Consider the following 105627-nt stretch of genomic DNA (forward strand, 5'->3'; position numbering starts at 1 on the left):
GATTTTGGCCAAAAAAAACCACCTCACCCCAAGAAGTCTACGTGATTACTGAATGGCCCCTTTGAACTCGTGTAAACTTACCCTTAATCATTTATCTGATTCTCATTCTGGGTTTGTGTTAGATAATAAAGATCTTAATTTTTGGGTTTGAAACAAAGAAAAAGTATGAAAATTCAAAAGGTCAAAAGGTTCACTCTCCTTATCGGGACGAGATACCGATTCTTACTACAATAATGTGTAGAACAATTTGTATTTTTCAATCCCTGCCAGCAGCGAAAAAAAATAGATTGAATGGCGATATTGCGACATTTGTACCCATTTAGACACGGCCCGAATTCATTAGTTCAACAGTAAAATTTCGCACGCGACTTCGCAAGGCCGTCAGATGCATAACAAGTAAACGGAATAAGTTTGATTAGTTTGAAATGTCGCTGGGTAATGATAATTCGATAAATTTTCAAATTATCACAGTAGTCCAAACATTAATGAGAATCCCAGTAATTTGTTTCGCCCATAATGTCATAATGTTTGATTTTTAAGCCGAATTATTAGAGTTTTAGGCGTTTAAAGAGTTCAATGAATACAATCTCATGTTGTAAATTCAAAACAATAGATACACAAGCAGCGATTGTAAGCAGATTTTGGTAGCTTGATAAAGGGCATTTCTCATATTTTCATATTTATAGATCTTGGTGGAGCAACTTCATATAAAAATGTTTCGCATTACAGGGCATAATAACGATTAATACCTGTTGTGGCACCTTTTTTTAAAATGCTAGCTGTGCTAACAAGAACATGTTGAAAGTGTCTAGGTTCAAATTTTTCTTCTTCCGTGATTTTTTTGTTACGGAAATTTCCTGAATTTCCTTAGGCATAGCTTATTGTCGTTCCTCTACGTGATATATGTATGAATTCCTCAAATTAGAAAATTGCTTGGAAAATTGGCAAAGAAAGTTATCACAGGGAGTGCTCATAGAACACTATGCTGAGAAGCATGGCACTGTTCTACTTAGGAAGTCACGACAAATAAAAATGCTCGTAACAAAACAAGTCGTGCATACTCATCCGATTTAAAAAGTATACCGATATCAATGCGTATTCCAGTTTTTATGTACCCACCAAAAATACAGACATATTTCTGGGTGCCATTACCAACAGATACACTATCAAGGAAAACGTTTTACAGTAATTAAGTTGTGCCAACAAATTCGGCTGGTAAATTTCTATCGAATAACGGTTTTGAACGGACTACAGCTCTCCAAAAAACTTAGTCACATCAAAACACAAATTGTTCACCACTAATCACGACTTGAATGATTGAATTTTCAAAAGGAATTTCGGATATGTAACGATAACATTGCATTGTTGCTGAGTACCTAAGCTTTGTGAATTTATCATACACTCATACACGAAACGAAACCAACAGCCTACTGTAGATCTTTCGTGTATTTTTTCAAGATAGCTTTTAAGATTCCCCGCGTGTTTTGGACTGATTATTATAAATCTCCACAAAAGAAAAAAAACTGCGCCCACTACGTTAATTTATTTAATTTATATTGTATTAAAAGTTCCACCACTTTATTTAAATAAATATTTAATAATTTATTTCCACAGACAAAAAAGAAAACACATTTCCATGTAGCATCGCTTATAGATAAGAATTAAATAAACCGTACTTCTTAAAAGTTATGTACAACGATGTCGAAACAAAAATAAATAAATAAAATTCACAACACCATCGTTTTGCTTAACGTTTGTTTTACTTTATTTCAACTGTGTGCTTTCTTTCTTTTCCTCTTTCACTGGGAACGGTGGTCGATTACTGGGGAGTTTATAAAAAAAAATTGGTGCAAATTTGTGAAAGTCCGTCTTAAAAATAAGCCTTCGGCAGCCCTACAGCTCCCGCACCTCCCCCACACACAGCAAACCGGTGCTGGGTCACGAGGTCAGCGCAACGCAGGCAGTAGTAGGCTTGGCCTGAAGGCTCGACACGCAGTTCAACTCGCTGGTGCCTGCTTCGATTCGAATCGGATTCGATACGAGATCAGGAGAAAATTCTCATTAGCCAAACTCTAAGATTTTTTTTTTGTTTTTGGTTAGATTTTGGTTTGATCGTTCAGTCAAATGAATGAAGACAGTAATGATTATAAACAAAGGGAATGTTTCTCAATGGGGTTTTCTTTATGATGACGATGAGTTCGCACTCTGATAGACGAGAATTCAATCCTCGAGCTCGTACCCGCAAGTTGAACGCTTTTCTGACAAAGAATCAATCTCTCTCAATAACGAAGAGTGTACTGGGTGAGTCTTAAATAGCATAAACTAAAAATCGATCAGATGGGTTCAAAGAGATTCGATCACTGCTGCACCACGCTGCTGGTGTGATTGAAGTGCTCTTCGACGCGGTGCTGAACTCCGCTCAGATATCTTTGAAACATGCTGGTCACGTCCTGCAGCAGGTTGATACCGACGACCAGCTTCATCTCAACGGTGTTACGGATCAGCTCGGACCAACTGATTGGGCGCTCGCCTGCTGGGACAGGAGGATTCGCGTCTCCCTTTTCGCCCTCGGTCGTTGGATCGAACGTGTCAATGCCTACTGCGCTCGTCGTCACTGTTGCTGGAGCGCCAGTGCTGGTTGTCATGGCTTCCGGCTTTTTGTCACCGCTCCCGGAGATTTCGTTATCGATCTCGTTATCGATTTCGTTTTCTGCGCTGGCGATGTCACGCTTTCGGCGGCGAGGTCCATGTTCCGGAACCGGAGCCGAAGTGATGATATCGATCATGCTGTTATCCTGGTGGTAAACGCTTCCCACTACGTACTGAGCGTGATGTTCCGGACTGTGCTCGGCAGTGTAAGCCGCTGGGTTTGGTAGCAACTCTTGGTCTTGCTCGGAGTCTGTCATTTCGTCGGAAGCGGACGAAGCACTTGTCAACGGCATGTGAGTGGTTGTGGTAGTGGTTGTTGAAAGGGTTGTACTCTCTGGAGCGACGTAGACCGGGGAGCTGGATTTTGTGTAGAAGCTGGGTGGAGTGTTGTAGTAGAACTCGTTATGAGACTTGGCCTGCACTTGCCGATTGTTGTAATTGGTGTACATTTCTGGAGTTCCCGCGTAGGCTGGACGCGGTTGATTGCGGTAGTTGATGTGCGGATACTTGTTAACGGAATAGCTCTGTACGTGGTAGTTTCCGTATTGATGGCCAGTTCGGGCAGGCTGACTTACTCGGCGTCGTAGAGTGTTTCGATAGTATGAGCGATCAGGCATTCCAGCGATCAGTTTTCCGAAAACCTCTTCTTCGTTTTGGCCGTCTGAGGTAGCGTAGTCTTCGTAGTTGGAATAGTAGATGTCGTCTTTTCGATTGGTTTCGTCAGATCGTCGCAGCGCCGCTGTTAGTGGACTACCGAGGAAGTACGATGCCAGGCCTGCTGTGATTACCAATCCGACCAGGCCTACTCCGACGGTGGGAACGACTTCACGGGACAGATAGTTCATGATCTGCGTTGAAATTGGTTTGCTCTTAGCTGGCGGTTTCTTCTCGCTTGGTCGAAGGGCTTCTTTCTCTTCGGGCTTCTTCTTCTTGGTGACTGGCTTCTTTTTGGTAGCAGTTGCAGGCGTAGTTGGCTTACGAGTAACTTTCTTCTTCGCAACTTTAGCTGGTGAGCGATCTTCAGGCAAATCAAATTGAGCATCCTTCGGCTCCAAGATAAGGAAGGTAGATGTCTCCACAGCGTTGTCATCTGCATTGTCGTAAGATGTTGTAGGCCCAAAGGCAGACTCAGTTACAGTCAGTTCAGTAGTTGTCGTAGTCGGTGCTGCTGTTGTTGTCGTTGTAGTGGTAGTCTTTGCACTCGTTGGTGTGAAAGGTTTCTTCGTTTTCTTGACGATAATCTCCGGCTTGGGAGAACTGTCCTCCAATTTAGGTTTCGGTCCATCAGTTACCTTAATTCGAGTCATGAATTTGTTGACTTTCTCTTTCTTCTCTTCAGACACAGTGGTCGCCCGTGTACTAGTGGTTGGTCGTCGTCGAGCTGTAGTCGATGGTTTCCTCGCGATAGTCGTAGCTGGTCGTCTTGTCGTAGTGGTGGGTGGCCTGGTCGTAGTGACAATTTCCTTTTTCGATTCCGTGGACGTCGGTGAGTTACTTTCACTGAGAAGGACCCAAGTAGAAAGTCCCTCCTTAGGGGTAGTGGTCGTCGGTTGAAGCCTAATGCGTACTCTGTCGTTCGCCTTGCTGAGTTCCTTGTGATATTCCTCCTCGGACAACGGTTCGGCAACTCCAGCATGACTGGCAAAGTTATCATATGTGACAATCTGATCGTTAGCCTTGGCTTCTCCTACGGTTCCCTTTGACGAGTGATGCAATCCTGCACTGGTCAAGATTTTTGTACTGGTAGATACCACGTATCCCGAGGTTCCGATCTTCGTCTTCAGTGGATTTTCCGGGCGTCTGAACAGAGGGCTGCAATGAAACAAACATGATGCAATTCTTGATTCCGTATCAATTCAGCGATCTCCGAAGATTATTTATTCCAGCGCAAACGCATGCAGTAGGAGGCACATCAATAAGTCACCTTCATGCGACAGAGATCTCAGAGAACAGATCGAAGCTATATTGCACAGATCTTATGAAGCTTGAATCAGCAATACTCTGGATACGTCGTATTTTCCGTGTCCAGATTACTGCAGATACAGGCTTTAGACCAAAAGGAGTTAAAGACAGAATTAAGCATACATGCAGTTGACTGATAGAAGCAAGATTAAAACGCTGATTTGTTTTTCTAAGCACATTCAGAAAGTATGTTTTATTGGTGAAAATGTTAGTTGTTTATGGATACTGGTATTCCACTCTCTCGGTGAATGTTGATTTGTTAAAATGAGTTTACAATCTAATGCTACTCGAGGTATTAACACTAATAATACTAATTCCAGGCTTTCGAACAGCATTGTTATTATGATCTACTCTAATGACATTTATCGCTACACTACGATAGATAGGAGACACTTTTACAATGCACGCATCACAGTAACCTAGTTGTGATCGAAAAATGAAATCCAATGAATTATGGTTACTTCGATGAGCCTGCTACGATTCTACATGCTACATATGATATTATGGATAGAGAAGAGAGCACTATAGTTTGCGAGTATGTATGCTTGATGACTGGTTGATAAAATCCACGATCCCTATCTTCAGTTCACCTACAAGAACAGTAGGCGGCACCTACCACAAAAAAAAACAACCTACTTTCACGCTAAACCATTCAGTCTGTCACTGTCCTCGGAAGTGATTTTTTCCCATTTTAGCCTCTTTATGATGGGAATAACCTACACACCTCAACGCGATTCGAAGTCAGTCAGTCAGTCGATCTTCCGGTAATTCTCAACAAATTGCAAATTAAGGCACCACGGTGAGGTAAAAAGTGTAACATTCGCGCAATCTCGCAACAATTATTAGGAAGGTGTACGATTACTGGGCGCACTGCGAGCCGTGGCGGTAAGCGGCCCTCAAACGGCGAAATTGAATTAATATTGTTGCAAGCGTTGGGCTGCTTGGATGGGAAAATTTCTCCTCAACAAACGGTGCCAGATCTCACGGCTTGCTTTTCTTTTAATGGCCTTTTATCTCCTTCCTTATAATGTGGTTTCATTGTGTTCACAAATTGATGATTTTTTTTTTTCGTTGTTGAATTTGTTCAGTTCATAGGGAAATGGATGATTCATTCGGATGGTCCATAATGAGAAACTGATGCAACCTGACAAAATGTTAGCCTCTAGGTCTATCGAACGGTGTGGTAAGTGATGTATGTATGGAAGTATGTTGTGTTGTACATATGTTTTGTATGGATTTGTTTTCGGAGTGATTTTCCAAGTGGTCAAACAACAATAATGGAAGAAAATGAAAGGTGAGCGAGTTAATTATACGCATGCACAAGATGATACAATAAGAGACTTATCAGCGCATCCACCCCGCCTCCAATTTGATTCGAGTGGGGCTGATCGGTGTGATAAGTACGGTCTGAGCGATATCCTCGTTTGGTTCCGTCGACGGAGTGGGAAAATGCGAAGGCCAACTGACACTTGTGTTAGCTACTTTTTCGGGGTTAATTGTTCCACTTATTGGATACTCTACTGATTCTACCAATGCTACAACTACTAATACTACTATTTCACTATCTACTTGATAAGGTTTGTTTTTTCTTGGTCGTCAATTTGAGTTCGCATTTTCCTCTAATTATTATGCTTTGTTTTCATCATGTTTCCGCCGGTCGTTTTTTTTTCTATTAGTTCAGCACTGACGGAAAGTGAAATGCGCGCTATTAAAAAAGCGTTTGTGCTCTACGTCTAGTAGTCATTTCCTGTCTGTTTTGTGTCATTTTTTTGCGTAATTGTCAATTGGCACTTAAAGTGATTTTTGTTTGTATTTTTGGCGAAAGCTTTCCTTCCCTTACCGGAACGCGTACGCATCGCGCCGCCAATCTTCCATAGAAACGACACGTGCGTCGAAGCTTACTGCGATTAGCGCTCGTTCACCGCCCTTTCGTCTTTTCATAACCTCGGTATGGATTAGGTATTCTTTTAACTTTTTTCATACTTCTCCGATCGTCCGCGAATCCAAGCTGCGTCCAGAAGTTTCCGAAATCGAACATCCCTGATCGGGTTGGTATCGACACTGGCCGCTGCCACCGGTGAACCCGATGGATCGGTGCAACAGGAAGTGGTTTCTTGACCACTATCGTGCTGAAATTTTTGATGGGTGGCGTTAGTTTCGAGTACATGTACATGCCGACGCCCACACTGGCCACCACCATAGCAATAACGGGCAGTGCTGCCATTGTCATGATGATGATATTCATTGGCGTCATCGCAGACATTGCAGCCATCATGCCCATCAGAGCGTGCGATGTGTCCGGGATGATGGAGCTGATCCCACTGTCACCAGAATCATGAGGCTTCTTGTTCTTATTAGGGCCACCACCGGAAGAAGTTCCAGAGCCCGTTCCAACGCGCGTGGGAGGCATGATATTACTCATCAGATTCCCAATTGGAGTGGACAAGAAAGATGCCAACGGAGCTGGTGGAACCAATGGAGGTAATATGGGAACGGCTGATAGGGGTTCAGCTGGAGCAGCAAACAATGCAGCGTCACTTGCCAAGGAAGCCCCGGCTGCAGCTGGGGGATCAGCGGATAGCGAAGAACCAGCTATGGCAGCGGCTGCTACTGGAGCTGCAGCTGCTGCCGCCGGAGCTAATGGAGTTCCATATTTGGTGATCTCGTCACGCTGCGGTTCGTTGATGGAAATCTCGATATCATTACAAGCTTCTTTCCCGTTAACCGTTATCCGAATTCCATTACAAGGTTGCTCTTCATTGTCTACGACTTCTTCGCCTTTGAGAGCACCCTGATCATCGTAGGGATCTTTTGGAGCTTCATCTCCATACGGATCAGCCTGCTGTTGCCATCCTGTAGGCTCAATCTGCTCGACATCATTCCAGTAGTTCGCATCTGGTCGGTCCGGATCCGGATCCGTTTGCTGCTTCTCTGGCTTCTTCTTTTTGTTCTTATTCTTCTTCTTTTTCTTCTTCTTTGGAGGTTCAGGGTAAACATCATCAACGGGATCCTCCTGATTCTGATAAACGTTATCTAACGGAAATTCATCTCGTAACGGTTCAGGTCTGTACTCGTCATCTGAAAATTCCATTTGATCTTCAACAACTTCCGGAGTAAAGACCGGTTTAGCTTGGACTATGATGACAGGGCCTGGCGTCGAAGTCGGAAATGTGTAGAATCCACTGGTAGTTCCAAAATTGTTCAACAAATGGATCGGAGTAACGACTCCATGCTGTCCATTAAAGTCCACATTGAAGGCATCCTGAGTCGTATCTGACCACTTGGTAATAATTTTGTGGATCACCGGTTTCTTCCGAATGTTCATGTACTGGAAATCTGGTGGATCCCAGTTGGGACTCGTCTCCATCAACGGCGCCAATGAAACTGATCGCCATGTGTTCGGTTCTTCGGTAAGGGAGGAAATTGGTGCAAAATTACTTACGCCTACTTTGTCTTGTTGGAAGTTTGCCAAGTTTTTAATGATAAAGTCTTTGATAATGCTTTCGCTAGAAAGAACATCGTCTGAATATTTGGTATACCTGCTAATGTGATCCTGGGCCAGCGTGGATGGAGCTGGGCTTGTCGTCGTTGTGGAAACTGCACTCAGAGTAGTTCCGGGAGCCACCGTTGGTGTCGCCTGGGTCGCTGGATTGCTGTTACTGTTGCCGCCACTACTAGCACCGGTCGATGTCTGATGATCTGACTCACCACCGGACGCGACCAATGGTAGTGCGTTCGTCGTCGGAATCAGCTCCTCCGTCACCTCCAGCGGATTGCTATTGGAACGGTAGTAGATGGGTTCCATATTCGGCCTGGCCAGTGCGGGGCCCACCAGCAGGCACAGTAGCAATATGGATTTGTGCTTCATCGCGCTGGAATTTGAAATTAAGGGAAACGAACGATCAAGAGACTCATTAGTAATCATTCGATGATTTGATGAGATGGGCGAGGTGATTGTTTCTCTTTCGGGATGGATAATAAGTTTGCGGTTTGTGCATGTAAGATAATTGACGTAAATATCCCAAAATTAGAAATCAAATTTTGCATAGTATTACGGCATGCCAAATTTTGGCGATCAAAATAGGTGAACGCAAATAATACAATCAACCTGAGCTGAAACTTTAAGAAACCACCAGTTATTCAATTGAAACCAATCAATAAAAAAATTTAATTTGCGTCTATCAAGAGAATATGTTGAAATTTCGATGTATAACAATGTAACTTTGGCAATTTTGAAACTTCAGCATCTCTCCAGAAGTGAACGAATCTCACGGTATACAATCTCTACAATCAACAAATAATGTAGTTATGGCTTTATGTTAGTTCCATATCTCTTTGGATTGGCTTAAACTGTGATTAAACTGTCAATACTTTAAAGGGTTATTGTGAAAGTGTGATTAAATTCAAATCGAATTAAGAAAATTACGGTGAAAACCGTGATGACGTTCATTGATGTGCGTGATGGGCCTTGAACGGTTGGAAAAAGCCAGTAATGGCCTGCCAGATCTTCAGGGGACTATTAGAGTACTGCTGACAGAATTCTGGGCACATACCTTTCTCTAGGCGTTTATCTAGAGTGCATGCAATTATAGAAATGTATTTGATTTCTGCGGAAGGAAATGGGAAGAAACAGCTGGGTTGTTGAAGATGTTCTTTTTTTATACTCCATATCATCCATGGAGTGCCATCAACTTTCTTAGCAACGTCACTCCCATCCATGTCCCCAACGTGGCGAGCTGTCACAATTCTATGCTTTTATTTTAATTAATTATGGTCAATCAGGGTAACTACCAACAGATAAGATTGAGAAGGCCCTCGAAGAGTTGAAAAATCGTGATACTGTTACGTTACATGAGATTTCAGTCGAATTTCTCAAACGAGAAAGCTTAATGAATCAATTCACCAGATTTTTTTTTTTAATTTGAAAAGATTAAAACTGGTATTAGTTCTAACAGAGATTTCTGTTAGAGTTTTATCCGGGGTTTCTTCAGGATTTCCATCTCGGGCTCAACCAGAAATTCCTCCCGGAGTTCCACATGAGATTTCTCCAGTAGTTCCACTTGGAGTTTCACAAGGGATTTCTGCGGGAGCTCCATCTGGAATTCCTCCAGAAGGTCCATTTGTAAATCTCGTAAGGATTATTATATTTTTTCTCTAAGTTAACTCATCAATTTGAAAGAGAAACATCTTGAAAGCAGTTCAACCGAAAATTTAACCGCGAATTCCATCTAGGATTTACCCTACAACTTATCTAGTAGTTCCACCTGGAAATCCACCGGGAGTTTTACCAGGGATGTCTTAAGGGATTGTATCTGAGATTCCTGTAGGATTTACACGTGCGATTTCCTGAGGAGCTTTGTCTTTCTTTATTTCGCCAATTCTATTCTATACCTCTTTTGTCCACTAGGGCACTACATGAGCGGGAACATTTTTGACTGCTGTACAGGGATGTTCCATCTAGGATGTTTCCAGGAGTTCCATACATGATTCCACCCAGAGTTCTATTTGAAATTGCTTGAAGTGTTTTACAATGAATTTCTACAGGAATTCCATCTGGGATTTCTCCAGGAGTTCCACTTCTGATTTCTTTAGGATGTGATTTCGCTAATAGTTCCACCTGGGATTTTTCTCAGGATGTTTCATTTGGGATTCCTATTTCACATGGAATTCGCCCGGGAATTCCACCTGGAATTTCTCCAGGAGATCCACCTAAGGTTTTGCAAGAAATTAAATCTAAGACTATTACAAAAAAATAATAGAGCACTACAAATGCATATTAAAATATACCATAATGTAGTGGAACCTTTCAAATGCGTAATAAACTAGGACAATACATATGGACATATACAACACAGAACATATATTTTGCCCTGTTACCCTATTGAATAACAATTTCCGATGACAGGATGACGAGGTTTCACTAATGTTGTTGGTCCATCAGTTAATCCTGTAATCGTATTTTCTCTGGCAGGTTGCCTTTAGTTCGTAGCATTAGTTGCTTTCATAGCATGAGTTTGGTCTAGGAATTTTTAATCCTAAGGGGGCATCTCGATTCGGGCTTCATCATTAGAGTTCTTTAACTTGAAGTCTGTACCAGGGAAAGGTTTACATCTCTAGTACTTAATCATGGCCCGAAATGGCTTGAATGTTGGCATTCGAAATAGGATTGCGGGCCTCTATTCTGTCAGAGCCCTATAAATGTGCATTAATCCTAGGGAAATATTTACAAGTTAAAATAGCACATTTAACACAAAAAAAAACCCTAATTAATCCACCTTGCGGTGATGGTGCCTTTCTCGTGCCTTCGAAAACACATTTCAACACAACTCAAGTGACATGTTGATGAATATCGCACTTTCATACGTTTAACAGAAATCCATTTCATGGCATCAGAGATCATATAATTTATCTGGTTTTTGATTTTTGAACCTTGAACTCTTAAAAAACAGCCGCAATCTTGATTTTTGAGCCGCCATTTAGGATTTACGTCCAGCAGCTTGGAAACTCTGGTCGCTATTTCTGGACTCCAGACATCTTCTCCATATCAGATACACCCATATTTAATAGTTTTAGAGCCCAAAACTCCATCAGCCGCCATTTTGAATGTTGAGACGCCTTCTTGGATATTCTGGTAGCTATTTTTGAACTCCGGTTGTCTTTCCCATACCAAATATACCCAAATAGTAAGCAAGCAGCGGCCTTTTTGCTAAAGTGCCGATAGAGGCGCTTTTCTGATAAATGCGGTAAACATGATAACAGTGTAAATCATGAGGGATAGTTCCGCTACGGAATCGTAGATGGCGCTAGTGTTCCACGTGTTTTTCACATATACAGCGGCGCCGCCTGGCACCTATCCACTCAAAACATCACGCGCAACACGGGTGGAAAATGCCAGTCAGGAAAAAAGAAGTAAACAACTTGAAATTTGTATGGTGATGTAATCAATTCTCTGTTACTGCAATGAATCCAGAAGAAACGCGTAGGGATGATGATTTTGTTTCTAATTTGCAACTTTTTGCCCCAAGGCACAAATCGCTGCGATGCGGAACAAGTGAAAGCCAGCGATTTGTCCATACAAGAAAAATGATTTTACTTTTAATGTGGTGGCGCCATCTCTGAGAAAAACGAGCTTTGATTTCTTACTATTGAACGGTTATAGAGCGTAAACCTCCAATAAACAGCTGCCATCTTGAAGTTCATGCCGCCATCTTGAATTTTGAGACGCCATTTGGCCATATACTGAACATATAGCCTTTCAGTACACTTCGGTGTACGAGAAAGGCAAAACAATATTTTCGAGCTTAAATGCTGTAGAAAACTAAGTTATTTAACCCGGGAGCGGTCGCGTCGTGTATTGAGTACACGCAGCATGAAAAATGCACGCTTTTGATACATAGCGTGAGCGTGGCCTCGTTGCTGGTAGTCAAAGACGCGACTGCTCGAGGGTTAACTGAACCAATAGATTGAAAGATCTGTTTTTGATACACACTTAAAATTTATGAAATTTGCTCGAGACAGAAACATCAATGAACGTAAACATTTTCAAGACTGAATCACAAATTGGACTCAATTTCACGCACATCATGTAAGTCCTGGTTGGTTGCGTTAGATGTCAATAAATCCACTTCACCAGAAACGTAGAATCAGTATCACATTCATCTGCCACCTTCCAAGAGATGTGGCTCACAATCAGCAGATCCTGAGTTGGAATCCAGGCATGTTAATATTATACTTTTATATGTTTTATTTATCAGATCGGTTCTAGAGATTGCTAGACGCTAAGAAAATATAAGTCCTAGGAGACGTAAATTTACATGTTTTGACCTCAAAATATGTGTCTTTGAAAACGCTCGTATATGTCAGGTTCAGGACACCTAAAATTACATGATTTTTTCAATTCAAGTTCAATTACTATGTAACGGTTGAGATTTGACCATATGCGTACACATTTTTTTTCACTATTGATGATCCTCTATCACTCCTTTGGGACCCCCCGGAACCGGTTCCGGAACATTACCGGTTTAGATATGGTCTCATACTGTTTTCCTGCTAACCGTTCATCAGGTTATCGAAAATGCCGCTGTTTGTTGTGTCGCATGAATGAGTTATGTTCAATTTTATGTTTGGGCACTTCCGGCGGAACACCCAGAACCGGTTCCGGAACACTACCAGTTCGTATATGATCTGATACTGTTTTCATGCTAACCGTGCATCACGTTATCGAAAATGCCGCTGTTTGATGTGTCGTATGCATGGGTTTGATTCTCTTTTATATTTGGCCACTTCCGGCGGGACATCCGGAACCGGTTCCGGAACACTACCGGTTCTGATATGGTCTGAGACTATTTTCCTGCTTACCGTTCATCAGGTTATCAAAAATGCCACGGATTGATGTATCGCATGCGTGGGTTTGGTTCTCTTTTATATTTGGCTACTTCTGGCGGGATATCTGGAACCGGTTTCGGAACACTACCGGTTCAGATATGATCTGATACTATTTTCCTGCTAACTGTTCATCAGGTTACCGAAAATGCCGCTGTTTGATGTGTCGCATGAATGAGTTATGTTCAATTTTATATTTGGCCACTTCCGGCGGGATACCCAGAACCGGTTCCGGAACTTTATCAGTTCATATATGGTCTTATACTGTTTTCCTACTAACCGTTCATCAGGTTATCGGAAATGCCGCTGTTTGATGTGTCGCATGCATGGGTTTGGTTCTCTTGTATATTTGGCCACTTCCGGCGGGACATCCGGAACCGGTTCCGGAACACTACCGGTTCAGATATGGTCTGAGACTATTTTCCTGCTTTCCATTTATCAGATGATCGAAAATGCCGTGGTTTGATATGTCGCATGCATGGGTTTGTTGCATTTTCATGTCTGGCCCCTCCCAGAGCTACCGATCCGGAACACCTAAATGGCCCTAACTCCGGAACGGCTTTACCGATCCGAATCATTTTCAATAGGAAACAATGGGACTGTATGCCGCGTCGAATGAACCGTCGGTCATTGAAATCGGTTGAGGTTTACTGTCAAAAAGTGATGTGAGTTTTTTGTACACACACATACACACATACACACACACGCACACACATACACACACACACACACACATACACACACACACAGACATCACCTTAATTCGTCGAGTTGAGTCGATTGGTATATGTGACTCGACCCTCCGGGCCTTCTATCGAAAAGTTCCATCTGTGATTTCTCCAGAAAATCCGTCTTGTTTCTTTTAGAAATTCCATCACAGATTTTTCTGGGGGGTCCCCATGAGATTTCTCCAAGAGTTCCTTTTGAGTTTTCTATAAGTTTGCTTGTAATTCAAAAAAAAAAACGAAGGATAGTTCTCAACAGCATCTTATCTAAAATTTATTGAAAATATTTTAATAACATTCGCCATGAATTCTAAAAAAAAATATCACTATAATTTTACAAAAAAAAATATTCGCATGAAAATTGCTTATTTTTTGTAAAATTAGTGATATTTTGAACGACTTCTTTAACTACTCCCTGGAGAAAGCCTTACATGGATGTCAGTAACGAATCTATCAATTCAAAGAACTTTTAATTCCTGGAACAAATCCGGAAATAATTTCCTGACTAATTCTAGAAAATAGAAACACCTGAAGGAATTCTCTGCGGAACAGCCCGGATAAGCTACCAAAAAAGAGCTTTGTTGAGGAACTTTTTGATGCGATATTGGTCTTCAAGTTACTTTGGAATAAAGTGTTTCGATGTACGTGGGTGAAACCTGTTGTAATTTTGGCAGCCATTCTCAAATCCTTGTTTCAAAACAACTTGACATAGAAATAACTGTTTGGTTTTGCCCTAAGGGCGAATGAATGAACATTCGAAACGTTGGCTTATTACCTACCGGTTGGTTTTAAAGAATCCCAAATACTGATATAGCGCATAAATTCAATAAATTTTCAAAACCATCAACCAATACCGAAAAGAGCTTCCGGAGGATAAACTCCGGAACTCCACTGAAGATTTACTTATATTTCCAGTGGAACCCGGAAAGAAATCCCTGAAGGAGTTTCGGAACGAATTCTTACAGAAACATTCAAGAATTCACGGATAAACTCTAGAGGAGATTCCCAGAGGAACCCCAGAAGGACATTCTCAGGAACACCGGAATGGGTTCTTGAAGGAGTTCCGAAACGAACTCTCGAAAGAACTTCGGAAGGAATTTTTATAGAAACTTCAAAACGAATGACGGAGAAACTCCAATAGGGGTTGCTGGATGAACCCCGGAAAAACACCGGTAGAAATTCCTGGAGGAATTCCGGAATAAATGCTTGAAAGAACTCTGGAAGGAAATCTTTGAGAAGCACTAGCAAATATTCCCGGAGGAACCCCAGAGGAGGAGTTTCCGATTGAGCTCCGAATAGAAATTCTGGGATAAATTTCCGGAAAACTTTGGAATTAATTTCTGAAGGATTGCTTCACGACATTCCCAAAGATTGTTCGGAAAAAGTATTCAAAGGAATTCTAGAATCAACTATGTTGGGAGTTTCCGTAAAGCAGAAAACTTTCTTGAAAAACTCCGGAAGAAATTTTGTGAGGGTCACCGGAAGGGATTCCCATAGAGGCAACTAAAAAAAAATCGGATGATCACTCGGTACATTTCCAAAGTTAGTCAATCCAAAAGATTTCCCGGGCAATCACCTAATGAAATTCAGGAATTACTAGAAAAACTCTGGAACTCTCGCTGGAACCTCAGAAAGTTTTCCATAAAAACTCCGGAAGGAGTTTCTACTGGAACTACGGAAATATTTATTGAAAGAGGTTTGGAAGACAGGATTTCCCGACCATTAACTCCCAGCGGATGTTCCCTGGTTAATTCTTAGTGAATTCTATGAGAATCGCTGAAAGAAATTTTTTGGAGAAACCCTATAAAGAAACAGCTGGTAGAACTTCAATAAGATATCATGGAAGAAGTTTACGCGAACTTGGAAGAACTTGAGTTACCAGAGGTACTCTGGAAAGAAACTCCAAGATATCTTTAGAAGGAACTTCCGGAGGAACTCAGATAAAGTTTTTCGGAAAGAATCTCCGGAAAAAGAACTCCGGGAGAAAATTGCATAGCCTCAGACGACCGTCTATAAAAATACTGGAACGAATTACCACTGGAATTCCGGAAGACAGGATTCCCGGAGGAAGTTTGAGAGGAATTTCCAGGTGAGAATTTCCGGTGGAGCATTAAATGGCATTCCTGGAGAAGCATCTGAAAGAGTGTTATGAAGAAATTTGACAGGAACACCTCAGAGGGCCATACAAAATTTTCGCTAAAACTTCGGGAATGAATTCTGGAGTAACTTTGGAAGACAGTCCCGGCAAAACTCGAAGGAATTTCATAGGGATCGCATGTTTGGATCATGACTATTTAAATCAGATCTTTGGAAAGATTTTTTGGAGGAATTCTGTAATGAATTTGCGAACGATCTCCGAAAAATTGTCGGAAGGAATTTTAGTAGAAATTGTTTGAGGTTTTGATTGAGCTCCAGAAAAGAATTTCCGGAAAAGGAACTCTGGTAGACATTCTTGTGGGAAACCCAGAAAGACTTCAAAATAAGCTCCGAAAATAATACACCTTGGAACTTCGAATGAAATTTCTGGATTATCTTTGAAAGGAATCATCTGTATAATTGCAGAAGGGACTAATGAAAAAAATCCCGCACGAATTTTGAAACCAGTTTCTAGACGAGCTGAGGTCGGAATTTTCGAAAAACCTGAATAAGTTTCCGAAGAAACTGTGGGAAAAAATCCAAGAACTCAAAAAAAATCCGTACATCGTAACCCGAGAAGGAGTTTCAACAGTTATCTCCGAAGGAATATCTGGCGAAATTCCTTAGTCCCAACTGGAACAAATCCTACACATCAGCTTAGTGTTCTATAAGCTTTTCCACAGTTTAAGCTTCCTCTTCCAATGACCATTTTGCATGTGTATATCGTGTGGCAGGCACGAGGATATTCTATGCCCAAGGAAGTCAAGGATATTTTCATTACAAAAAAAATCTTAGACCGACCGAGAATCAAACCTATCACCCTCAGCATGACCATGATGAATACCTGTGCGATTACCGCATCGGCTATATGGGTCCATAGTAACAACTTGTTGGAACCTTTAACGTTCAGGACAACTGGAGGAATATCTCCCAAGACCGATGAAGAAGGTGCTCAATACTAGGCATGGGTGCCATCAAGGTAAGATCAGTTCAACTTCTTTGCTATAATTATTGATGAATGATTACACCAAAATCATGACTGATTCATATTTATCAGCCTGATCCAGATTCCAGATAAGCCACGTCGGTCGAACCCAATCAGGTTCGAATATTTAGGCCATTTGATTTCAAGCTGTGCTCAACGAGTAAACCGAGAAACATCATTCCGTTGTTGCTGTAAGCATGCCATGCCATGCCATCTGGTAAGCACGAAGCTACAGCTTTCTTCGAAGATCAGCTTCTAGAATCTAGATATAGTGGAAAGAGTGGAAATAAACAACCCATTCCTGGTGGGAAACCCCATTGTCTGTGGATGGTGTCGAGTTGTGACTTATCGGCATGGTATGTGTAATAGACCTACAACTAGCACCGCATACCATCGTTCAATGAAGCGCGGCACGCTAAACAAAAGGAGCCTTCGAAGTAGGCCACTAGCGTTTTAGCAACTCTTCCAGCCTGCTTCATAGTATCGGCTACGATATGAGGTACAGTTAGCTTTATTATTTCTTGCGCTTAAATGAATGGGCTTCTTGGATGGAATTATCTACGGAAGATAATCACTAAGACGTTTATTTTTTTTTTGTTTTCGGCTAGGTTACGATAGATTCCGCATAAAAATATTGATTGATCGTCGACCGTCAATTTCTTTTTTTGTGCAAAGAACGACTTTCGATTAACGAAAGTAAACAAACATTTAAAAGTGAGCGCATTAAACAAACGCAAACCTTCCGCATTTTTTGTCGAACCGCGAACGAATGGATGAAACCTGTTTTGCTCAGCTCGTCTCACCAATAATTTTAATCGATTTTTCACTGTCACGCCCCTCAATCGTCGCCGAAAGCCTGTGCACAGACAAATCTGGTCATAATGCTGTTGGGATTATTATTTTTAGAAACATGATACTTTTTAATGTTATACGATATGATGTTTTTCCGGTGTTTTGAACGATGATAGATTATTTTGATATTTTTATATTCATAATACAACAATAAATATAACAAACCATACACTTATCTACAGGAGAAAGACTCCAAATTGCAAAAGCCAAGTGAATATGACAATAGCAAAATTACATGAAAACTAATAAAATATTTGTTTTGTTAACAACATTGAAACTCATTATGCCATTATGTTCTGATGGGGTCAAACATTCCAACGTTTAGCTCATAATTGGTATCCAAATTTATCGCGAACAGGCCTGGACCTGGGGAGAAGCATCAATCCAGTTCACGCGAAGCCATGTTGAAAGAGGAACTTCAAAGCCGTCGGCTCCATGGATAATTAGAAAATAGGATTTCACGACCCATTAACGCCTATTTTGCTTCATCGTGATTTGCATGTTTAGTGATTAATACCAATTGGGGGGCTGTGTCGCGGGTCAAAGACTAAAAATATGGACCAGATGATGACTGGCCAGTTCTTGACCCAGTAATGGTGGCGTGGCGCAGGTTCAATTGGAAAGTAGGTATCGGTACCTTCGGCTGACCTACGGGGTGAAATTCAGTGATTGTGACCCACTTGGAAGAGTTTGGAAATTGCATCAGTTGTTTCGAATTTCACCCTAAAATTTCTCCTAATCAGGGGATGTTGCTCCACGCTTTGGCAGCAGCAGCAGCAGCATCTCGGTTTCTCCATTTGCTGGCATGTGTTTACGAATCAAAATCAAGCATCAAGCTCAAGTTCATTATCTTGATTGATCCAATTGTTTTCCTGCATCATTAGGATCAGGTATCAGGTATCAGAAGGCCGGCTCCAGAGGCACGTTATCCTCCATTTGGGACATTTGTGCCATCGCCAAAATAACAGCCTATTTCATCATCTACCTGAGGGAAAAGGAAGGAAAAAGGATTTGGATGGAGATAGGGACAGGTAGGGAAATAGGAAAAATACCCTGGAAGAGGGTACTAACGCACAAGCGTACCACAATGGGTTCGAACAGCGCCCTGAAAAGGGCACTGTAATTTTTTTTTTTTTTTTTTTTTTATAGATGACCGTACTATTCGTAGTTGCTACTCCGTGATTGACCAGAACAGTCGAAGTTGCACAAGGAACCAACAGACGGAGCTTGGGAGTAGCTTACCGTCCTCAATGTGCATCTTCGAGAATTCCAAACTTTATTAGGTCAATATCGGCGCCGGCCACGTCCTTACGGTCATCGAGGAAGGAAAGGAATGTTATTATGACGTGCGTTGCTTACTAAAGACCGAGATCACCTCTGCGTCTCCACGTCTGTCATGGGAAGGACTTTTTGTTAGTGGGGAGGGGAAAGGGCGCATGATATGAGTTCACTTTGGTAAGTGGAGTGATTCATGCAACCCTATTAATATCAAACCACTTATTTTCATTTGGACTAAAACAAAACACATGCCGACATCGAAGATGACGAACCATTCAGATAGTTTTCGAAGTGCGAAAATTAACGAAAGAGAAAATAAAGTGATTTGAATCAACGTGGCTTTGGAACTTGGGCCGACACTTGACGTGACGAACATTTCAATGTCTGTTGACTAAAATCGCAAAAAATGTTGTTTGTTGCATTTATCGTATCATAAATCGCCCCGTACGAAGATGAGCAGTCAAATAGACGACGACGACGACGACCGAATGAAAACGCGGCCTGTACACTTTGCCTCCAAAAACTCACTCTCGCAAAAATCTAGCAAAGCGAGCGCGCGATGCTTTGCTGCTGCCGAACTACCGCACACTACTGACTGCTTGGTGTCCCGTCGTCGGAGCCCCGCAGAGAGAAGGGGAAAGAAAATCGCAAAAATCTAGCAAAGCGAGCGCGCGAAACTTTGCTGCTGCCGAACTACCGCACACTACTGACTGCTTGGTGTCCCGTCGTCGGAGCCCCGCAGAGAGAAGGGGAAAGAAAATCGCAAAAATCTAGCGAAGCGAGCGCGCGAAACTTTGCTGCTGCCGAACTACCGCACACTACTCCCTGAAAAGGGCACTGTAATAACGCATAAAGCGAAAGAGAGCCTATAGCTCTTTATCACAGCGGGTTAAGAACAACAGAATATCCTGAAGATTCAGGTTTCTGAAGTCAGTTTCACTTAATAAGTGTTTACCGAATACTCGAAAACGCAGTTGCGCGAAAACTGGACAGTTACATATCAAATGATACGAAGTTCCATAATCGGATTCACAGCTATCACAGGCAAATGAATCAGCTTGCTGAATATTCGCCATGTGATAGCTGAGTCGGCAGTGGCCAGTCAATGCTTTGACCAGCATGCTGCAATTCTGCTTAGACAGATTAGTTAGATACTTCGCCACCCGTAGAGATGGCTCAGCACTATACAATTTGGTTTGACGACATGACTCAAAACTATTCCAATATTGTCTGTGTTGAGTGACAGTCCAGGTGTGAATCTGAAGCTTAATCCAACACTTCGATATCGGAATAGCTGGCTCAGGGCCAATGAAGTCATGTGATGCTCCAGAGCGAGCTAACTCATCAGCTAATTCATTTCCAGCGATGGAAGAATGACCAGGTACCCATACAAGGTGAACAGCGTTTGCTGAATTCAGCTCCTCGATTTGAGTTCGACAAGCGATAACTATCTTCGACCTGGAATTGGCCGAAGCAAGTGCTTTAATAGCAGCCTGGCTATCTGAACAGAAGTATATTACTTTGCCCATTACGTGCTGCTGAAGTGCTGATTGCACTCCGCACATAAGAGCAAAGATTTCGGCCTGAAAAACGGTGCAGTGTCTACCAAGTGAGTAAGACTGATACAGCCTTAGCTCACGAGAATAAACACCAGCACCTGCTCGACCTTCGAGAAGGGAGCCATCAGTGTAACATACGATGCCGTCTGAAATACTTCTTTCCAGATAACCAGACGTCCACTCTTCCCGGGAAGGGAATTTCGTGGAAAATGTCCTATATGGAAAATTACAAGCAATTGTAAGATCACTTGGAGCAAGGACAATTTTGTCCCAATTCACTAAAAGTGGAAACAACGAGGTGTGTGTTGATGTGCGGTTCACAGAAGTTTCCTCTAGTAGACCGAGTACCCGTAACCAATAAGTGCAAGAAAGGGCTTCTTGTTTGAGATGAATGTGTAGTGGGGCAACGGCAAAGAGAACTTCTAGCGCTGCCGTAGGAGTTGAAGAGAACGCTCCAGACATCGCCATTAAGCACATCCTTTGGAGATGGCCTAATTTTGATTGGACCGTTCTCACTTCACCCTTTTGCCACCACACAAGACATCCATAAGCCAATATTGGCCGAACCACAGTTGTGTAAATCCATTTGATATACTTGGGTTTTAGACCCCAAGTTGTACCAAAAGTACGCCGGCATTGCCCGAAGGCCATACAAGCTTTCTTGATTCTGAACTCAACATGAGGTGTCCAGGAAAGCTTGGAATCAAGAATGACTCCAACGTACTTTACCTGTTCAGTCACATTGATATCAGAATCAAAGAGACGTAAAGGTCGAACACCATTACGGTTTCGCTTTTCCGTGAAAAGAACAATAGATGTTTTACTCGGATTAACCGAAAGGCCATATTGGCGACACCAACCCTCAACTACCTGAAGGACGTTTTGCATCAGGTCGAAAAGGGTGCTGATGCACATACCAACTAACAATGTTAGGTAGTCGTCGGCAAAACCATAAGTAGGAAAACCGCTATTATTGAGTTGCCTCAATAGCGTATCTGCTACGAGATTCCACAAAAGCGGTGATAAGACTCCCCCTTGAGGGCATCCACAAACACTCAATTTCCTAATCCCTGCTAGACGCAATGTCGAGAAGAGATATCGGTTTTTGAGCATTTGGTGAATCCAATTGGAAATCATTGGAGATATACCATGACTCCGTGCGGCTTCCAATATGGCATCGAAAGGCACGTTGTAAAAGGCACCCTCGATATCTAAGAAAACACCCAAACAAGATTGCTTTTGAGCGAATGCTTTCTCGATATCGTAAACAACCTTGTGTAAAAGAGTCACAGTGGACTTACCAGATTGGTAGGCATGTTGGTTCACATGAAGAGGCACGTTGGCCAGATGAACATCACGGATGTGATGATCCACAATGCGTTCTAAGCATTTCAGAAGAAAAGAGGTCAAACTGATAGGTCTGAAACTCTTTGCTTCTTCATACGACGCACGACCCACTTTCGGAATAAACTTTACAGTAATATCCCTCCAGGATTTGGGAATATACCCTGTAGCAAAACTGCAAACAAGTAGTTTTTTCAAAACATGTTTGAAATAATCAAATCCCTTCTGAAGTAAAATAGGATAAATCCCATCTGCCCCAGGAGATTTGAAAGGAGCAAAGCTATTAAGAGCCCACTCAATCGATTCTACAGTTACAATACTCCGAGCCGAAGCTAAAGAATCATAACTACAAGAAAATACATCAGGATCATCCGAAGATGTAATATTCACACATCCAGGGAAGTGTGTGCTGAATAAGCATTCCAGAACTTCCTCATCAGAGGAAGTCAGATCGCCATTTGGCAAACGAAGTTCGTTCACCCGGAAATCCTTAGATTTCGCAAGGATTTTGTTTAACCGACTGACTTCACTCAAGCTGGAAACATTTGTACAAAGGTTTTTCCAGCCGGATCGTTCAGCAGACCGGAGAGCTTTCCTGTAGGCCTTGCGAGCCGACCTGAAAGCCTCCGAACCAGCCGAACGTCGTCTGTTCCAACTCTTTCTACATTGTTTCCTGAGTTTCGCCAGATCAGAGTTCCACCAAGGGGTTCCTCTTGTGATCTTCACAGACCGTAGAGGGCACGCTTCTTCAAAAGCTTCCATGATGAAGGTCGTTGTAGTATCAACGGCATCATCTAAATCACTTGGAGTGTCAATGGATGGTGAATATCCATGAAATTTGGCTGCAACTAAATCAGTATAAAGATCCCAGTTTGTTGACCGCGGATTCCTGAAACGCAATGTTTGCGAAGTAACATTTAAATGTTCAAAAAAGATGTAGCGATGGTCAGATAAAGATTCTTCATCTGACACATGCCAATTGGTCAGCTCGTGACTAATTCTACTAGAGCAAAGCGTTATATCTAACACTTCATCTCTAGCAGATACCATGAAGGTTGGGCGGTTGCCCATGATACGTAATGCAAGATCTGTACTACTTAAGTACTCCATCAAACTGGAGCCTCTCAAGTTAATGTCTGAGCTGCCCCAGATGATATGGTGAGCATTGGCATCACTGCCAACAATCAGCGGAAGGCCTTTTGAAGTGCAGTATGCGATGACTTGTTTGAAAGCATCCGTAGGGGATGGTTCATCATGCGGTAAATACACAGAACAATAGACGTATTTCCTGTTGAGGTTTCCAACAGATACATCAATTGTGATAGCACATACATCTCTGGTGGTTAGTTCAGAGATGAGTGTAGCGATTGTGCGATATTTGCCAGAAAACCGTTCGCCAGAAAACCATTCGCCAGAATGACAAACGCCAGAAAACCATTTGCCAGAATGTACCATTTGCCAGAATACTATTTGCCCGAAAGTACCATTTGCCAGAATGTACCAATCCCCAGAATTTAATATTAAATATTGAATTCTGGGGATTGGTACATTTTGACAAATGGTACTTTTGAGCAAATAGAAATTTTCTCCATTTTCTCTGAATTAATTGAAACTAAAGGTGTGATTGAGAGAATTTGGTGGATATATTTCAGTCCATAAACATAAAAAATGTCGTCAGTTTCAATATTTTACAATAATTCAATATGTTCACTGCTAGGACAATCTCTTGGTTTGTTTCGATAAAGGACGACTAAGGTAGAACAACGAAAACAGCTGGAAATGATTCACCGAGTTATTGAGCAAATCGATGAAGGGAAATCGATCATTGCAGACACGCATGTATGATACTAAGCGCGAGACTTCGATGTAACTAGCTATAAGTGGTATGGCGAAATGATGATCACGAACCGCAATTCAGTGATTATGGAACAGGAATCGGAACGGTTTCTTAAATTTGTTCGGTTTCCCAATAATTAGCTGATACTTCTACAATATTAATATTGCCTTATTGTTTTACCGCAATCAACAATTAATGTCCAAATCTAGTCTTACCAACTAAGAAGAACAGCCTATGTTTAAAAGAAGGCAAAATTCACTAGTTGAACATCAACGGTTTCGGTGCAAAAAACTATTTTTCTACAACGAAACTTCTCTCTCTAGTTCAAATAGTGAATTTTTCCTTCTTCTAAACACAGGCTGTTCTTTCTAGTTTCATTGTAAGACTAGATTTTGACATAAATTGTTGATTATGTTAGAGCCACAAAGCAATGTTGGTATTGCGGAACTAATAGTTTAATTATTGAAAAAAATTAACAGATCTTAATAAACGGGTTTAAGGACAAGGTATTTAGAGTACATTGCTTAAAATTTCTAGAGCACCGTTTTTTAGAACCGTTGAACGGATTTGGATGAAAATGCATCACGCTAATTGTTCAGTGGTTGTCAACAGCGTGATGCATTTTCATCCAAATCCGTTCAACGGTTCTAAAAAACGGTGCTCTAGAAATTTTGAGCAATGTACTCCAAATACCTTGTCCTTAAGATCTGTTAATTTCCTATATTTAAAAGAATTAATTGTTAATTGTTCTTATATTTAAAAGAAGGGTAAAATCATGGGTAAAATACAGTAGCTCCAACTTCAACAATTATTTTAACAGCATAAAAGGAGAAACGAAAAAAATTACCATTCGGCAAAATAACTTTTTGACCTAATGAACTGCTACCAAATGATAATCGACCCAACGGCCTTCAGCCGAATGCCCTAACATCATTGATATTAAGATTTTATAACAGTAACCGGAGCACCATTAGCCATAATACCGTAAGCCCAAATATGTTAAGCTCACATGTTACAATCAACGTGATAAGGTAATATATTGGTTAAAATTAGCGCAAATAAACTAAGAAGTTCATCTAGAAAGAACAGCAGATGATTATAAAAAGGAATAAAAAAACTCTGCTGGAATTATTAGAATTAATTTCCTCAAGAACAAGCTTTTTATAGCATTTGATCAAGTGATATTCGGCCTAATGGTACATTCAAGCTTGTGATATTGGGGGCACTGGCTTTCGGGCAGTGACAGTCAGGCTAATGGTACCCAGGGAATCAATAAGCAGTTAAAATGGCATTAATTCGACATTATATGCGCCTTTACAGCAGGTCCTCTCCTCTCTACCGCCTCGGCTATATGGGCCCTCTATAGCAGGTCACTAAATGCTAATCTGCTGTATATGCGCCATTAGTGCTAATTAAATGCAGGTTTTGGCCCGATATACGGCTAATTAAATGCTTATCCCTCCTATCCCCCAGATTATCAAAAATAAATACTAAATATTTCCCCTGCCCATTTTACGGCTTTCCTTTGTCTTATTTTTTCTCACTCTCCTGCTGTGGAAATTTTGAGGCTTGGGGCACGTCCTGAACTGCTGTTACAGTTTTTTTTGCTGTTTTCGGCCAAATTGGGATTCGATCTCTGGATCCTCGGGTTGACGATGGTGCTGAACCGCGTTACAGGGTGAGCTATAGATGATCAGATAAAGCACGTTGGATTTGTGATCTATTTAAGGCATGAGTAGAGTATTACACCGGTAGATGCATCAAAACGATATATGCTATAAGCTCGGCAGGTGCTGATAATAAAATCGATCATAGAAAACCAACAATAAAATTAATTTTCCAATGCATGTTTTCCCATTGATTCTTTGTTACATATGATTGACTGGACATACGAATCATGATATCTTCTATAGCCGTGGCACGTAAATTAGAAAGTGGAAATGTGTTGGGGTTTTAGCATCACTCATCTCTCTTAGCAGTTTCATGGCAATAAAGTATCAGTTATGATGCCTGTTGACCAAAATATACCGTGCATTTGAAATGCTACAAAACTGCTGTCAGATTTTTAAGAGCATTTGAATTGTTAATATAGGGCAGTTTAGCAGTCAAAATGCTACGATACGGCAGTAAGCAGAATACCCTCTTCGAATGAGTGTAATCAGTTTCATACCTTTTAATTGCGCCCTATGTTGCTTATCCTTTGACAGATACGCGTATTTCGACTACCACTTGTAATCTTCCTCATAACTGACACTATGGAAGATTACAAGTGGTAGTCGAAATACGCGTATCTGTCAAAGGATAAGCAACATAGGGCGGAATTAAAAGGTACGAAACTGATTACACTCATTCGAAGAATCATTTTTTTTTTTTGTTTGAGAGTGATTTGTCCTTCTTCAAACTATAGGCTTTTCTTTAAAAGTTACTCAAAAACCATTTCTTGTTTGCTCTTACATCAGTTCCAATAATTTATTGAACTTTCGCATATACAGTCAGGTTTTTTTTACGCGGGGGATACGTACCGCTTAAAAAAACTCAGTTCAAAATCCAAAAAACCGCGTAAAAAAAGTCGCACCATTTCTCGACGAATCATGCAAAAATAAGACGATGGAATTTTTTTTTTGTATGGAGTTTTCATTTACGCGGCCGCGTAAATGAAAACCGCGTAAAAAAACCTGACTGTAAATCTGAACTAAAATAAAATTTTACATTTCTACAATCGTTATCGTGGGCTCATCGATCCTAAACAAATAAAAAAACACGATTTATTTTTCAATAAGAATGTTATAAATTATCATTAGATTGGGAACACTTCTGGATTGAGAGCTTTGGAAAATTTCTGGGAAATGGTACTTTCTGGGGATTGGTACATTCTGGCAAATGGTTTTCTGGGAAATGGTTCTTTCTGGCAAACGGTTTTCTGGGAAATGGTATTTTCTGGCAAATGTCTTTCTGGCCAATGGCATTCTGGCAAATGGTTTTCTGGCAAATATCGCACAATCGAGTGTAGCAACTATTGCGTTGTTGACAAGCACACAGGCTCGAGGCATGACACGCGAGTTTGCCATTTCATGTTTACTGAAAGTGGCAAACACCGGGTTCACAAGGTTTCCTAGATAGAAATTTCCCTTACGAAAGTAAGGTTCTTGTACTAAGGCCACTTGGGCTGTACCATTTTGCATAAGTCTGCAAAGATTGATCGTTGCTGTTCTTTTATGCTGAAGATTGATCTGAGCTATCCTAACCGTAGCCACTACCCAAACTAGGTAAGATTAAACTCTTCGCAACAACAGCACAACAAAGAACAGCAACAATAAAACCAAATCGGTATCGATTGGAAAACGCCAAAGGCGAGGATACACAGAATACACTGTGTAAATCGCATAATGCGAAACCATATAGGTGAAAATTTAAACTAATTAACAACATCTTCATAATCCCGCCCTTATTTAGCCTCAAGTGAGACTAAAGAAGGGCAGCTGATTGTCTCGGAGAAACACAAGGTCCACTGCACCATTGCTCCGGTTAGCACAGTAAGGGCTACATACTGTGGAGGGCGCCCTGGTACTCCACAGGCTCCGTTAAGGCTCCGTTAGCGGTTAGGTTTTTATTAGACCCCCCTAGCCATTCATTCCTAGGCACGGTAAGCATAAAGCCGCATCACACCATGAATTAGGGGTCACCTGTTGGTGGATTCTTACCACCGGAACAGGCGATCCGTAGTGTTATTCTTAGCCAATTGAGACAATCGCTACCGACACTACACAGCTATCTAGGCTGGTCGAGAAAAGAAGTTAATATTGATGATCAACTTCATACGGACTCGAACAGCCGTTTGCTGGCATCTGTTTACGAATCAAAATCAAGCATCAAGCTCAAGTTCATTATCTTGATTGATCCAATTGTTTTCCTGCATCATTAGGATAGCGCTCATTAACATACAAGGGTTTTGACTGTTTAAGGGCAATATTTACGTGGTTTCGACAGATTTATCATATACATATCATCATGCTATGATTAATAGCTTTAAATACTTTATTTTTTATACAGTAGTTTATTTTTATACATAAGACTTAAGCGAATATGTGGAGTATAAAAGATTGTAAATTGTAAAGATATGTTCCATAAAGTTTCTAAAAAGTCAGATATCAACACCCACAAGGGTCAGACAGACAAACAGACAGAAATTCAATTGTATATAAATGATATGCAGAGGATAGAAATTTGCAACGGGATATAAACGAGTAATTTTTAATGGTATCTAATAAAATATGCTCCAAAAGTGCTCTGAACTTTATAATTAAACATGAAAAAAATCGCAATTTCCTTAATAGTTTGCCAAATATCAAATATTCAGAATCTGCAAGAGATTCCACAATCAGTGCCGTCAAAAAGCTCTACACCAAAGCTTCTCAAACTTTTCCGAACCACTTTAAATGAATAGAAAATTTTACGACATACTATCATGAGTTTATAAAAGACTTACAACTAAATTGAAAAAAAAAAGTCGCCAATAATCAATACATTTATCATCTAGTTATTCAATGTTGAACAGATTAGGATAGGAAAAAGTTTGAGAGGGGCTAGAGAAAGTTTTTGACACACAAAAGATTATCTAAAGCAATTATGGTCTAAACCCTTGAAGGAATCCCAGATGGATTCCCTACAGAAATTATGGGATGGATATCTGGAAGAATCCTGAGTGGAATCCCGGCGGAAGCCCAACAGAAATCCCAGAAGAAATCCAAAAACAAATTATTGGAAAAAACCCGGGAGAAAACCCGAGAAGAATCCCTGAAACAATCTCGGGAAGAATCCTTCAAGAAATACCAGCAGGAATCCCGGCACGTATATCCCTAGTAGGATGTTGGTGTCTATAAGACTCGGCTCGTTGAACACGTCAACCCTACCCTCTGACCTACCGTCTTTCCTAAAAACTTAGTATTTGTAATACCAACTCTGTCAAAGACATGAACAATGAATAGGCTTATTCGGATGACCCTCTGTTGAAGAGGCGCTAGGTGAGAAAAGGTAAAAGTCTTTTGTTTATAACAAAACAATTTTGTCTTCCAAATTAATTCATAATTTATATATACCTAAGTGGCTAATTTTTATTTGCAATGGCTTCTAGTATCATCATTCTCGACGCCCATGCCGACAAACATCGGATTGGCCAACAAACAATAAATCCGGAAAATTGCCTGCCGAAGGCATTGAACTCCTCAATTTAATCACTAGTTCGGAAGTACCTCAAGATGTGTGTGAAATAAACACTAAGTCATTATGTCTCATTGTCAAATATAGCAACATAACAGTCACAATGGAAACATAGACTAGTGTCATAAACCATACGAGGGGGATTCACTTAACAGCGTAAACTGATAAAACTGATTAAACGTCGTGATCACCAAGGCAATCTTTGATTATTTCATTAGCAAAATCATGAAACATTTCAAATAAGCAGAAAATCATGGCTTACGCAGCAATTTAATCTGTTTAGTGAGTACCCCTACTCTTCTGGTTTTCGGACCAGCATAGGACTGGAAGCAATTATATCGGTCTCGGATCGTAGCAAGCTGTGCGCGCGAATGGCTGCATTTTCAAAATTGTCACGCGTCTTCTTTGCTGCACATTGTTTTGATTATGGCCGGTCGAATTGAAAAACTGATGGAATAAAAAGTGCTTATAAACTGATCTTCGAAGAATTCGCGATTGTTGTGAGAGTTTGTCTTATTCCCATCAGGGTGCTAGAATTCGTCTATATTTCGCGTGATTTTCGTGTATTTTGTGGAGATATTGCTGCTAAATGTGCGGGAAATGCAAATGGAAGTAAACAAATTCGTCTCGCGAGCACGGGGATTCATATAATCTACAGTCACTATGTATCTCTCTCTCTCGTTTGTCTGGTGCAGATCACTGCGTCCAGATTTTAGAACTATTGTGTATACCCTTTTATAGACTGTTTCAGAAATTATAAATACACTAACGATAACCTGCCATTTCAATTTGAGCACAATATCCAAAAATAGTTTCTTCTAGCTCTTATAGTAAATATGCTAACGAAGCAAATAATACCAATTTTGTTGATGTTTCTGGTAAAAGTTAAAAAATAAGGCTCTGTAAACTAGATGATTAAAATTTGAAGTTGCACAAAGTGGTCAAAAATTATGCATAGTAGAAAAGAAAAAAATCTTACAGATAAAATATTTAATTTTCAAACACAATAAAAATTACTGTATCGATAATAAAAGATATTTCTCGATTGGTAAGAGTAATTTTAACTGGAATATTTGATCAAGAACCACCATTACGGGCCTTCTCAAAACAAAAATTTTTGTTTCAAATTTCTCAACAACACCAGTAGCACAAACGTTAAGCAAACGAATGTCTTAATTACTGTTAACTGCTTTCGTTTTTATGGTATGACAAGCTTTGCCATCTGAAGGATCGTATGAGCTGAAAAAATAAATTTGTTTAGATTAAATGCGTTCAGGAAAACTAAGAAACTGTGTGGTAGTTCTTATGTTCCGTAGAAAACCTTAAAAAATGAGACACTTGATCTCCGAAAAAATGTTGTGGAAATGCCTTTATCGGTTTTTCCCAAATTTTGATCCAGGCATTCCTTAGACAACTTGTTGAGAAAGCGAATGTGATAAAAATTTAGATAATTTTTATTATTTAGTGATAAAAAATTGTTGAAATAATTAAAAAACACCTATGTGCCAATGCAAATTTGAAAAATTAAGTTATTTGTTAGAGCACTCGACTGTTCTTTAAAATATCAAGACAATTAAAAGGAAATATAAAAATATGGAGTACAATATGCTATATTCTGAAAGAAGTTGGTAAAAATCATTAGAACAGTTCATTTAATTTAATAAACAAAGTATATTTATAATTTCTGAAACAGTCTATACTGTGAGGTACGCAAGTTAGCTCACTATCATGTTTTTCACTGACATACTTTGGAATCAACTGAACTCAAGACTACCTATTATTAATGAATAGTTATCCCGAGTTACAGTGTGTGGTTCCACCATTCTGGCGAGACTAGCTTTATAAAGCCAACCACGTCCTTGGATCACTATGAATACAGTTTGGCGAATAGAAAATCCTGAAAACTGGCAACTGGAATATCCTACCAGGAGTACTGACAATACTAGAAAAAGTTCAAGCTTTCGACTGCTTATGTGTTTTCAGAACATAAACTTATAACGGTACAATACTTCTCTCATATTCAAGCTTCCTCGAACTGTCAAGTTCAATTGGCTCTGATCGAATTGACTCCGATGGGTCTATCCGCCAAACCGTATACAGTATTGGACCATAAAAATGCACTAAAGCCGTTTTCCCAATCAAACTCGTCATATTTAGACTACCAAATGCCACCCAGGTAACCACTAAGCATTTGAATAAGCCGTGTACCAGCCCGTATTACGCATATAAACTGCTTGCTGCCCTACATAAGCAGTTCGAATGCATAGCTGCCTTGAGTTAGCATAAGCTGTGCTGCTCAAAAGCTTTCGGCTGTTAATTAGCATTTCAACTGCTTGAAGTGGTTACACTTGGAAGCATACAGAATGCTTTTCAACTGCTCATTAAATGCCAAGAGTAAAAAGGTTGGAGATATGTCGCATTTGGCAACACATTGTGTCTCTCTCTTACAGAGCACCAAAGAAAACATTACTGCAGCTGGATTGGATTGGGAACTTGTCCATAAAAAAATCACCAATTATTTATCATTTCGTCGGAAAATATGTGCCGAATAGGTGGATGCTTTAGTGAATCATAGGATTGTTTGAAAGAGGGAAGAAACAACCATATTCCACAGATATTTAAAAGAAGGAATCGTAATGCTCTAGCACAATGAAATATCTCAATGAAAACAAGTTTTGAATGTTGAATCTGAAGCTGTTATCGAATCATTATTTATATTGGCGATTAAATCACCGCACGCCACCGGGACAGCTTTAGCATCGTTGATCAGGAGCAACAGAATCCGAAGCAGATATGAATAATCAATCTCCGGATCGTAAGTTCAAACCTACATCACTACAAAAATCAGCAAAAAAGTACCACCTAGCACCGGCTGGAATATGGAAGGACGATGAAGCGGGGAAGCAGGCTGAGAGAACGAGAAGCAGACGTCAATCTATTTTTGTTTTGTAGCTCGACGAGGCGTTACGCTTCTTTGACATTTCGTCACGACGTTCCTGAAGGGATAGCATTAAGACAGCCCGTTATTTTGCCAAAACCTGCTGTGAGGTAGCACTATAGGCGCATATACGGCTAATTAGCATTAAACGCCTTGTCGTAAAGGCTACTATAATGCTGAAGGAATGCTATTTTAAATGCTTACTGGTTACTTGGGCAGTTATTTCTTAATCGATTGGATTCGTTTTTCTGTGACAAACTACAAAACAACTATTGATGCAATAGTTACAGACGGTTGAATTATGACAACAAAAATACACCAAGACAACAATTCGTATAGCTAAAAATGCTGAAGTCAAAGCTTTGGGTTTCTGAACATGTCACCGAACTTTTTCAAAAGTTTTCTAAAATTGAAATATTTTGAAGTGAAAATCATCGGTAGAGAAATGACTAAGATATAGTATTCTAAAGTTGACTAGTTAGTATGCGAAAACGGCTTTGGTGCATTTTTATTGTCCGATACTGTATATAGTGCCTGTAGTACAATTTAATGAGTTTATTCCTGTAGGAGAATGCCAAGATGGGGTTAAATGGCCCAATTGATAAAACCATTCCTGAATGTGGTTTGATTATTACCATAGGTCAACGCTTCCCAACCTTGGCTTTCGCGACCCCCCAGTCTGTTGTCACCCCGTTTTTCGTAGAACAATCGCAGCGTGCCTGCCAGCAGTTGGGGGGTCGCGAAACAAAGGTTGGGAAACCGTGCTATAGGTGAATGGTGTCGGTGTGAAGCATAAGCCTATCTTAAAATTCACGAAAAATTTAAAAATAAATAAAAAAGGGTGAATGGTGTCAAGATATGTTTGAATAAAACATCCTTCTAGAAGCCAGGCAGGCAAACCCACGGAAAATATTTTGATCTTCCAATGAAAATTGGGAACTTCCAGTTTTTCGCGCTTCTAATTAAGAAGATTGAGAACACATGGAGACGCATGGTAGCCTACGCTATCTATGTTGGGGGTCATTCAAATATGACGACCATCGTTTAGGGGGGAAGGGGTGTGACACTCCAGGTATTGAGTATACGAAAAAGCGGTACAGAGGGACAATCAACTTTTTGTCACTTAATGATCCAGTTCCACCCAAAAAGTAACAAAAAAAGCCATTCAATGTAATCATCAGCAGATACCCCAGACGACTACGTAATCACCTGTAAAAATGGGTCACCTATACCTCTCGTCTCTCCTTTTGTCCTCCCCAAGTAATTGAAGAACGATATCATGCATTCGCTGCCATGAATATAAGCAACACCGGAACATAGAGCCCGCCACGCCAAACTAAAATCCACAAGTGCGCGGCGCAATCCACAGCACACGCATTCCCGAAAAGGCGACCAATCCAAACTACAATCTGGGAGATACCGTTTCATTTTCTTTCGCTTTTGGTCATCTGTACGTGCTGTTGCCTTCACCGACTACCCCATCGAACGGTTGTTTTCGTTTTTGTGGAGCAGACGAGTCAATCATCCGTGGGGTAGCATCCACTCATCATCATCATCATCATCGTGATCGCCGCCATCAGACGCGCAAGCCGCAATCAGACAGATAATTCATTTAAATTTCTCAATTAATGTAAAAACCGACACCTGAGCGGTGATTTTGATACATTGGATGACTCGTTACGTTTTTCGGGAGCATGCACTGCTTGGACGTGGTCGATGCAGCAGCAACACAGTCATTGATCTGTGGTTGCTTGGATCCTTCTTGCCGCTGCTCAGAGTACAAAGAATGCGAGAAATGATGCGTGCGTGTCAGCAGCGAAAAACAGGTTGACAAAAGTGGCACACTCAACAACCAGCCAACACCGGTTCCGTGCTATTTGTAGGTGGACCTGGACACCGGTCGATCGGTGACACATATTTATCACATTCATTTCCATGAAAGGATTAACTTGAACGAAAGTAAATATTCGACTCGATTCTGGGAGCAATGAACGATCTCCGGTGCTGGCTGTCCGTAATGTCAGGTGAGGCAGCGACGGCTTTGCGCCAAAATCGATTTTCGTTCGATTGCCGACCAGCCTCAACGAACGCATTTGATACCCTGATCGATGGCTCTATTGTTCGGTGGCGGGTGGGTGATTTATAGTGATAGAAAGCGGCGATAATGTTTAATGTTGAATTTGCCATGCATTGAACTCTATGTAACAGGTGATTGCATTGCATTTGATAAAAGGAAAAATAAACTATGATTGCTGATGAACCACCAGCAGTTCACGTTGAAAGAATTATGGTTCATTACACGTCTTCGAGTTTAAAGTGGTCTTACACTGAAAACGTAATATTTTTCCTAGCGTTTACGAAACCAACTGGAGTCAGAAACAAGCCAGACTTCCTCAGCTAGAGAAAAAGTAGATAGATTAAAGACAGAGGTGAAAACTAAAAAAAATCTTCATTCATTGGTTGCGTGACTTTTTATACCGAATGCAATCGAGTTGAGAGTTGTGATTACTGCGAAAATCTGTTTTGGTGGTTATCAAGCGTTTTTCGTAACATGGCTATGTATGGTCAAAAACAAAACTTGTTGCATCAGCATTGCGCAAACTTATAACTAATTCAATAAAATTTAGTCTAAGGATACTTTGTGAACCATTTAGAGCCTGTTCGGGTTATTATAGGAAAAGCATTATTGATCTTTTTGGGGAGTATAAGGACTGTTTCAGAAATTATAAATACACTTTGTTTTGCTAATAAAAAGATGTGTTTTGGTAATTTTAATCAATTGTTTTCACAATACAGTATATTGCATTCCACATTTTTACATTACATGTAAATTGTCATTATTATTATTATTATATTTTATTAAAGACACTTTACCCATTAAGTTGGCATTCGTGTCCAATAAATTGTCATGATATTTTGAAAAACAATCGAGTTCTTCAATTATTTACTCTATGCTTGAAATTTTCATTTGCACAAGGGTATTTTCAACATTGTTTCTTACGAAATTCAAAAAAAAACTATCTGACTCTTCATAACATTCGCTACCTCATTAGCTTGTCTAAGAAATGCCGTCATCAAAACCTGGGAAAAACTCATGAGGCCATATTCATAGCATTTTGATGAGATCAACTTTCTTATTTCTTATTTTTCAATTCTCCTTAGAGTGTTAACTACATGAGGTATAAGGTGTAGGGTCTAGCTCGAATCCAAAGTAAGATTCAATAAACCACGATCAGATTATTTACAGAAAATAACTATTTCTTCAATTACTTGCGCTCTGAAACAGCGTCTTTATGTCACCACGTCTCAGCTAATTCTCCCTTTCTAGATGGTTCCCGACTACTACGACCGTTTCTTCTCGTTGTCCCTAACAACGAGCACATGTCTCGGAACACCGAAGCAAATCATCTACTCATTATGTTATAATAACATTATCAATTTCCTACATAAGGAATTTTCTTGCATATCACTCTAAAATTAAAATGACAGTCATTCGTTAGTGTATTTATAATTTCTGAAACCGTCTATATGTTTAGAATAAACTACATCTGTAAATAACTCAATAATAGTAGGCCGTGATTTTTTGACGTTTATGAAAGAAATGTTAGGGTTGTCAAACAACTTTCTCTAAGAAACCAATTCTCTATAGTGTCACGGTCAGAAGTTAGACGCTGACACCAACTTAACTAATACTATTACAAAAGATCAAATATCTCCAAAACACCAAAACATACCTCTCCAAATTTGTTACAGTACGTTTGCCTAGTATTGATGTGTATTTGCTGGAAATTTCAAGTTGCGATTTTTAGCGCTTCGTGAGAATTTATTTGAATATTACATCGTTTTTTCGATTTGTTTTATTTGTTCTTCAATTTTTAAGGATAATATTCCACCAACTTTTCTCCAAAAGTTATTATTTCACACATCTGCATAAGAAAATATTTTAAATCCACATAGTTACTCGTAAAAACAACAAAAAATTGTTTTTTTTAACTATTTAAATTCATTTTTAAAATTGCTCCGAAACAGTAGGCTATGGAATTTTGACGTCCAAAGGGGGCGTCCATAAATGACGTAGCCTTTTTTAAGCGATTTTCAATACCCCCCTCCCCCCTCGTAGCATTTTGTCACAAATTCAAATACCCCCCTCTATAAATGACGTAGCATGTTAAACACCCCCCCCCCCCCCTCAACAAAATTTTCATGTAAAAAAAAAATCGAACTTCTGGTTCTGGTTCTGATTGAAATTTCAACTTGAATGTTAATAGAATATTATGAAAAACAAAACAAAAGCAAGAAAACATTGCCGACTACCAGGTTCAGATCGCCGACATCAAGACCATAGGTGCAACCAGTGGAGATTATCACCAGAGCTAATGACTCAATAAACCGCCCATCGTTCTGCTTGATGCCGAAGAACCAGAAATAGATGCTCTCAATATACCATAGAAGCTCTTCCGGAGATATTAGTTTGCTCACTAATAAATCTATTAAGAATATCAAATTGGTTTTATTTGAATAAAATTCACCACGACATTCGAAGGACCCTGCAGGAGTTCTAAAATTCTTACAGCAGTTCATTTTGGAATTCCTCGAGAAGTTTCTTTTGAAATTTCCATTTTTGAGAATGTCTCCCTTTTTAGTTCCTCCAGCAATTCCTTCTAGGATTTCTCCATTAATTTTCTTTGGGATTCTATTAGAGAATTCCTCCTTATTGTATTCCTTCGGGGGTTCCTTCAAAGATCCCTTCAATAGTTCATTCCGGAGTTCCTTTTTAGATTCCCTCAAAACCTCCTTCTGAGATTTCTCCATGAGTTTTTTTTTCTAATGTTTTTCTAAAAGTTTATCCAAGGTTTCCTTCAGGAGTTTTTTCAAGGTTTTCTTCTCCTCTCTTCCACCAGCAGTTTTTTTGGACATCTTTACAGGGATTTTAACCGGAATTTCTTTTGAGATGCCATCAGAACTTTTTTCTGTGTTTCCTAAAGAAGTTCCTTTTGGGATTCCTCCAGGAGTTCCATCTTGGATTCCTTTAGGAATTCACTCAGATATTCATTCCAAGACCTCGGCAGGTAGCCCTTCCGGCATTCTTTCAAAACCCTCCCAGGAGTTGCTTCTGGGATTCCTCCAGGTGTTCTTTTTTGGATACCGTCAGGAATTCTTTCCTGGACTCTTCTGGGATTCCTCGAGGACTTCCTTCTAGGATTTATCCAGGATTTTTTTTCGGGACTCCTCCAGTAACGTTTTCCGGCATCCCTCCTATCACTTCATCCAGGATTCCTCCAGGATATCTTAGAATTCTGCGAGGAATCCCTTTACGAATTCCTCCCATAGTTGCTTCTGGAATTCCTCCAGGATTTTCTTTCTCAGATTTCATCAGGAGTTGAGATAATCTTCCGTGATTCCCCAAAAGTTATTTCCGGGATTCCTTCAGGAATTCTTTACGGGATTCTTTCATTTTTTTCTTTTGTGCTTTCTTCAGAAATTAAACCAGGAGTTCCTTTTGACAATCAACAAATATCTCCTTCTAAGATTCTTCCAGAAGTGTATTCAAGATTTCTCTGAAAGCTTCATCTAGATTTGCTCCAGGTACTCCTCACGGAATATCTTTTGAAATTTATCTATTTCCTTTCAAGATTGTTTTAGGAGTTCCTTCTAAAATTCTTCTGGAAGTTTCTTCAGGGATTCCTTCTGAAATTCCTCCAGATCCTTTTGGAATGTTTTCAGAAGTTTTTTTCTGGAATTCCCAGTAGGAATTCCTGTGGAAATGTTATCCTTCCCCTGTTGGGGAAACCTATAAAGAACACAATGAGAAATTCCTTACAAAGTTGCTAGAGGAGCTCCTTAAGAAATTATTGGATGAATTCTTCGAGAAAGTCCTGTAGGAAATCCTGGAATAATGCAGTAATGCCAAAAACTTAGAAAAAAAATCCTTTGCAACCTTAGCGGCGTGCAGTGCCCTATAGCAAGCAACAAACTATTGGTCTTGAGAAGCATTTAAGCGAAATTGATTTTTGTCTGCAAACACAATACATTATTCTTCACGCAGGATTTCAAAACCACTTTCTCAGATACAGTTGTTGCGTCCGATAGCTGCATGCCTTATGAAATGAAGCCGGCATTTATTTTTGTTTATCCATTATTTGTTATTTACATTACCGTGAATGGAAAAAAAAATCATGCAATATTTTTTTTAGTTACTGGATAATGATAATTAATGCAAGTAAAATGTTTATTAATTATGAAATATTTTTTTCAATAGGCCTAGTAGAAAGCTACGTAGCATATCATAAACCCCTACCCCCCTATCGTCACACTTCGTCACAAAATCACAAACACCCCCCTCCCCCCCAAAAAGCTACGTCATTTATGGACGACCCCAAAGGAGAATTGTTTATTTTGTCAAAATAAACAACTTACCAGAGTCTCTAAAACGTAGAACTAAAAAGTAAGATAGTGGCGCCACCTATGCGGATAAGTTGCGAGCCACTAAATTCTTGGCAATGAATGTCCCTGACAATTACGAAAAAAATCTTTATCGAAGGCACCATGTGCCGGAAATGCTTCGTTTCGGAGTAATTAATTTTATCCTGCTAGGTTGCAATCCTGGCCCTTAGTGCGTTGAAGGGTAGTCGCCGAGTTCTACCGCAGCTGTCAAAGTTCTACCGTAGACTTGCAAAACATCATATTAACAAACAATGATCATAGGCGTGTATCCAAGGCATCCTTGCCAAACCACCACAACTTGGCAAGACAAAGTTTGCCGGGACAGCTAATCTATCTATATAAATAAAAATGGAATGGTGTTTGTATATCACGAATAGGCTCGGGAACGGGTCAACGGATTCTCAAAATTCTTTCACTGTTGCATTCGTGCAGGGCTCCGACGTGTTCGTACAAATAAATAATTGAGAAAAGTGGCCGGGAAAGCAATAAAAACGAGAAAATCGGAAATTGCATTTTGCGGGGCATTTTTCTAGAGATCTGCATGTCAAAAACACAGTAGGCAGGCAGTAGGACGTTAGCCGGGACAGCTAGTATTTAATAGATTTGGTTCGGACTATTGAACTGAAATTGACTGATTAGCATTAGCATTACGTAAGTCTCACAAATTCGTAGGGGGTACATTCCTACACCGATGTTAAGAGAATTGACTCCTTTCCGTCCGTTACCAAAGCACAAAGATTTGGGTCTAATCACTGGCTATAAAGATTTACTTAATCCTCCAGCGATCAAGAGCTGTCCTGGCCACATTCTTGCGACAGCTGAAGGACGGGAAAGGAAGATTAGTTGAACACCTAAGAAAGGTTTGTAAAGACTTCTACATCCTCTCAGGAATTTGGGTGTTGTTAGTGGAAAGGTTAAGTCCAAAGGATACGCTTGGTCAACGTTTAGGCTCTAACACGATTAACAGGAACAAACTCACCAAATTATACGACTTCCCGGACTCTTCATACGAAATCGTTGGTTTCCATTTGTGTCTGTAGGACATCTAGCAGCAATATCATCAATAAAAACTACATGGAAAACACGCTAACGAATTCCGGCTCCTCGATGGGAATCAGAAAAACTCTCACAACAATCGCGAAATATTCTACTCAACACTACGTGATCCGCTAAATCGTCCGGTTAGAGAAACATGTTAAACATTTGAACACCGAAGATCAATTTGCAAGCACTTTTCGAAGCAAAATTTACGGAAGGCATAGCACACCCAGCCGCTTCTCAATTCTGCCGGTCATTTTCAAAATCTCAATCCTTAACCTCGAAACAGCCGCGAGTACTTCGGCTTCCCAAACTTAAAACTATGGCAGTAATAAATTGTAAAATGTAAAATCAATGTAAAACAAAAGATTTCGGCTCAGTTATGCCCATGTGGCGCCCGAGCCTCCCAAATAAACGAACAAGTAAATAAATTTTCAAAACAACGCAGAGCAAAGAAAATGCGTGACAGTTTTGAAATCGTAGCCGCTCGCGCGCACAGCCTGCCAAATTTCTTCCCAACTCATAAAAAATCAGTAATTTCACAATTTTCCTAACTTTATTTTACATATAAACACGGTCACCATGGAAACGAATCTAATCATGCAAGAGTCATCCTGATCGGTTTAGCCGTTCGTGACTTTTGTTGCCTCAAAGGGAAGTCAAACTCATTTTTATATATATAGATATAGATATAGATATAGATATAGATATGGGTAACTCTCGCTGAGACCGTCCCACTATTTACACCATGTCTTCAAAAATGTTTAAGGTGGCGATTTTCTGAAAGTACTCCCCAAAAAAGTAAGGAAAATGCATTTGGTTAATCAAATTGGTGGACCCCCCGTTAGTTAGAGCCACAAGCATTTTGTCGGACCCCTCGATTTTTGTCAATTGTTGGTTCATAGAAACCGTTATAACTCGAAAGTTTCGCCAGAAACCACCCAAAAAACTATAAGTTGTTGAAAAGAGAGAAGGTAGGGCTACTATTTACAGTTATAAAAAGTTGGGTCGGCCATATTGATTTTGGCCGCCATCTTGGATTTTTATACCAAAACTGTTTTTGCACCATGTTGGCAACCACCGATTTTAAAAATTTTCAATCGAAAGCGGGGACATTTTTACACAACATATCAAAAATTTAGAGATGTATCTTTTTCCTATCAAAAGTTATCTGCACTTTTGTGAATCATTCCACTTTTGCGCACTGGGCCAGGTGCCGATTGTTTACATAAATGCAGCGTTATTTCACAATGTTTACGAACATTTATTCTAAATCTGAATCCACTAATGAAAAGTTGAAAGTTTCAGCTTTTCAAAACACCAAAAAAGTTTGAAAAGCAATGCCCGCATCGTTGAGAAACAGTTAAAAATGAGAACAAACCTCCGATTTGCCCTAATTTTGCTGCAGGTGCGTTTGTCTATACAAGCAGGCGCCAACTTTGATGCTGTTGCGTGTCATTGCCGGTGCGCATGGAAATGTATGGAGAAAACGTGTCATGATTTACAAAAGTGCAGATAACTTTTGATAAGAAAAAGATACATCTCTAAATTTTCGATATGTTATGTAAAAATGTCCCAGCTTTCGATTGACGCGAGAAATTTGAAAATCGGTGGTTGCCAACATGGTGAAAAAAATGTTTTGGGAGATAAATTCAAGATGGCGGCCGAAATCAATATGGCCGACCAAACTTTTTATAACTGCAAAGAGTACCTCTATCTTTTCTCTTTCCAACAACCTATAGTTTTTAAGTGGTTTCTGGCGAAACTTTCGAGTTATAACGGTTTAAATGAGCCAACAATTGACAAAAATCGAGGGGTCCGACAAAATGCTTGTGGCTCTAACTAACGGGGGGTCCACCAATTTGATTAACCAAATGCATTTTCCTTACTTTTTTGGGGAGTACTTTCAGAAAATCGCCACCTTAAACATTTTTGAAGACATGGTGTAAATAGTGGGACGGTCTCAGCGAGAGTTACCCATATATAGATATTGATATATAGTTAGCGTGGTTCAAAAAATCGTTTTTGCTCCACACCGCTTTTTCGATTCGTTACTAGATTCTATGTCTTCTCCCTAAATTTGAGCTGATTTGGTTGAAAATTGAGACTGCAGAAGCCCTTCAAAGTTTGTATGGGAATTACTATGGCAAGACGATGTTTTTCATTCAATCGACCGTAGTATTTCTCCAAATGCCCTAGACCGTTAGTTGATCCTTGATACTCCTAGATTACTCTATCAGCTGCAACTTTGCCGAAGACCGCATTAAAATTTCATGCCTCATCAATTAGTTACCGATTTTTATCCACAATCGAAATCCTTACTCATGATTGTTACACTAATCGGTGGACATCACTGCATTTTGCAGCGAAACATAGTAGCCATGATTTCAGTGTACTATCTTTGGCGCCATATGCAGCAATGTTGCCTGCTGGGAAGCTGGAGGATCATTGCTAAAGTTTGTCCAGTTGGATACAAATCGATAACTAATTAATGAGGCGTCCGGTTTGAATGCGGTCTTCGGGAAAGTTGTAGCTGATAGAGTAATCTGGGAGTACCAAGGGTCAACCAATCCTCTAGGGCACTTGGGGAAATGCTATGGTCGATTGAATGAAAAACATCGTTTTCCCATAGTAATTCTCATACAAACTTTGAAGGGCTTGTGCAGTCTCAATTTTCAACCAAATGAGCTCAAATTTTGTGAGAAGGCATAGAATCTGGTTAAGAATAAACGGTGTGGAGCAAAAACGATTTTTTGAACCACGCTAATATATAGATATAGATATAGATATAGATATAGATATAGATATATAGAATGCACTGAACGGCGGCTTGCGGTGAAAATTACTATTCTGAGAGTCAATTTAAATACACAACGCCACTGAATTTGTGCAGACTGAGTTTCGTTTCAATACAACAGAATTATATTTTGAATTTTACCATGGACTCGATTTTCAATTAAAAAAAGTGTCTGTTGGCAACCGGATTCGAACCAAGAACCTTAACATCACCAGGCTCGCACGCTACCACTCGGCTATCAAACCGGTTGATGTGAGTAAAAACAAAACGCACACAAGAAGCGTTGGTGGGTCGATGATCATGTTTTGCCATGGTAAATTTAAAAACATTTTTATGCTTGTCATTACTGCAAGCCGCCTTTCAGTGTAGCTGTCCCGACAAACATTGTCTTGTCAAGCTTTGGTGGTTTGACAACTGTGGAGGTCATCGCAGCAACGCACTCTAGATTGATTTAATATCGATCACACTGAATTTCTTCCCGGCTCATAAAAAACAGTTTTTACTATGTTCATACTTTTCTAAATGATTTTCGTAACTTTTTCTGCATATAAACACGGTCACCACGAATATGAATCTAAACAGCCAAGAGTCATGTTGATCAGTTCATCCGTTCGTGAGTTTTGCTGCCTCAAAGGAACTTCAAACTCATATATATAGATTGGTTACTTAAGCTTCTATATATAGGTTATTAATGCTGCTAAAAAAGTAAGGTGTGGTCTTTGTACCGACTTTTCGAACCCTCTAAGCAGAATACCCTCTTCGAATGAGTGTAATCAGTTTCTTACCTTTTAATTCGGCCCTATTTTGCTTATCCTTTGACAGATACGCGTATTTCGACTACCACTTGTAATCTTCCTCAGTGTCAGTTATTCATAGTAGATAACTGTATCATCTAATTATCATCACTTTTTGAATTACCATTGAACTCATTAGTCTGCACAGTGGTCTTCACCGATTCAATATGTGTATATCATATTATACCTGATATGCTGTAGCTATTGATATTGACAATAAAATACCGAAAGACATTTTGGTATTTCTAAGATGCTTGTCAATACTGGTGTTGGGAAGATGTTTGCAAGTACTAGTATATAATACAATAGAATAAAATAGGTTAATCGAAAGACCACAATTTCTTGGCTTTGATAATTAAATTGTCAAAACAGTTTTACAATTTTGAAATGGCAGAAATACCCGAAGGAAAAATTCCACACAAACTTTAAACATTCTGAAAATAGTTCGAATTCACAAAAAAAAGGAAATTTTGAATTTTGATTCCTTTTCAAGCAAAAACTTAGAGTATGAAATAACCTGGATAGCCTTAAAAAATGGCAATCATAACTACTATACTGCCGTGTGCAGCATAGTTGTCCCATGTTCTATGGAAATCCCTATAATGGGATACATGCTGTACACGATAGTACAGGATAGGTATAAAATGCAAATGCTCATTGAAGTTCATTTTATATACCACTAGCTGTCCCGGCAAACGTCGTACTGCCTGCCTACTATGTTTTTGTCATACAGCTCCCTAGAGAAAGTCCCCCGCAACTTCACCTGTATGGGAGCCCCATTTACAGATGGGAGAGGGTCTCGGACCCCAAAAGCCTCCGCATACAAATTTTCAAGCCAATCGGTTCAGAAGTCAGAAGACAGAAATCCGATTTTATATATATATATATATATAAAGATGTTGTTGCAGTACCAGAAAGAAACAACTTTAGATAATTCAAAATTAAATTTGTATGAGGCGTTGGAACAGATATCTACGAAAATAAATGGAAATTTTCGTCAAAAATCGTTGCAGTCTTCTATTGCTACACGAACGATTAGCTCTTTATTTGATTGGTTTAAATCAGGCTAGAGTTACAGTAAGTAACAAAACGTATTTCTGACACGCAGGTGAAAAAAAAAAATCTGGAACAAAAACATTACTGCTACAGTATATAAAATGTATTGTGTAATTAATAAACATTGATAGTAGCTCAAATTTATTTTACAAAATCAGGATGACAGTGTATAACTATACACAGAACTTCTAGTTTTCCAGTTGATTGTAATACTTTATCCAGATGAAAGTAAAGATTACACAAGTTTACAAAATAAAACGAAAGTCGTAAACTTCTGTCAACGACCAAAATTTTTGAAGCACAATTTAGTGCTGATTTCGGAACCGACCTTCAAAAAATTTAAAGTAGAACAGTTTTTGAGTTTTAGCACAATATCGAGTTTTGCAACTTTTCAAAATATGTAATTTACTAAAATTCAAATATATTACGTTTTGTTCAACCAATTTTATTTTTCCATAAATTAAAAGCTGAATACAATACCATTCGATCATGCGAATACAGGTTTTGCGTCAGATTGATGAAATTCTAGATATTGGCGAGTTTTAGGGACGATCTTCTTAAATTTTAGCAAAATCCCCAAAATTTTTTGAAGAAAGGTATTTTTTAATAAGAAAACCCAGGTTAATCCACCTAGTGGTGATAGTGCCTTTCTCGTCGAATATGTACTCAACATTTTTTCCGGCCATAAGCCGAAGTGTTCCTGAATCCTGAGAATACTCTAGAACGGAATAAAACTCATTTTCTTCTTTTGTCACAGTGCTCGTTGACTCGTCAATGAGGGGTGGAGTTGATAAATAATAAATGTATTTGATGAAACAATTCTTAAAAAAATTAAGCAAAACCGCTTAAGGCGAAACTGGAAGCATTTTCTCATTTTTTTGGTTTTTGATTTTTTATTAAATAACGGAGCAATATTTTCAAAATCGGTTTTCGTGCACATGTAGATTATCGATCAAGGTATCTTCTGAATTTTTTTGAGGTGGAAAATGTTTTCCATTTTTTCAGAAACAATTTTTTAGTGAAATTTTGTTCAAAAATGGTTTCTGCAAAAACGAAAAACATTTTCCTCTACAAAAAAAATCAGAAGATACCTTGATCCATACTCTACATGTGCACGAAAACCGATTTGGAAAATATTGCTTCGTTATTTTATAAAAAAATAAAAAAAAAACAAAAAGTGAGGAAATGCTTCCAGTTTCGCCTTAAGGCGAAACTGGAAGCATTTCCTAATTTTTTGGTTTTTGAATTTTTATAAAATAATGAAGCAATATTTTCAAAATCGGTTTTCGTGCACATGTTGAGTATGGATCAGGGTATATTCTGATTTTGTTACGCGGCATAAACCGAAAAACATTTTATACCGCGTAAAAAAATCAGAAGATACCCTGATCCACACTCTACATGTGCACTAAAACCGATTTCGAAAATGTTGCTTCGTTATTTAATAGTACATCAAAAACCAAAAAATGAGGAAAGGCTTCCAGTTTCGCCTTAACTCATCGGTTTTGATAGAAAAAAAAACCTCTGGAAGACTCTAATTTCACTTTAAAATTGATAAATCTATTGGTTTATTTATTTGTTCACTTCTTCAAGATGTTGAATTCCGACCAAAATTTCCAAGGGGGACCCCTCTGGACTTAAGAGAAAATCAAAATTTGTGTCAGCCTTATTCAGAAAAGCAAGAATTTTATCAAAGCCATAATTGAATTATTGATGGCTCATATTCCGACTCTATATTAAACGTATAGGCCGAGTTGAAAAATATCAAATCTCCCAGTTGACTGCTTGACCATGACCACTTTCACTAGCACTGGATGCCGATCATTATCAAGACATTTCGGCAATTTTTTTTCTGCGCACTTTAGCCTATATTTTATTATCATTAGTTATAAGATTCATGTAAAATTTGACAAAAAAAAGTGCAAGCAATTGAAATTTCCCATATTAAAGCCCATTCAAATTTCTACCGTGTTACAGAGCGCGAGGACTCAACCAGCTGCATCAAAATTGTTCGCAGTAATTTTAGACGCAGAAGGGGATTGGTGCTATAAAGTTTAAATTTTTCCATACAACGTTGATCCATCCCACTGTAAAATGACGCCTCAGGAATCTAAAATGATGTAATTTGACAAGATCGCTTAAATTTTTATCAAGATTTTGTTCTTTTACACATATTAATAGCTTGCATCGATTTTGTTCACCTGCGTAATTTCGGCAATGGATCCAACCCTGATTCTGCAACACTGCCGGTAATCTTAAGTGTGGTCAGAGACTATTTCCTTGCTGCTCGTGTACTTTTTTTTTTTTGTTTTTATTTTTGTGTATTTTAACTAGTTGCCAATTCTACACTCTGCCCGTGTAACTGGTTAACGAACATTTTTGATGATTTGATGTTTCGCATGCATGGGTTTGGTTTTGTTTTTTAATTGGTCACTTCCGACGGGACACCTGGAACCGGTTCCGGAACACAACCGGTTTAGATACGGTATGAAACTGTTTTCTTGCTTACCGTTTATCTGGTTATCGAAAACCCCCGCTCTTCCATGTGTCACATGCATGGGCTTGGTTCACTTTTTTAATTGACCACTTCCAGCGGGACAGCTGGACCCGGTTCCGGAATACTACTGGTTCAAACATGGTCTGAAACTATTTTCTTGCTTACCGTTCATCTGGTTATCGAAAAAGCCGCTCTTTGATGTGTCGCATGCCTGGGTTTGGTTCACTTTTTTAATTGGCCACTTCCGACAGGACATCCGGAACCGGTTCCGGAACACAATCGGATCAAACATGGTCTGAAACTATTTTCCTGCTAACCGTTCATCTGGTTATCGAAAAAGCCGCTCTTTGATGTGTCGCATGCCTGGGTTTGGTACACATTTTTAATTGGTCACTTCCGGCAGGACATCCGGAACCGGTTCCGGAATATTACCGGTTCAAACATGGTCTGAAACTATTTTCCTGCTTACCATTCAACTGGTTATCGAAAAATCCGCTATTTGACGTGTCGCATGCATGGGTTATGTTCACTTATTTGGCCACTTCCGGCAGGACACCCAGAACCGGTTCCGGAACACTACCGGTTCAGATATAGTCAGAGACTATTTTCCTTCATCCCGTTCATCAGATAATCGAAAATGCCGTGGTTTGATGGGTCGCATGCATGGGTTTGTTGCATTTTCATATCTGGCCCCTTCCTGGGGTACCGGTCTGGAACACCTAAATGGCCATAACTCCGGAACGGCTGGACCGATCTGAACCATTTTCAATAGGAAACAATGGGACAATGTACCCCGTCGAATGAACCATCGGTCGTTGAAATCGGTTCATATTTACTATCTAAAAATGAGGTGACCTTTTTGTACACATACACACATACACACGCACACACATACATACACACAGACATCATCTCAACTCGTCGAGCTGAGTCGATTGGTATATAACACTTGACCCCTCCGGGGGCTCTATCAAATTTTCGTTTTTGGAGTGAACAAATAGCCTTTCGGTACACCTTGGTGTACGAGAAAGGCAAAAACCAACTGAAAAATTCTTTCTCGACGCTTATTTGACATATCATAAGTAGGCAAGTTACAGTAAAAAAATTCAGCTCAATCGGAGCATTGATTACGGAGAATGAGATGTTTGAAGTGAGCGATTTCGCTTAAAAATAGATCAAAAATCGATTTCAAATCATCAACCTTGTATGGAAAGTCGAAAAAATTTCCGCTCCACTGTAATTTTTTTCTTTCGCGTTTTCGAACTCAGGGCATGATTCTACACCAAAAATGATCATCAGCTTACCGAGTTCAAAAATGTTGTAAACTAGTGTTATTAGTAAAGAATGTGTAAATTGATTACAAGAATTTGCAGGTTTGCCTCTTAGTTATCCGTCAGGTCTACATAAGCCCATAAAACAGGATAAGATCCTGTGTAAAAAGGTAGGCAACTAAAGAAAAGAGATAGCCAAGGATTAAAATGGACTTGATTGAATCATCATCGAACATTCCACCGTGGTGAGAACGCTTACTCACTGTCTCCAAAAAAACACCCAACTTTCACCTTTTCTCGTTGCGTGACGTTTCATAAATACCTTCTCATATTTGCACCGCAAAAAAAATCTTTTTACGATGGCAAATCACCACACCGTCGATTATGCGGGGGAAAGGCTATCTCCTACAAAGGTCATTGTCAATGTCTCTGGGAGCACAAAACGGCGCCTCAGACTGCGATCACCGCCCATGCTAGTCAACCACCAAATAAAGAATAAATCAACGCCACCGGCAAAGAAGAAATCAAGCCTCTGTGGGTAAAAGTGGGTTAAGTATCTGGGCGCTGCTGCTTTGACGAAACGATGCAAACAAGGCTTGGGAGGCGATAGGAGTCGTCGGATCGGAAGACAAAACAAGCGATGGTAATTCGAAGTAGTGCGCACAGCACAGCGTCGTCGTCGGCGCTGAGAAGATCTCATCGACTCCAGTCAGTATGGTTGGGTTTGCAAAGGCTCTCGCACTTCTTTCACAGCCCATTTAAGCCCCTCGGAATCACTCTACAGCATCATATCCGAGCGACATCATCATTTGTTTCGAACTTTTACAATAAGCATCACAAGTGGCGCTTGAGTTTCGTTTCCACACACCTAACAGCATATCGGCTTCATCAAGTAGGCGAGCGGGCTAAGCCTGCTCAGGCTTTAAGAAAACGTTACTTTTTGCCTGTTGATGGCGTACTTCCGAAACGAACGCCCCGCAGCCAGCCATGCCTTCCTGAAGGAGGAAGAGCTTTTCAAAATAACCCCCAGCAAGCCATGCCAGTCAGCCAGCCAGCCGGTCGGTGTTGTGTGAAGATATGGGAAAATTGTACACCTCGAGGGGCTGCTTAAGTCGCTTCTTGAGGCGTGTAACAGTTTAATCACGGTCGCGGTGGTGTCGTTGCCTGCCTGCCGCTTGGTATAAATGCATTTTTATATGTTCCACCCGGCGCGGCGCGATGCGGAATCCCCCGAGACCAAGGGGTTTCAATGAACGAGTTTCGGTCGCACGCGATTTGTGCTGAGGATTTTCACTTGACAATTATAAAAATGTAGAAAGGGTAAGCACCTGGGGCCGTCGCGACGAGTGTTTCGCTTTTGGCTTATTTTCAACATGTGTTTTACATACAATGCGACGGGTGGCGAACGACTTGAGGGGAAAGTCACTATAGAGGCGCGATGCAGTTGGAAGTTATCATTTTACACACGTTCTATATTCCCATATACCATTTTATTGACATGGGTTTCTCTTAGAGCAATTAAATGAAAGTTAGAAATATGTACGAGCTTGTAGTAAAGTTTGAAGAATGGTGTGATAGACAAGGTAACACATCAAAACTCTATTGTACAAACCAGTGTGTTACATTAGCGTTGCAAGTCGCACATTGCTAGACCATTGTATGATGCTTGGAGATCGGTCTCTAGCTCTCTCTTAGAAATAATGAGACATTTTCGGATGGTTTAAGGAGAGAACTGCTTGAACCAGAATTTTCAAATTCCACTCTCGAAAGTAGAAGTTTTGGTTATCAATACAATTCATCACAGTTTGTCATAATAGTAGGAATTACACAAGATATACTGTGTTGTCCTAACGGATAATAACTTCCATACACAGGAAGACAACCCAGACAACCAGGAATCGCATAAGGATACACGCTGTACATCGTATAAAGCACTATTTTAAGTCACTATCGCATATATGTACTGCTGAGGGACAATTTTCATCGCATATGATGTTATTTTTTGAACTTACTGCGATGTATCTGGTAAAATCATATAAGAGTGCAAATTAACTTTTATAATGCATGACTACATCGTAGTAGACGATATTCCGAGGTTTTGTTGCGACGAACTTTGCTTATTCGCAAAAGCGTTCGAGTGAACTCGTAAAGTGTCAATTGAATTCGCATAATTGCGTACTGCGATGATTATACGACTTCGCTTGGTGCTTTTCTAATTATGTCAGTTTAACTCGCATTGGTGTGCAAACTAAATCGCATAAAAGTGGAAATAAACTCGTTCAAATGTACATACAAACTCGCATAAGCTAGAATCGTTAACGTTTGGGGGGATAAAACTATGGAGTAATTTCACGCGATGAAAATACCCAATAGAACACTACAAGAGTTCAAAACATGTTTGAAATACTCAAATCCCTTTGGAGAAACATAGGACAAAACCCCATTTGCTCCTGTAGATTTGAAGTAAGAAGAGCTTTTTAGTGCCCATTAAATCGATTCTATAACTACAATCCTCAAGACAGAAGCTAGAGATTGTAGCAATACAAAAGACTGGTTTATCAGAAGATATTTTGAACCTGAATAGATCAGAGTTCCATTCAGGAATACCTCTTGTGGTCCGCACAGACCGCAGCAGGACAAGCTTCTTTCAAAGCAATAGTTATGGTATACCACAATGGAGGGCGTTGCAGTAACAAACCCACAATGAAACTCTCTTGGAGTAGCAATGGAAGCGACCAGAAAATCTGGTCGCATTCAATTAGTACAGGTTCCCTAGTTTGTTGAGCAGGGTCGCCTGAATACGCAAAGTTAGCCTGAATAGCAAAGAAAGAACACTCAAAAGTGCAAAAAAGGTCAAATGGAGGCTCCTCATCTGACACATGCCAATCAGTCAACTCATGACAAATTCTGCTATTTCTATTTCTGGTATTTTCTGATTTTTTTTTTCCTGGTGGAAAATGTTTTCCACTTTTGCAAAAACAATATAAAAAAATTCGAGAAAAATGGTTTGTGCAAAAACTACAAACATTTTACTTTAGGAAAAAAAATAGAAGATATTTTGATCTATCCTCTACATGTGTACGGAAACCAATTTTGTAAATATTGCTCCGTTATTGAAAACCAAAAATAGAGGAAATGCATCCAGTTTCGCCTTCAAATGAAAATTCGGAATTCCATAATCCTGGAAGAATACTGGAAACCAATAGACAGATCTTAGCAGGACAATTCCTTGCATTTGCAAATCTACACAAAACAGTCTGGAAAACAGTCCAGATCATCCGCTACAGGAGTGCGAAAACGATTTGCGTCTTATAGATCTGGTGAATCTTGTGCAGAATGAACAGGAGCAATGCAGAATGCTGAAACATCGAGAGAAGTTGGTGTTTTCCTCCTGGAGCAGCTATTCGTCTGTTCATCTGATTAATGAAAGAGTTGAATCTGGGAACCCTGCAAAACTTACTCCGGTTATACTAGAACGGTCCATGCTGTCAAGGCCATAAGCATTAGGTAAAACGGTGAGTTCGTTCCATTCTTAACTGTCTATACATAAACAGTTTAATAAAAATAACTAATTCTAAGAATGGAAGAAATCCACAGTTGCCAGTCGATACGTTATGGTTATGGAATAGTGGAGATGCCAATTTCCAAATGCATTCTGTAGAGAATGGTGGTACACATTTGTTGCGGCATCTTCCGATGTGATGGCATACACTCTATATACACTGATGTAGTAACACTGATGTACATAATTCTGTTTTGGAAGGAAATTTTTATGTCTTCCACAAAAGCAAGTTGAGTATAATTATAATATGTTGCATGATCGAATCACATTCGGTGGACATCCTACTGCTGTCGGGCTAAATTACCGTGCTACAATGAATAATGCATACCCTACTAACAATCGCAAGCTGCAAACAAGCATGCATGCTGAATTGCTGCTTTATAATAGTAATGATAGCTGAACTAAAATTATGCTGTACACATTACTGTACAAATGCTTTTTCAATTGAAAAAGTAGCCAATGTTCAACCTTTCGTATCGGTATTAACAATGATAAGGCCGATACGAATATTTATTTCACTTTTTGTCCAACCACTCGTTGGCTGGTCGAAAGGGGAGGGATAAAAAATAAAGCATTTTATCTGAAAAATATTAAAAACTCAGCGGATTTGTTGAAACATTTTTAACAAACCCTGAAATTTAAATATTATTTATGTGCCCCTCAAAATGCAAAATTCAGCCCAAAAATTTTGAAGGCGGGGGAGACAAAAAGTCAAAATTATATTTTTATCAGCCCGATTTAAAACACTTTTCAAGCGTTTAATAAGACTTTCATACGACTTGCAGTAATTCCTTTACAAAATAGTTTAACAATTTTCTGCTTCTTGCTAAGTTCATGTAAAAAATAACACATGTATCTGTATAATGTGTTTTTGACAAGTCAAATGAGCGGTTTCGTTCCGTCATACTTCGACTCATCGTACAGGATGAAAAACACGTGTTTTTCACTGAACACCAGCTGAATTAATGGGATGTTCAGTTGTTAACCATAAACAGAACATTATTCATCACTATTGAATAGGAGTCGAAATGTAATCATTATTAAACCACGTGAAGTTTATGTTTTGATTTGAGTGCATCAATTTCTCATCTCTAGGATGGCGCAGATAGGAAGTCATGCGGTTGGCAATCGACGGGTCTCGAGTTCGAATCTTAATTTAGGTAAATTTATATGTAGTTATTATTTCACAATAGTTGTTCACGGCATAAGTGCCAATCATAAACTCTCGTGGAAATTGAAAAATGTTGCATTGTATTTATTTTTAATTATATTTGCTAAAGCTGAATAACAGCTTTACTATATAGTTGTAATACGATTTTACAACAAACAGTTTAGTTGGTACACAACACTATGCTTCATAGTTTCTTTAAATTTGTGTGAACAAAACCCGAACAAAGGTTGTGCCTGAAAATTATACTAATGTTATTGAGTATAATGCTGAATTAATTCGTCGTAAAGGTGCTTGTAAAATGGGTGATTGTTAGTTGAGTAGGTCTTAATAATGCATAAATCATCATGCATCAGTCTATCCTGAAATTGTATTTTGTTTAGCAGCCCGCACAGCACAGCATCTTTGTTGAAGCGTTTATATCTGGTTTTAGCCTGGGAATTCTAATTTAATAGGAGGACCTACTTATTTGGGTTTTTATTACTTGACTTTTATAACGCCAAGTACGTGACCGTTGCCCGTAAAGACTTAAAATTTGTAGATAAAATGCGAGCAATCAAAACGAAATTTTGGAAGCATTTTGTAAGTCTCTCCCGTCGGAGCGCTATAAATGTTAATTTAAATAGGGGAAATAGTGGTGACAGTCTAACGACACTTAAAATGTTATATAAGTATCAATATCTGTAAATTAAGCTTGTAATCTACAATGATTGACGAAATAAATAAATGAATAAATAAATAAATAAATTTGGGCTGCATTTTTTGAACAACGAAAACAAAAGTATGTTTCATTCAGTATTGCCATTTATTGATTAACATTATTTTTTAGAACGGCCAAGTATTTCTGCAAACTAGCAAATTTTTGCTCCTTTAGCACCTAACGTTGCCTAACCTTGAACAACATTTTAAACAATTATCGTTTCAGATTGCTGAAAGACTCTTTTTCTTGGTTACTTCTGGAAAAGAATAACCGTCAAACGTTACCTGTTGATGTCATGATAGGTAAGGCATCCCCATACCTGTGAACTGATCTAGAAATCATTTTTTTAAACCTAGAGCAGTCGCATCTTCGACCACCCTCAGCGAAACTATACTCTGTATACCACAAGCGTGCATTTTTCTGGTACACGACATAACCTCTTCTTCTTCTCAGAGATGCCTCCAGGGAATCCTCCAGGAATACTTTTAGTCCGGTCATAAACCAATCAATCAAAGTTTACGATCCAAGCAATGTTTAAAATGTTTTCTATGACGGAAAGTCTACGAGGGGGGAAGAGCTCAGAGATGACCAAGTTTTGGTCTACGTGGATTATGAACGACCCCTTGCTGGGATTGTTAGTTAACCCATGAGTATTATGCGGTAGATTTCCTCGTACGATTGCTCCTGGAGTTGCTGCCGGAATTCTTCCAAGAATTTCTCCATAATTCCCTGCAGAGATTTCTCGCATTGTTTTTTTAGAGACTCCACCATAACATCTTCTTGGAGTTTCTCTCAAAATTTCTATAAAACCCATTTTTTAGTAAAATCCCTTTAGAAACGTCCCTAGGAATATTGTAATCATTACTCCTGAGATAACTAGAGAAATTTCTACAGAAGCTCCTGTATCTAGAAATTCCTGTAGGAATTTTTCCAATAACTTCTCCAAGGATTAATCCAGGAATTTATCTAAAGAATTTCACAGAATTCCTTCAGAAAATCTACTGGATATGCATCCATGTGTTTCTCCGCGGATGCCACCGACAGCACCACGCCAAAGCTAAGCACAAAAAGCGAGATTAAAAAAAAGACAATTACACCGTCTTCGACCTTGCGGCCTCTACAGACTGAACATTACAAACATTCGACAACGGACAACTCATATAACACCCAGTGGCCCAGTGGAGAATTATCCGTTCGACGAAAAGTTTTCCCCGACTGGAGCGGGACTCGAACCCACACTCCGATGTTTATAAGACACCTAAACGACTGCCACAATTCAATATACTGCGGACTTAGACTTATAATAAAACAAATGTTAGAATAGGGCACGATCGGTGAAGTAGGGTATGTGTACCATCAGTAATCTCACGCTCCCATATTCATCTTATTCGAAAACAAGCGATTACGGCACCGATTGATTCCGATCCTTTTGTTTTCACTTCTACCAAAAAATAAGAAATAAAACAAAACGCGCTTCAATTCTTTGTTTTCCGTAGGATGAAAATGGGAGCCACATGCTTAATAAGGGAACCAATACCCTACTAGATTTGTAGTAAAGAGATGAATTTTTGTATGATAAGCTGAATTCTTTGTTTATGCAATACAAAGCGTGGGTATTATGATTTCTAGCCTAATTTGATGCTGTTTGAGCAAACTTTTTAGTAACTGTGTTGTTGTATTCTTCATTTCTTTCATTTCATCAACACAGTATCCTAAAAGGTGTACTCAAACAGCACCAATTTAAGTAAGGAAACATATAACTCACGCTTCATTGCAGAAATGAAGAATTCATCTTCTCACCATACAAAAATTTAGCTTATTTCTACAAATATAGTACTACACCGAAAGTTCCCTATTCAGAAGAAATTTTATGAAATTTTATTTTATAAATATTCCTGGCGATTATTCTTGAGAGTATTTGTAAATTCTGAATTCGCGACCCATAGTTTGAGAAACGCTGCTTTATTGTGAAGATTTATAAGTCTAAGGGTATTACACACAAATGTTATAATGCATGGGAAGACAGTCAGAAATATTATAGTATAATGGTTTTATCTTCTTCTTCTTGGAGTAACAACCCAACTGGGACAAAGCCTGCTTCTCAGCTTATTGTTCTACTCTACTACATTCGCAGTTATTAACTGAGAGCTTCCTCTGCCAATAATCATTTTGCATGTGTCGTCCAGCGTGTGGCAGGCACGATGATACTCTATGCCCAAGGAAGTTAAAAAAAATTTCCATTACGTAAAGTTCCTGGACCAACCAAGAAGAGACTGTCCTTTCATTATACTGAGAGCAACCTACCTTGCACAGTGCACAATGGTCCACGAAACAGATTTACGAGGAAAGATGCATTCAGCGCCTTCAAATGATTTTCTAGATTTATATGGTCTTCTACAAAGTTGTTCCTAAAAATAAGGCCCTCTTTTCAATATACATGAAAATTAGGGTGGTCCATATTTTCAAAGAAATTGGGAACCAAACTTTTTTATTTTTAATAACTATATACATTCTTCGGGAAACTTGTAGACCTATCAATTTTGGGCATATTTGCTGAAGACACTTTTTATGTAGCTTTAAGGTGAATATATAACGAAGCCACACCTCGAATTTTCAAGAGCACAAATCTGAGCAACCAAAAGACGGATTGTGCTGAAAAGTTGATCGATTGGTGACCCGCTGGTGGTGACCAATCGATCAACTTTTCAGCGCAAACCAACTCTTGTGCTTTTGAAAATTTGAGGTGTGGCTTCGTTATATATTCACCTTAAAATTAACCGATCTAGAGATATTTTTCTGAATTAGCTTAGGGTGATTCAAGAAAAACCTGTTTTCTGGCGTTAACTTTTTCTGTTTGAATTTTTCATCAAAGTCGCCTCGAATCTTTCCTCGTAAATCTGGTTCGTGTACCACTGTGCAGTGGTGGTATACCATTGTACATTTAACAATTTAACTATTTACGTCCAACATCAATCGTGATCCACATTCAGAAAAGCTCTACACATTTGTTTCGAGTATTTTTCAGAATTTATTTAGGAAGTAATCTAGAAATCATTTTGAGTTGAACTTAAATTCCAGTATTTTTTTACCAAGCCTGCTTCTCAGCTAAAAATCGGTAGTTTTTTTTTCTTTTTTTTTCCTCATCTGTAGAGCCTTTTAACCACTGCGTCCATTCTTTAGGAATATTGTGGTATGACCCATATTTAATTTGGTGCTAGTCAAGTATCCTGTCACAATTGAGCTGTGATGGACAATGGTTGATGTAACACCTGATCCCAACTAGGCACAACTCGTTTTATAAAGTTTATTACCCTGTTGGGATTACTTCTCCAAATTTCCAAGGGCTCTAGAAACCCTTTACCAAATATCGCCAATCTGTGATGGTACAGCACTCCGCAGTTGCGTTTTCCGGCAGTTTCGTTTTCCGTTTGACAGAAACGACACTCGGAGGATTGGATTAGTTAATCAAACATTCATGCATTCAAACATACGCTTTGAAAGCAGTCTTCGACAAAGTAGTAGCTAATATAATGGCCTAGAAATACCAACCCAAGTAGCAATTATACTTTTGTGGCAATCCTGAAGTAATTTCTAAGATAGAATAATAAAACTTAGCAATAAAACTCTTTGTTCTGCAAATCTGAGATAAAATAGGCATAAAACATCCATAAGACTAATCTGGCCCACTATTCAGGAGTTGAAGATCTGAAGCTGCTTATGAAAACTGCTTTGAAACTAGTTGTATTTATGTACTTGCACTGATGATTTATTATAAGAACTTCATAAAACTTTAACAAGAATAGCTTGAGGCATGTTGATCTTTTAGCTGTCTTTCTCAAAAGTGTCAACAGTGCATAATAAATGAAATCTTTTACCTAAGCATTATGCAGATGCAAACAAGTTTTGTTTCATGGATGAAATGTTAATTGAACTGCAAATTAATTTTCACCAAATGGCTGCATTAAAAAGGGCTAAAGCATTAAAATTGCCTGACAGATCATTGATGACAGGGAATCAAAATTTTCCGTGACATACCCACTTCTTCGTTGATATGCCGCCCGAAACATACGAAAATAATAAAGCGCCCCAAAAATAATATCAATCATTAATATATGAAGACATAAACTTCCTATAAAAACAAAAGGCTACGCCACTTTTTCAATTCTATCTGAACATGGCTGCCGTTCCAAGCGAACAAAACTCATGCAGCCGCCATCAATTGTTATTACCTTTAATCCAAACCCCCTCAAAACAATGATGAAACCAAGTCACCTTACATGAAAGCTACAGCCTTTATTGAAGATTGTTTTTACTAGTTATGATCTTAAGGCAGATTTCTTCGTCTTAAATGAAACTTATTCATTTTATTCAAGAGTAACAGCCTTTGACAATTGTTTGTTTACGTTTTCGATGCTAGAAAGTTTCCTCTGTTCATTTCGCGGTGTTTCGTGTCAAGATGTGCCAATTATATTTTGTTTCCCTGTATTTTTGCAATGAATAATGAAGTGCAACTTACTAAAATTACACTATTTGGCATGAGCTTGAGCAGAGTCACAGTAAGTACCCATTTCATTTTCGATTCGCATAGCTGTGGCCTGTGTGAGGAACTGATTGAAGGCAGGATGACAGCAGCCAGCTACTCGCATTTTTGATTGGCCGTAAAATTATTCTTTCGTTGACATGATTACTTTTTAGTACAAGAATGGCTAAATTATCAGTGAGCAAACATGTTTATGTGTTTATATTTGCATGAGAACTAGGTTTTTCAACCAATTTGTTACATTCATAATTTGGATTGCTAAATAGTTCGTTGTCTTATTATTATTTCGCATAGTTCTTGTTACAGAGTAATGGCTCTAGCTCAAGAAAAGAAGGCTTCAAGAAGTTTTTAAAGGAGGATTAGTCAGATGAAATGCACTTGAATAAACGAAGCATAAACTTTTAATAAAATATGTTGATATTATGTGTCGATAATAACTTCAAATACGCCTTAAAACTTATTATAAGATTTAATGATCTTGTAAATTCAGTTGTTTTATGCGCGAATTTCAAAATTAACTTGAAGACAACTTAAAAAAACCGCAAACGAACGAAGATTGGTTTCTCTTGATAAAAACATCTACAAATGTACCATGAATTAGTCATGCTGTGATAAAGCTTCCATAAAAATAATCAAATCTAAAAGGAATTGAAATTGTTACTTGGGAAGTGTAATCACTTCCAAAAGTTTTCTTTTATGTATAAATTTGATTGTTCATAGATGTATTAATAACAAAAACGAACTTTATAATAAGATAAACTCATTCGAAAGTTCATTAGATGTGCAATACTGCTACGACAACAAAAGTTTGTGCTTTTTAATTCAAATCCAGGGACGGAGGAGCGAACGCCTCATCTTAGTCAATGTGGATGCATACTTTGATGTTTTGTCACATTAGAAATTTACAAGAAAAATCGAACAGAACTATATGAATCAAGAGGTTTGAGCTACAAAAACAGAGAAATAATTTAAATGTAAAAGTATCAACATGGGCAAGGTAAAATGCCTGCTTTACTTGGAACTTGGAATGAAATATTTGCGGCCTCATCAAACTCTTAAAAATAGCTATTACAAAAGAAGAAGGCGCATGGTAGATGATAAATGAATGCTTTTAACCACACAGGTAAAAATAGTTACATCAAGTTCGCTGTAACAAAATGACCTCCATCGCATTCAACACAAATTTCCATCGGATTGTGAAATTATAGGTCGTCTTCAGTATAGAGCTTGCAAACAACTTGGCGTGCAAGAAATTCTTTTAAGTAAAATCGAATGAAATGAAATGGAAATTCAAACGTTCTAATATTTACGTCACGTGTAAATTTCAGAATTTCTTTCTGTGCATATGTTTGAATAACAAAGATGCTAATCGAATTTACGAGTCCGTACGATTATTCCTACGATGTCCTTCTTATAGTTATATAGGTTTTTTTTTCACTTAAAATACACATTACCTTACTGAGAATTTCAGATAAGTTAATAAGCGTGTGAACATAGTACATACATACTGGAGATCGGATCTGAACACCATCAGCTTGATCTTACAGAACCTTCTGCGCGTCAACCTGAGCGATAAGAGCCCCTAAAGATCTCACAAAAAGTTGATACAAAATCGTGCATTGACTCATAGTAAAGCTGGTGTCGACGACCCCTTCAATTCCGAAAGTTGTATGTTGCTTCGTACCAAATAGCTTACAGATGCCGATAGTGTCAAATTTGATTAGCTTCATTAGCTGTGAACATCCAACCGATCACCGCAGAACGGCCAATCATCTGGATCATCCACATAACAGCACTTTATCACCGTTGACCCATTTTCCGATTCAAGTTCTACGTCAATGAAGCCATAGCATTTCTTCTTCTATTCATTGATGGCGTAACATTTTCACTGAAACTTGGACAGTCATCAACTTTGGTGTTGTTAGCAATATTTCGACAGTTTTGAATTGAAGCTTTTATGCTCGACAATGCATACCTTTGTTTGACACGTAATTCTTTGAGCTTGTCTACTCTAACGGATATTCACCTCCGGCATAGATTACCATAATTCCCCTCTTGTCCACTCATCAAATTCGAAGCCCGAACCAGCTGCGGCCATCATTAACACGACATTCCCAAAAACGCAATCATTAGCACCTTCCGCTCGACTTGAAGTCCTCTTTCACCGCGCGTTCACACATTCCCACACGCAAGGTGCCTTTACAGCGCACACGCGGAATCAGGTTGATTTGAATGTATGTCTTGATTCTAGTTCAATTCTTACCGTTATTTTCTCCTTCACTTCACCGTCCACTAGTATTTCTCGCTCTCTCCGCGCCTGTTTCTGGAATATACGTGCGCCTTGGAATGCGCTCGAGCGCACCTCTCTTCCCTAGTCCAGCCTGGAGCCCGCGCGCGTTAAACTGTTTGTTGCGGTCGCCGTTCGCTGCTTCAAGCACGCCTGCCCCCTCTGCTTACGTTGTTGTTTTGCAACAGCAGGAGCACAGACCCCAAACAAATGCAATGAGAAAAAATCGCCTTCGCCGTTCGTTCCCGGACCAAACCGAACCGGACTGGATCAGCGGAAAGTCATTAGCCTTTGGCCAACCGCACACACTCGGGAGTACCGTAAGAACGTATAATTTTCACTTTCCAATAGGGGTAATTGCAACTTTCTTCACTGTGATTTTCGATTTCTTAACCAGCCTCAGGGGGCGGCCGTCGTTCACAAAACCGTGAGTTCTTCTACCCGAACTGTAAAATATCTAGGTTACTTCCGATTTACGGAATTGGAACTAATGTAATCGGTCACTATTCCGCACGGTCCTAGAACGTTTCACCAAGTTCACGTTCAAAGTATTCTCATTCACCCGAACTGTCTCAACTCCAGGAATACCTTGGAGTTGGAGTGTAATGCTGGTGTACTGGTCCAATGTTCTTCTCCTGGGTGGAGATTCCGGATTTGCGTCCGTTCGCTTTGGTTTGCGCCTTCCGACTGACTGGTTAAAGAAGAAGCTGGTTGGGTTGGCTATCACCGCTCACAAAGAGTCCGTCTTTCCACACGGGCCGCGGGAGAGACAGATGCCGGGATCTTGAGCGCGCGCGCGCGGAAGAGATCAAGAAGTTGCTTGGATATACCTTACCACCTATACACATAATTTTTTCAAGCTCAAGCGTGGAGAGTGATTTAGCCGTTTAATTTCTCGGCTGCCAACAGAGTTGAGGTGGTTGGTGTTGTTTCCTCAGAAAGCTACCGGGCGCTTTACTGTTGGCATGGAAGTGAAGAAAGTAGGCAGAAAAGTATTGTTTAATGATAATTGATTTTAGGCTATTGCTTAAGGGCAAGGTTGCTAGAACTTGAAAATGGTCGCCACAATAGCTGATTACACTAGTTTACAAAATAAAACGAAAGTCGTGAACTTCTGTCAACGACCTAAATTTTTGATGCATAATTTAGCGCTTATTTCGGAACCGTGCTTCAAAAAATTTAAAGTAGAACGGTCTTTGAGTTTTAGCTCAATATCGAGTTTTACAACTTTTTAAAATATGGATTTAATAAAAATCAAATATCTTGCGTTTTGATCAACTAATTTTGAATCTTTTTCCATAAATTAAAAGCTGAATATAATACCATTCGATCATCTGAATGCAGGTGTTGCGTCATTGATGAAATTCAAGATATTGGCGAGTTTTGGGAACGATCTCCTCAAATTTTAGCAAAATTTTCAAAAATATATGAAGAAATGTATTTTTTTTTTCAATAAGAAAAAACAATTTAAAAATTCTTTTTCAACGTTTTTTTGACATATCATATGTAGGCGAGATACAGTAAAAAATTCAGCTCAATCGGAGCATTGATTACGGAGAATGAGATGTGTGAAGTGCGCGACTTTGCTTAAAAATAGAACAAAAATCGATTTCAAATCATCAACCTTGTATGGAAAGTCGAAAAAAAATCCGCTCTACTGTAATTTTTTTCCTTCGCGTTTTCGGACTCAGAGCATGATTCTACACCAAAAACAATCATCAGCTTACCGAGTTCAAAGATACTGTAAACTAGTGTTATTACACCTACAGTACTTATGATGTTAGGCGCACAAATCTTATGTAAAATTGCACCAATGCATCTTATCTTCTTATTTTATGCATACTACAATTGAGCAATGACAAAATAAAAACTACACAGTTGCTCAAAGTTCACTTCATGGAATCAGAGTTGTTGGAGCTGGTGGAATCTTGAATTTATCCTCGATCGTGGTTCAAGTGTTGCCACGTGTATCCAGCTGATGAATCATTCAGGACGCACGCCGTTGTAAAAAGTACAACACTACCAAAAAAAAACCTCGCTCGTCGTTTTAGGATCCAACAGGTACGCGTCCTGAAATGTTAACCCTCAAATGGATACCTTAAATGAAGGTCCGTTTTGGGATTCTGGGGTCCATTGGACTCCAACATAAATTTTCGTATATCTCGTGTTCCATACTTTTTAAATGGATGATGTTTTCAGCAAAGATGTTGGGTATGTCAAGGCCTATCTAGAGATAAATAATTTAATACAGGAAATTACAGCTAAGTGGTGCTAGAGAGCATTCCAAAATACTCTCAATCAATAGGATGAAACATACCTAGCAAGCGGACAAGACGTTCAAAACAAATAGGATGAATCGCACTTCTGTAGATGGGTAGACATGCATGTCCTGCGGCTCAAAAGGGGTCGTTCAAATATTACGTAATGAGGAGCGAGAGGGGCCAAGTGCTATGTTACGCTTTATACAAAAGTTCAAAATCTCCCATAGGTGTCTTCGGCAAAGTTGTTTGCTTGGGCAATGGCTTACAGATGATGAACCGTTTGATTTGATACTTCACCACAAGGCGGAGCTAGTAAGCATACAAATATCATATCTCATATATCTCAGGATCCTGATTACTTAGAAAAATGGTGTCTTTGGATTTGTTTGGTAGATTAAACATTCACAGTTGATGAGCCATTTGATTCGGAACTCTGCCATTGGGTGGCGCTAATGAGCATATACAGTTTATATCTGTCGTACATCGGGATGCTTATTATTTATAGAGATTTTTTTATAGTAAATTTAGAGTGTACTAGATAGTAATAGATTTTGATGTATTAAACATTTTGCCGAAGACACGTACATTCTATGCATTTAGAATTTCAAGATATACAGTGGGGTTCCGATTTTGGCAACAAAATTTTTATTTTCAGTTGCCAAAAATGGAACCGTGCTAAAAACGGAATCTTTTTTCGTCAACATTTTTTTACATTTCTCTGTTTGTAAATGATTACATAATATACCTAGTTACCGTTATGGAACCATACGACGATCTAACCCCGGAACAATTAGTTTGATCATATTTTCGTAGAGCAGTTTGTAGCCTCATCACACTGCTACAAATGAATGGATCTCTAAAATCAAATATCCTTATGTGTGTAGCTAGGAATATTTGTTACTTTTTTGAAACATAGAATAAATTCTATGTAAACTAATTCCATAAATGTCCTATGTGCAATTTATAACCGCATTAGTGACGTTAAAACGCCTTTAAAGTGTTTATTAGGTTGATTTTAGATATTAACTGCTTCTCAGAGTAGTGTTTTTTTGGAAATGTAGAATGACAAACAGAACAGTCAATAATACACTATAGAAAATTTTGACGTTTTATGTTGCTTACAGTTGAGTAAGGCCTTAAAAAATATGGCCTTGTTTGCCAGGAAAGAAGGTGTTGAAATTAAATTGTAAAGCAAAGAGGCAGCATTTACGTTGTCGCAAAAATAGGATCATTCGTGAAAGATACAAACATGAAAATCATGAACAAATTTACCCAGTCTACACACTACCGCATACTATACAGAATGGGACAACAAAAAAGAAAAAATGGCAGACATTTAATTGATAAAATTGCTTAAAGGAACAACGACTTTCTCGAAATAAACGATAACATTTTACCGAAATTTGGTAATTTTTTACCGAATTTCGTTAAAAAACCCATTACCGAACGCTCAGCGGTTGAGATTTCGGTAAAAATTACCGAACGCGATTAGCTGTGTATTTTGTAACATATTTTCATAATATACGGATAATATTCACGAAATTTAACAGGAATTGCTGAAAAAATCCCATCTTGTGATATTTTGTGAAAACTCTTAAAAAAATCTGGCAAAATATCTGCTGGTGTTACTGAAAAATGAATCATGTAAACTTATTCCCATTCGCAGCGAAATTCATGTATAAATCTATGGCTTTCTCGAAAAGAGCCATACAGTCTAAACGACTCATGTCAAAACTGCGAACACCAAGTCGACAGAGACCAGCACTCAACAAACATTTTGGTCGTATAAGCATCGAATAAACTGCTTTTAACCCTCGATTGATCGCGATGCAGTATTTTGTACAACACGTTGAAATAATTTCGCCTTTTGTTCTCAGCATTAGCGTGCTGCTGACGTTGGTGGCCAACCGCGCGAGTTACGGAAGGTTTACCTAACTTCAACTAAAAGTGGAGTGGACCTAGTATGATGGTTAGAACACGTGACTATCACGCTAAGGACCTGGATCGAATCCCACTCTCGACAAACTCACAAAAATGTGAGTTCTTCCTGTGAGGAAGGGAAGTAAATCGTGGGTCCCGAAATGAACTAGCCTAGGGCTAAAAACTTCAACTAAAGAAACTGTTGTTCAGCTGCTTCTGTTTTTAGGTATGCCTATGAAACATTTGGACATCCTGGTAAAACTTGTCAGTTTTTTGGACCCCTTGATGAACTTATTTGAACACTTCCTTGGTGAATTCTGTGAGGAATAAATGAAGTTGTTTTTTATATATTTCTTGATGTCTAGAGATATAAACAGAGCCAAACAATCAGCCAAAATTTATCACTATTAGACAAATAGTGAGATCATACCCTTAAAGATTATGAAATGATTCTCTCAATGCAATTTTCCACCAAATTCTCTAAGGCAAAAGTACCCCCAGCGGACCTTTGTGCTCTTAAGGGCAACACGTTCGCGTTGTAAGTAAATGGTCAGAGATTCAATTCCCAGCCCTGCCACCAACAACTTTTAGACAAGCCGAAATTACTGAATCTATCGTCTATACTCTAAGCAACTGCTCTAACGAAAGGATAATTCGATAACGCCCCTGGACTACATCACTGTCTACTGGACTGACAACCAATATTGACAAAAATTTGAACACAAATACCGCGTGCTCATCGTTCTCCCATCGTCAAAAATAGAAAAGAAAGCAGTATAGAAGCTATTAGTGTAAGAAAAAAATTATCATCCAACAGCTCACGTTCTAGTCTAAGTGGACAAATGACTGACTACAAATGTGTGAGGAAGTGATTTTCATAAACATAATCTAATCATCGATGCCACAGCTTTAAAGTCGTGGATATTCACCATGGTCAATGGCTATGCTGAAGATAACGGGTTCAGTTCCCGGTTGGTCCAGAAACATTTTGTAAAGGAAATTACCTTAACTTTCTTAGGCATAGAGTATCTTCGTGACTGTCGCACGATATTCACATTAATATCTGTGGAACTGATCATAGAACACTAAGCTGAGAAGTAGGCGTTGTCCTAGTTGAGACGTTATGCCAAAGAAGAAAGATCTACTCGGTTTTGTGCACCCTGCACACAATAAACAGTTGGACATAATATAAAATGATATATGGACCCATACATCACGTAGTTAGGATATGTGTGGCTAACACAAATGGTCTGGTTCCTTTGTTGGAATGCCGGAATAGCAAAAAAAAACGTTATTATTTCTGATTGATACAATACAAGTTGTCTATTGGAAGAATTATTTATCGATATTTGGTATATCTTTATTAGATTTAAAAATGTTGCCAAAAACGGAATCCATTGTTGCCAAATTCGGGGGGTGCCAAAAACGGAACATGCCAAAAACGGAGTCCCACTGTACAAGCTTTCAATCCGTAATTTGAATAAACACTAGCACCATCCATTGGACTAATTTCGATTCAATTAATTTTTCATAAGATTGCCCTTGGTCTGCGGAAAAATTTTGTCCAAGACAGCATTATTCTAGGAAGTCATGATCAAAAGATACACTCATTTGTGCCGTGGGGTCCAATTTATCCCAGGAGTACAACCCGGTTCAACTTTGACATCGAGAATAATCCATAGTACGCTATGAAACTATTGGTATTTTTGCACAAATAACTCGTCGCGGTGCAGTTTGAAGGTAACTGTAAAAATGGGGCCTGACATATCAGCGACAACTTCAAAGTGGCTCTGGGGTCCAATGGACCCCAGGTATCCATTTGAGGGTTAATTAAATACTGTTGACTATTACTATTATTATTATTACGTTTACTACTGAAACGAAGGAAAGAACTGAGGTTTTCTCGCTGGGATCCTACCTCGACACGTTCTAAGGCCAAGTAACAATTCGAAGCCAATAATAAGCATGCAAGTTTAACAAATGTTTTACAAAAGCGCTAACAGTTGAACAAGAGTATGTATTTATCAACGTGTCGAATAAACATTTCAATTGGTGTAAATAACACTTTTGTGCATCATGTAAACGGAAAACGGCAGCTGATGCTGCTCCTATTACTGACATCGACAACAAGTTCTCCCATCGGTACGTTCCTTCACCATGCCAAGAATCGAACTTCAAATCGATTAAATCTCGACCGGGAACATAATCCATTCAATGCCAGGATAATTTCACTCGAGACGGATTTCGCGCCAACTCGAACAAATGTTGGCAGCATCCTGTCAGATTACAACGAAATTTTCTTGGTGTGTAGACCTTGCCCAGATAAGCCACTTTGCATACTCATTTTTCTAATTTTTTTTCTCGACTGACTTTTCAAAAAGGGCTAATCTTTTTTTTATGGATTTTTTAAAAATGTTTTTAATCAAAAAATGACTACTCCTACAAAAAAGTGTTGTATGGGTGATTATCACAAAACAAGTCAAATTTTAAGAAAAAAATCCAAAATGAGCCCTACACTGAAAAAAATCATTTCTAAAAATTCAAAGTTGATTTAAAAAAAACACCATTTTTGATTTTGATGAAATTTTGTCTCAAGACAGGTAATTATGTTCCCTACCAACCGTCCATACATCACAAGATGGGCACTTTTAAGGAAAAAAAGTTTTTTTTAACAAAAACTTTTTCTTGTTCGAATGATTTTTTTTTCAGTGTATTTTGTTATCAACAATAAAACCAGTGAAGGCCATAACAATCCCAGAATCTAATGAAACTCAATTTTCTAGGAGATTTTGTGTTATTTATTCAATCATTTGGAAGGGTTTTCCTATACATAAAGAACTTCAAAATATTACAAATGTATTTTCTTAGGAAATGTAATGTTTGATCGCAATATGTATTGAAGTGCACTTTTAAATATACAATTATTAATAATTATGAATTTTTCAAATATATATATAAATTATGATACCCGAGGGGGTTTCGGCGTTTTTAAAAAAACTACGACTGCGCCACTTCAGTTTCAGCTGAAGACTCTCTCTTCTGTATTGTGCGAATCAGTTTTTATAAACTAACACTTCCCGATCGATCATGATTATTCCTGATCTAACCTAACTGAACTTGAACTTGAAAAATATGTTGCGCCACAGCTATGACGATGATTCTACGTCGTATGATGTGCGTGCGGGTGGATGTTTATGTTTGGTGCGATTCGGCTGCAATGGTGCTCCGGCGAATGAATGTTTATGTTGACTCATGATGATTGCGTCTCAGGCTTTGATAGCGAAAGTGGCTTATTGACGAATATCGGCATGATCGGTGGTAACGGTTTAATTGTGGTCAGTGGAAACGGGTTGCTCGTAACTTATATGTGTCTTAGAGCCAATTTCAAACATGTTCTTTTCTATTTTTTCCGATCATACTAAATATTTTTGGTTCATCTTCTGAATTAGAATACCTGTTTGCCTTTACTTTGTCGCCAGGAATAGGCAAAAAACTATGAAATTTCTGAGTGCCTGGTATTGTTTTGGCGTTATTATATATTTCTTCGAGATCTTCTGACATTTTAATGTACTGTTCAGTGGATACGTAACAGAAATTTAATTTAGTTATATTTTTATCTGTCTGTACAACTGCCCAGTTATATAACTCTCGTGGAGTTGTTATGGTATTTCCATAATCTCGAGCAAGACTTGCTCTCTTTGCCATTCGCTTGAGAGTGCCACCAATAGCATCACATGGACCTTTACCGTGGGACGTTGCAAAAAAATGCCATTCTGCTCTTAATGCATGCTTTGACTGGAATCTACATAGACTAGCAAAGTTCTTCTTATTTTTGTATTGTGATGCTGCCCCATCAGACATAAAATAAATTTTAGAAAAGTTCGTTAATTGTTTCATAAAATCTATCATTTTTGTGATGAACAACTGGACCGCAACTGTATCGTGAGCCATTACTTCCGATATGATAATGAAGCTAACATTTACAAGTTTATTATCTTTCATATAGTAAATTTCAAATGGGTGTATTGTTGCTTGCGAGTTGTTCCAATGATATCCTTGAGCAGCGTTTTGAATTATGAATGAATAGTTTTCAGAGAAATCACAAATCGCAAGAATTTCGTCATCCTTTAATGTATCTTTTTTATTTCTGAGAAATGATGATTGTTGTTTATGAATAAAGTCGTGTGTTATAAGTTTGTCAATTTTATCAACAAGATACGCAACATATTCATCAACAGGTTTAATAATCGTTTCTAAATTACAGCGATCAGTATTCAACCACTGCTGAAATATAATCTCTTATTTGTCATTTGATTCTAATATCAATGTAAGTTCCTCTTCAATGTGTTCATTACAAGCACACTTTTCACAAGCACGGAAAAAGCAATTATCTGTTCTGGTGGAAATATCGCAAAGCATTTTTTGTATTATTTCATCTTGTGACACAATTCTTATACTGTTGAACATTAAATTTACATTTTCATGAATAGTACATATGCATACATTATGTATACCAGTAGAATCAAGTAAAATACAATGCTTTGGTCGCAACTGTGTAAATACTGTGAAACCAATATTCACAGTTTCGTACATATCTACAAAAATCATATAAGCCTCTTTGAGCGACATCATCAAAAGTCGTTTTTGAACTTGTTGTTTTTTTTCCATTTCGAACCTCAGAAACAAAATCATTTGTTCCTGGCATTGGCCTTCTGATATCATTATCATCAAAAAATTCTCTTACTATTTGTTTTGTATCGTCATCAATACCATGCCCCTTCTTTTTTCGGTGGTACAAAGAATACCCTGTTCATAAACAAGATCCTTCACCTGCCTCGCCATATACATTGGTGCGTTAAACTCTCTTGTGATTTTATTTACCGACCAAGACTTAGGAAGTACAGATAGTATTTTAATCTGTTCGCTTCTGTCAGTTGTAGGGTGATTGAAATTATCCTTTAACTACATAATTATCTCGTCATACGCCTCCACTTTGCCAACATCCGTTGAATCTATTCCGAAGATATTTTTTCGAACTGCTTTCGTAATCTGCAATGATTTGTTTATGCGATATTCCATACTTCTCATGTTTCTAGATGAGATTGGCGATAAACTCAATGTTTAGTACGAGGCTTGCCGGGTTGGATAAATACGAAGAATACTGAAAAATGTAGTTTTGCAACGAGCTGCAAAATGAGTTATATAAAAGAAGCTAACACGTTGAAGGCTTACTTACCCAGCTCATGTTCGATTTGTTGACCACTCGTTGACGGTTCTGGTTCTGGAACATCATGATGTTGCTGCCCACTAAATGATGGTTGCATAGTTTCGTCGTTTCCATCCGATCGGCGTTTTTTCGTATTCGGGCTTCTGTTGTGACTTATCAATCCACGACATGACTCACAAATACTCATCGATTCGTCGATTTCATGTGTATATCCCATGGAATGAATTTTATCTATCAATCTTAATGACATGCCCCGTAGATTATGACGGTTGCACTTTGGATTGTTTGTTTTTGCACTGCACTTGAATTTGTTGAATTTTGATTTATACGATTGATCCATTACTTTTCAGAACTGCCTTTAATAACCAAAGAGAAGTAACACGTTGAATGATACCGATTCATTTTCTTGTTTTGTTCATATTTGCTTTAGGTACAACTCTTGATTTGTTTTTTTTTTTCGATTAGGTAGTTCGAATCTAATAAATAGCCTTACCTAATATTAGGTAAGAACATGGGGTAGAAACGTTTGGGTAGAAATTACAGCAGCACGTATGAAATGCGTGTTCTAATTGTATATTGTTTCGTGCTTCTAGAGTGCTGCTGCGTGAATATGGGTGCATTGCATTGTCGCATATGACACAATAAGTTTCATTGCATTTTGAGATTACTAGATAACCTTCACTGGTTTAGTTTGTTTTTAAAAAAAGACACTGAAAAAATAATAATTTGGACATGAAAAAGTTTTTGTTAGAAAAACTTTTTTTCCTTAAAAGTGCCCATCTTGTGATGTATGGACGGTTGGTAGGGAACATAATTACCTGTCTTGAGACAAAATTTCATCAAAATCAAAAATGGTGTTTTTTTTTTAAATCAAATTTGAACTTTTAGAAATGATTTTTTTCAGTGTAGGGCTCATTTTGGATTTTTTTTCAGTATTTTTTTCTTAAAATTTGACTTATTTTGTGATAATCACCCATACAACACTTTTTTGTAGGAGTAGTCATTTTTTGATTAAAAACATTTTTAAAAAATCCATAAAAAAAGTTTAGCCCTTTTCAAAAGTCAGTCCAGATAAATTTTGAAGAAACTAAGTATGCAAAGTTGCTTATCTAGTCTTGGTGTACATACCCAGAAAGTTTCATTGTAATCTGAGAGGGTGCTGCCAACTCCGAATACGATTTGGGGCGGCAGACACTTTGTAACACAAACTATACACAACTCACTTGTTCGGTGTTCGAAATGAAAAAAAATAGAAAGCGTGCATTTTTCATGGTGCGTGTACTCAGTACACGACGCGACCGCTCTCGGGTTAAGCAATGTTTATGTAACTTATGAACGGTAACGTATTTGACTCAATATTAAGATATTGCTTCCAACCTTCCGATTCATGTATTCCTGATTGAAGAAGAGCAGATGCAGATGACAGTGAAGCAGTGGGTCCCAAGTTCGAGTCTTGTCATTGCTGTGAGTTGTTCCACAAAAATGTAATTCAAATGCGTTGCTATAGGTTACATAAAATTGTTTCAATTGGAATACATTTGTGAAAATGCACAAAAATAATACATTTATGCTAATTTATTGGTACAGTTATTATGAGAAAACGTTTCAGAAACGTAATGATGGTTCTTGATCAAATATTCCAGTAAAAATTACTCTTAACAATCGAGAAATATCTTTTATTATCGATACAGCAATTTTTATTGTGTTTGGAAATAAAATATTTTATCTATGAGATTTTTTTCTTTTCTACTGTGCTACATTTTTTTTACCACTTTGTGCAACTTCAAATTTTAATCATCTACTTTACAGAGCCCTATTTTTTAACTTTTACCAAAAACATCAACAAAATTGGTATTATTTGCTTCGTTGGCATGCTACAATAAGAGCTAGAAGAAACTTTTTCGGACATTGTGCTCAAATTGAAATGGCAGTTAATCGTTAGTGTATTTATAATTTCTGAAACAGTCTATAAACGATTGTACAAAAAAACATCACATGTCTTCGTTTAATAAACGTTGAAGAAAAGTTCCTGAAATATTTGTAAAAAACGGGTGGTTTGCACGTTGAACAACCGCTGCATAACCGAGGTACGATCATTGAATAAACATAAATTTCACAATGCCTATAGAACGGTAGTACCTAATAGAACAGATTCTCCATTTCCAGGTTAACAAGAGTTGAACAATGGTTTTATTTCAACTAAACCAAATATACTTCAACGTATGGGTTAATAACACTGCGCTTAGCAACGTGTCTTAAATGAATAAGCGAATGAAGCGATAGTTCAAGCAGCGATAAGGAAAGTTCGCTCGTTACCACCCCCTGAGATTGATCGTCTTGATAGTTTTGTGAACCTTACCGCGTAGAGAACATGGTGACCACAATAAAAGCCTGTGACGTGCAAGATTACATAGGGTAAAAGCTCCCTTAGTGGAGGTAGTACCAATAGTGGTGGTAGTGGTAATTTAGCACTATTTCGACCAAAAAGCTTGCAAATGGCATTTTTAATAGATGCATCATACCTAATTAATAACATTAATTCGGTTTTGTGTTCAGGATTTGGCGGAAAACCTATTTTAAATAATTATTTTCCTTAACTTTTTTTCTCCTTTGCACCTATAGTGGTGGTAGTGTTCCTATAGTGGTGGGTCCCATAAGAATTCAATGGGATGCGCCACTATAGGAACCAATGTTAAACTTTACCTCCATAATAGGAACCATGTACCTATAGTTGGTGCAATTGATTTATTAGCAAAAACTGAAATAAACAATGGTTTTTACATTTTTCTCAGCAAATTTAAGTGAAAAACTATCTATTAACGTTTTCAGACTTTTTATTTCGTGGTATTATCAATTTTATTCAATTATTTTAGTACGAGGAGCTACTAATAGCACCACTATTGGTACATTTACCCTATACAATGCTTTGCTCAAGTTAGAGTTGGTCGAACGATTCGCCTTGACGGAGGCTCTCTGAGAGAATTGCGCTGTGCGTGGAAACAATTTTTTTAACATGGAAAAGGATAGGAGCTGCATTTTCAAATGCTTCTAAAATATTTTAGGGAATTCAGATTGAAAAAAGTGGTAATGTTTCGCAATATACTTTCAATTAGCTACACTACAACTGGTTTTAGACAAAAAGTTTTTAAATCACAATGTCATGTCTATAATATAGCGTATCAAAATCTCATTCGATAACATTAAGAACGTTTTGCTCAAAAACATTTCTATAAAGAATTAGAAGCATTTGAAAATGCAGCTCCTATCCTTTCCCATGTTAAAACAAAATGTTTTCACGCACAGCGCAATTCTCTCAGAGAGCCTCCGTCAAGGCGAATTACCGCCAACGCTAAAGCTCGATTGGGCACAGTATATTAGGGGGAATCCGGCCCCCAATCTCGTGGACTTCAACTCCTGGCTATACTTCATGCTCATGCTCATGCTATACCTGGCTCAGTCATGCAAACGTTCACCTATACTCCACGAATCCGAAGCAATAAGAAAGATGCGTTTATCAGCGTACATTCAGAGACCAGCAATAATTGAAGCGGATCTCCTGAATCCAGTGCGTACGAAGTCATGTGTCATGTGTGTGAAAAGGCCTGTCCGTCGATTGCAAAATGCAAACGTTTCGTCGAGCTGAGCTACGAGACAATTGTACGTGAAGAGAAACTGCGAGGCAAGTGCCTTCGTAAGCACAATGCAATGGTACCCGCCGCGAAGTCGGTGTGAAATCAACGGAGGTACATGACACATTCTACCGGCACGTTACAACGTTTTGACGCCTTTTTGGTCAGATTTTCCACTGTAACTCATAAATACGACCGGTAACCTCAAATATGTTTGCACATTCGGATTCCTATTTATGGGTTGCAGTGAAAAATCTGACCAAAAAGGCGTCAAAACGTTGTAACGTAACGGTAGAATGTGTCACATACTTATTTGGAGCATCCTATGTTGCACAATGAGAAGAGCAAAGTACTGAATTGTGTCTCTTCCGACAGATAAACAGACGTAGCATTCTTCAAAAGAGCTTGGCATATGCATTCAACGATTAATTCATATTTCACTTCGTTTTCGCGATCTTTCCACCAGAGGTACGATCGCTTTGACGTTTGCTAGTGTACGCGTTTCGGAATGATGCAAACAAAAATTATAGGCGATTCGTGTAGTAGTGTGCGTATTAGGCAAACGTCAAATCACAATCCATCATGGCCGACAATGTTACGCGTGGTTCTACCACGAGGTGGCAGTGTGTTCATGAAAAAGACAGCGGGCAAATGTTTCAGTGATTTTGAATTAACGATTACCAAGCCCAGACCAACGACGTGATGTTCCGCATTGTTCCCATAGTGCCCTATGGCCCGTCAAGAATGATTCAAACACACGTATTCATCGACGATGGATCCGAGTTTACGCTGATGGAGCAATCTCTTGCACAGGAGCTTGGTTTGCAAGGTTCTTCTAAGGCACTGTTCCTGAAATGCACGGGTGATACCCCAACTAACATTTTCAGCGCTATAAGCTTCAGTCATTTGCTTTCTGTTGTGTAACCATCGAGTAAAAGCAGTCAACGCTGAATAAAAGGAAAGCTAGTCAAATATAAATCATAAGCTAATACACGACTGCAAAACAAGCACCATACAACTACCAAACTCGGTTCTCAGAAATCCATTGCTTGTCACTGGGGCTGCCTTTACTCCACCCTATTCCAACTCCGGGAGATGTCCCGGAAGATGTGAAAACTTGAACACGTCGAATAGGAGTCCCCACTAACAAAACAGCTGCTACTATACAGTACAATTCATTATACTGACAAATCCCAAAACCAGCAACGCTTTAAAGGCCGTTATGCGATTTCATTACGGCTAGAAGCTGTAATAAAGAAACTGTTGGTTTACCAACACGGCTTGTCGGATTTAAACATTATTGTCAAAACAAACTTTAAGCGGGATATATAGCTACTACACAAATTCTTTACAGCTATCCATGTATGTGCTGTGAAATTATTTGGGTTGCTTTTATTGCACTTTAATTCAACGCCGGAAGATGTGAAAATCGAGTAAGAGTCCCAGTAACTACAACAGCTGCTTTTATACAGTACGTTTTGTAATGTTGCCAAAACACAAAACAGTAGCGTTTCGTAGCCGTTTAAAGAACACTCTTACAGCTAGAAGCTGTGAAGAAGAATCTGTTGGCGCAACCACACAGCTTATTCAATGTAAACATTATTGCGTTTGACGTTTTACAAGCTTTTACAGCAAGATGGAGTTGGGTAAGGTTTCTTGTGGCACAATTATGAAGCCTTGTCTGAAGTAAAACAAAACCGGCTATTTTCTATGTCATTTATATAGAGCAGTGTGGCATCGAGGACATCATCGGGACCAGTGGATACGGTGATCGGGAGTTCGATTCCAAATAGCGGCAAGTACTTTAATTATTCAATTTAAAAACTGATTATTCCAGTTCCACATGTATTGCGTCACGGTATCCATAACCTAATTATATTTAATCGTTTAATTTGGGGATACCGTAAAACTATTATTTAACAACTGCGAAAAGGCTGAAAAAGCGCCTTCTCAAGATGTTAAGAGCTATGACTAGGTGGCATAGAAGCTGATCGCACAGCATGTACAAGCTGATTAAGTTCGCCAGATTCATTGGTATAGGGCTTGCATAGAAGCTTCCGTCCATATGTACAACACAGTAACTCAGCATCAAGTCGTATTAAGGACGCTTTGTTGACGTTTACATTCACAATAAATGTTAGTTGGTACCATAAGACCGGAGAGCGAATCCCAGAAGATGGAATTGGCAATTTCGTCTACGAGAAATACATTCCAAACGTATAAACTAGCAGATATTAGAACTATAAAGGAGCTGAAGCTTTGACCACAAACCTTGATAGCCTACGAAGTTCAGATCCGATACATCAATGGAGTTCCCTTCGATTCCAACACTCAAGTAAGTCCACGTATCCTAATCGGGCTGGATAACGTGCAACTGGGACACGTCCTGAAGAGTCGAGAAGGAAAAGCATTTGAACCGATAGCTATCAAAACACGTCCCGGCTGAATAGTGTACGGAGACATCAAGATGTCTTTCCGTTACGATGAGGCCCTGATGTCTGGACTTCGTCGGCCTACTTAACGTGAAGTACTCCGGATCCGGACACTCATAATGATATTCGATCCTCTAGGCTTTATCTCGCATTTCTCACGTACTTGAAAGTAATTTTGCAAGAAGTTTGGAGATCCTTCATTGGCTGGGACACTCCTATAGAAGAACTACAGTTTCAAAAATGGCCGACGCGATTAAGGACAAAGGTCTTGAAATTCCGCTTCAAAAGCGCATCAGAACTCCAGCGCACAAATTTCAAAATCCGAGCTTCAAACAACAGTGCATTTTATTATTCTGTTCTTCCTCACTTGCAATAAGCTTAAAATTAGAAAATCAGGTGCGCTGGTTTTGATTACGAAAAGATTTGTGCATTCAAATTCGTCAGGTGCCACACCCGGCCATTGTGGCGGCCATGTTGGGATACTAACAAGTCTGTCCTTAAGGGTTCTTGTAGAGGTAACCAATGTTCAAATCCCAAGGTGCTATTGAACTTCTTGGGTCCTAGACAACACAAGCGGAATCCAAATACACACAGGAATTTGTTCAGGGATTAGTCCGGTAGTTCCTTCAGAGATTCGTCCAGCAGTTCCTTCAAGGATTCATGCAGAAGGTTCTTGGGAGATTCATCCTGGAATTATCTTCAGAAATTCCTCTAGAATTTCAATCAGTGATTTCTCCAGGAGTTCCTTCAGAGATTTCTCCGGGAGAGTTCAGAGATGCCTCCAAGAGTTTCTACAGGAGTTATTTCTGAGATCCCGTCTGGAATTTCTTAAAGCATTCAGCATTCAGCGATTACCCCAGGAGTTCCTTGAGGTATTCTTACAGGAGTTACTCCAGAAGTTCTTTCGAGGATTCCTGCAGTAGTAGTTCTTTCAGGGATTACTCTACAAGCTCCTTCAGGGATCTGTTCAGCAGTTCCTTCAGAGATCCTTCCAAAAGGATTAAGGCATGCCTTCAGAAGTTCCATCAAGTATTCATACAGGAGTTTCTTCCTAGATCATTCCTGGAGCAATTTAAATCACTCTTAGCTTGAACATAGTTTTTTGTTCAGAGGTAGATTTGGACAAAAAATGCTAGAAAAAAAACTGTTTTTGATTCCAAGAAAATTCTGGGAGAACAAGTCTCTCCAGGGATAAAGTCTCCCCAGTCTCTGCTCTTTCATGGTAATAGAATTGCGACATGCACTATACACAAGATACGGCTATGTTGACCAGCGACTCTTACGCCACCGCAGAGCGAAATATAGTCAGCGCACTGGTCTAGGGCCATATAACCAGATCTATAAAGGCGTGGGTATTCACGAAAAGTTCCAGAATCGAACAAGAATCCAACCCGTCACCCTCAGCAAATTTCCTAGATTTCTTTGGACATGGAGTATCTTCGTGCCTACCACACGATATACAGGGTGACTGGTAATTCGTGTTACACCCGAAAGGAGGTGAAAGTAGACCATATTTGCAGCAAAAAATTGTTCTACAGGTAGGTCCGGAAATCACTGCTAAGTGAGTTATTCAAAAATTAGTGTTTTTAAATTACCCCATCTTTAAACATCTCTAACTCAGAAACTATGAACCGTATAATCAATCTAAGCGCATGGATAGAAAGCTTAAAGCTTTGTCTTTTAATGCTCTTTGGACAGGTAATTGATAAAAAGTCATTTAAGTGCAGAAATTTTGACTTTTATGTAAAAAGTGCCTAAAAATGTACCCCTTTTTCACCTTTTTTGATAGTTTATTCGTGAAAAATGTGATAAATGTGAGAAATGTTCTTCTACAAAACATTCATTTTTTGATACGCTACCAAACTGTCCTTTAGTGCAACATTGTATCTTTCATAGTTTTGTCACAATCTTGAATTCAAAATCTGGTGAAATAAATCAATGTTTTTATTGCAATACTGTCTGGCAACCCTACACGTTTGCTTGCTGTTGGTCGTCGTGCACATGGCAACGAAGTCCGGCGTCGCGGTGGCGGTCATCGTTTGACAGAGCCAACAGTGAACGGAAAATTGCGCGCAATGTTTATGAATCAATCTCAAGGCATCCTTTTCTTTGGGTGAAGATTCAATTCGCCTAGATGCCATACACCCAAACCCACTCACTAGTGGAATTTAGCGAGATCATAACGCTGGGTGGCCCGTTTTAAGGGATATTCAAACCTATGGGCCGAGACTGGGTCCGGGCCGGGGCCGCGGCCGAGACGCGATAGGGCTTTTGTCGCTTCGTTCTCACTGCACACAATGCTCACCGGGCTATAGCGCCTGCGCACCAACAATTTATGTTGCGCGAACGCACGCACAGTATGAAGCGGTTGTCATTTATTTTTGTTTTTTGTTTTTTGCGCACTTTCTCCAGTGTGTTTGATGTACATTCATCCAGAACTTTCTTTTGTAATTTCTACAGGAATCTGGGATTCCTGCAGCATTTTTATGATTTCCCTTGGAATGCTTTCTGGGACTCTCCCGTAGTTCTTTCTGGAAAACCTCTAATGAGATTCTTCTAGGAGTCCTTCCTGGTATTTCTCCAGCTACTCCGTCTGGGGTTTTGTCCTTTAGTTCTACTAAAATTTCTTCTGGGATACTTTCAAGAACTGGTTTAGAATTTTTCTCCAGAAATTCTTCCAGGAGTAGCTTCCCACAGTTTATTTATTTTCAGTTCAACGGGAAGCCCTCCTGATGTTCCTGAGAGTGAGTCCAGGAGCTCCCCAGGCATTCCTCCAGGCCACCCCCAAAAAATACCAAGGGAATTTCTTAAGAATTAGCTCAAGAATTCCTCCAGCATTTGTCGTAGAATCACCCTAGGATTTTACTGGGAATTTCTCCATTATAACTCTGGTAATTAATGCAGGAGTTCTCCAGCAATAATGCATGTTTCTCTTCAGGATTTTTCCCGAAAATTACTGAAGGACTCAAGGGATTTCTCCAGAAATTCCTGCATTAATACCACCAGGACTTCCTCAAGGGATTCCTCCAAAAACTCCTCCACGATGCCAGCTAAAAATTCTTCCAGTAGTTCTTCCAGGAATAACTCCAGAAATTCATCTCGAAATTCCTACAGGAATTTCTCTTCAGGAATTGTAGAAGGGATTTCATCAGGAATTCTTCCAGGGATTTCACAAGACAATTTTTCAATAAATTGCTCCAAGACTTTCTCTAAGAATTCCTGCAAGGATTCATCTAGGAATTCCTCTAGAATTTTTTCCACGGAGTCCTCCAAAAATTCTTCCAGTTATTCCTCCATGAGTTCCTGCAGGAATTTATCCCGAAATTCTACCAGGAAATCCTGCAGGGATTCCTCCAGGAATCGCACCATAAATTCCTCCTGTAATTGCTGCAGGAGATTCTCTAGAGGTTCCTCCAAGGATTCCTCTAGAATTCCTTCCAGAATTTCTCCCTGGAAATCATCAAGAAATTCCTCTAGAAATTCCGTCAGTAATTCCTCCGGAAATTCCTTCAGTAATTCCTCCCAGAATTCCTCTAGGAATTTCTACAGGGATTTCTTCAAAAATTTCTCCAGAAAGTACTCCAGACATTTCTCCAGGAATTACTTCATGAATTTCTCCATAAATTATTCCAGGAATTCCTCCAGAAATTACTTCAGGTACTACTCCAGGAGTTCCTCCAAGAATTCCAACGGAAATTGCTCAAGGCATACCTCCAGAAATTCCATCAGGTATTTTTCCAGGAAGTCTTTTTGGAAATACTCCAGGCATAGCTCCAAGAATTTCTCCGTGAGTTACTCCAGGTATTCCTACAGGATTCTTACAGATGTTTATCCAGGAACTACTGCAAGATGTCCTCCATTTTTTTTTCCAGGAATTCCTCCAGTGATTCCTTCATAAATTTCTCCAGTAAATGCTCCAGAAAATTCTTTAGAGATTCCTTCAGAATTCCTTCCTGTATTTCCTCCAGGAAATCGTCCAGAAATTTCGCCAGTGGTTCCTTTAATAAATCTTCTATGGATTCCTCCAGGAGTTCGTACAGAATATCCTCCAGAAATTTCTCCAGACATTCCTCCAGAAATTCCTCTAAGAATTTCGCCAGTGATTTCTTTCGTCCAGAAATTTCGCCAGTGATTGCTTCAATAAATCTTCTAGGGATTCCCCCAGGAATTCCTACAGAATATCCACCAGAAATTCCTGCAGGAATTCCTACAGAAAATACTCCAGGAATTCTTCCAGGAATTTCACCAGGAATTACTCCAGAAATTCCTCTAAGAATTTCGCCAGTGATTTCTTTCGTCCAGAAATTTCGCCAGTGATTGCTTCAATAAATCTTCTAGGGATTCCCCCAGGAATTCCTACAGAATATCCACCAGAAATTCCTCCAGGAATTCCTACAGAAAATACTCCAGGAATTCTTCCAGGAATTTCACCAGGAATTACTCCCGGAATTCATCCACGAACTTTTCCAGAAATTCCTCACGGAATTCCTCCGAAAATTTCTCCAAGAATTCTTTCAGGAATTTTTCCATAAAGTCTTCCAGGATATACTCCATGAATTACTCCAAGTATTGCCTCAGGAATAACTCGAGGAATTCCTCCAAAAATTCCTCCAAGAATTCCTTCAGGAATTCTTCCATAAAGTCTTCCAGGAAATACTCCATTAATTACTCCAAGAATTGCTTCAGGAATAACACTAGGAATTCCTCCACGAATTGCTTCAGAAATGACTTCGGGGATTCCTACGGGAATTCTTCCAGGAACTACTTCAGGCTGTCCTCAAAAAAATTCTTCTGGAATTCTACAAGGAAATACTTACGGGATTCCTCCAAGAATTACTCCAGGAACTACTCCAGGAAAACCGTCAAGAAATCCTCCCGGAAACAATCCTGAAGGAATTCTTGGAGGAATTTTTGGAGGAATTTCTGGAGAAGTTCGTGGATGAATTCCTGGAGTAATTCCTGGTAGAATTCCTGGAGGAATTCGTGGAGTATTTTCTGGAAAAATTCCTAGAGGAATGCCTGGATGAATTTCTGGTGGATATTCTGTAGGAATTCCTGGAAGAATTCCTAGAAGATTTATTAAAGGAATCACTGGCGAAATTCTTAGAGGAACTCCTGGAGTGTTTTCTGAAGGAGTGCCTGGAGGATTTTCTGGTGGATATTCTGTAGGAATTGTTGGAGGAATTCCTAGACAATTTATTGAAGGAATCACTGGCGAAATTCTTGGAGGATTTCCTGGAGTGTTTTCTGGAGGAATTCCTGGATGAATTTCTGATGGATATTCTGTAGGAATTCCTGGAGGAATCCCTAGAAGATTTATTGAACGAATCACTGGCAAAATTCTAAGTGGAGTTGCTGGGGGAATTCCTGGAGGAATTTCTAGACGATTTCATGGAGGAAATTCAGGAAGCAATTCTGAAGGAATCTCTAAAGAATTTTCTGGAGCATTGACTTCTAGTTATTCCTCCATGAGTTCCTACAGGAATTTATCCCAAATTTCTACCAAGAAATCTAGCAGGGATTCCTCCAGGAATTCCTCCAGAAAATCCTCATGGGATTCCTTCAGGAATTCCTTCAGGAATTCCTTCAATGAATGCTCCCGTGAATCATCCAGAGATGCCTCCAGGAATTCCTTCAAGGGTTCATTCAGGAATTCCTCCTGGGATTCCACCATAAATTCCTCCTGTAATTGCTGCAGGAGATTCTCTAGAGATTCCTCTAAGGATTCCTCTAGAATTCCTTCCAGAATTTCTCCCAGGAAATCATCAAGAAATTCCTCCAGGAATTCCTTCAGTAATTCCTCACAGAATTCCTCTAGGAATTTCTACAGGGATTTTGTTCCGCAATATGCGAACGCGCCTATATTACCAACTAGGTCCAGTGCGGCGCACCCTCAACCGTCTGCTTCACGCTGGTAACATTTTGCTAACTGGGACTCGGCGCAGTAGGAACGATGTGAAAGTCGAAGGCATAGTGGATATTAAAAGAACCAAAACAAAGCAGAAAAGTGATTTGTGGTTGATAAGTTTAATCTTTAGTTCAAAGTTAGTTTCTGTAACTAAATCCTTTGAAAAATTCTTTAAAAGTGATTAGTTTAAGTGCGTGCAGCGGATAACTAAGGTTATATGGATTCCATGGAATGAACTCGAAATAGGACAGATTGAATTCTAATCTAGTGTTCTCTAATTAAACATATAGTTAGTTGTTTCGTGTCGCCAAATCACCGTTGCTGTTTAAAATCAGAGATTAGCCAAGCTATCCTGATTCTAATCAAGGAACAGATACTTACAGCCCGAACTACCGTACGATACCGCTTACCGGAGAGAACGAAGATACGAAGACACTAAACGTAAGTAATTAGATCTTTAAATAATAAACTATGTGCAAGCACTAATAACCCTACAAAGAAGAGAAATGGAAAAAATAGTAATAAGAGATATTGTAATTACAGGAAAAATTTAACAAACTTTGCAAATAAACCGTAGAAAATTACTCTGGCGAGTTTGTTTAAACTTTTGGAACACGGCCTACCGTATTGTTGCCGTTAGCGGTAACAAATTTCTTAAAAAAATTCTCCAGAAAGTAGTCCATGCATTTCTTCAAGAATTACTTTATGAATTTCTCCATAAATTATTCCAGGAATTCCTCCAGAAATTACTTCAGGTACTACTCCAGGAGTTCCTTCAGGAATTTCTCCGGAAATTCCGAAAGGAATACCTCCAGAGATTCCATCAGGTATTTTTCCAGGCAGTCTTCTTGGAAATACTGCAGGCATAACTCCAAGAATTTCTCCGTGAATTACTCCAGATATTCCTACAGGATTCCTACAGGTGTTTATCAAGGAACTACTGCAAGATGTCCTCCAAATTTTTTTCCCAGGAATTCCTCCAGTGATTCCTTCATAAATTTCTCCAGTAAATGCTCCAGAAAATTCTTTAGAGATTCCTCTAGAATTCCTTCCTGAATTTCCTCCAGGAAATCGTCCAGAAATTCGTCCAGGAATTCCCCCAGCAATTCCTCTAAGATTTTCGCCAGTGATTCGTTCAATAAATCTTCTAGGGATTCCTCCAGGAATTCCTACAGGATATCCACCAGAAATTCATCCAGGAATTCCTCCAGAAAATACTCCAGGAAATCCTCCAAGAATTTCGCCAGTGATTCCTTCAATTAATCGTCTAGGAATTCCTCCAGCAATTCCTACAGAATATCCACCAGAAAATCCTCCAGGCACTCCTTCAGAAAACACTCCAGGAGTTCCTCTAAGAATTTCGCCAATGATTCCTTTAATAAATCTTCTAGGAATTCTTCCAGGAATTCCTACAGAATATCCACCAGAAATTCATCCTGGCATTCCTCTAGGAATTTCTCCAGAAAATACTCCACGAATTCTTCCAGGAATTCTACCAGGAATTACTCCAGGAATTCATCCACGAACTTCTCCAGAAATTCCTCCAAAAATTCCTCCAAGAATTCCTTCAGGATTGTTTCCGGGAGGATTTCTTGACGGTTTTCCTGGAGAAGTTCCTGGAGTAATTCTTGGAGGAATCCCGTAAGTATTTCCTTGTAGAATTCCAGAAGAATTTTTTTGAGGACAGCCTAAAGTAGTTCCTGGAAGAATTCCCGTAGGAATGCCCGAAGTCATTTCTGAAGCAATTCGTGGAGGAATTCCTAGAGTTATTCCTGAAGCAATTCTTGGAGTAATTAATGGAGCATTTCCTGGAAGACTTTATGGAAGAATTCCTGAAGGAATTCTTGGAGGAATTTTTGGAGGAATTCCTCGAGTTATTCCTGAGGCAATACTTGGAGTAATTCATGGAGTATATCCTGGAAGACTTTATGGAAAAATTCCTGAAAGAATTCTTGGAGAAATTTTCGGAGGAATTCCGTGAGGAATTTCTGGAAAAGTTCGTGGATGAATTCCTGGAGTAATTCCTGGTGAAATTCCTGGAAGAATTCCTGGAGTATTTTCTGTAGGAATTCCTGCAGGAATTTCTGGTGGATATTCTGTAGGAATTCCTGGGGGAATCCCTAGAAGATTTATTGAAGCAATCACTGGCGAAATTTCTGGACGAAAGAAATCACTGGCGAAATTCTTAGAGGAATTTCTGGAGGAATGTCTGGAGAAATTTCTGGAGGATATTCTGTACGAACTCCTGGAGGAATCCATAGAAGATTTATTAAAGGAACCACTGGCGAAATTTCTGGACGATTTCCTGGAGGAAATACAGGAAGGAATTCTGAAGGAATCTCTAAAGAATTTTCTGGAGCATTTACTGGAGAAATTTATGAAGGAATCACTGGAGGAATTCCTGGAAAAAAAATGGAGGACATCTTGCAGTAGTTCCTGGATAAACATCTGTAAGAATCCTGTAGGAATACCTGGAGTAACTCACGGAGAAATTCTTGGAGCTATGCCTGGAGTATTTCCAAAAAGACTTCCTGGAAAAATACCTGATGGAATTTCTGGAGGTATGCCTTGAGCAATTTCCGTTGGAATTCTTGGAGGAACTCCTGGAGTAGTACCTGAAGTAATTTCTGGAGGAATTCCTGGAATAATTTATGGAGAAATTCATGAAGTAATTCCTGGAGAAATGCCTGGAGTACTTTCTGGAGAAATTTTTGAAGAAATCCCTGTAGAAATTCCTAGAGGAATTCTGGGAGGAATTACTGAAGGAATTTCCGGAGGAATTACTGACGGAATTTCTAGAGGAATTTCTTGATGATTTCCAGGGAGAAATTCTGGAAGGAATTCTAGAGGAATCCTTGGAGGAACCTCTAGAGAATCTCCTGCAGCAATTACAGGAGGAATTTATGGTGCGATTCCTGGAGGAATCCCTGCAGGATTTCCTGGTAGAATTTCGGGATAAATTCCTGCAGGAACTCATGGAGGAATAACTGGAAGAATTTTTGGAGGACTCCGTGGAAAAAATTCTAGAGGAATTCCTAGATGAATCCTTGCAGGAATTCTTAGAGAAAGTCTTGGAGCAATTTATTGAAAAATTGTCTTGTGAAATCCCTGGAAGAATTCCTGATGAAATCCCTTCTACAATTCCTGAAGAGAAATTCCTGTAGGAATTTCGAGATGAATTTCTGGAGTTATTCCTGGAAGAACTACTGGAAGAATTTTTAGCTGGCATCGTGGAGGAGTTTTTGGAGGAATCCCTTGAGGAAGTCCTGGTGGTATTAATGCAGGAATTTCTGGAGAAATCCCTTGAGTCCTTCAGTAATTTTCGGGAAAAATCCTGAAGAGAAACATGCATTATTGCTGGAGAACTCCTGCATTAATTACCAGAGTTATAATGGAGAAATTCCCAGTAAAATCCTAGGGTGATTCTACGACAAATGCTGGAGGAATTCTTGAGCTAATTCTTAAGAAATTCCCTTGGTATTTTTTGGGGGTGGCCTGGAGGAATGCCTGGGGAGCTCCTGGACTCACTCTCAGGAACATCAGGAGGGCTTCCCGTTGAACTGAAAATAAATAAACTGTGGGAAGCTACTCCTGGAAGAATTTCTGGAGAAAAATTCTAAACCAGTTCTTGAAAGTATCCCAGAAGAAATTTTAGTAGAACTAAAGGACAAAACCCCAGACGGAGTAGCTGGAGAAATACCAGGAAGGACTCCTAGAAGAATCTCATTAGAGGTTTTCCAGAAAGAACTACGGGAGAGTCCCAGAAAGCATTCCAAGGGAAATCATAAAAATGCTGCAGGAATCCCAGATTCCTGTAGAAATTACAAAAGAAAGTTCTGGATGAATGTACATCAAACACACTGGAGAAAGTGCGCAAAAAACAAAAAACAAAAATAAATGACAACCGCTTCATACTGTGCGTGCGTTCGCGCAACATAAATTGTTGGTGCGCAGGCGCTATAGCCCGGTGAGCATTGTGTGCAGTGAGAACGAAGCGACAAAAGCCCTATCGCGTCTCGGCCGCGGCCCCGGCCCGGACCCAGTCTCGGCCCATAGGTTTGAATATCCCTTAAAACGGGCCACCCAGCGTTATGATCTCGCTAAATTCCACTAGTGAGTGGGTTTGGGTGTATGGCATCTAGGCGAATTGAATCTTCACCCAAAGAAAAGGATGCCTTGAGATTGATTCATAAACATTGCGCGCAATTTTCCGTTCACTGTTGGCTCTGTCAAACGATGACCGCCACCGCGACGCCGGACTTCGTTGCCATTAACGAGTCTGGAATAACAAAGAGGAGAAACGTCAAAATTGGAACAGCCGATTTGCTGTCATCCCCATAGTTCCAATCGAGCAGGAGACCTGTCAAAACGACCAGGATTCGCCACTTTGGTATACTCGAGACACTTTAGTTGCCATGTGCACGACGACCAACAGCAAGCAAACGTGTAGGGTTGCCAGACAGTATTGCAATAAAAACATTGATTTATTTCACCAGATTTTGAATTCAAGATTGTGACAAAACTATGAAAGATACAATGTTGCACTAAAGGACAGTTTGGTAGCGTATCAAAAAATGAATGTTTTGTAGAAGAACATTTCTCACATTTATCACATTTTTCACGAATAAACTATCAAAAAAGGTGAAAAAGGGGTACATTTTTAGGCACTTTTTACATAAAAGTCAAAATTTCTGCACTTAAATGACTTTTTATCAATTACCTGTCCAAAGAGCATTAAAAGACAAAGCTTTAAGCTTTCTATCCATGCGCTTAGATTGATTATACGGTTCATAGTTTCTGAGTTAGAGATGTTTAAAGATGGGGTAATTTAAAAACACTAATTTTTGAATAACTCACTTAGCAGTGATTTCCGGACCTACCTGTAGAACAATTTTTTGCTGCAAATATGGTCTACTTTCACCTCCTTTCGGGTGTAACACGAATTACCAGTCACCCTGTACATAATACATAATAATGCTAAATGGTTATTGACAGAGGAAGCTCTCAGTTAATAACTGTGGAAGTGCTCATAGAACACTGCCGAAAAGCAGGCTTTGTCCCAGTGGTAACGTTACGCCAAGAAGAAGAGAAAGAAGAATCAGTTTTATTCATCCAATGTCAAGTGAAGCGTATTTAGAATATTATGACTGTATCGCATATCTTTTCGCACTGCTAGGTGGATGAGTGTTACAAATGTTTCACTTTGAAGCTCTCTTCACTCTCGTCCGGTCCGCTTGAATCCATGGCAGCAGCAGGGTCGTCGTGCTCCATCATCATCACCGCATTGTCGCCGCCGCACCGTCATCACCATCATCATTACCGCGAGAGAGGAAGATGCAGCGGATTAGGTTCCTCTTTTATCGCCCGTTCAAGTCACTTCACCACCAAAGCGAATGAGCAGAGCTTTTCCTCTTTGGGTCTCGTAGCCGTCTCAGATTTGTCGCCCCTTTGCTTCGCACTAGAGCACTGCACACCTCCTACGTTAGAATCATCACGCCTTTTCTGTACCTACACCCAAACAAAAAAGGGTATTGTTTCTTTTTCAGAGGACAAAAGTGCGTTGCATGAAAAGCGATTGATCCAAGTTTTCCTATAAAGTCTTCAGATCCTTTGCATTCGTGGCTTCAATATTTTTCATCTTCTTCGCGTAACACCCCAACTGAATTAAAATCTGCTTCTCAGGTTATTGCAGACACGATAATGATGTATGTCCAGTCCAAGGTAGTCAAGAAAATTATCATTACAAAAAGTTCCTGGACCGACCAGGAATCGCACTTGGTACCCTCAGCCAAACCTACAAAAATGTCATGAATGCAAATTGGAATGACATCTAGGCCCCACACATTTGTTTGGGTGTAACCTGAGACGAGACTCGCGAAGAGGAAAAAAAGCAACGTCAAGTGTAGCTCAACTGAGCTGTCAGTTGTAGCCCGTTTGATTACGTTACCTAAAACGAGGAAAGTATTGCTATCCGAGCTAAATTCTGAAGCCAAAATTCACTCCGAGCAGCATTTTCTTCTCCTGTACCGTCAACAATAAATTGAAAACGAAATATCCCATTGATTACTTTGCTTGGCGATTGTTGGCGATGCAAAATTTCACCTCAACATGATTTTGTGCGTGAATGGGATTCAGTCACACTGCATGTGAGGTGATGCGGTCACGTACGTGTTTGAACCACCAGCCCAAAACATAATGTCAACACAGATAGGAAGAAGAAAAAAATAACAAACTGGAGAAAAAGAAGACCGTCTTCGCGAGTCTCGTCTCAGGGTGTAACCAAACAGTGCTTGCAGATGAAAATGCCTTCTTCGTTTCTCTCGTTTATGCGCTTGCATGCATAGAATCAAATAGAGCCCCCATTATGACAGTCTCACGGAATCGCAGCAACCAACCAGTTCAGCTGGCTGCTCGGCAACTGGTTCTTCCGACTGCGCGCACATATCAGAGTGGAAAAAAGTGATGTTACCATGATAACCATTGTTTTCGCCACCATCCCGTGCCTACTGCTTCGGATGGCCACAAAAATGATAATGATTAAATCTAGAAACTTCACCAGCAGTAAAAAAAAAGTGAATTAGTGTTTAGGTTATTTTGTTTCTACGAACGAGCCGGAGCATGCATGCATCTTCCACTGCACTGGTGTGAACCGATTTCTGCCATCCGACTGGATGAGGATGGTAATGTATGGGAGCTTCACAGGCATTATCGTCAGCATTAGCATCTTCGTGAGCTCCATCTGGCGGTCCAGATCGTTTATCATGTGGGGAAAACTGCGGTTCTCGGGTGGCGAGAATTGAGAATGCACCACGAGTGCATAATGGGGATAAAGGGTGGTGCCAATAACCTTCTTATGCATTGCCATGGACCGTTGATGACGCTGGAAGAACGGTTAACAATTTGATCCCGTTCTAAGTTGGCCAATGATAATCATGGTGGTGGTGATGATGGCACGCCAGAAATGATTATTGCGCACTCTTCCGTCGGCGTCTCGTTCGCTGGAAGGATTTAAATGCCGATAATTGACTTATTATGATAAGCTTCAATATGTGCTCGAGTTGAGGAACAGAGTAGGCTGCACGTGGTGATCGAGTTAAATTTATGCGGACAGTCAGTGGTGCATATTCTTTTTTGACTATCTTTTTCATCATTCTTGCTTCTCAAACAAGTATTTCGTTCTTCGCCAATGGATCGTTGTGGCAAACTATTCTGGCAGTTGCCACATCAAAAACAATGGAGGCAAGGTATGGTCCACTGCACGAATTTATGCTGGCCTACTTACTCTCACACGAAATTTGACGTTTGAGCGGTGTTGGCACCGCCCAAACGTCAAAATTTTTGTGAGAGTAAGCAGGCCAGCATAAATTCGTGCAGTGGATCATAAGGGCTGTGACATTGTGATAGCAGTCGCGTTGAAGCAAAGCAAGCAAAGCAAGCAAAGCAAAGATAACCGTACACATCGTAGTTGCTAGTCCGTGGTTGACCCAGGGAGGGTGCAGGCACGTCAAACTCGAACAAACTACGCCTACCTAACATGCATCGAGCGGGCCTTCCCAAACAACACACTGCGATTTCGCGGGCCATCCCCATCGGCAAAACAAACCGATATCCAAGCAGGATTCGACCAGGCTTCAGGTCGCATTGCCAGTCGACACTAACACACTTGCAAAAGATCAGCAGTAGGCCTACCTTGCCGCTTGCGGGTCTCCTGGGTTGACCAGAACAATCGAAAATGCACAGAGAACCAATGAATGGTGCTTGGGACTAGCTACACACTCTCAATGTGCACAAATCGAGAGTTCAATATTTTAAAGTCAATAACGGCGTCGGCCACGTCCTTACGGTCATCGAGAAAAGGAAGAAATGTTAATTCGACAACCGTTGCAACTAGAAACCGTGGAATCCACAGCACTCCCACAGTTGTTTCGGGAAGGAGTATTTGTTAGTAGGGTAGGGTAAGACTTGGATCCTGGAGCCACCTTTGGTAGGTAATATGAACCACTAGTTATATGAAAATATACGACAAAGTCTTCATCCAGATTTATTTGGTCGCAATAGTAAGGGTAATGCACATACGTCAACGATTGTTCAATATTAAACGCGTCACCGCATTGATCGTTTACCAACTTATCGCGCGCTTCTGATTACGCATTCAATATTCGCGTCCCCATCACCCTACCGAGAAAATCGACCGACTTACGAAAATAGTCGCGCGCTTCTCACTGTATTGAACTTACGGAGAATAAACTTTCAAGCTTAGATAGCTATTTTAGAATTATGTATTTTACTAAGAGTAGCCCCATGTGTTACCTGTGATCGATGGCCGTTGAGATAATTTAGCCAATTATTTTTAATTTGCACAATGATTGTTGTGAGCTGCAATTACTTTCTTCTAACATTTCTATCGCTTTAATATTAGGTCAGCATCAGAGCTACAAGATTAATTTGCAGATATTACAGACTCCAGGAGTCCACATAAAAAACCATTGGCGAAATTACCCAAACCCCTTCTAGAATGTGAAAAAAAAAATCGGAATGGTCTCAAGATCCCCATCACAACTGCCTCAAACACGCGTCACTTTACACTTTTTCCTTCGAACAATGCAATGCGACCGAAATCCCCATCGCAACTGCCACAAACACGCTTCACCTTTGGTTTTTTTCCGCCGAACAATGCCACCCGATCGCGATCCCCATCGCAACTACCACAAACACGCGTCACTTTTATATTTTTTTGCGCCGAACAATGCAACGCGATCGAGATCCCCATCGCAACTGCCACAAACACGCGTCACTTTTCTTTTTTTTTCCGCCGAACAATGCAACGCGATCAATATCCCCATCGCAATTGCCCCGAACACGCGTCACTTTTCACTTTTTCCTTCGAACAATGCAACGCGATCGAGATCCCCATCGCAACTACCTCAAACACGCGTCACTTTTTGTTTTTTTCCGCCGAACAATGCAACGCGATGGATATCCCCATCCTAGTCCCCATCGCAATTGCCCCGAACACGCGTCACTTTTCACTTTTTTCCTTCGAACAATGCAACGCGATCGAGATCCCCATCGCAACTACCTCAAACACGCGTCACTTTTTGTTTTTTTTCGCCGAACAATGCAACGCGATCGATATCCCCATCGCAATTGCCCCGAACACGCGTCACTTTTCACTTTTTCCTTCGAACAATGCAACCCGAACGAGATCCCCATCGCAACTCTGTGACAGCAGTCGCGTTAAAACATGCGAAGTGACTTTTTTTTGGAAATGCCTTAAGTTTTACTGAAAACTACAGTGTACCAGGGTGTCTACTCATAACTCAAAATAAAATTCCCTGAGTTTTCCAGGTTTTTCCAGACAAAATTTCGAAAGTTTATAATTTAAAAAATAACCCAAATTTTCTAAAAATTATAAAGGGTGGCTTAGGATATAATCGGCAGCATTGTTCTCTTCGTCATGAGGGTTTTATGAGATTTATACCCTTCAAAAATTCTTTCAAGATTTCTGAGTGTAATTCCTGGAATTTCTTCCAAAATTTCTTCCGGGCTTTCCGCAAGATTCTTGACGAGATATCTGTTTGAGTACGTCCATTTCTTGCAAAGGTTTTCCAATATACTCCCAGAGATTCTCACTGGATTCCCCCTGAAGACCCATCCAAAGCTACCTATTCAAAGTTTCTTCATGAATATCATTGGTTGAGCCTCGTAGCCACGTGGTTGGAGTCCGAATGGATGAGGGTTCGATTCCCGCTCCGAAGAATCCCTGCAATAACTTTGAGAGAAATCCCTAAAAGAGTATCCAAAATCTCGGAACAATTTCTGGTAAAGATTCCGGGAAGAATTTTGGGAATAATGCAATAATATCTATAAAAAAAATCTCAGGTGGATCACAGCAAGAAATCCGGTACAACAGCCTGGCTCTGAAAGAATGCAAGAGAAGAATTCAATGAGAAATATCAGCAATAACTCCTGTGGAAATCCCAGAAGGCACTCTGGAAAAAAATCTTAGGAGAAAGTCCAGAATAAATTAAGAAAAACTCTGGGAGACATCTCATGACCAACATCGGAAGGAATCTTCTGAGAGAAGTTCCAGGAGATACTCCGAGAGAAATCTCAGGTAAAACTTCAAATTAAACCTCGTGAAAACTTTTAAGAAATTCCTGTAGGAGACCAAAAAGAACATCTCGAAGAAAGCCCAAACCAATTGTTTGAAAATATCACAGGAAAAAAATGAAAGAAATCTCTTGAGGAACTCCTGCAGTAAAATCGTGAAAACTCCTTCAGAAAACCTTGCAGGAACTTTAGTAGAAACCCCAGGAATAACTCCTTTAGCAACTCTGAAAGAAATTCTGGGAAGATTTTCTGAGGAAGTCCCAAGAGGAACACCGGAAGTAATTGCGTAGAATTTCCATGAGGAATGCCGAAACAAATTCTACGATTTATCCCGACAGAAATTCGTATAGAGTATTCGGGATAAATTCTGGTAGAAATACTACGAAGATTTCGTTGACCAAAGCACTGGAGAATCTCCGGGAAAAATAGCATCCTCATGAAAAGCTCTAGGAAAAATCGGTTGGAATTCGGAATTTGGAAGTACCTTTCCGGAAAAAATCAAAAAGGAATACCAAAAAAATAGTGTCAAAAATGCGGAAGGAATTTTATAAGAAGTCTTGGGAGACATTCCAGGAGGTATTTCTAAAGAAGTTCCAGAAAGTAACGCTGACGGAATTTCTGGAAAAAAAATCCATGTAGCGAAATTTCTATATGGATTTTTCCTACCAGGTTTTTATTCATACGACCCCATGTTTTTAATTTATCGGAGTAAAATTTCCCTGAGTACTCAAGATATTCCCTGAGGATTCCCGGTTTTCCAGGTTTTTCCAGGTAGTAGACACCCTGTGTACCAAACAATTGTCCGAACAGCAATTTTTTTTGTCAAAATAATTTTTCATTCAAATGTTTATACAGTAAAACCTCCATGAGTCGATGTTGAAGGGACCATCGACTCAAGGAAATATCGAGTAGTGGAACAAAAATCCTTTGGGAAGCTTTTTGAGGGGACCACCATAGTAACCCAGAAATATTTTTTCAGTATGGAAAAATTTACCTCCATGAGTCGATATCGAGTCAAGGAACATCGACTCGTGGAGGTTCGACTGTAACTGTTTTATACGTCAATCAAAAACGCTGAAACTTTGACTAATCATAAACCATATATAGAAGCTCCATTGGTAAAATTTTGAGCGAGATCGAATAAGTTTTGTGAAAGTTATAGAACTTTTAGTAAAACTTATAAGAACACATTTTTAAAACATTATATCTCAATATGTACTTGATGAAAATTTTTCAATCTTTTTTGTGTTACAGCTTATACCTAAGGCTTTCATATGCAGCTTCGATTGAGGTTTTATATTTACTACAAAAAATATAAAAAATCTATCACAGTAGGTATTATTTGGAAATTTATCATATTTTGATCAATAAAAGTGCCAAGTGTTTTCAACTTTTTTAAACTCTCTTAATGTAATATTTTTCTACAGGACCTACTAAACTACATGAACCACGTAGACCAAAATTTGGCCATCTCAGACACCCCCCTCCCCCTCGTAGACTTTTGTCCATACAAAAATTTTGAAATTTGTATGGAGCGTAGACTTTTGTCAGACCCCCCCTCCCCCCAAAAAGTCTACGTGGTTTATGAACGGCCCCATATGAAGAGTAGGTCCTATGCGTTTTTCGTTCAGGTAATGCACTTTTATTGGTGGAACACGTTTGGCAGATTATATGTGCAAAATATGGTAATTTTTTAAATATCGTCAACTACATAAGCACATTTTTCATATTTTTGTAGTGAATATAAAACCTCACGCGTAGCTGCATATGAAAGCATTAGGTTTAAGCTGTAACACAAAAAAAATTGAAAAAGTTCCATCGAGTACATATTGAGATATAATGTTTTAAAAATGTATTCAATAATATTATAAGCCACTAAAAGTTTTATAGCTTTCAGAAAACTTATTCGATCTCGCTCAAAATTTTACCAATCGAGCATTAATATATTATTCATGGTTGGTCAAAATTTCAGCGTTTTTGACTGGCGTATAAAAAAGTTATAAACATTTGAATGAAAAATAATTTTGACAAAAAATGTGCTGTTCGGACAATTGTTTGATACACTGTATCTGTCCTGGCAAACGTTGCACTGCCTGCCTACTGCGTTTTTTTTGACGTTTGGGCATGCCCAAAAAATGAAGTTTCAAACTTTCCAGTTTTTATTGCTTTTCCGGTCGATTTTCATTATTATTTTTTGGCATGAACGCGTCGCAGCCCTACACGAATGCAATAGACTAAGATGGTGCTGCCAACATTTGTTCGAGTAGGTGCAAAATGCGTCAATTATTATTAACAATTTTATTATTCTTGCAATTATGTTGTTGGTTAGGTTTAATATGCAGTTGTGTCAAGTGCTTGTCATATTTATCTAGTTACATGCATATTAGTGTGGGACACCAAAATACATTTTACTCCTGTACACTTTTTGAGCTCAATTTTGGCCCCATATCAACTGTGCAAAATTTCAGCTCGATCGGAGAAACTATATTTTAGCGCCAGCCGTTTTAAATTTTCATACGATTTACTATGGGGAAAATCACTTTTCCAAAGAAAAATCACCACAGGTTGCCCCTTAACCCCTAAAAATATATCGATGAATGATTTCTGTTGGAAATTTTACGAGGAACAAACCCTCTGAAGACCGCAAAGCGATCGAAGGCATGTGGAAAAAGTTATTGACTGTAAACCGAATGACATGCCCACGCTGTTTAACACGTAAGGAATAACAATAAATAATAAAATCTCGTCATTTTATCGATCGGGTAAGGCTTAATAACTTTTTCCACAAATGTCGCATCGCTTTGCGGTCTTCGGTGGTCTGATTCCTCGTGAAGTTATCTACAGAAATCATTCAACGACTTATTTTTAGGGATCAGTGGTTGATCTCAAGCGATTTTTCTTTGAAGAGGTAAGTTTTCCCCATAGTAAATCGTATGAAAAACTAAGAATGGCGGGCGCTAAAATATAGTTTCTTCGATCGATCTGAAATTTTGCACAGTTGATATGGGACCAAAATGGAGCTCAAAAAGTATACAGGAGTTGGAGTTTTTCCATTTTTTATATTTTCCCATATAAACCGTGTACCAGGCTAATGCATATTTTAGCATAGCATCATTGAAATCATCTCGCATTCATTATTTGTAAAACGAAAAAATAAGAAAGCTGGTGTCAATCTTCTTCGCGATAACCATCTTGAACCTCACGCTCACCGCCGGCCAACAACTGCTTTTACGTCATAAACATGTGCCCCCGATAAACGCGATCACCACCGGTGGTATAGCATCAAATATGCACAATTATTGAACTTTTACACTTCCCCCAGCAAACAGGGCGGAGCACCATTTCGCCTTTCAGTGCTATTACTCCACGCCGTCCGTATTCAAATCAACTGGCTTAAATTGATTATGGTTTTGGGGTCGTACATATACAACGTGAAGCACTCAAATTCTCACTGCTATTTGAAAGCGATACCCTTTTTTTGTAAGGAAAATTCAAAATTGTCGAAATCAAGTATCACTTGAAACAGTATTTTTAACCATAATTGAAATTAATATTTTCAATTCTTCAGTAAACATTTTGGAATAGAAAATACTTTCACAATTCATCACAGACACTGTAGAAAAGTTGTGGATAATGCAGGATGTAAAATCAAGATTTTTTTGTTTGCGTAACATTTGACCGATCCCTTTGTGTTTATCTTTGGCACTGAAGTACTGCACTCTTTCCAATTTGAATTTCCATTGATTCGAGTGCCCTAGTAATTTGTAGTCCAATAAGGGGCATTGATTGCTCGTGCCGATTGCATACCCAGTGTGAAATCACGTCGATCGAAGTAAGCCGGAGAAATGATTCGGTAATACCCAGCAAGCCAGCCACCTTTGATCCGCGCAGCTCAAAGGGTGTCTCCTCACCGTCTGCCGTGCTTCCGGCTATGCGGATTTGGTTTGATCGCCATACCCTTTGAGCCGCTAGCAAAAATCACGCATTGAACTGGACGGTGTGTGCCGCTATTATTGGCATGGAGATTTGATGGAAAACTGCGCGAAGTAAAATTAATCTGGCACCAGCTCATAGAGTAAAAAGGGGCGAAAGATCATTTAATTGTCATATGATACAGACAAAATATAAGTTATTTAATCATGATTATGGATTGTATTTCATTTTTCAAAATACTTTTGTAAAACTACATTCTGCCTCGATTCTGCTCAAATTTCATTGAAGAATTGGAGTGCGACTCAGGACGTCGTATGAAAAATCGTACATTGCCTCTTTCGCCCCGCCATACCATACAACATCACACATCGTCTGTCGGGGCCTGCAGTATTCACCATGATGGGTACACATATTGGAACATAAAATACTTACAATTTTTACCACTCTATTGATTCACACTTTCGCTGATTCTCATCCATCATGCCATAACCTGCCATGACTTGGCCGAAGGCGCGTCACTATGGTAACGGTTGTGGAACCCAAACGCACGTCGGCTACTATGGTACCATACCTACATAGTACATCAATGCCCCGACGACGATGTGGAAAAAATATCAAAATTGTGTTTCCTCTCTTCACCTGTACGCGCCACGATTAAATCTAATCAAACTTCAATTCCACACAATCGCCGAATAAAACAAGTTCATCGAACTCGGCCCATCTTCCGAAACCATTTATCGATCGTTCGTTCAGTCATACGCACGAGAGCTGCTATATCGATTTTCAAAGTAATGCTGTAATCTTATCAAAAGTCATTAGTACAATTTTTTCATCATGTTTAAATAATCGAAAAATTAAATGGATCGTAATAAGCCTCTTGGTTTACACGTTTGACTCATGAGAAAAATATTACGCGAATTTCTGATTTCACCTTTTCAACTTTGTGGACCATCATCAACAATTCATGTTTTCTCTTGTTGGAGAATTAAATGTGGATCTAGATTGATAGCTTACTTTTCCTAACAGTTTCACAACAAAACCTATGGGAAACTAACAAACGACTCTACCGCATCGCATGAAAATGTGATTCACAACAATTGTTAGCAATTATTTCCCATAGAAACCAAAAGCTGCATCTAGTAGGCCAAAATTGGGTTGTTGAAAACCAGCCTAGTACCAGATAAATCACTTGCGCCGCCAGTTATTCATCCCATTTCGCCTTAAATATCGGCTCGATCCCGCTTTGGCTCCTGTAGAGGCTCGCGAGGGGAGCGATTCAGTGCAGTGCGTTCAAGAGGTGTTTCTCATCGAAGTAGGCCACCTCGCCGAGCTGTTACTTGCTACCACTAGACGGGAACCAGCGACTGCTATGCTGCTGCCCGCAGCGGGATTAAAAGAGCACGTTGCACCAGAGCAGCTGATCCCCATCGCAACCAGTCTGTGTAACGAGAGTAATAATCGGGGAGCCATAGACAGTTCCGTCGGGGAGCATGCGCTCAAAACAAACCCAACCTGCCTAACACAATCTGAGCAGCCAGTTGGAAAATTAAATTAATGCTCGCGCTTTCGCGGTTGGGTGGATTTGGCGATTAACGAGTGCCGGCCGGCCGGTGGTGGCCCAATGAGGCTTAGTTAGTGGTCAGCAAAGATACATCACACTACTTAAGAACATTAAAGCATGTTGGATATCGACACTGATTTTTCACTTGGGCCTAACTGACATTTTCGAGTTCTCTTCATCGATCCTCTCTTTGTGTTATCACAAAGTGAGTTTTCCAAATATTTTTCGGTTGAAATGCGAAGAAGACGACTACATGTTGCTATAGAAACAAAAAGAATAATGATTTTGTTTGTTTTGATCAAGTTATTAGCGAAAGAGAGAGTCGACGAAGAGAAATCGATCAAATCAGTTAGGCCCTTATGAAAAATCATTGTCGATATTTAATGTATGTTAATCTAATTACACTAAACGTTTAATGAATCAAACAATTCCAATGATTGTTGCTTTGCATAGGTATGAATATAGAACTGAGACTTATTCATTTAAAGACACGTCAGCAAACATTTTTTGTATAATAGTCCTCAAAAATATGAGCGTTTAGATCACATAATTTGTATAGCTTAGATAGTTCTTGAACAAGTTTCCTGAATATTCTTCTTCTATGTAATCATATTTCCTAAAAGATCCCAGTAGAAACTTAAATGTTTATAAATGTGATGCAAAAAAGTTTGATTACGAAAATATTTTTTAAATAAACACCTGAGAGAGAGGAGACAGCTCACTGACAGCCACGATATTTACATTTCTTCTTCTTACTTGTTTGTAAAACTTTGGGCGCCGCACAATGGTTTGAAAATATAAAATTGGTCAAAAATGATTTTCATATTGAGTTCGCTGCTACAAACCATGAACAATTAATGGATTCGTTGCGCTGGTTTGGGAAAACTGACCATCATTATTTTAGCTTTTTTAATTACAAAAAAACGGAGCCGTATTTTAAAAAGAAATTTTGGAAATTTGACCACTTTACACCATCAATGTGCGATTTTCAGTTGGGTTCGCGGTGACAGTTTGTGACAGGTCCTCCTTGACATTAAGTAGCACGCAATCGAAGCCAGCTGTCTCCTCTCTCTCAGATAAACACTAGAGTATCCCACTGGAGTCTAAAATTTATTGCGTTGCGTTGTAACGGAGTAATTCGTAGATTGCATACTGAAAGTTGTCATGTTAAAACTTTAATACTCCTATTCTAATTGCTTATGGAATGCTATTTGGGAAGGAACAGCTATCCAATCAGAGGTTGAAGTAAAAAAGACATGAAAACTTCCATTGCCGGCCACGCCCATCTTCTCCGTTACGAGGATAGGAAAGGATATGATGATATGACACCTACTTTACAGCGACTCACCGACACCCCCATAGGTGTCAAGGAGTTGGATATTTGGAAAGGGTTGATTGGGGGTTCACTATAAGCGAGTGATGCGGCAAGATTCAGATTGTGTAAGTGTATTTGAGTTGATCATGTAGATGTGTTGATGTGAGTGTAAGTGATTTTTTAAACACCAACGTTGGGAGTGACATAGCTAAGAAATTTGTCACTCCATGGGCCTTTTACTTCCAAGATGGAGCACAGGCATTTGGACCATGTGTTGCTCTCTGAAACGATAAGAAACACGATATGTGGATGGGAAGGGATAATAGGGAAGAGATGATATCTATTTATCGAGATGCCAGCGACTCACCGACGCTCTCGCATATAGAAAGGAAATAGGACTTTGGAACTGGAATGGTCTGGAATTTAGAATGATTAAGTTATGCTGGCATTTGGATGAGATGTAAAGGGCGAAAAACACGACAAATACGTCAATAGAATAATTTACCTTTATCGCTGAAACAGAAAGTATTAGGAATAATTTTTCAAAACTTAAATAAATAATGCCCTTTTTTGACGTAAATGTTCATTTGTGATGAATTGCCATTCAAATCCCTACTTCCGATTTTTGCTCTACAGCATCATTGAGTTTCTTTGAACTCGAAACAAGCGGAATTAGATGAATATGGTGCCATAGATTTAAAAACAAGTGTTTGTGCATATCAGTTTATATGTGTTGTACCCCCAAATGTATATGTATGTACATGGAATGATCAGACAATAAAATCAGTACGCATTTTACCATTGCAATGGAAAGATGTTCCGTGTTCCGTCCAATTTATTTGCACGTCGGTTAATCGACCCGCCCTTGCGCGAACAACAAGTTTGTTAACTAATTTGGCAAACTTTAATTCTCACTACTTGCTTCAATAGCAGAACCATTGATAAGCAATCAATTATAATTATATTCAACTTGATTAAGAAAAAAACAAAACACAGAATTTTCCAAAGCATTCATCTAGAGAACCTTCCATGAACTTTCTCAAAAATATTCCATGATTTTTTTAGAAAATGATTCACGGATACATTAGGAATCAGAAATTCAGAAGCCCTTCAAAGTTTTCTCAAAAGCTTTCTAAAGAATTTTCTCCAAGGATTGCTTTAACCCTTCAGGACGCGCGTTGTTGTAAAAAGTACAACACTACCGAAAAACCTCGCTCGTCGTATACAGCGCCAGCGCGGTGCAGTTTCGATTGCTTAATGGCGCGCGTCCTGAAAGGTTAAAGAAATTCCAAAGATTTCTTCACACTTCCTCAGACATTTCAAGACATTAATTGCTTCAAGGATTTCTTAAGAAAGCTTCAGAAAATCTTCCAAAGATTTCTACAGATTGTTTTCTACAGATTTTTTTAGAGATTCTTATAAGGATTCTCACGGAAAGGCTGGAGAACAATCTTGCAGAGATTCCTGCAGAAATTCACACAGAGATTTCATCAGAAATTTCGCCGGGTATTCCTCTATGTACTTTCTCAGAAATTCCTCTAGGATTTCCTCCAAGCGTATCTGTATGGATTCTTCCAGAATTTTTTTTTTTTTCCAAAAATATCTCAAGAGGTTTCGTTGAGTATTACAGATGTTTTTTTTAGATATTCCTCCTGGAAATTTTCCAGAAAATCCATCTATGGATTCTTAAAATATTCCTGTTTTTTCAGTAATTAAGGTATTTAGATTTTTTTTCATTTTTTTAATTTACTTCTAAAATTTCTTTAGTGATACTTTCAGATATATCTCTAGAAACTTCTTAAATATTCCAAGAATTGCTCAGAAACTTCAGCAGGGATTTCAACAAAATTTATCCCATGGTTTCTTTTAGAAGTTGTTCCAGCAGTTCTTCTAGGAATTGCTTAAGCGACTCCTTCAGAGATTCCTCCATTAATTCATCTATGGAAATACACTAGTGAAGGGGCACTGAAATCTGGGAATCTTGACTGGTTAGCTCTGATTTTACCATGACAACACTGGAAACAATTCATCACACATCTTGTCAGTAATCTGCCGAAGCATTACAATGACCTTTTTATGAAATTTGTTACACATTTTGGAATTCAATCAGTTGAGTACACGCCAAGATAGTATAAGGCATCTACTAAACATATCTGGGATATTTTAAAATGGCACTTGCTGTTAAAACTTAGTCAATTTTGCACCGATTGACTTGATTTTTGAATACGATGAGATACGCATAGCCATGACTGAGTTATAACAGTAAGTGCCCAAAATAGGTCCTCCTGCCCAAATGGTCCCAGACCCTAAAACAATTTGATTTAAATTGGCTAAGTTTATGAAGTTTCAAAATATGTTTCAAAGTAGCTAACACATTGTAAAAGGATCACAACTTGTTTTTAAAAATATGAAATATCCAGCTAACGTATTTCCATGAATTTTTAATCATCCCCCTATGACATTTCTTGCTGTCACTATAAAATTCTTCTTTTTCTTTTTCTTCTTCTTTATGGCTCTGTTGAGCAGATACGTGATAACACAGGTAATCAAACTATCTTGTTCGGAAATTCAAAACGGAATAAATGTATTTTTCGCTCTGCTTATCAAATAGTATAATCCAAGGCTAACTTTATCTTGCACAACATAATGTATCGTCCAACACTCCTCTTCAATATAAAGTTAGTTACCTCTAATCTTTCTTCTGAAAGACCTTAAAGTTCCCATAACACTACATATTAAAAACGGTACAAACGTCCAATCTTCTGTGCCACAACTACAACCTCACCATCCTTCGAAATCTTGCAATCATCTGAGCTAAATAGTATTGCATATCCTGGACTAGTGATTACTTCTACAGAAACCAAATTTGTGGAAAGTCCGGGTACAATCACAACGTTATTCAGCTTGATATCAACTGGTCGTTCATCAGCACCAACAGCGGGTAGAATTACTCCTCCTACAGCAGTAGAATGCAGCACATCCCCATTTGCCAGAATTACTCGTTGCTTCTTCGTTTTGCGATGCCAATCCAAATTGTTCGTGTTTCCTGTCATGTGGGTTGATGCGGCAGAATCAAAGTACCAATGATCACCAGTCTCCTCCTGAAGCGCAGCAAATCAGATATGACGATCCGAATGAACATCACTTTGAGCTGACCGAGCCGTTTGCGTTCTGTTACCTGCAGTAGTGCTTCTCGAAGTCTTCTCGCGCAAAATTTCCAGCTTGTCACAGTCACGAATCAAATGTTCCGGGCTTCCGCATGCGTAACACAACCGCTTGTTCTCGTTTTTCCGAACTGCTTTCACCACCATCGCTTTGAAGTCTTCGAATTTGCCCCTTTGAGTACGCCGATCATATTCTGCCAGTAACTTCGTCTTGACAAAATTCATCGTGAAAACCTCCATTCTTCCCTGTAAGGAGTGTATCGTAAAGTAGTTGAAAATGTTTAAACTAGCCTCAAAAATAGATACAACTTTTGAGTAATTTTATTTTTAGAGATACTGTATAAATCCTTGAAAAAAGAAATGGCTTTTATGATTTTTTTAAAAATGTTCTTTTAACTGGGTTTTTAACCTAGATTACTGAACGCATGTTTTTTAAATTTTTGCACACCTTCTAAAAATTGAAATTGCGAAAAAAGTTCGATAATGTTCGAAAATTGTTAACTTTTTTTGTGCAAATAGAATAAGCTCCAGAATCCTCATGACATAGGCAAATTATTTTTTTCAAGAAAAATCTCCACTGCATTTAAGCGCAATTCCTAAAAATGAAAAAAGGCCATTTTTGAGGAACTCCTTTTTTCTATGCTCCTCCAAATCATGTTTACGCAAATAAAAAATACATAAAATGAAAAATTCGCATTTTTTTAAAATAGGGTATGTTTTTTAATTTATGGACGAGTAAGTTAGAGCAAAAAATAGAATTTTAATAGAATATTAAAATATTAAAAGCAGATCTTTAAAGTTTGATTATAAAATAGACGTTTTTTGGAGTGGACCATTTTGTAGATATAGGAGATTTTTCTATCGAAAATATGAATTTTGAAAGCCGGTGTTGAATGATATGTTATGTGTACATAACTGTTAACAAACACCAATATTTTTCAGATTTTTTATCGCACAAATTTTACTCGCTACAGATTTTTGAAATGTTGAAAAAGCTTAACAAAATTGCATTTTGTGCAGATTTTTATTTTGTGAGGTGTATTCATTTAACCATATTTTCAATAATACAAAACATTTTCCAAATGTTTCAAAGGTATTCTAAACTTAACTATATTGTGAAGATTTCATAGAAGAACCGAAATGAAAAGACCAACCCAGCTTCGAGATAGAGCATTCTGAACATTTTCAACTACTTTCCGATAACTCCTTATGGCAGCAACCGTGTTTTCGTTTGATTTCGGCAGACTGGCAAGTATAAAGGCCGCCTTCATATCCTCATCCATGCGACACCCCGCGTTCTCTATCTTCTCGAAGAGCTGTTGCAAATCCATCAGATGTTGACGCAAATCACCTACCTCGGAATGTTCTGTTTTCGACAATTTCTTGATCAGAGCAACTTTGCCCACCGATGAGTCCTTGATGTAATAGGTCCGTAGTCTACTCCAAGCATCCTTAGCACTAGCAGTTACTGCGTCCTGAATCAACCGCAACTGGGCGTCTTCAACTAGAAAACCGATCGTCTGCAGAGCCAGTTCATTCTTCGTTTTTCATTCCGATGACCCAACCTCCACGCCAGGCAAGTCGTCCACCACGTATTGCCATAGCCTTTCACGCGTTAAAACTTGCCGTGCACGCAACTTCCACGTTTCGTAGTTGTCGAAGCCGAGCCTTTGGAAACCCATTTTCGTAAAATCCATGCTTCTGGATGCTGGATCAAATCGCAGTTACTATTACTCAATACTTTCACTAACAAGATTCAACACTCTAGCACTATTTTCGATTCCCTGCTACTCTGGGCACCATAACCTGTTGAGCAGATACGTGATAACACAGGAAATCAAACTATCTTGTTCGGAGATTCAAAACGGAATAAATGTATTTTTCGCTCTGCTTGTCAAATAGTATAATCCAAGGCTAACTTGATCTTGCACAACATAATGTATCGTCCAACAGGCTCGACGTTCCCACTGGAACTTGGCTTGCCTCTCTTCAACTTAGTGTTCTTTGAGCACTTCCACAGTTATTAATTGAAGGGCTTTCTTTGCCTGCCATTTCATGAATTTGTATATTGTGAGGCAAGGACAATGATACACTATGCCCAGGGAATCGAGAAAATGTTCCCGACCTGAACGGGAATCGAACCCGTCGTCTCCGGATTGGCGATCCATAGCCTTAAGGTGAAACGGGACGCCGTGTTATTTTTCCTATTTTGCCTCTCTTTCTAACAATTTGCCTCGCGATTTTGAAGATGGAAATCTCGAATTCTATCGCACTGAAGATGTTGAAAACCTATCAGCATATGCACTGTAAAAGAGCAAACACAATGATAGGTTTTTTGTTGCTAAATATGAAATTGAATCTGAGATTATCATCTTAGTAGCAACAGAGTAATGGCGGATATTTCCTCGACCGTCCCGTTCGTCCTTAACCACTACGCTAACTGGAGACCCCCCCCCTATAAAAATTATTATGGTTTAATCAAAGTAAGCATTGTGAGAAAGATTTTCATTGTTAACAATGTGGAGCGTCGATAATTTTCTAAACATTTGTAAAACATGACTACAAACCTTGCTACAAACGTTCCAAACCCGTGAAGTGAAAATTTTTGACAGTTCGATCAACAAATATAAATTCTTGCCTACTAAGACCTAACAATAAAATCACGAAGCAAGTAATGTCAGATTCGAATGACCCCTCCGCAGTTTTATAGCCAGCGTAAATAGCTGGATCGAACATTTGCCCCTCCAAGAGAACTAAGAAAAATAAATTAGATCGGAAATTTTGATCAATGTTACCGCGGATTACGGTAGGGGGATTAGGGGCATAATGGACACCCCTGTTTTTGCTTAAACCGTTGACTTTTATGTAAAACTTTTAATGCATAAGTGTAAAGGAACAAGACATTGTTCCATTTTTCAAAAGTACCATTCCTTCAAAATAACCAAAATATCATTGAAATTGAAATATGCTTTTCATATGGTGAATTTCTTATAATTTCGAAGCAGCAGCCAATAAGGTATTACGAGTGTTTGAGTGTGTCCACCATAAAACAAGTGAATTGTTAGCTTATCTACATGTATACACAGATTTAGCAATGGATGAAGTATAATATTTTTGATCAGAACTTACCCAAAATAGCAATTTCAATGTTGCATTCGATTTGGGGCGAAACGAACACTGGCAATTATGAATGGATGTACGCGATTTGCATACTGTTAGACGTTTTAGAGAGTTTGGAAAAAATCAATCCGATTATTTTAGCCTAACATTTATTTAATTAACTTTGATGTTATGTAAACTCGTCTAAAATGGAGTATTATATCTGTGGTATTGATCTCCGTAGGCAAATTACTTAACTGGTTGATATTATCAAAGATACAGCATGAAATATGCAGGGGTGTCCATTATGCCCCGATAGGTGTCCATTTCGCCCCGTACCTTTCCTGCCAGGTCCAAAAAACACTCGGTTTACAATTCATTATTTCTTCACAATAATGACATTCTACCTCCTGTAAATGATTGAAATACGTAGGAAACAAGTTAAAGTTGTAACCCAACTGATAATATGTTAAGTTTTTGTCTGTTATACAGGCCTAACCTACTCATTTGCTTAGGGTGTCCATTATGCCCCTGATCCCCCTACCCTTGATAATTCTATGCCCTCATACTCATCCTAATGAAAAAAAGCGATACTCACTCCTACAAAAAAAATACAAAAATAAGAATAAAAAAAGTAATGCGTAAATCCTTACTAAGAATGTAAATGAGAACCATATGGTAAAAATGAATACGAACACGTTAGAAAGATATTCTAGAAAATATGGTTTCGGTGGTATGCTGCCGTGAGCAGCATAGTTGTCCCATTGCCATAGAACATGGGACAACTATACTGCACACTGATAGACTCGGATACTTCACGGTACATAGTGGGCAATGCTAAAAAGTGTGCTTGTTAGGTATTAGTTGATTTATGGGCATAGGCATCAACAACCAAGCGTCTCCATTTGTTTCTAGGCCTAGCTGAGGTGCCGAAATATCACCGAATCAAAACTTTATATGGGTTGATGAATGCAACAAGCTACGTGCCTGTCAAAAATGATCATTGACAGTGAAAAAAAAGGGTCATTACACCAAGAAGAAGAAGAA

The 105627-nt window shown here is 39.1% G+C and overlaps 1 protein-coding gene and 1 long non-coding RNA gene across 2 annotated transcripts; one reads left to right on the top strand and one right to left on the bottom strand.

The window, feature by feature from the left end:
- Positions 1-1741: 1741 nt before the first annotated feature.
- On the bottom strand, positions 1742-60765 carry LOC109411239 (mucin-5AC-like). The gene is made up of 3 exons (XM_062860078.1): positions 59995-60765; positions 8151-8483; positions 1742-4461 (listed from the first exon to the last, which is right to left on the bottom strand). The coding sequence occupies exons 2-3, from the start codon at positions 8477-8479 to the stop codon at positions 2358-2360; spliced, it is 2433 nt and encodes an 810-aa protein (XP_062716062.1). The 5' UTR covers positions 8480-8483; positions 59995-60765; the 3' UTR covers positions 1742-2357.
- A 20565-nt stretch (positions 60766-81330) lies between these two features.
- Positions 81331-82043, top strand: LOC134289719 (uncharacterized). The gene is made up of 3 exons (XR_009998635.1): positions 81331-81607; positions 81686-81836; positions 81939-82043. It is a non-coding gene; the product is annotated as an uncharacterized LOC134289719 (long non-coding RNA).
- Positions 82044-105627: the final 23584 nt, after the last annotated feature.

The sequence above is a fragment of the Aedes albopictus genome, chromosome 3 (genome assembly GCF_035046485.1).
Source record: "Aedes albopictus strain Foshan chromosome 3, AalbF5, whole genome shotgun sequence".
NCBI lineage: Eukaryota > Metazoa > Arthropoda > Insecta > Diptera > Culicidae > Aedes > Aedes albopictus.

Excerpts from the sequence above, each read along its gene's own strand:
- LOC109411239 (XM_062860078.1), bottom strand. The coding sequence starts at position 8,479 with ATGAAGCACAAATCCATATTGCTACTGTGCCTGCTGGTGGGCCCCGCA. Across the intron at positions 4,462-8,150 it reads GCCCAGGATCACATTAGCAG|CCCTCTGTTCAGACGCCCGG; the intron begins GTATACCAAATA and ends GTTTCATTGCAG.